Here is a 144179-nt window from a genome sequence, read left to right on the forward strand (position 1 = left end):
GGAGTATGGAATGACAGCGGCGGCTCCCGTCCCTTCGCAGGTCACCTTTTATTTCTGAGTCTTGAGGGGATCCCAGGGAAAAGAGAAATAAAAAGGGGGGGACGGGGGGGAATGGGACGGGACGGGACAGGACGGAGGGAGGAAAGAGGGCAGAAAATGTTTCTAAGTCGTGGTAGCATTATTTCTGCAAAAAAAATACAGCAGGCACCGAGTGGTCCTGCAGTGCAGAGGGGTCATCACAAACCCGTCCACTCAGTGCTGGGAGGAAGATAGCTATCACCAATGCATGCCACATCAGTGTTAAAATATCTTTATTGTCAAGCCTTTTAAAGTCTTTATTCAATTGCTTAAAAATTTTCAATCACGTACAGCTCCTAACCGGAAACCGCACCGTTATTTCTTCCAGATAGCTGCTTTTTGCTTGAAGGTTTAATTAACTTATTGATTTATGTTGTGTATACAACAGCTTACTAAAATGTTACTGCAGGTCTATAGCCTTCCCTTTCCGTTTCCTTTTTCGTTCCTTCTTTTTCCTTCCTCCCTCCTTCCTCTGTTCCTTCCTTCCTAACTCCCTCCCTTCCTCCTCTCTCCCTCCTCCCTTCCTTCCTTCCTTCCTCCCTCTCCCTCCCTCCCTTCCTTCCTTCCTTCCTTCCTTCCTCCCTCCCTCCCTCCCTCCCTCCTTCCCTTCCTCCCTTCCTTTTTTCTCCCTTCCTTTTCCCTCCTTTTTTTCCTTCCTTTCTTTTTCCTTCCTTTTCGTTCTTTCCTTCCTTTCGTTCTTTCCTTTCTTTTCCTTCCTTCCTTGTTGTTCTTTCCTTCCTTCCTTCTTTCTTTCTCTTTCTCTTTCTCTTTCTTTCTTTCTTTCTTTCTTTTCTTTCTTTCTTTCTTTCTTTCTTTCTTTCTTTCTTTCTTTCTTTCTTTCTTTCTTTCTTTCTTTCTTTCTTTCTTTCTTTCTTTCTTTCTTTCTCTCTCTCTTTCTCTCTTTCTCTCTTTCTCTCTTTCTCTCTCTTTCTCTCTTTCTCTCTTTCTCTCTTTCTCTCTCTCTTTCTGTCTTTCTCTCTTTCTCCCTCTCTTCCTTCCTTCCTTTCTTTCTCTCTTTCTCTCTTTCTCCTGCTCTTCCTTCCTTTCTTTCTCTTTTTCTCTCTTTCTCTCTTTCTCTTTCTCTTTCTCTCTTTCTCTCTTTCTCTCTCTTTCTCTCTCTTTCTCTCTTTCTCTCTTTCTCCCTCTCTTCCTTCCTTCCTTTCTTTCTCTCTTTCTCTCTTTCTTTCTCTCTTTCTCTCTTTCTTTCTCTCTTTCTCTCCTTCTCTCTTTCTTTCTCTCTTTCTCTCCTTCGCTCTCTCTCTTTCTCTCTCTCTTTCTTTCCTTATTTATTTCTTTCTTTCCTTATATCTCTCTTTCTTTTTTTTTCCTTTCTCTGACTTTCCTTTTTTCCCTCCTTTCCTCTTTCTCTCTCCTTCTGTTCCTTCCTTCCTTCCTTCCTTCCTTCCTTCCTTCCTTCCTTCCTTCCTTCCTTCCTCCCTCCCTCCCTCCCTCCCTCCCTCCCTCTCTTTCTTTCTTTCTTTCTTTCTTTCTTTCTTTCTTTCTTTCTTTCTTTTCTTTCTTTCTTTCTTTCTTTCTTTCTTTCTTTCTTTCTTTCTTTCTTTCTTTCTTTCTTTCTTTCTTTCTTTCTCTCTCTCTTTCTTTCTTTCTTTCTTTCTTTCTTTCTTTCTTTCTTTCTTTCTTTCTTTCTTTCTTTCTTCTTTCTCTCTCTCTCTTTCTTTCTTTCTTTCTTTCTTTCTTTCTCTCTATCTCTTTTTTCTTTCTTACTCTCTTTATTTAAATTTTCCTTCTCTTTCCCTCCTGTTTCTTTCCCCCTCTTTCCTGCTCTCCTCCTCTGCCCCTTTCTCCCTCCCTTCCTCCCTTCTTTTTCTCCCTCCACTTCCTTCACTGGTGTCGAGCACAGACCCCCGACGCCCCTCACTGGGGCCACCCTCACCACTCCCCTTTCTCATTCGTGGGCGAGCTGGGAACGGGGAAGGGGTTATCCCGGCAAAAAGCAGTTCGGGCCCCCCTCCGCTGCATGATGGGGTTGGCACTTGGACAATAATACTCTTGGGGCTATTTCAACAGTTTGAGATAAACATCCCTGGCGCCAAGGGGAAGCCCCGCACCTGGGGGGTGGGAAGGTGTCCCCGCGTGCAACCCCTGTTCCCGGGTGCTCCTCCCCCCCAGCCCCTCTCCCGACCTCGGCAAGGCCGAGCGGTGGGGAGGGGGGGGGAGGGGGGGGGTGGTAAGGGACCGACCCCCGGGGGTTCTGCTGCACCTCGCCACCAAGGTTTGCTCCAATTTGTACCCTTCTCCGAGACAGAAAGCCCAGCTGTTTAATTTAACGTTGATTTATTGCTTTTAAAAGTAAATTTACACACATGCCAACAGCACTCCGTTTTGTTTCCCCAGACTCAGAGATTTATTTTCTACTTAGCGCTTGTCTGACAAAACAATGTCCTTTAACTTTATTACACATCGATGAGGAAATCTGTCTTATTTTTGTTTGGATTTATCGCTCTGCTGCTTTGGAGACTTTCTGTGGTACAGCAAGAGCTCAGGTCAGGAAATATACATAAAATGAAAGCCAGCGCAGAGGCAAGCACCAGTAAAGGTAGCAGCGGCTGGTTGATGCTGTCATCACCACTGCTAGAGTCCATCTGCAGCCAGGATCACAATTAGGAAAGGGGGAAATAACTTTAACTCCGAGGGTGCAGGTAGTTTGGTTCGTTTGGGGGCTTTTAATTATAGGGTTTTTTTAAGTGGTGATGACTAGCTTTTCGTTCATATGCAGGAGTGAGAGGTCTCTAGTCTCCCATGGCTCTACACAAGGACATGTATCTATAATTATTGACGGGGAGAAATACAGGGTTATCCACACCATGCTGCCTTACCTCTGCACAGTAAACTCCCAATTACCAAACCTATGTGATGGCTGAACTCAGGGGAATTACACTGTACTTTGAAGCAGCTTTTACGGTACATTTCGTCTACGTCTTGGTTTCCTTTAGTTCTCATTAAAAGGACTTTTCACTGATACACCCTCTTTGTGTTCTTCATTCCACACTCCGGGGGAAAAAAAAAAAAATGTTCTCACTTTTTTGGCAAGGAGGGGCCCGAAAATAATAGTAATATTTTTAAAAACCCTGTGAGCTGGGTTTCTTATTCTTCCCCTACCCGTGCTTTTAGAGCAAGGGTAGTTCGTACTAACGAAAGATCCTTCCGTGAGTGTGTGAATGAAGGGGTACTCCAGCAGTACCGAGAAAGTAAAAGCCAGAGATGGACACAGCGTGAACAAATCCCGGCCCTCTCCCTCTTTTTTCTTTCTTCTTCTTCCTTTATTCTTTTTTCTTTTTCTTCCCCCTCCATCCCCGTATTTATTTATTTATTTTTTTCTGTGTGTGTTCCAGGCTCTCTCTCACAAACTGGTTTCTCAGAGAGGCACCTAATAATCACTTTAGAGATGTTCAAATGAGGACACTCGCTCTTTTCTAGCAAGAGGTAAAGATGTGACAGGTTTTGTTATCGGGGTTATAGTGGGAGCTTTGTAAGATATTCCCTTTCTTTCCCCGTAAATACACCATCTATAAATAAAGACCCCCTATCTTAAAGCGTGACTCTCCCTGCTGGCTCTGTCCACTTTCTGTCCAGTGTGTCCTCATAAATCCAAACTTCATGTCATTTAACACATTTTATTTGTTTTTATAAACCCAGGCAGGGTTGGGAGGGGGGGGGAGGGGGGGGAGTGTTGTGTTATTTTTAATATCCAGAAATTGCACATGACTTTTCCCTGCTAAGCCCCAAGACCACATTTCCTTGCACCAGCTTTGGTGGCAGAGAAAACCAACAACCCCACCAAAGTAAATAGCAGGGGGACTCTGAGAAGCACTGAAAATTCCCTGTCCGTGTTAGTTACGGCTTTCTGGGGAAAAGGGAGGGGAGAAAAGAGGGAAAGAAAAGGGAAAAAAATAAAAAGCAAAAAGCACCCTGTCATTCAGGAAGGGGCCGTTTCCTTAACCTCTCTCCCCCACACCCAAGAAGCAGGCCGGCCCACTCTGCCCCACCCCCCCTGCACGGGGGGGGGGGGGGGTGTGTCACAGGGACCCCTCAGGGGGGACAGAAAAACCCCCAATCCCCTGGTACCCCTGGTTTGCATGTTCAGGGTAGTGTAGGCCCTAGGCTTTGGGGGGGGGGGGGGGCAGTGTGGAAGATCCCCCCCGAGAATCTGAAGGGGGATATAAATGTGGCTCTGCGTGTGTGTGTGTGTTTCCCATACCCTGACCCCACGAAGGTGCACCTTCATGACGGGGGTGCGTATGTGTGTGTCCCCGGCCCCCCAGCATGGATCAGCCGTGGTTGGGGGTCTCATTATGGGGCGGGTCAGGGTGTCCCAACTCGACAGGTTTGGCATCTTAGTTCTGCCAGGGCAGTGCGGGGCAGGGAGGAGAGCCCTTTCTGTGGGGAAGCAGCTGAGGGTCACTTCGGGTGCAGGGAGAACATCCTCAAAACGTTCCGGCGGCTCCTCGGGAAAACGTCTGGCCTTTTTATTGCAGAAATTGGTAAAAAAAAAAGACAGGGTCTCCGTAGATCCCGATCCCCCTCCCCAAACAAAAGGCAAATGCTTAATGAAATAGCCCAGGCGTGAGCATCGCCGGGAAGCATCGCCTCGGCCCCCAGGACAAAGGTGTGAGCGAAGGAAGGAGGACGAGGAGGGAGCTGCATCCCACCTCCCGGGCATCTGGTCTGAAGGGAAGAGGGAGGACGTTTTGAGGATGCAGGTAATTAAAATCTGAGCTGTAGCGGTGTTTTACACAGCATCCGGGGCCATGCCTGTGCAAAGTTCCGCCTTGATATGCAATTAAATTACAGCAAATTCCTCTTTAAATAATATCGTTGGGAATCCTTTAAGATTCAAGGATGTTTGAGGTTAAGTAGCTTTTAAAACGTCAGTTCTAAATGGCTTATGCAATTAAATAGCTACCTTCAAATCCTAAAACCATTACAAATATGCTATACATATGGATGCCAGTTTATCTCTACACATTTCTTTTTAGAATGAGGGAAGCATTCATAAAAACTAGTTGCAACACTTTATTTTAGGAAAGCAGATGTTAATTTTTTTTCACATATCATTTTATGACCAAGTAAGTGTGTAACATTGGAAAGCATCCAGAGTACCTCTATTATTTACTAAATGACTGTTAGTTGGGGGGTATTTTTCTCGGCATAACCAAAGTACACATTATATCAATAAAATAAACATCTGTGATTTTAGCAGGGGTGGTGGTGGCAAGTTAGAAATAAATTAAAAGCTCCTATAAAAGTGGGGAAAGGGTTTTGTGTGGGGAGAACACACCTGCAAGAAGTAAACTAGCTGTTTGCACAGCCACGCTGAGACCAGCCTCTCTGTTCTGCAGTGGAAAGGGGGTGGCAAAACTCTACCAGAATAAGAAAACCCCTCGATTCTGGCTGTAGCTGTGCTGAACGACGTGCTCACACATCCCGGGCAGTGGATTAAGGGCTCTGGGTGTTTTCTAAGATTCGAGGGTTGCTCCCTCTCCCACCAAGAGCTGAGCATTTAGCTGGCAGGAATGCATTAGCCCATTTTTCCTACTGTCAATGTCTAAGAATTCACAGAGACTTCAAGGGGATGATTTGGGTTTGTTGGGGGTTTTTAGTTTGCTGGGCTTTTTTTGTTTAGTTGGTTTTGGTTGTTGGATTTTTTTGGGGGGGATGTTTTTGTTGGGTTGTTTTGGTTTTTTTCCATCTTTGCAGTAAAAGATCTGCGAGAGATGCTCGTGTTTGCCTGGAGTTTTACGACGGGCTTGATCCTAAGAGGAGCGAGGCATAACGCATTGGCATAATAATTAACCGTATGCAATATTTATCGCCTGTGATGTTTGTTATCAGGCGAGCGAGCGCACTGAATTGAGGTTTAACAAATAGGAGCGTTATTGATCAAATATAATGAATAAATATGCATATGTATTATTTATCTGCGCACACATGTATACACACACAAGGCAGGAGCGTCTCATTAATGAAGATGAGGAGAGCTGTCTGCGATCCGGAGGCAGCAGCCACTGCTCCTGCCTCTCTCTCAGTCTTTTGCCAAGGGTTTGGTTAGGGTTTTGGGTTTTTTTTAACGTAAAACTGTGAAAATATGAAGAAGAAAAAAAAACCCACAAACCTACATAACCCTCCCCCCCCCCCCCCAAAAAAAAAAACAAAACAAAACAACAACAACAAAAAAAAAAAACACCAAAAAAAAAACCCTACAACAAACCCAGAAGGGGTCACTAATAAAATTGATCTCAGCATGGAGTGTAATTGTAACAAAATGCTGCTGAGCAAAAACTGAGCTGCTGGCTGGCTGGGGCAGTCTCGTCGCGAACCATCTGGTGCGTATTAAAAGCGGTGCTGTAAATATTGCTGGGAACTCGCCCCTTATCATAGGTTCCTATAGGCGAGGCGGCCCGCGGGCCCCCCATATGTTGGTGCATAAGGAGGGTGAGGGTGGAGAGAAGGTGCCTCCTGGGCCAGGAGCTCCCCGGACACGGTTCTGCGTAATCCCAATGGAAGTTTGTCCCGACAGGGAGCGGGAAGGAGGGACGGGAAGGGAGAGGGAAGGCCCCTCTCCTCTCCCCATCCAGCTTGCTCTGACGACGATAGGGTATGCAACTGCTGACGTCACTCCGCATCAGGGCCAGGGAGCAAACGTGACCCAGGCAGGAGCTCATCTGTTTCTCATCACTTGAGAAGTTTCCTTGACTCCCCTCCTTCTCCCTTTCCCCTTATATATATTTATTTTCATTTTATTTAATTGTTTATTTGCCCGTATACTTAAATAAGCCGGGGCAGGCCTCATTCCCCTTCCCCATCCTCATCCGCACCCCTACTTCCCCATCCCAGTCCCTGCCACACACGGGGAAGGGACGGGAGCTCGGGGCACGCTCCCAAGCGGGATTTCCCAGTGTCCGCCCTCCTCCTCGTGTGTGTGTGTGTGTGTGTGTCTTCTTTATCCCATCCTACTCCTCTTCTCATTCCCATGCCATTGTTCGCACTCTCAAGCCAGCTCCGGCTGCTGATTCAAAGCCCGGCTGTCCCTGGCTCCTGCTTTGTGCTGAGGGTCACTTACTCTGCTCTCCGAGCTGGGCTCTTGCGCCTTCATCTCTCCTCTTCTCCGCTCCTCATGAACTGATGCCTCCTCACCACGCACCCAGAGCTGCCACAGATGCTCGTCTTGATAAACCTGCTGCTAATGACGGCCCAGTGCCACCAGCACAAAAATAAAAACTCTCCCCTCGCAGCTCCCCCCTTTTCTTTTTTTCCTTCTTTTTATTTATTTTTTTTCCCCTCCAGGCCGCATTCCCCTCTGACCGCCGCAGTCTTTAATTATGGGAGCTATATTTCTTCCCTGGGAGTCATTCGTGGGGATTTTTTAGGTGGAAAGACGTTTAGGCGGAGTTATTTTTGAGTAGGGACCAGTGCCCTATATCCAGAGAGAAGTGCAGATTGAGACATACCAGGTTCCCTATAAAAGGATCATTTCTTGTGGGAGGTTGGACACGAAGTTTGGACTCGTGACTTGCATTCCTGAGAGACATGCATATTTTAAAACAACAAAGCAAGCTCGGAAGAAGGCTTGGGGGGGGGGGGGAAGTGAGAGAGAGAAGGGGGGGAGACACTTGGAAAGAAGCTACTAAGTGACAAACATCTGTCAACATGGAGCAATTTGTATGGCTCTCTAGGAAAAAAGAAAAATAAAGTACCTGACTAGTTTTATTTATCACTTCAGGGAGCCGCAGCTACTTTGCTGGAACTTTTTGTGGCTCTTGAGCCGCTCAGAAATGAAGTTTGGCTAAAAACTAGGGTTTAAAGAGTTTTCCTGGCCTGCGAGTGAAAATCCAGACTCCTTCTTTACCGGCTTTTTTGCGTGGAGCAGGTTCACCCCTCAGATAGAAAAAAAAGACTAAGCCCGGGTGGGGGTGAAGAGGAAAGGAGAGCAAACGGGGAGACTCAGGGGGGGAGGGAAGGAAGGCACCGGCTCTCCCTACCCCGCGGGGTAATTAGAGTCTTTTAAAAAGTGAAGAAATGTGGTGGAGAAATGGCAAAACCATCTTGCTGTGAACCCTGAGGGGGTGCTGAGGCTACGGGTAAATACACACACACATCCCGCTCCCACAAACAAGAGAAGGGGGGAAATACGTGTGAAATAATCAAAGCGAAGTGGAAGGAAGAGCGGCCAGCGGTGCTGGCAGCGGTGCTGGCAGCAGAGAGGCGGGGGCCGGTGGACAAAAGGGAGAAGGCCCGATGGTGGTGTGCTTCAGCTCTGTTAGTTGCCAAGGCAGGTCCAGGGGCTGCCGGGGAACACTTATCACCCCCTCGCCGAGGAGGATGCAGCCTGTGTTCCCCCTTGGAACACGCAGGCACCTCGCACCCCTCGCAGGCATCCACCGTGACCAGCAACGCTTCTGGCCAGTGCCTTAATTTATCTGACCCAACAAAGGTAGGACCAGCCCTGAATGTTTTATATACAACAAATGCTTTCCTAAATCAACACAATAGGATACAGCCACCAGACTGCTTCTTCTTCAAGGAGCCTGCCTCCCCCTCCCGTCTTCACCCTTTCTTCCCTTCTTCCCTCTTTGTTTTTCCCTTTCCTTTTTTTTTTTTTTTTTTTTTTTTAGCAACTGGGGATATTTTATACCCTGTAGTTTTGGATTTGATCCATTGCTTTAGCTTGATGGAGGGTTCTGCAGACAAGGAGATGTATATACACTATTATACAGCCATCATTGAGATTACTAACAGTGAGTCTCTTGTCAGCCAGACGATCCTGCTTTGAAACACTACTCACATTATCCTGATTTTTCAAAATTGGGGGTAAGGAAAGGGAGGAGGGATACCATTTCCCACTGTCCCTTTTGTTAATTGTTTTCTTTCCTCGCAATTACATTTACAACCCGATCGGGCCCGTTTCACGTCGTGTCTTTGTATTTCTAGAGGAATCCACGTGGGGGTGGGAGAAGGGATCCTGACTTCCCTCCCCAAGCCTTCATCTGAATATCACCACCCTCCTCCTTCTCGCACGAGCTTTTGCCCCCCTGTGACTACCAAAATCGCCCTGTCCCCTTCATCTACGGCCCCAAAAGTGTCAGAGCTGGGGCGTCTCCAGCACTTCCCTAGAGCTGGGTAATGTAGTTCTATTTTTCAGGTGCTGCACCTTGGGCAGAGGCAGGCAGGGGAATATGCCCAGTGGAGATGCCCTCACTTAAATCTAAGGGGGACGGGAGGGGGGAACCCCAAAACATTGTCACACAGGCTTTGGGAGACAGGGAGAGGTGGGCAGGAGCTGTAATGAAGGGGTTGCCTTGCAAGGTCGTCGATTTACCCACCCCTGCAGTTTCAGGCTTATTTCCCAGCTATTTTGTGCTGAAGGTGATCAGAGGGTAGAAGGGGTAGGAGCTGAAATATTTAAGGGAGCATTTAAACTCACAGCCTTCCATGAAAGAAGGAGGAAGGGGGCGGGGGGGGGGGGGGAGAGAGAGAAAAGAAGAAAAAAAAAAAAGTTGGAAAATAGATTCGCTGACAAGTAAGGATAATAAATGAGAGGCGCTTTCAGATAGATATCTCAGACGTGAAATTGCGCCCAGCTGGTTGTGTAAGCAAACAAATAGTTTCATGTTAGGGACTCTCGACTTGTGGCTTGATGAATAGAACACGACAGAGGTAAATGGCTCTTTAACTCATTTAGGAATAAAACTCCTTGGCTTCCTAAGTAAAAGACCTGGTGACGCCATGGTTCCTGATCAAGCACTTTAACAAGAGTTTTATTAGTTTCCACTTGTGCTCTCGCATCTCCCCCCTCACTCACCTCATTCCTCACCCCTCTGGATTTGGTGTTTGTTTTTTTTCTTTTTTGTTTCTTTTAATTTTTTTTTTTACTTTTTTTATTTCTCTTCTCCTTTCCCTCTTTCCCACTCTCTTCCACTATCTTCCTCTTTTTTTTTTTTTTGTTCTTTTCTTTCTTTAATTTTATTCTTGTTTTCTCTCGGAAACGCTCTCTCATAGGAGGGATTCTCCACCTCATCAGTGCCGGGAAACCTGGCAGGTTTGCAAACAGGACCAGGGGTCTGCTCATGGCAGTCGAGAGCTGTGGCTTGGAAATGTATCTATTTGTCACTCTTGCTACGCTCCTGAATCACTGCAGGACATTCATCCTCAGCCAATCTGACCCACTAGGGATTAAAACCCCAAACTCCAACAATATCACGTCAAAGTCAGTGACTGTGAAGCCCATTAGAAAGGGAGCCTTTTAAAACAAATGTATAGACAGTTTTTGAGGAGGTCACGCTGTTTCTGAAATTAGCCCAAGATGTAAAGAAAGAGGAAGAAAAGTGGGGAAAGGCGAGGGAACCGATTCCTGCTTCTCTCAGTGAAAAAGGCAGGGTAAAGATACGGAGGAGGGGAGTAAGGGGAAAACCCCAAAATCCCCAAACTCGCTATTTCAAGACTTCAAAACCAACGCTTTGAATAGTCAAAACGCCCCATGAAACCAGAGGAAGCACTTTGGTTTGCCTGTAGCAACAGTGCACATTGCCTGCGAGCAGCTCCGTGCGTGGACGCTGCTGGTGGGGCGGCTGCAGCAAGCCCTTGGCCCTCCTCCCACTCTCTGTCCCTCTGTCCGTCCCTAGTAGGGTCCTTCCAGGCCACTGTCACTGCCTGCGCTGCCTGAGCTGCCTGCGCGTCCCTCGGCAGCGGGTCATGTCTGCTGCCTGTTGGGAAGGGGATGCCTCGCTAATATACCCCACAGGTACTTTAAATAAAAAAAAAAAACAAAACACGTAAACAAACACAAAAAATAAATAAAATAAAACCAGAGGATCTATTAATCCTATTCCTTCGGATACAAATACGATTTTCTCTTTGTGTGGGGACACAAACAGTTTCCTGGGCTTAAAGCAAGGCAAAATTCACTTTTTCTTGTGTTACTCCTGCTGCCACTGGCCATGACCCCAGAGCTTTCCACAAAAGAGACTCCCCCCGCCCCGTACTCTCAGGGAAAGGGTCTTTTGCGCCTAGGCGTTTCCAGGGGTGTAGATGGGAAAGGCCACTCCTAATGGCATCCCACGGCCCCCAGTTCTGCCTGGTTTAGAGGGGTCTGGGGAAAGTCTGGGCACCCATTTCCCCCCCGTCCTCTCTAGGAGTGGGCTCATCACACTCCTTGTGAGTTTGAGGGGTGAATGGAGGTTAAGCTGCCCAAACGGTGCCGCCCCCCCCCCCCCCCCCTTCCCCCGCCGCGGGGGTGTGGTGTTGTAGAGAAGTCCCAGGAAAAGGGCTCCGCAGCCCCTTCTCCTCTCCGGGAAGCCGGATGGCAGGGTGGAGGGGTGGAGGGGGCGCGACCCCAGCCCCTGCTCTGCCCCTGCCGCCGCCACTGCCTGCAACACCCCCCCCCACCTCCTCAGCACGGGTTCAACCTACCACTTAGCAGCATTTCCAAATATTTATTCAATTGAATATATAGAAAAGGCCTAATTGGGCGGTGGGAGGAGGCAAGCTAGTTAGCGAGGAGCTAAGAGGTGTGGGGGCTTTTGTATCTGCAGTGCCCTGAGCGGGCCCCCTGCGCGGGGCTGAGATAAGAGGGTCGCCCCCTTCCCCAAATCCTCTCCCCAAATCCTCCTTCTCCCCCCCTCCCACCCCCCACCCACCCCCCACCTTGGAGCTGCAAGCAGCGGTTGGTGGGCACGGAGCGGCAGCGAAGCCCTGAAGCAGGAGGGATGCAGGGATTCAGGAATGGAAGGAGATGCCCTACAGAGCCCGCCCTGAGGGACTTGGGAGGGGCCAGGAGCCCCCCGGTGACAACAAGGCAGAAGAGATGTAGCTGGAGCTGCTTTTGAAACAATATATTGTAACGAACAAGTTAGCAGAAACCTGGGGAGGGACCCCGGCCCCTCCCCACATTCACAGATTATTTTTTATTTTCTTTTTTTGTTTGCTTGTTTCGGTTTGTTTTGATCAAATAGCATTCGGTGACCCGATTATACCAATATTTTTAGCCGCTGTATGAAAGCCCGAGAGGCTGGAGCATGGCAAAGCAAAATATCCACCAACACAACTGCAGACTGGGTAGTTAACACTTCAGAACGCGTCTTGTAAGCAGAGTTTAATAAGGGATTGAAACACTTCTTTCTAGGCACATACACGGAAGTGCACCTCGTACACCTCTTCTACACCTGCAAGTTTCTTGGCAATCGATGGGTTATTATTACTCATAAATATGAAAATTAATTGAAAAATACGTTTCTGACCTAAGAAAAAGTTTGTCTGTTTTCATCAGTAGGATAACACTGTAATGAATATATTTACATCTCATTGGAAGAAACCAAGACCTGTCTTTCTCTGCCAATATCCCCATTTACTTTGTTTATTATTTTTGTTGTGGTTTTTTTTTCTGTTTCTTTGATTTTTTTAATTATTTATTTTGTTGCGGGTTTTGTTGTTTGATCTGTCTGTTAGCTTTAACTGCTAACTCAGCTGGGTCCCCAGTCACCTATCCCACCAAAAAAAGCAATATTGAAGAGCTTCTTCCAAGCACCTTCCGGGGCTGAAAATCCCTGCTTGCTCTTCCTGGCAGCATGGAAGGGCTGCTGGAACCCTTCTGCCTGGAGAAGACGAACTGGGTGAGGAACAAAGCTGTCGCCTATGCAGCGTCCATGCGAGGGGGAAAAAGGTGGGTGTCTGTCTGTCTGTGTGCCCGCCTGTCTAATTCTCCTCCTTCTGTGCCCAGGTCTTGGAATCATCTGTGCACCCTTACCCCACCCCAGCACCCATGAATACAAGCTGCTTCTCCGTCCAGAAATGGGCTCTGCCCCCATAGAGGATCTGCCCACAGTGTTGATTATCCAGCTATAAGTGCCTACTGTATAGAACTGTTCTCGCCTCGGATCTGCTGCGCCTAGAATATTAAAAACCCCAAGCGAGTTGGATTGAAGTATCTTGTTAATGCAAAGAAAAGAAAAAAAAAAAACAACCAAAAACGGAGAGAGATGGGGAGAGAGAGAGAAGGAGAGTATGGAGGACAGCAAATTAAAAGGAAAACATTGCCCATGACTCCACAAACTGAAAAGCCTACCTCATCCAGGCTTGTTTGGGGGGCACGGGAAGTGCCTGCATGAGGGGTAGAATGTTATTTTTAAAGATCCAGCTTTATTAATATGTTAAGAAAGAGCTCCCTTGATAGTATGTGTTCTTACAGCTCTGTCTCAGATCCTATAAAACATTAATGCACTGAAAGCTGTTACGGAGATTCGTACCACCAGCTAGAAGCATTGTGAAGCCTTTACCTTCAAAGGGGTCTATTAGAGAAAAGATTTTTAGGTTTTTTTTTCCAAAAAAAAAGATGAGCCAAAAGGAAGCAGGGCTTTGGGTTCTGAGCTGGGACCCCTGTGGTGGGTGCCTGTGACATGGGGGGCTGCAGCCTATGTTTTACGTGTGGCTGTGGCACATGGAATGTGCTAGCTCACCACCCAATGAGCAAGCATCCAGTTGGATTTCTATATTAATGTGCTGGGAATACCCTTCGTGCACAGCAACTAGAGTCAGGAGAAAGAGCGAGAGGGATGTTTCAGCTGGCAGCAAGTGCAAGGCATGCACACCGGAGCACACACCACCAGGGTCTGTGGGTCCCTGTGGTGGAAAAGAAGAGGAAAGAAGCAAAAAAAAAAAAAAAAAAAAAAAGGAAGAAGACCCACCCACCCCGATCCCCCCATAAGCAGAAAGCAATCAACAAGAACAGGAGAGTCCTGGCTAAATATGCCTCCCCCTGCACATGCAGCAGTGGAGGCATACGGCAACTTCAATCCATTGCCCCATGGTGCCCAACAGCAAGCAGCAAGATGTGAATACAGCAGAAGCATACCCAGCTGATGGGACAATGTGTTTCCACAAAGGGCTGGCCAGCAGGATGGGGCCCGTGGGCCATGTGGTCCCAGTAAGGCACCACACCATGGCCTAGGCCTTCAGCGTTCAGCCCTATGCTTGCACAGCCAAGCCAAGCCTTGGAACACCACGTGCTTTCCACAGCTTGGTGACCCCTCACAAGCTGTTTTTAACCTCTCCCTTTTAACATAGGTAAAGGAATTTAAAAAAAAAACAGGGAGTATGGTTTGTGTTTTGTGTCTTTTCTCTCTTTTTCGAGATTTTTTTTTTTTCTTTTTCCTGGTAAACTGTTGGCGTATTTCAAGCAACAAGACTCATGGGTTGTGGGGTGATAAGTTGATTTTTTTTTCCTAAATTCTTTTATTTTTGTTTAAATTCTCACTTCAATTTTAATTCTTGAAGAACAGCTTCGACAACATATATCGCACTCATTATAAGAAGCAAAGGGTTATATCAAAAATTAGTAGTATAGAATCACAGGAAACCTGGTTTGGAACCAGAAAAAAATACAAAACAGATATAGATACATAGACACAGGACAATTTTCTTTTTTTAATAATTATTTGGAAAATGTTATTTCCCCCTAATTCTCGATTCTTTTTTTCTTTTTTTTTCTTCCTTTATGCACATATGATGTTTTAAGTTTTACAAAAAATGAAAATAAAGACTAATATATTACAAAATGAGTAACAATGCTCGTGGTAAGTGTTTGTGTGTGGAATTGTTTTGTTTGTTTTTTGCTCTTTTTTTTTCTTCATTCTACACAAGGTTCAGTTCAGTTTCGACACGTTTTGTTGGTTACTGTACAGCATATATCAACAACAGTCCACAATAAATCCTGGAAAATCCAGTATCCCCTTCAGGTGTGATTAATATCCCCTCAATACTCATTTTTTTGTTGTTTTGACTTTATTTTTTTATTTTTTTTTGCCTTTTTTCATCTCTTTTATTATTATTATTTTTTTTTGTCCTCCTTTCCGAAAAAAAAGAAAAAGACCAAAAATAAAAAAGCGAAACACCACGACCTCTACGGACGCGAGGCCCGTCCTTCCCCGCCACGGCCACACCTCTGCTCCTATTCGGCCCTTTCTTTTGTTCGATGTCCGCCTCCCGGGCCCCCCCCGCACCCCGACTGCCCCTCGGTGCGAGCTCTCCCGCCTCTGCCGCTCCTCCGCTTTTCTCCTGGGGGTGCGGGCCGGGCTCTAGGAGCACTGGATGGACATGTAAGGCCAGTTGAAGCTGCTCCCCGACAGTAGCATATCCCTGATGAGGGTTTCGATGGGGGTTTTACCTACCAAGCGGACGAAGAAGAGTTGCTCGATGACAGAGGAGGAGACGGTGCGCAGCGAGGGCAGCCGCAGCAGCAGCTTCCCGAAGCGGCTGGGCTGGTTGGGGTACTGGCTCCGCACATACTCCTCCAACGCGCACTGGGACTTCTCCTGAAGGCTCTCGATGTGCGCAGCATCCGACAGGCCGCAGGCGTCTGCCCGTCGCACCGAGCCCGCGGAGGCAGCCGTAGAACGGCGGCGGCGGGAGGGAGAGGAGGAGGATGGGAAGGAGGAGGAAGGGGTGGAGGGAAAGATGGTTAGTGGCGGGGAAGCGCGCGGGGAAGCACTGCCCGGATGGGGGGGGGCACCCTCAAAGGCGCACCCCCCCATCCATCCCATTCCCATCCCGTCATCATCGCATTACCATCATCAGACCGCACTGCCGCCGAATAAACAAGACGACCTGTCCGCGCCTCGCAGCCCCCGCGCGTATCTCCACGGGGTTTGCCGTGGGGTGCCCACACAGCCCCCAGCTCCCCTACCACTCACCCCTCAGCCCTTCTGCGCCCCCATCGGGCACACAGACACATGGACAGGGACAGACACACGGACGCTCTGCGCAGACGAGTGCGGTCCCGACCCCAGGGAACCCTTCACTGGGCTGCTGGGAAGCAGGACCAGCCCCCGTTAAATAACACCGGGTGCGGGGGAAAATGGAGGGTTACTGGGGAAAATAGTAACAATTATTAATAATAAATAACAATAATAAAGGTGAAAAACGGAGGCGCACACACGCAGAGGGAGTTTGTTGACATGGCTGCACATTATGAAAAGGCAGCAGCTGGGACCTACAGTGGCAGACAGGGAACCGGCCCGCGGGAGAAGAGGTGGGGCAGGGAGAAAGGGGGTCCCCTCCGTCTCTGCCCCGCCGCCAGCCATGGCAAATTGGGCACGACTTTGCAGGCTGCGTGATAAATCCGGCGAAAAAAGGGTAGTGGGTTAGTTCGGATTTACGCTAAACCGGCTGCTGCAAGCTCTCAAAGACAAAGCTGGGGTGGGCTGCAAGAGTGAGTCTTGCCTAAACGTGGCCTGAGAGACTCTCGATAGCTCCCTATGGCACGTATAGGGCCAGAAACTAGCCTCTTGGCACCCCTCAGAACGATATCACCCTGAGAAACGCATCCTAGTCCGGGAGCAGAAATCTCCTCACATCCATGCGCTTGCCCTGATACGCCTTACCCTGCGCCTTCTTGTGTGCACAGGTACACTCAGAGAGTTGTAGCTGAGTTTGTGCATTGACAGGTTAACTGCGTGCCCCATCTCTGTGAACCCCCAAACCGGGGATAAACTGTGCAAAGGCTGCTTACTGGGGGACTTGTGCAGGAATGTGCTGTCGTGGACAAGTGGTGGATATGCCCGTATGGTTGGAACCATCCACATTGATTCAGAGATTAATAACAAATATTTTAAAATTACACAAAAAGCACCCAAACAAAAAGCCCCCCTAATATATCAGGATCAGAGGGAGGCAGCCTGCTGGCAGTGTGGTTTAACACAAATCAAAGCCAGACTTTGCTAATATATAGATCCATATGTGAATTAATGCATGTTAATGGCCCTCAAAAAGACATTACAAAATCATGAACGTAGATTTATGACCCTGGAAAGGCACAGCAAATTATTCAAAGTTCTCTCTCCCACCCCAAAAAACAAACAAACAAACAAAAAAAAAATCTGTGGCAACTGTATTTTTGAAGTTGAAGTCTTCCCATGCCGAGAACTGGCTTTACAAAGATTTCGGAACACCTTCATCTACAATACTATGGCCTCGAGCAAAGACACAAATAAAACAAGCCATAATTCAGGAACTTCTGAGGAGGAGAAACTTTGACCTGAGCTGTGGACTTGGCATCCCTCAGGTATACAGTTATCTCAGCCAGGCTGCTCTATTAATCCATACCTTTAATGCAATGATATTTTGCAACATCTAAAGCACTAGGTTGCAAAATATAGATCTATCAAGAGCTCGGGCAAAATGTTCCTGTTTGTGATATATATCAAAACCACAGGCCTGTTCATATGTTGGTTGTCACAAATCGCACTCCATATTTACATATATCTTGCTATTTTACACGCATTATCTGCCCATTATGCATTAGGATCCTATTCAATTTCCAAACAATGCAATATGAAAGGGTCATGCTGACACCGTAGCAGGGCTTTTTTCTTTATGCCCCGTAGGTCATACCCTTAAGGTTAGTAAAATATTTATCAGATATTTATGATAAATGCACCTATAATTGCAGGTTACTGGGCAATGCAGATGGGGAAGTTGCTGGCTAGAAGGGCACCAGCCTGGGGAGGTTGGGAGAAGGGAGGTGTGTTTAGAAAAATATACCTTGGATTTAACTTAGACCTCCAAACACTCAGGATTTCCTCATGGCAATAGTATCTATGGACCTTTAATTATTTGAAGTGATCTGGCATATGCCTTTACCCAGTTTTTATTCTGCAGCCTTGAAGATGGTGGTGGGAAGTATTAACTCTCCCCTCAGAATGGGATTAAAAATAATAGTAATTAAGGGATGCACAGGTGGATTAGATTATAGAGTTCAGAGAGGTTCAATCCATGGGTGAAATAATACAATCCCTGTTTACCAGAGGTGAATTATTATTCCATCTCATAAAGTGGGCTAATGTGAAAATCCTGTGTGTGCCTCACTTTTTTATATGGCAGTGTGTCAATAAGGGGAAGTTGTATATTTTCTCCTGCAGTCTATGGAATAGAAATTATGTAAATAAATAACCATTACTGCTCAGCACACTCCAGCCTTCCCCTTTGTAGTGGCGGGAATATATTTCATGTTACGTGTTCAGAAGAGTTTAGTGCTCAGAAAATACAGATGTAATCAGCTGGCATCTAACTGGAAATCAAAGTTCCTATTCTGTTACAAGTAGATTTATTGGATTTATGTTATCTGGCTCTGTCCCTTCCTGGAAATGTGTATTTATGTGGAAGAAAAGGTAGGAGCAGGAATTACTAACTCTGAAGTTTTGGAGGGAGAAAAAAAAAATAAAAAATGAAGAGGAAAAAAAGAAAAAAAAAAAAAGAGTCAAGAAAGGAGCAGGTTTTAGGTCATGACTCAGCCATTGGATGGTGTCCAAAATTGTACGGATTAAATACATGTTATCCAGAGCCCAAATGTTAAAACCACAACAGGAGAAACCCATGCCAGCTCTAAATACTTAGTTGTCAGAGAAGGACTTTGGACAATATGCCTAAAAACGTCTTTTCCATCAGTGAAAGTTTGTTTAAAAGTTGAATGACTTCGAGAAAGGCTTCCCATGAATCCCCCTCTGGCTAAGCAATCAAAACAAGTTTAGTGAAAAGTGGAAATGTGAAGGTGGGGGTAACAGGTAGATTATTCCTGACAGCTGTATTTCCATTTTCTGAGATGCCCCGTGCCATCCTCCTCCAAAATAATATTATTGTTCCTTTCCTTGAACACCATTCACACTCTGCTCGGCCTTCGGAGGGGGCTTCTCCTGTTGCAAACATTTAGTTATGACATTCATTATTAACATGTATAAATGAAGGGATTCGCTAAAGCCAGGGTTTCTAGATAAGGCCGATCATTTGGGGAAGGTAAAGGGGGAACACTGGAGTGGGGGAAAAGGGGAGGAGAGAAGGAGAGAAAACAAAAAAAAACAGTATCTCCACCAAAATGTCCCCATCTGGGGCAATCCCCTTCTCTGGGCCTTTGGTGGGTGTAAGGGCCAAGGCACAGGCCAGGTCCCCTCTGCTTGAGAAGGATGTCTCCAAGTTGCATCTGGGCAAAAGGAAAAATAAATACTAGTAATAATAAAACCAGGAGGGTTCTCCCCTACCTCCTCTGTGTATTGATGGGAACCCTGAAATCAATGGAAAGGGAAAATCTGAGAGTCTGCAGGCAGGCTGAAGAAGTTAAATCAGCCTGATAAGTGCCAGCAGGTCTCTTTGTCACTTTCGAAAAACATGTTTCCATCAGGAAGACTTATAAAGATAAAATACATTAAAATGTCGAGCTGGCCGTTCACTAAACCTTACATTTGTTTTAAGATCTGCACTTTATCCTGCGCAAAGAAATATTCCCTCCAATGCTGTGAGACTGCACTTGCACTGGAAGTAAAAGGGGGCAGTCGCAGTACACGTCTCCGACCACCCTGCATACAAATTAGATACTCCTGTCTAAATAAATTATCTGATGTTCAAATCGATATTAATACTACATTTGCTACATTACAATATTGTGCAAATTTAGAAGTCATTTTAATACAACGTAAATACTATTTCTCATGCATGAAAGGCAACAAATATTGATGAATTATAAACTGCTTACTGTTAAACAAGGCCTTTGAACGATTTGCCATCTTTGTTCAGGAATGCTTTTAATTTAGCCTCGGCCTAGTTTTAAGACAGATTTGTCAGAGATGCGCAGTTATCGCTAACTGAGAGGAGTGGTTTGGAAAGGGGGAAGAAACCAGGACAAGAGAAGAGGAAGTGGAAAGGGTGGTGGGTTTAAAAAAAAAAAAAAGAAGAAGATTTAAAGGGGAAAAAAATAAAGAAAAATAAGCAAGCAGAAAAAGCGGCAATTAACCCCATCGTGGCAATAATTAGAATAATAATTAAAAAATGACAGTCAGGCCTCTTATCTCGCCTTGTTTCCATTCCTTATATTTCCTCCTCATCTCTCGCCTTTGATGTTTATAAATTTCTCCCTCGCAGGTTACAATAATAGAAGACTTATTATATTCTTATGGGCTACGACCAGAACACTTCAAAGGCGACGCTAATGTACTTCCCCGCTAGTTAATTCGAACCATCTATCACAGAGGGAAAATTGTTAACATGCATGTTTCCACCGCTTCCACTTAATTTGATATATATATATATAAATTATATATATATATATACTTGATATATACATATATTTATTATGACTAGTGGGCCTGAGGGGAAGGTCGATCCTTGGGCCGGGGCGTATGCATTTGAAGCTCTTTTCTTTACAAAATTACAAATGTAATAAAAAAAAAAAAAAATCCTTTTTTTTTTTTTTCTTTTCACACACACACGCGTGCCCCCCCCCGCCAGCCCTCTCACCTGAGGTGAAGAGGACGATGGCTTTCAGGCAGCTGTACTCGGCCGAGTCGACGTGGAGTGCCTTCAGCTTCTCCACCTGCTCCTGGAAGATGCGGATGTGGTCCATGAAGGCGACGACGCGGTCCGCCGACATAGGGGATGCGTGGAGGCCGGCAGCCGCCAGGAGCGGGGCCACATGGAGGGGCATGGAGCACTGGGCAGCGTTGAGGACGAAGAGCTCGCTCCAGGTGAGCCGCAGCAGAGCTACCTGGTCGGTGATCTGTAGGTCGGGGAAGAAGGGGATGTTGCGGGCCCACTCGACGGCGCTGAAGAGCAGGCGGGCGGCCAGCTCGCAGATGTTCTCGATGCCCATGATGTTGTTGGGTTGCATGCACTGGCTGCCGTAGCGGGAAGTGGGATAGGGCTCGGCCCGCAGCAGCAGGGAGATGTATCCCGAGAGATAGCAGTGCCCGTTCAGGGGGTCGCCGTTGGTCAGGGCGTACTGGCCGGGGTTGGGCTGGGTGGGTGGCATCCTTCCTCGCTGAACCGCTGACAAAAAGAAGGAGAGAAGGAGAGGAAATGTACATCCAGGAGGATCGCAGGCATTGCCCGGCGGTTCTGTCAGCCAGCCGGAGACAATGCCTGGCTTCTACCCACCCCGTACACACACGTACTTTCCCCCTTTCCTCACCCCCGACACACGCACAGGCACGGACAGACAGAAGCATGCGGAGCCGGGCAGCTGCAGCCGACCTACATCAGCCCCACAACACGACCCGGCATCGGCCCCAGCCCCGACCCCTGCTCAGGCAGCCCCAGCCCAGCGGCAGCCAAGCACCAGCCCCCCCTCCCCAGCGTAGACAAGCTTCACAAAATAAACACAGATTAAAAAGAAAGAAAAGACCCCCCCAAAAATTAAAAGGAAAAAAAAAAGAAAAGCCAAGGCAAACAAGACAAATCTGCACACAACACCCCTCCCTCCAGAGCCCCCCAACCCTCTTGCAACAAAAGGCAGCCGACGCACGTAAAAAGGAAAGAAAAACTTAAAGAAAAAAGAGAATAAATAGATAAATGAAATAAAATGAAAAAATCATTCCTCTGGGTAGTGAGAAAGTGAGATTAAAAATCACAGCCAGCTGTTAAAAATACAGCCAGGCTCTGCTGTGGATCCCAGCCGATTGCCCCGGTAGCACTGAGCACAAGTGATCTGTGTAGCTTTTTAAAATGGAAAAAAAAAACAACACCAACCCAAAAAAAAACCAAAAAAACCATCAACCCAAACCAATTCATATATAAAAATAAAACTAATTAAAAAAAAAACACCAAAAAAAAAACAAACCAAACCAAATGCATCCATATCCATATTCTTTAAAAATACTGCTTCGTTACCATTTAAGCTGGAACAGGTCGCAGCCCCCACCTCCCCATTGCTAACTTTATTAGACAGAAACATCTTTCCATAGAAGACTCCCCCACCCCTCCCTCGCCCAGCAAAGTTCTCCCTGCTAAAAGGAAGAGAGAGATTAAGTATTATCAAGGGAAAGGGGGAAATAAAACAAAAAGGTCCGAACTTACAATAGCCAAACATTCGTGGAAAAAAAAGGGGACGGTGTAATTAATATCTTTGGTGCGCTGTTGCCACTGCAAAAGCCTGCAGTCAGCGTTGCACAGTGAATGCACAAGCTTGCAACTGCAGAAACACTGGATTCATTAACCATCTCCACACAGAGCGCAAGCATGTCTCAGGTCCCGAAAGCTGACCAAAGTTGGTTTGTTTTTGTTTTTGTTTTTGTTTTTTTTTCTCCCAGTGTGTGCGTGTGTTTTTCTCTATCAGTGCCAGCCTATGCAACCGCACGACATGTAAACAAAGGTAACTTCAGGAGGAGACACGACTGCTCGGGCTCGTTCCCCCACACCCGCACACACACGCACACATACACACACGCACGCACATCACTCATCTTTCCGGCGTACCACAGCATTTTCCCAACTTTCTCCTTTCTTCCTCCACCCAGCACCCCTCCTCCTCTCGCCTCCCGGGCCGGACCTCTCTCCAGCCCACCTCTCCCACCTCCTTGTAAACTTGGCAGTTATTTGTCAATTAGCTGCGAGCACAATTCTAACTTGCCTTTTTTCGATTGTTTTTTTTCCTACTCCTTCCTTCCCCCCCCCCCCAGTTTTTTTTTTTTCCCTCCCCCCTCAAGACGCCTACCAACAGCCCCTGAAGCTGCCAATGAAGTCGTCATATTTGCGAGCTCTTTCAGATCTGGAGCTGCTCCATTCCTTTCCTTGTGGCATACAAAATACATATATTTTAAAACCAATTAAGGCAGTAGTAATCTCCGCTCTGTAAAATCGACTGTTTCGCTGGTGTGACTCTAAGACATCTTTAACGACGGTCACAGGGTAAACTTTAAATGCAAACCGAGAAAATACGTTTCGAGGAGAAAAAGGAAGGCAGGAAACCTTCCTACGCGAGAATGAGCCTGAAAGCGAGGAAAATCACAGCGGCTCTTGGAAAGGAGGAGGAGGGAAAAAAAAAAAAAAAAAAAGAATTAATAAAATAAATAAATAGCAGAGCAGTTGGAAGTGGTGAGGAACCCGCTGCCAGATGCAGGCTGCGGATTCTGCTAAAATGAGAAGAACCGGCAAACAGGTTATAAATCGCGATTTGTATGCAGGCTTTAAAGAGAGGGTGGAGTTTGATGAAGAAATAAAATGAGCAGCTTGCTAAAAAGGAAGAAGAGAAAGAAAAAAAAGAAAAAAGAAATGACAGAAGTACAGAAACCCAGTTCAGCCACAAACTTTCCTTTGAACGCATGGAGTGAAAACAAGGCCAAATCTCGCACAGAAACACACTCCAGGGCACTGGGAAGCACAAGGAAGCGGAGATACAGTAGCACATTTCCCCCTTTCCACCCCCCCTTTCCTCTTTTTCACCACCTTTCCTCTTTTCTTCCCTACTTACACGTCTTTCATCTTTCTTTCGGGGGAAAAAAAAAGAAAAAAAAAAAAGAGGCTGGGAAAATGGATCGTACCGAGAAGTGTTGCGGGTTTAAAAAGAAATGATGGGGCGGAAGGGGGTGGTTGTGGGGGAAAGGAAGCTGAATGGAAGCACATCTCGTACGGGAGAGAGATGTATCTCCCCCCACCCCCCGGTCTCTTGCCAACAATAGACAAAACCACATCCAAACACACGCACACGCACACACACACACACATACTCGGGAGCGGAGATAGCAGCTTGAATGATAAATATTTAGCGAGCGGCCTTAATACTAATAGTAATAATTAATAAACAATAATAGCAATAATAGTAAATTCTCGGCACAATGAGAGGGGAAGGGGCGAGCACGGTGGTGCCGGGGAAGGGGGGGGGAGGAGCGGGAGGAGGGCAGGAGGCACAAACCGAAAAGCAAAAGAAAACACCACCAACCACCATCGACAATAACAAAACCTGGCGTAAAGCTGCCAGATGGAGCGCAGGCACAGGGAGAGATTGACATGTGCATGGGAAGAGGGAGCGAGAGGGACAGACCTAGATCGCCAGGGAGAGACGTAAATATATATATATATATGTGCTTATATATATATGTATGTGTGTGCAAGCCGCGCGTGTGCTCGCGCGTGTATACATATATATGTATATACACATATATATATGTATGTGTATAAATACATATATGTGCTGCCTATGCATACCGGTGCACGCTTATGCATAGGCAGACACACAGACGAAGAGAGCCCCTCGCACACGCACGCCTTGCCCAGCCGCGGGTGGAGGGGAGGGCAGTTGAGGGGGGGTGAGGAAGGGAGGAAGGAAGGGAGAAAGAGCGAGATAGAGCATAGTAGGGAAGAAATATTCACCTTCCCGCCTCATGCCCACTTTGAGGCACTTCTTGAGGCGGCAGTACTGGCACTGGTTGCGGTGGTGCTGGTCGATGGGACAGTTCCTGTTGGCGCGGCATGTGTAAGTTAAGTTCCTGCGGACGCTCCTCTTGAAGAAACTTTTGCATCCTTCGCAGGTGAACTGGCCGTAGTGCTTGCCGCTGGACTTGTCCCCGCACACCACGCACTCGATGTGCTGCTGGCTCTGCCCCGAGCCCTGCTGGCCCGCTCCCTTGTCCCCTGCCGTGCCCGGTGTGGAGGGGGGTCCCGGCTGGCTGGGGGTCTGCGGGGTGTGCGGGGCTGCCGAGCCCCCGCCTTGCTGCTGCTGGGGCGGCTGCTCCCGGGCAGGCTGCGCCGCGGCGGGGTTGGGGCCGCTCGGGGTGCCCCCGGCCACGTCTTCCTGCGGATCTCGCCAGCTGCTAACTACCATTGCCATATCTCGGGCCCAAAAAAGTGCTGGGGAGCGGCGCGTCTCGCTGCGGGCTGCCGGGGAGGGAGGCAGGGGGCGGGCGGGGGGCGGCAGACCGGGCGCCGGGGGCGAGCGGGGAGCGAGGGGACCCTGCCTGCCGCCTGCCTCCGCCTCGGCTGCCGCCGTCGCTGCCCTGCTGCCGCTGCCGCCTGGAGCTGCTCCTGCCGTTTTCTTTATTTTATTTATTTTTCGCCGGGAGCCCCCCTCCCCTCGCTCTCGCTAATTTTTTTTCTTCTTTTTTTAGGGAGGGGGAGGGGGCAACAGAGGATTCTCTCCCTCTCTCCCTTCCTTCCTCTCTCTCTCTCCCTCTTTTTTTTTTTTTTTTTAAACCACACTCTTCCTTTCCTCTTCCTCCCTTCCCTTTCCTTCCCTGCCCTTTCCTGCGCTTTTCACCCCCCCTCCCCTCTTCTTTAAAATACCCCCGCCTGGCCGCTTCCCCGCTCAGCTCCCGCTCTCCGCGGCTCTCGCCGCCTCTCCGCGCCCTCTCTCTCTACCCCCTCCCACCCCCCCCCCAGACCCCAACCACACCGGCCGCCACTTCAAGTTGCAAAATCAGAAACGGCAAACAAGGCTGTCGGGAGAGGCATTCAGAGGAGTAGCACGCCGGACACGCACACGCAGGCAGACAGGCGCGCACACGCCCGGCACACGGCGGGCTCCCCCACTCGAGCACACGCACACGGGCACACACGCGGTCCGGGCGCTACGAGCGCGGAGGATGTGCGGGCATAGAGGAAGCCACGGCGCCGCCGAGGAGGAGGAGGAGGAGGAGGAGGAGGAGGAGGAGGGGAAGGAAGAGGGAGGAGGAGGAGGAGGTGGAGGAGGAGGAGGTCGCCGTTCGCCGCTCGCCGCTGCCGGGGCCCGGCCGCCGCCGCCGCTCCCGCGGAGGCTGTTCCCGCTGCCGGTGATCGGGGAGGCGGGGGGTGCTGAGAGGAGCCGTCTGCCGGCAATCAGGGCATAGAGGTGTCCGGGGGCCAGGTCCAGGGCAGGGAGCAGTCAGCCATGCAGGGCGGCGGGGCCGGGGAGCGCGGTGGAGGCGGGCGGGGAGCTGAAGCAGTTTGATCTCCTGTCGCGGCGGCGGCGGCGGTGGCGGAGGAGGAGGAGGTTGCCGGTCGCTGCTCTTTCTCTCCCGAGCTGCTCTCTCTCGCTCTCTGTCTCTCTCTCGCTCGCTCGAGCTCCCTCTCGCCTTTTTTTTTTTTAAAAAAAAAAAGGAAAAAATTCTCAAAAAAAAAAAAAAATAATCGGATGTGACTACATTCGCAGAGGAGACGAATTCCCGGCGAAGTATAAAAATAGAGGACAGGAATAATAATGACACGCGCAGGAAAAAGAGAGATCCAAAGTAGGTCGGGTAAATAAATCCTCTTCTTTTCCTCTTTCTTGCCCCTTCCTTCTTCTCCTGTGAGAGCGCACGATGCCGGTTGCGAGAAAGAAGGAGGAAAAAAAAAAAAAAAAAATCGGTGGAAATCAACCCCCCAAAAGGTTCTTTTTTTTTTTTTTTTTAGTTCGCCTGGAGAAAGTATTTCGGGTAAAAACTCATCAGCCACAAGAGAAGTCCTCCCCCAAAATAAAAAAATAGGCAAGAATGGTCAAAATAATAACGGTGTGCGTTCTGTCTCTCCTTTCCGGACTTTTTTTTTCCCTCCTCTTTTCCCGTCTCTGCTTTATCCCCTTTTTTCCTTCTTTCCGAGATTTTTTTTCTCTCGCCCTTTTTTTTTTTTTTTTTTTTAGTTTCACCTCTCTCTCCTCCTGCAGGAATGAAGCGAAAGACACAAGGAGGAAGGGTGGAAAAAAGAAGAAAAGGAAGGAGAAGAGGGAGATGAAGGGGGAGAAGAGAGAGAGAGGGGGGAAAGCACACAACTAATAGAATATGCAAGGGGGGGGGGAGGGAACAGAGAGAGAGAGGGAGAGAGAGACCCGAAAAATGAATGCGTTTAAACGGAAAGCCTAGCAGAGCAATGTTTCCGAAAGGGGGATCTGCTCGAAATGTCTGTATATAGTGAACTTTGACACTACTATTGAAACTGACACGTTTCTATGGAGATCGCTGCCTTATATGGAGCGCGTGTCAAGGAGCCAAGAGAAGGGCTGCTGGCAACTGATAATCAAAGGCGACTGACTGGTCAGAGCCCTGAATTGGGGAGGGGGGGGGAGTGGGAGGCTAAGGTTAGCCAAGCCTCCCGCGCTCCATTGGTTGCCCCCCCCCCCCAGCGCTCGCCCCCCTTTTTCTCCCCCCCTTTTATATACATTATATATATAATATATATATATATATATTTAAATTCCGGCTACCTACTGACTGGGATGGGGAAGGGAGGGGAAGCGGGGGGGGGGGGAACAGGGAGGGAGGGAGGGAGGGAGGGAGGGAGGGAGGGAGGGAGGGAGGGAGGGAGAGGGGATTCTTCTGACAAGCACAATTTACATTGCGATCGCCCTGCGCTGCTATTTACTTTGAGACCTGATTAGTATGGGTCGTCTACGGTCTCTTCCTCCCTCTCTTTTCAAGACCCACCCCCCCCGCATCAGCACATACATCGACAGAGGAGGATGCGTTGCGATAGGCGGAAAAGGGGAATTAAAAGGGGACGATGTGGGCTTCCAGGGAAAAGTTAGTGGGCTCCCCCCCTCTTGTTTTATTCTTCCCCCCTTTTTCTTTTTTCCTCTGTTTTTATTTCCTTTTTCTATTTCTCTTCCTTTCCCTCCTCCCACCCATCTGAAATCGCGATTCCTCCCTCACCTCTCAATCACCAAAGCCGCGACAGGGGTTTTAATGATGGAATAGAAAACACTCTGGCTGCACGGAGGGTCAGGCGTGCGTTTGCCCGAGCACTTGCACACTCATCCTCACACTCATATCCACATCTCCACATACTCCCATTCCACTTTGGGCTATTTTTTGTCCCCTCTCTCGATATGCCCACCCTCCTCCCGATCTCTCCCCCCCCCCCCCCCCCCGGGGCTCCGCTGTTCCCTCGTGGGATCCCCCACCCCCTTTAATTCAATTATTTCGGGATGTGTGTGAGCTATCAGAACACAAACCGCCCTCTGTGCAATGCCCCCTACCCGGAGGTCTCCCTCCCCACTGCCCTGTCTCCCCAAAAGCGAGTTGCTCCGTATCTCGGAGATGCGAGGGCTCCCCCCTCTCCGCTCTCCTCAGCAGCTCCAGCGGCGGCGGCGCGAGCAGAAAGGAGCGGAGAGGGAATCACTGGCGCCGGCTGCCATCTAGTGGGCACCGAGCCCTCGGCCCAGGGGAGTTCGGGGAGAACGAGGGGGACGCCAAACCTGTCTGCGGACTGTCACACACGCCCTCTTAAAAAATAATGTATATATATATTTTTTAACCTTTCTCCTTCTTTATTTTTAATATAACCCTCACTGGAGCGAAGAAGACCCTTCATTCCCATCCTTGTCCCTCCTTCCTCTCAAGCCTGCCTTCCAGCAGCAGCCCCCTTCGGCCAGAGGTCTGAAATGTTGGGTCTGTGTGACAAAGGAGAAACAAACTATAAGATTATAAAGAAAATAAAATATCCCCCCCCCCCCACTCCACACGAAACCCTCCCCTCAGCTCCCAATGAAAATTTATCATCAGAGTGGAAGCTGAGAGAAAAAAAACCTGCGGGGGGGGAAGGGATAAAATATATGTCAGAAGTTTTATTGTTACTTTTTTTTTTTTTTTTTGTAAAGAGACGTTGCTTCCATCAGAACGAGGAAAAAAAAAAACAAAAAAGAAAAGAGAAGAAAAAGCTCTCAACTTCATGTATGGTGATCACTTTTTTTTTTTTTATTTTTTCCCCTTCTTTAACTGTCAGCTGTGAAATCTGAGGCTGGGAGCCGGCTGGAGAGGAGAATCCTTCATCATTTCTGAGATCAGAAAAAACCGCTTGATTTTGTCCCGAAATAATGAAGAGATTTTCAATGAGTCCGTTGGCCAAGCCGTCCCTATTGTATATTGCATTGATAAAAAGGATGTTATTGACTATGCAACAGTAGGCTCCTTTCCTCTCTCCCCCTCTTTCCAAATAAACTCCCGGTCCTGTCTCTTGGTCAGTGAAAAGGTGAAACGAATAAGATTAAATCGGACAAAAAAGCAAGCTCGGTATGTATATCATCTAGATTTTACTCCCCAGACTGTGAAGAAACAGAGCAAAAGAGGCAGAGCAAGGCACGGAGAGAGAGGGGGAGAGAGAGAGAGAGAGACAGAGACAGAGACACAGGCAGACAGAGACAGAAACCCTGCGAGGAGGTGGACGGACCCAGCCGCCGCACCGGGCTCCCCTCGGACCGGGCTCCCCGCAGCCGGCCCCGGCCCCACGGCCACCCCAGGCAAGTCGCCGCGTCCCTCCTCGGGGTTTGGGAGCAGAGGGAGGGGACCAGGACCGCGGCACTTTGCGGGGAGACCTTCCCCAACACCTCCCTCCCCCCTCCCCCAGCATCCTCCCGGCACCTCATGTTATTTGGACATCCCGTAATTTGGGCGGAGGGAGACGCGCTTCGCCCTCATTTTGTCTAGAACAGAACCTCTCCCCTTTACAGCCTCGCCCTATAGAAACCTATTCCAGTATTTCCACACATTCCACACACTCCCGACCCCCCCCCCCCCCCCCCCCCCCCCCGGCATTCCGCTCAGACAACGCGTGTTCCTCAGCGCTGACCCAGTCGGGACCTCGGGCACCAACCACACGCCCTCGCAGAGCACAGCTTGGAGCGGCAGGACGCCAGGGTGGGGACTTGCGAGCATCCCTCGCCGTGTTCCTCTCCTTCACCTGCCCCGTTCCTGACTTGATCACCTAATGAAAAGATCGATGGCAGCCTGTTTATCCCGGCGATATTGTCAACGCGGCAACCAGATGCTCCCACAGCCGGGCCCAGGGAGCCGCAACCATGCAGAAACCCAAACCCGCACAAGTTGCACTGGTTTCGGCAGCGGGGGGTGTGCGGAGGGGAGGCATTTTCTCCCCTCTCCTGGCTGTTAGGGCTTGGCTGTTTTAATGTACTGCGTACTATTAAATGTGCGTATTTTAAAGAAACACCAAGCCGATGCTTGAAGGGCCGATGAAGTTTGCAGGAATCCCGGGGAAAATTCTGCTTACTGCTCCCAGAGGTGGCGCAGGAGCCTGGGCGGAGGGGGGCATCCATCAATAAAGCAGACTTATCCCTCAACTGCCCAGGTTAAAACACAGTTCAACCGAAGGGAGGCATGTGCCCTTCCCGACAAATTACAGGGACACTTAAAAACCGTTCACAACTCACGTTTAATTGGGGAAATGAGCTTTGATTGCCTTTTAACCTCTACGGATCTGGAGTGGGTAATGGAAACGGAGATGGGGACTTGCTCAGACTTGTTTCCCCCTCTGTTGCCCCAGAACCCACTTTGCCCAGGCCAGGTCTGAAGGTGGCAGAGTTTTGGGAGGATTTAGAGTCTGCGATTTTTTTTTCCAAGTTCCCCCGCCGTCTTTTGAATTCTTTAACCCCTTTCCGTGTCTCTCTTTCCTCTTCCTTCCCGGTGTAACCGAACCCGGGATGGTGCTGGTTCCTCTCTCCTCCGCAGTCCCTGCTAGAAGGGAAACGTTCCTCTACACATTAGTGGTGAAAATTCTACACGTTGTTTCTGGCGGAGATGGAGGAAGGGGTGCTGTTTATAGACTGCAGTGTAAACCCCAATTGATGGCATTAGTAGTATATTATATTGTTGTTATTATTTTTAAGCGGCAGGGCTGCATGTAAGTTGGGAGTTGAGATGGATAGCCTGTTTTCCAAAGCAAACATTAGATGCCTGCTCCACCTGCCAGGCTCCCCAAGGCATTCTATATATATATATACAAATACACGCACATGAGCATGGACATACGTGTATATCTATGTATATCTATGTATATTTATGTATATATATGTATATGTGTATATACATATACACACACACATATATATATATGTATCCACGCAAGAAGCAGCGTGGAGAGGGGACAGTAACTGAGCAGGTTGCTGTTGCAGGGCATAGCGAGCAGCCCTGACATGCAGGAATGTCCCTCTCTCTCCCAGTTTTTGGCATTTTTAGCCATACCCTGCTCTTACCGGCAGACACCTTCAATCCAGGACTCTAAAAACAGAGAGTCGCGGTGGGGCCGCTGTGATGCCGCCCTCTCCTCTCTGGTCGGAAAGGGGCCGCCCCAGTTGCAAAAGGGATGTGACAGGTCACACCGGGACCACTCCCAGGATTAATGATGTGTCCCGGCCCTGCCGTCTCCCCACGCCCCCGGACCCCCGCAGCCTGGCGAGGGACGGCTGTGCCGGGCTAGGCTTCGGAAGCCAGTGCTGGGCCAGGCCTCATTTCCCATCAGCGGTGCTAAGGCCTTTCATCCCAGTCCTTTTTCTTCTTTGGCATTGTTTTTTTCCCCTTTTATTTTCCCTCTTCCTTTCTTCCTCCTCTTTCCCCCCCGGCCAGAACTGGAGGACAACCAAGTTCTTTGAGGAGCGCTTATATAAGATGCGCGGGAGGGAAGTGGTGCTTTAAGAAGGGGAAGCGCTCGTCCCCTGCCCAAGGAAGGGGGTCTCCACTGGATTGCATCATCCTAGGCAGCCGGGGGGGGGCGCGGCCTGGTCCCCCTGGGGGCTCTGGGCTGCTCGGTCCTCACTGCCCGCAGCACCTGGCCGGAGCAGCCCTGTGGGATGCTCACCCGGGTGTGCTTTGTGCCGACAACCTCCACTTTACAAAGAAAGCTCTATGTCGGGGGTTGCCCCCACCCTCCCCGAGCCTCCCGGGTGCAGATGTCCGCCTCCGCCAGGTATCCCTGTCGATATTGCCCAAGCCCATCGCCCAGGCCATTCTCCTGCATCCCACTGAAGGAGGATGGCAATGTGAAAGAAGGGCCTTGTCCTTTCTCCCCCGGCCCCTCAATGAGCTCAACAGTCACATTCTGCTTATTTATTTATATATTTCTTGAAACCACTCGTGGAAGCGGAGTCTCCCCCCGCTCTGAATCACCCTCCTGGGGTCTTGACCGACATCCCCTCATTGTGAGGATCTGCTGCGCATCCTAGTGGGTTTCACTACCCCCGAGGAGGATCCCTGCGTCCTTGTCATCGTATGTTCGCCCGTGTCCTTCTTACCCCCCGTGTTCCTTGCCCTTCGCCTGTGCTTAAGCCAGAGGCGCGACAGCCCTTCCCCTCCGTGTACGCCGCCTGCTTCTCTGGGGTTATTTTAGACGGGATTGGCAAAAGAGCTGCGTGAGAGCGGCTCCCCCAGGCCCCCCCGCCACACCCTAGGGAAGGCAAGCTGCCGTCCCCCGAGCCTTCCCGGCGGAGCGGCCGCAACGAGACGGGGTTTGTAATCTGTTAGCGCTCAAAAGTATCTGGCTCCGGTACCAACCCGAAAGCACTGCGCTGAATCACAACTTGCTCTCACCAGCCATCTAAACAGAAACGCGTGAGCATCCGAAAGGCTCCCTTTCTTAATTAAAGAACAAAAAAAAAAAAAAAAAGAAGAAAAAAAAAGGGGGGGGGGGGGAAATCTGTACCTGGAAATAAAACAAACAAAGAAACAAACAAAAAAATCCAAAACAAACAAACAAAATAAAACAACCGTAAAACCAAGCCTCACAAAAACAACAAACCACACCAGGAAAAAGAAAACCCGAACAAAAACCCGCAAAAAAAAAAACAACCGACAAGCAGGGGATAGAAAGCACCCAAACCGAAGGCCACTTGTCTAACAGCATAAAGGAGCACGTCAGTTCCCAAGTAGAGGTGCAGGAAAAGAAATTGATGACCTCTTGATGCAAATCAAACCTTCCTTTTTAAGGCAAATCTGGGAATCATTTTCAACACACTGGTGAATCCGGGACGAAATATTTACTTTGGGCACAAATAAAGCTACGGTGATCTGAGCACCGAAGCCAAAAGAAACAGAAGTGTACAAAAGCCTTTATTAACAGGAGGCTTTGCACTAAAACACCTCTGACTGTATTTTAAAACCCTGGCTTCTTTCAGGGCTGGATTTGGTGCTATTTATGATTCCGAAAGGAGCTTTTGATGAAGAGCTGATGTTTGGAAACGAGTTTGAAAGTTGTGAGATTGTCCTGACAACGCAATCGACGGCAGTATATAATCGTCTCCTTAATAGTTACCTGTCAGAGACCCTATTTCTTTTACTGCGGGGATTAGCCCGTCAGGTGTAGGCTCGATCTGGACTTTCCGTAGACTAGGGGTAGGCTCCAAGGCGTTTAAGTATTTAATGCACCAGAGATAAAAAGGCGCAAATGTGTTTTTGCTGGGGAAAATGAGCCAGCGCTATAACAGTAGAGATATAATTGCATTTACCTCATCAGAAGTTGATCTGAGCAATAAGCCTTAGCATTTTCGCTTAAACTATCAGGACAAGATATGTTTATTACATCGTATTCTGTCTCCGTGGGGAGGACGGGGATGCACTTTAGATAAAGTTTAAGCGAAACAGAATAAACACAGTAAATCGTTCCAGCCCAACACAAAGCTGTAAATGACTGCTAGGTACTTTACCAGGAAAAAAACTCCTTCCTCCCCCCCCCCCCTTTCTCTTTATGTTCTTATTATTTATTTATTTATTTAATTTACACTTTTCTGAGGGTGAAGCCCGGGCATATCCAACGGTGTCGTTAGTAAGGTATACAAAATTGCCTTATTCTACCAAACTGGACTAGAGTTACACGTTTTATTATTAACCCCTTGCACTGAATCTTCTGAAGCTGAAAGGGAAAAGGAAAGGGCTTTTGTCCGAGTTGATCCTTGGCTATTCTGGGGCTCAGGTTGGTGTGAAAGGGACGAGGAGGTCACTTGAAATCTCCTTTTATCTACTCCTACTTTCTCTCTGGATCAGCAGCTTTGAATAGAGACCATCTAATCGCTCGTAATGGAAAAGAAAAAAAATGAGGGAGAAAGGAGTTAAAAAAAGAGGGTGTGTGCTCTGGGGGCAACGAAAATGCTTTTGAGTGGGGGCTGCCTGGCCAGAGGGGTGCGTGCCCGTGGGTACGAGCGCGCAGGGACACGCATGGGCAGCCACTACAGCCGGCGCCTTTCGTGTGCGCACCCTGCGCACCCGCGGGGCCGCAGGTGTGTTCCAAGCCCCGCGCACACCGGCCGGAGAAGGAGTTTGAGGAGGTGTCCCGGCCTCTCCGAGACAGACCGCATCGCCGGCCGGCGAGGACCCTTCCCGGGGAGGGTGATGCTTGGAGGCCCAGCACGGAGAGGCGGCTGGACACTGTAATCCCCCTCACCCTCAGACCCCGGGATGTTGGTAATTAGCAGTAATTGAGGGTGCCACGGCTGGGAGGCAGCCCGAGCAGCCCAGAGAAGGTGGATTTTGGAGGGGGGCTGCCGCCTTTCGGTGAGCAGCAGAGTCCGCTTTGCTGGTTGTCCGAGCGCGGCGTTCCAGCCGATTTCGCAGGGTCATCTTGCCAAGGAGGGTTATTTGTTTTATTTTATGAGGCTTAACAGAAAAAAAAAAAAAAGAAAAAAAGAGAGGCCGACAAAATTTGAGGCAGCTGACAAATAGAAAAAGCTTTGTTCCAGGGGCTCAAACCAGGGCACTATCTCTTCTCTTCTAGCCGCTCAGAAATTGGTGTTGCTTTCCCAGTCTGAGATGCTTTCTCTGTAAATTCCTTCAAGTGACTACTTTGTTGCTAAGGCTACCAGCTCCCATCCCAACACACAAGGACCAGCTCAAGCCCTAGGCAGAAGTCTTGTTTTAAGAGACCTACTTCAAACTTCTTGGCGTGCCTCCCAGCTAAATACCTGCTAAAGCCTGCGGTTCAAATGAAGAACTAAACAGTCCTCCCCCTTCGCCTTTGTGTCGTGTCTCCCCCCCCCGCCCCCCCCAACTTCTCTCCTGTGGTACGTTTTGCTGGGACTTCTCGTGAATAGATGGAGGGAAGAAACCCAGTCCAATAAAGATTAAATTAAGTAGAAGAAATCCAGCCGGTGTATATTTTGAAGCTCCGGTGGGGCGTCAAACCGATATTTAACACATTTTTTCCACTCACTGTGCACAAGTCCTAACACTAACCCCCCACCTCCCCCCTGCCCCCCGGTTTAATTTTTCCATCTTAGAGGAGGAGGAGGGAGTTTCGGGGGGGTGGATGGTAGGGTCGGTGTGGGGAGGCGGAGAGAAAAGGTGTTCCTCTGACCCACAGACCTTTCCCCGTCGTCCGGAGACGCGGGAAGGGGCAGGGGGCATCATGTCCCCAGGCAGGGCTGGAGGGGCATACAAACAGAAGCTCCTTTAGCACAGAGGCAACTGAGTGTTGGGGTACGGGGTAGTTATCCAAGCAGCTCTCTAAATGCAGAGTTAGAGTGGAAAGGGAAATAGTTTATATTTTTTTTAATTATTATTTTCAAGCAGGATAGCCGTTCTCCTCCCTCCCCACCGCACTCGCCCTCCCGCTTGGCTGCACTGGCCGGGGAAAAAAAAAAAAAAAAAAAAAAAATGTTTTATCACCCCGCCTCAGCAAATGGACACACGTTTGTGAACCTCTGAGCCTTCCAGCACCGCCAAGATGGGAACGTGGCTTCTCCTGGATGCAAAAATAAAAAGAAGACATCAACCCCCCCAACCCAAACCCACCCCACAGACTTCCGTCGCCTAGAAACTTGGTAAACATTTGTAAATGCAAATAGAAATGAATAAATAAACCTCAAACCAGGTAGTTTGGGTGTAATAGTTTAGCAGGACTAATTGCAGACAGTAGAGCTGAAATGACTTTTCCAATTAGCTGCTGGTTGGAGTTTAGTTGAAGGAACTGTCAGCTCCAGCGATGGGTAATTGCTTTATTGCTCACAAAACTATCATCTATTTAGAACATATGTGCTAATTACTCTGGATGGGCGTCGGAAAAGAGACCATAAATCTATTAGCACTTTAGAAAGTCTAGGGTACTTATGAACCACCAGACTCCCTTCCTTGGCGTATTAAGGGAGAGATCCGCGCCTGGATGATAGTGATTCCAAAAAAGAAAATAAAAATAAAATAAAGAAGTTCAGCCACATGTGTGCTAGGGTACATTTGCAACCTCGGAGTGTGTGTGGCTGCGTGGTCATCTCCAAGAGACGAACGCCTCTTTCTGTAGACCAAACTGGTGCAATAAATCACTGTCATAAAACCGACTTTCCTCTAGCTTTTCACTATTCCTCACTCCGCCCTCCCCCCCCCCCCCCGAAAAAGAAATCTTTTAATTGGGTTACTCTGGAAAAATTAGTCTCTTCTAGGCTTGCTAAGTTTGTGTACCAAATATTTGGAATTAATTCAGCGCCACAAAAAAGCATCCGAGATGCCTTTTGTTCGAACTAGCGAGGAAAAAGGGCAGGTACGGAAGGTGGCATTTTACCGTCGCATTCATGATGTCCCCTCGCAGGTCTTTATACATATTCATTGCTGTATCCGCCGCGTTGTACCTAGTGAAATTGCTATTGTAAATAAGTCAAACAGAATTGTTTGCTGGGCTGTGCAAGTGATCAGGGCTCCAGCCCGGGATGCGGAGAATAGGGGGAAAAAAAGAGAAAATAGGAGAAGGGAAGAGTTTGGTAATCTAAGAGGCCCCCCAGGGCGCCGCTGTCCGAGGGAGCATCTCTGGGCCGAAGCTGCTTCACGGCCTCCCGACCCCGGTCTCTCCATGGCTGCTGCTGGCCAACGCGGGTGCGTAGTGATTCGCGGTCCCTCTCCGAGGGAATGACCCGTGACACTTTCGGGGCAGCCCGAGGGGAATTTCACCATCCCGGGCACACGCCAGGAATGGCTGGGATCCCTTAATTTTCATCCTAGTTTAGATGTTAGCATAAATCCCGAGAGGTGTGGTTAATTGGTGGTGGATAAAGGCGTAATGACTTGTCGGGGAGAGGTTTCGACTCTTTAATGCTCTGTGTTGTGTGAATCCTCCCCCTCTCACCCCCCCCCCCCCCCGGTTTTTACAAGCGGACACACAGCACCTCTCTTCTAAAAGAGCAATAAGGCTGGTGTCATTGACGTATTTTTATTTATTTTTCCCCGAAGGAAGCAAACCTGCTGCTTGTTCCCCGCGATTTATGCGCAGGCTGTGACACCGCTAGGAGTCCTGACGGCTGGGTGTGACCAGGACACACACGGAGAGTGGGGACTGGGGCGTCAGGGAACTGGTTCCCCGGCTGTGGGGAGAGAGATGGGGAGCGAGGAAGCTGTACCTGTGAGGAATGCGTGAGCTGAAGCTCAGGCTGGACAGGTGAGTGGCAGCGCGGGGTTGTTGGACCCGGCCTGGGGGTGAGGATACGGGTGAGGATGAGGAAGAGACTGGGACTGAGGCTGAAGGTGAGTGTTAGGATGAGGATGAGGGTGAGAAAGAGGCTGAGGGTGAGGATGAAGTTCACGATAATCATAAGTATGACGATGTGAGGATGACGACGGGAGGATGAGGATGAGTTTTACCTTTCAAACACTGGCTGAGCTCAGCACAGCGGGGAAGTATCGTCCCCCCTCAGACCCAAATCCCAGCCACTCTTCCAGGGGTTCAGGCTCAACGCACCTCCTAATTGGAGTGTGCCACTTCCAAGTCAGAATTAGATTTCTCTTGTCAGCTGCTGCTGAACTGTGAACCTCCAAGCGTGATTGTCTGCGTCTAATAAAACCCACGAGAGGGATGTGCTCAGAGTCACACGGGGGAGAAACTCACAGAGAACGGTGTGTGAACATTTGAGTGCGTGGAGGTGGTTGTATCTGCCCAAACCTCACACTATATCCTGACACTCAGATAACCCACATCAGCCCCAAAACCCGAAACTGCTCGCAGGTGGGAGACCCGCGCTTATGCGCACGATACGCGTGAGGTCCCAGATCGAACGCGCACAAGCAGGTCGCGATTTCCACCCGGGGTTTATGTACTTTCTAAACAACCCTGTGGTCTGCAGTGAATTGGTTTCTCCGGCTCTGATCCTACCCAGATCCCCGCTCTCATCGCCAGCCCCCTGCTGCTGGCAGGTAAAAGTTTCTTAGCCCCGTGCTGTAGTTAAGCAGATGAATATATGTTGTCAGAGTCTTTATCCCTCCTCTCAAGAAGTTAAACGAATCTTGAAAGTCCCTTCTTAGACAAAGGGGGAACTCTCGCTGTCTGTCTCCCTATCTGCCTGCTCTTTGGATGTGCGCTGTGGAAATTGTTTACAGTTGGGAAGACTCTAACCTTGATTTTCCATCTTTGAGCTCCCTCTGGAAGCGGAAAAAGCAATTACTCCACATTATTGTACATATTTCACCTCCGTGATAGATCGCAGGTGAGGCGGAGAGAGGAGGGATGGCGTCCTTACCACCCGTCCCACTCCCTGCCACTCTCCACAGGCCTCTCCTGCGTGTACTCGGAGCGTAGATGCTGGTTTTATCCCATGCGTGGAATAGCTCGAGTGTGGACAAGCACCTCCCTCTGTTTAATGTCGGGAGCTCTGAACGACTAACTCGGGTTGCTGTGCATGTCAAGAAGCAAAGACCACTCCCCCGAAATGAGCGGGGGATGCCTTTCAGCCCGGGGCTGGGGGACCCGGTTCCAAAACGGGGAGGGGAAGATAGGCAAAACCACCAGCGGAACAGGGGAATAAAGAGAAACCCCGGGCAGCGCGCTTTTGGACAGAGAGCGCCAGCGACGGTGGCTTTAAATATGGGCTGCGCAGTGGTTATTCGGAGGGGGGCCAGGGAACGCATTTGCAGCGAGTTAGGAAGGTGCAGGGTGGAGGCAGGCTGCCGGAGCATCCCCGAATAGCATTAAACTGTGTCATGGATCAGTGTCATGATGACGTATGACACACCACAAGAGATCGTGACGAGTGATTGGCATAATAGACATGGATAGTGGACCAAAGTCTCCTTGACAGTTCTTAGTCATATGTCTTGGAGGGATAGCTTTACCTTCGTGATCCGTTTATTTGGAGCCAGTTCTGGAAGGGAGGGAGGAACAAGAAATTCGGAGTGGGAAGGAGGGAAGTGAAGCCCATGACTGAATCCCAACAGGATGAAGACGGGCGTAGATGCAGCGAAGGGCTGCGGGGAAAATTCAAAGTGGTCACCGGTTTAGATGCAAAGCACTTGACAAAACCCGATCTGCTACCCCTATCTAGGTGATTACTACTACTACTACTACTACTATTACTACTACTACTATTATTATTATTTCCCATTAGATTATCCCTAATTAGGTGGGAAGCCCCTGTTTTCTCCTGCCAGCCTCGGGAAGGGGCATCTCACTCCGCACCTCTCGCAACCAGCTGCAGAAGCACTTAAGCACCCGCGCACGCCCAGCACGCATGGGACTTCTTGTCCCACTACAAGCTGTGGGATGCCAGTGGTGCCGTTCTCATCACCCGCAGGCTTTGCTGATGGCTGTGAAGGGCCGAGCCCCAGGGGCTGGGTTCTGGCGGGGCAGCTCCACGGCGATGTCCCATCCCGCAGGTCCTCCGAGCAGTCGCAGAGCCCACCTTTGACGAAAACCCCCAACTTAAAGTGAGCAAAAGGAGCCCAAACATGCCTCTCACTGCGGGAGAGAGCCCGAGGAGCTGAAGCAGCGGGTTTTCTTTTGTTTACAAACATCCTGAGCTACCAGGGGGGTGTCTGGGGCTTTACTTCTATAGATATCATATATAAGTATAAATAAGTGTATATTATGTATTATGTATGATACGTTATGTATTATATTTTATATATTACATATTGCATATAATATATAGTACATGCTATATATTATATAGAAAAGTATATATACTTTTAAATATCTGTAAAATTTTATATATATATATATATATATATATATATATATGTTCTCCCTGCAGCAGACTTGTCCCCAAGCTCTCAGTGGTCTGAAGCAGGGCAAGCGGGCCCCGGTGACACTTTGCAGGCCATCAGCACCCCGAAACCCGCCTGGGCTGGTCGGGAGTGCTAGGCATCCCAGTGGGGATCCCCGATAGGCTTCTCCCCGTGGGAAGAAGTTTGCAGGGCTCCTCCTTTGCTAAGCCCCCGCAGGGACAATCATGGATGACCTCTAAAAATACCCAGAGGCGGCATTGATCCCTCCAGAGCAAGAGTGATTGGTATTCGCCCCGGAAAGGCGAGGTTTCACAAGAGGAAAACCACCTTCCAGCCTGACACAGCAAAAAAAAAAAAAAACCACAACAAAACCCATGGTGAGAGGGGTGGAGTTGGTAGGTGGGAAGAGAAAAAAATTTGCTTATCCAGATGCTGTAAGAAGTTCACTAAATGTATGAGAACAGAGGGAATAGCGACATTGTTAACAGAAAACATTTAATTAATAATGACTTCGCTTGATTGGGAAGATGAAAAAGCCTTTTTAAATCAGTCCAGATTTACTGGACTAAGAGCAGCCAATTTATGAATATGGAGGCTGTATTGAGTCTGCCTTCTTTCGAGATGTCATCTGAGGGGTAATAGTATAGGTGAAGTCATTTAGTTACACTGTAGAAACTTTTATAGTCCCTTTCTCGGGAATTTAATTCAGTGCTTCTTTATTTTATTAGTAACAGACTGATTCCATCAACAGCGCTCTTCATGTTTAGAGGCATGACTGCTTGAAGCAATTAGGCTCCCCAGTCAGCACACATATCCTGACCACAGCAGCACCACTAGGTCCTTATGTGATCCATCTCTTCAAAATAGGGAGAAAGCCAGAATAAAACATGCCTCCCTCCCAAGTGTCCGGGGTGGTGAAACCAACATGAAAGCGGGCTACCAAAATTACCCCTTTCCCCTTAAGAGGCGGTGTGCGTGTAAAGAAATAAAATTATAGCCCTCTCCTGGTAGCACCCCGCTGCCTGTGTTTTCGGCAGTTCTGCCATTTCACGCGTTTCGCACTGATATCCAGCGTTTTGTCAAACCGCTGCGTAACTCCTGCCTCCCTCCCATCCTCCGCTGCCTTCGGTGGGGCTCCGTGCCAGCCGCGGGGGTATCCCGCAGTAGGGTTTGTCCCCCCGGGGAAGGCAGGATGCTCCCGTCTGCTCCGAAGATGTGGGTCACATCCACGGGGGGACGGACAAACCGTCACCACGGGTGTTTTTCATTTGGGGGGGTATGTGTCCGTAGCTGGCAGCGGGTGTCAGTCCTGGCAAGTCCCGTTCCTCTGTTCCCCCTGTAGTCCTTTTGGGTACCAACAAGGGACTTCCAAGCAGGAATCTGCGTCCTCCGCTCGGCTAAGTGGACTTCCTTCCAGGAAGGGAAAACGGTGGAGGGTTGGATGAAGGGGGAGCGGGTCTGATCTGCCCAGCCACTCTCCCCGCACGGCACCTATCTCCCCCCGCATTCGGCGCAGGGCTTGGCACCGGATCAGTGGGGCTGTTCAGTGAGGAGGGGGGAAGCAAGATCCTGCAAAGCCGGAAGGGGGCTTCGGGGACCTTCCCCTTCCTCCTCACCTCCAAAAGTCAGTATCTCAGCCACTCACGGGTACAAGGACTATCTCCCTCCCCCTTTCCTGGAAGGCCACAGAGGGGATCCGGGATGTTCAGCAGAGAGAGCCATCCTACCAGAGCTCTACAGCACCAGAGAAGAAAAATTTCTGTAAAACGAAATAGGCAATCAACTAAAATCTATTCCCTTTAAATAAACTGATTCCTTCCTATTTTCCCAGTGTTGCTGTAAGTTGCTGTCTGTGATGTCCCCCAGGGCTCTTTCCTCTGCTCTCTGATTTGGTGCATAAAAGCAGCTCTGAATGATGGATTACTGTGTCACTGCAGCCTGCGAAGGATTAATTTGTTTCATTGATTTCTCTTTAGGCAGATTGCCAGAATTCTCTGCTTCCCACCTTTCTCTGGCATTTCCAGCAGTAATAGACAGTAATAGCCTAAGACAAATCAGCCCATTCTTGTAAAAATAGAAACACAGTATCCTGAAGTCCCAGAAAAGCCATAAAGAAGTTTTCTCCTTGTGCTTTAAACCCACCAGTTCTTAAAACGAGTCCATCTTCTTCCTACTTCCCTTTTATAACAAAGGTTGCAGAGTCCTGGGGTGGAGAAGGGGGGTCTGCTTAGTCTCAAGAGCAATTCCGTCAAGCAGTTGCATGTGAACAGTGGGCATTTGACGGTTCACAGAGAAATGTTTCGTTCATGCTCAGAAGCAGGGTTAGGAATCACAGGACCAAGTAAACAGTTCATTCTCTCTTAAAATTACTGGTCTGCCTATAGATAATCTATTATCGATCCATCTGCCTGTCTGGGGTATCGAGAAGAAATACAGTTTTATGTCAGGTCCTGGAGTCACTGGTTTGATGTGGGTGGGACCAGCCTCTCCCAGATCAATTTGTCTGCATGCTTTTGGGATAATCTGATCCCAAAAATCAGGCCTTGAAACACTGGGATGTGGTGGGAAAAGAGAGTTGGATACCCCATTCAGAGCAGGCTATGGGACGACGAGGGGAGACCCCACGCTGTATACAGTCTGCTGCTGCTGTTCTGCCCACAGCACTGCTCTTTTCAGATCCACTTTACCAACAGCACACGTGGCCAGCTGCACAGATCTGTTTGTTTCCACAATGCAGCGCCAAAAATTATATTGATTTAGTGTTCTCAAGTTAAACTTTAAATATTATTAGTCCTATAGTAAAAAGTAATGTTGTCATGTGCCATTGTCTTTCCAGATCAGACTTGTGTAAAGCCGTGTCATGCTGAAACAGCAGTTTTAGATAGCACCAAGGGTAGAGAAACATTTATTCACCTCTGTATCTGCCTTGTGATGAAAGCAACTCAGTAGCTACTTTCAAAGGGATGATAGATTTATCATACTGGATAGCAAAGATACACTGTGTTGCAAACCTAGGAAATTGTAAAGTTACAGCTGTATTATTATTTCTGCTTTCTGGGAGGATGTTAGCCTGTTACTTCCTATTTTAATTCACTGTAATTTCAGGTCGAATCCAAATACCAGTACTTGGGTCACAGCATGATTTCCTTGATATCATGCCAGAAAATACGCCTTGCCCTGCCTGAGCAATGTTGCTTATATTTACTTGCATGAGGTCCCTCTGGGGTGCGTAGAGCCCTTCCCCACCTAACATAGTTTTTTAAAGGAACTTTGATATCAGTCATAAAAAAAGTCATGTGTTCACTCCTGGGAATACCTAGAAATCCTTACATTGTCTGGGGAAACCCCGCAGTGAAGGTTAGCCTGCAGTAAAACAAGGGTGGCTGCCTCCAGGCAAGGTAGCCTGGAAAATGCTGGTATCCTGGGGAATGCTGCAAGCTTCCCTTCAAAAGCCTCTCTGGTGTAACATGGACCCTTCCTGCCCCTCCCTTTCCTGGCATAACACAGGCTCACTCTGCCTGGCATTCCCACTCCTGGTGGTTTTTCACTGTCACGCAACTTTGAAAGGAAAGGCACAAACCACAACATTTCACATTTTTCCTGCTCAGATAGCCAAGCCCCAAGGAGGCTTGGCTTTGGATGCAGGGCCTGCCTTGCTTGGGAGCAAACACTCCCATCCCCCCTTCTCTTTCCTCCTTACCAACCTTTTTCAAGCTAACATGGGAATCCTCTTTCTCCTTTGCTAGGCACTAAGGAAAGTTTTGCTCTTGGTATATAATGATGACAATATTCTTGGCTTGAAAAGTTTGAGTTAGGAGCAGAGACAGATTTCCACCCCATCCCTCACATTTGTAACAAAACAGGCAGAATCCATCACAGACCAAACTTAAAAAGCTTAAGTGAAGCTCACATCCTTTCATCCCTGCAGGACTGGAGAGAAACTGTCTGTTAGATTAGCAAACATTAACCTCTCGCATAGTTCTGGATGTAGGATTAATGTCTACTGAAGGGACAGCTGTATGACCCTCACACATACACTAACTATGCATTAAGGCTGTCACTCTATTGATCGGGAAAAGTTTGTGTGAAGAAGCATTCCCCACCAGGGAGCAAACCAGACTAGAGCTGGAAAAAGCTGTTTGTACTCTGTTAAGACACACTTCTAAAAAACCTCTGTTCCCGTTTCTGGCATCCATAGTGCAGATGAGCTTAAGTCTGCATGCTTTCACCCCAAGGTTCTGCTGTGTACAGACCACACACAATTTCCACCTGTGACCTTGGGATTGGCTCATCCGTGGGCAAAACACAGATCTATGCCAACGCTGGGTTCACACATAGTAGAGCATTCCTTGGGCTCTGCCCATATGGGATTTTGAGTACCCAGGGGATTCTCACTGGCTGTACATTAGCGTATCTACTTCCATTTAGGGAATTTGGAAGAGAGTCCTCTCTGAGATTTTCCTTTCTTACCCCCTTATCTAAGGAAAAGAAGAAATAGGCATGGAAACTTGTTTGTCAAACTTTCTTCCCATTAAAAGATGAAAACTTCATGCTATGAAAACACAGGTTGATTGTTTCCTAGGGTTTGCTGGGTTAAGTACAAACACTAGGCTTCACTGTGGTCACACCCTATTTTCATGTTAGTCTAAGTCTTCTTATAACACAGGAATTCCACAGAAGTAACAGTGGGTTCAGTGCACTTCTGAAAACAGACTTATTTTAGTTATATAAGTGAATAATATTTAATATTTAATTGAATATTTAATTGCTTGAAAGAGTCCAGCGCAGAGCTACAAAGATGATTAAGGGAATGGAACATCCCTCTTATGAGGAGAGGCTGAGGGAGCTGGGACTCTTTAGCTTGGAGAAGAGGAGACTGAGGGGTGACCTCATCAATGTTTACAAATGTGTAAAGGGTGAGTGTCAGGATGATGGAGCTAGTTTTTTTTCAGTGATGTCCAGTGATAGGACAAGGGGCAATGAGTGTAAACTGGAGCATAGGAGGTTCCATGTGAACATCAGGAAAAATTTCTTTACCGTGAGAGTGACAGATCACTGGAACAGGTTGCCCAGGGGGGTTGTGGAGTCTCCTACGTTGGAGACATTCAAGGCCCACCTGGACAAGCTCCTGTGTGATGTACTCTAGGTTACCCTGCTCTTGCAGGAGGATTGGACTAGATGATCTTTTGAGGTCCCTTCCAACCCTTAGGATTCTGTGATTCTGTGAAAATAAATGCTTATTGTTTAAGCCTGCATATTAAACATTCAGGGTTTCTTGGATCCATGCAATATTTGTATGTCAAATATTGAACTTTCAAGCCCTTGGTGGCAGCAGAAGTGGCTGTGCTGTGGGCTCCTAAGCATCCTGAAAGAGGAAAGGAGAGAGGTGCATCCCCCAGAACAAACTTGAGTGAAGCCTACATGCCTGGTGGGCTACCCCAACGGGGACAGTGACCAGCAGTGTAGTGCGTGATGTCCCATACAGAGCCTTCAACCAGTGTTAGGTGCCTTCTGAAGGTAGATGAAGAGAAAACATGTGATGAGATGAAGCCAGTGCCTTTTTACTCAAGTCTGCTGTGGCTGGGGCATGTACTGAAAAGATGAGTTTTTTGAAGTAAGTTTGCAGACAGATATGTCCCATACAGATAGTCCTACCTAGTCCTTGTTAACATACAAAGCAGAACAGAACCATGCACTGCATAAAATAATACACTTTGTTTAACTGTCCCTGTGGGCCACACGTGACTGGAGAGAAAGGTCTTGCAGGCAATGTTTTGGGTGCCTGTTGGGCTTGGTGGTCTGCAAGAAGTTGCACATTCATTCTGCTGGAGGGGCACAGACTGGGTCCAGAGCAGCTGCTGAGAGTAGGGGCAATGTGCTAGAGCTGAGTTGTCAGGAGCTTCTTTCTAGGGGGATGAGGAAAGGACAAAGAGAACTTCAATCCCCCTTGGGCAGAGGGGGCACCCAAGCTGCCACTTGCAACAACCAAGCCAAAATCATGGAATCACAGAATCACAGTAAGGTTTGGGTTGGAAGGGATGTTTAAGCTCATCCAGTTCTACCCCCCAAGCCATAGGCAAGGACACCTTCCACTAGACCCGGTTACTCTAAGCCTCATCCAGCCTGGCCTTGAACACATCAATAGTTCTGCTCCTTCTCCCCTAGTCTCTGCATAAGAACGGTGTTGTCCTTGTCCCATGATGGTCAGAAACAAGGTATCTTACTTCCCAGAGCTGTACTGTCCCCACAGATGAAATCCTGTGTTTTGACCCTCTCCTATAAAAGATTCCTGCTTTAAATAGTTTGTGTAAATAAACATTGACAATATTCTTGAACACTGCCAGGAATGGGGCAGCCACAGCTTCTCTGGGCAACCTGTGCCAGGGCCTCACCACCCTCACAGGAAAAAACTTCTTGCTAAGATCTCATCTCAATCTCCCCTCTGTCAAGTTAAAGCTGTTTCCCCTCTTCCTGTCCCTATGGGCCTGGCAGACTAGTGGTCCTTGCGGAGGGACCACCACAGGCACAAGCTCTGCTCAATGCAGTGATGAGCCTTGTCATTTACAGGGAGTTGAAGTTTTTACCCAAAGCATGGTTTTGTCAGTAGTTACCTGGCCAGCAACTTGTGACTTGTGTAGTCTGCTATCCCGCGTTGAATAGTACATCAGAAGGAGCTGCAGCATATGCCGTGGTGCAGAGTCTGTGCTGATAACTGACCAAGCTGCGAACTGGCCAAAAATTATCCCATAGGGCAGTTTCCAAAGGAAATGCTGATTTGCCAGAAGAGTCTTTTACAGGAATATATCTATTTCATCAGCTCTTTAAATAAGGCAGCATCAAAACTCTTTGCTAGAGCAGTCCTGAAATATTTTTCATCACTTCAAGTTCATATAAGAGAAGCAAGGCAAAAGCAAGAGCAGCTGCTTTAAAATAAAATCTTCCAGCTGAGGTGTTTTGACTGCATTTAGCAGTGCTTGCTGACAAATTGTAAGGGTCCTGGACTTTGCTCTGAGCTGCTGCAGTGCTGAAACCCTGCCGTTCTGGAATACATGCAAATATTGGCTTTGGTCAGCCCCAGTTGACATGTATAAGGAAAAGCAAACCCACTGGGAAGAGAAACAAAGCAGTCTCATCTGATGGGCACAATGGGGATTTGTGTCTTCCTAAGGATGGATCTATCTCTTTAGAGTTTTTTTATAAGACAACTATTAGGCCCTGAGCCCAACTTCTGGATAGTATTAAAGGCAAGATTCCTGACTGAAAAGATAAACATTCAGTTAGACATCTGACACAGTTTATTTTTTGTGTGCTGAGCAGTGGGGAGCAGCTTTTGTTTTTTACTATTATTATTGAGGGTCATTTGTAGCTGCGTGTTTGGGTAGGCAGAGAGCTGCTGGATATGTGCAAGCTGGAGGTGAGGAGGTGGAGAGCATCAGTCCTGTCATTCTCAGCTCACCTCTAAGCCATTTAGCTCAAATGGCCAAATGAAAGGTTAAAAAAATACTGGTACACCAAGGTGCCCAAAACCTGGGCAAAATCACTTCTCTGGAAATGTGTTCTCCTATCAAGTGATTTGGTTTTTCCATCTAATTAATTTGTTTTTACTTCACCTAGAAATTTGAGGTGGCTTACTGCATAGAATGGCATTCAAGTGGTTAACACTCAGGCACTTCTGAAACAGTACTTGTAAAGGAAGTATGGTCTCTTGCCCACCCATTAACCTCTGCTATTACTAGGCTTTTATACCAGCAATAGTAAAATTCACCTCCCTGCTGTATGTATTGATGTATTGAAGATCAAAGTTCTATAGTTTGCAAAAAGATGGAAAGTAGAACATTATTTAATCTATTTGTTTAGTTAGAACTCAGTGTTCAATGAGTAACAAATTTCTGGTTGTCCACAAAGGGCATGAATGAAAACACCAAATGAGCGAGCAGAGATTTCTTAATTCAGATTTTATAGCCATTGCTGTATTGACACTATTTTTTTTCTGAGTGTAAAATGTTAAAAGTATGTAGCTCATCACATCAGTGCCTCATTACTACTATCACAGGCAGCGTATTAAAAAGGATGGCATCTGACATAGTCCCAGTGCTTTACATAGCTATTAAAATTAACTGCACTAGCCATTTATTTTAATTTACACTATGTTAAGCAGCGTTTAAGAAACACAGTTGTGCCTCTAAGCAGCTCTTTGACTTTACTGTATTCCAGTATACCAGGAAGACCACCACTAGTAAACCACGCATGTGTGCTGGGGGAGATCATGGCTGTGGAAGGGAAGTATGCCAGCCTCATCTTACAATCTGCTGATTTTTAACATGATAACCATCGCATATGTGTACGAGGTTGTGACTGGAAAATTATCCCTCTTGGACATCCTTTTCTAGAGAGCTCAACATGAACATTGTTGACCAACTGCTGTGGTGCTGTGGTCACCATTCAGCTGGAAAACCTGACAGTGACTTTGGTTGGAAAAAAGTTTGTACATCCCGTCAACACTGTATACTAGAATAACATTTCCTTAGACCTTCTGTATTTCATTTTTTGTGCATTCTAAGCCCTTTTTTTTGCAATGATACTAGTAGGCATCATTGGCATTAAAAGTAACTATGATACTTATCTATCAAAACTGTATTTACCTTCTGTGTAATGTTTTCTGGATTTTCCCTATTTGAATAGTAAAGACAAAAGTATTTCCACATTCTATTATGCTTTTTGTAATTTTCCTCAGCTTAATTAACAGAGACAAATATATCTTATAATTCTTGCCTTTTTAGTTTTCAAGTTTCCTGTCTCATCCACTGACACAATGGCACCCTGTCTGGGCTACAAGCATTTCCACAGATTTAAATTCAGAATGCTGTGTTCTTACTGGAAATAAAAAAAAAGTCCCAAGACATGAGTTTTGCAACTGGTTGCACTTCAATCGTAGTTTACATGTGATTTGATATTGTCCCTTTGAAATGACAACAGCTTTAAAGAAGATGTAAAAAGCAGGCAGTGACCCCTTGGGATCATTATAAAATAGCATGAGAATGCCTGTAACAGTAGGAGCAGTGTCCCGGCTATATTCCAGTTTGGCTAACTACATCTTGTTGCTTTAGATTCAGGTTTATTTGTGAGCTTGATCCAAAGTCTCCTGAAATAACTATTTTCCCATTGCACATTCCATTCTGGTCCTGGACTGCTGGTTCTTCACTGCTCAGTGAAGCTATGTCCATGTCCTGTTTACTTTTTTTTTTAAATAAAGAAGTAACCTTTGATTTTACTGGGAAAGTATCAACCTCACATCTGGATGACAAATAAATGATCAGTAAAATCCTTCAAATCCTTCTGGTTAAAATATCACCAAAATATATAATACATTTAATTTTACCTTTTAAAGTTTCTTTCTTTGTCATATGTACCCCACACCATGTAAAAAAAAAATAAAAATAATGACACTACTTAAATAGAAGTGAAAAGAGGCAGAAATCTTTTGATGGACCTCCTCTGTAGGTAGGGGGAAATGCTAAGAATAAAGTAGCTCACATCATTGTCCTATTCAGACATCAGGATATTAAAAAAAGATTATATATATTTACAATATGAGATAAGAATAAATACTACAATGAGTTAAAATTCCAACATAAGAGAAATCTGCAGTTAACAGTCTGTCTGTGTAACTCTAGCTGTGCGGTTCAGAAGTTTTGTTTTGCAGCAAAAGCCTGAAAAAGGAACTAAACATTAGAAGTCTGCACTTTTGAATATAATTAACACATATTAAGTTACAACTTCTGCACAATTTCATATATAGGGAGGTGGTTTCTTGTTTCCAGCTCTGTCTAGAGCTATCTATCTGATTCTGTCAGATTACTGGTAAAAATACAGAGTTGGAGGTCACATCTTATTGGATAATCATACAGTGTAAGGATGCTTCTCAGCTACAGAAAGAGGGTGAAACAGCTGCTCTTTAACAGATGCCACGCTATATGAATTATGTCATTTCCATAGTTATAAAACAACTTGAGAAAATGTACTATAACAATATGATGTATGCTAGGATTGATTACCCCCAAAATCCTTTCAAGAGGAAAAATGGGGAGGGAGGAAGGGGAAGAGGGGGAAAATCTGTCTCTATCCAAGCTTCACATCCTAAAGGTTTAGCTTCTGTGGAAGAAAACCTCACATTCAGCTGTTACATCGGGTGGTCACTCCATTTGTGTATTCATTATAAACATTAAACAGTCAAATATATTACTTTCAGTAAATATGAATAGTTTAATTTGTTCTGCTGAGAGAGAGACAACTATCAGAAATTGCAATAAAAGTCACGTAATGAAATAAGAATGCTAGAAAATCTGAGGATTTTAGTACGGTCCATTATTCATTCAATTCCTGGCAGCCTTTATGATTACAAATCACTTGATTGACTTACTAGACATTCTCAAAGTGAATTATGAATCAGGTTCATTTTTCCTGGTTGAGAGTTGGTATATGTTGTAACTCTTCCACTTTGTGATATATCAAGTTCTTGTTAACAGTAATAAGAGATATAATCAACTCTTTATTTCAGGACAAATAAATTGCCTTTTCAAAAATGAAATGTGGTTGCTAACATTTTAACAGTGTGCATTGTAATTCCTTTCTGCTATTCTCAAAGTGCAATCTGCTGTGATGACTTACCTTCTGAGTATTTGACTTTGCTGAAATGCTATTAAGAGGCTCACACCCTTAGTCTGTGCATGCTGACCTCAGTGAGAATTTGGTGCTGTGGCTGAGAGCAGTGAGGGGTCCCTTTCCATGCTGAAAAAGAGCCTCAGACACCTAAACCCTGGGCCACAATTTGCCCTTTTGTGCCTGGCTCTGATCTCAGCTTGGGAACGCCAAACAGTTTAAAAGCTGTTTAAGTTTACTTTGAAAAAAAAAAAAAAGAAAAAGAAGAATCTCTTCTAGTGTGCTTGACCCTCGAGTCCTCTTGCATGAAAAACTCCTTTAGGCTTTTGTGGAAATTATGCAAAAAGAATGACTGGTAGGCTGGGGTGGAATTTATTTGTAGAACAAATGCACAATCAGATCCCAAATACCCATAGCATAGGTTTAGTGTGAGGTGCATTTCACCTTCAAATGGTCTATCGGGAAACAAAATATACAATAAAGAAAATAAAAGAGAGCAGGCTGAGGCTGCTTGAAATCTCTGCTAGTGTCCAAGCTGAAAACTACCATGAACAACATTTATGCTTTGCATCTGCATGTCAGATGTGGCCAGGACTGCTGGTTTGGCTTCCTTGAGCGGCTTTGGGTCCCAGTCAGCTGAGCCAGCTTCTGTACAGGGTGACACGGGATGTGAGTACCCAACATACCATTGGGTGTGAAGTACAGGGCACCCCAAGTCCTCTGGCACGTGTGCCAGAGCACTGCATCTTCCCACACGCAGTTCTCTGCAACAGCCTCAATGCAGTTCCCAATTTTGCAGGGAGGAGAGGATTTTTCTTCTAGCTAGGGAGTCAGTCCTGGTGTTTGAGTGCTTATTTTGGCTCTGTTGAAGGGACAGGCTGATACTCAGTAGGTTCACTTTATTTATAGAACAATTTCAAAGACTTTAATCGCCTCCCAAGCACAAAAGCATGTTTCTGAAGCAGGATCTTGTGGGAGAAAAGACGTATTACCATTTTGGTTTTCGGAAAACCTTAATATGGTCATTCACTTTAGAAACAATGGTTATAGACTTCAGATTTATTCCTTATTCTTCTATCTCATTTCTAATCTTCTAATAACCCTAATTAAATGCTGAGTAGCTTAGAATATTATTAAATAGTTTTCATAGGATTTTTTTTAAATTTTATTTCTGATTACATCATGAATACAGATTATTGAATAGTCCATTCTTTTAAAAAATATAATTAAGAGCATAATCCCCCCCAAAAGATGTTTGCAACAATTTCACTAAGCTGTGTTAATTGAGTTAGGGGATAAGAAATGAGATTTAAAGGGTGTGCAAGGGGTAAAATCAGGTTTTTAAATCAAGTGGATTATGAAATTGGACAGAATGGAGGAGGTGGTGGGTCAAAAACTGAATGCATGGTCTGAATAGAAAATTCACTTACCTTTAGGTCACGTGCCTGTCTTTCACAGAAATGGTGTTGCAGTGGCACCCAATGTAATGCGGTTAAACACTAAAGGTAAAAACCACTAGTTAAGATCGCATGTTGCTCATCATCAGGCAAATGTGTGCAACATGAAATGACACGGAAAAGACTGCTCAATAGTTACTGCATTTTGTCCCCTGATGTGCTGAAGTGCACCAGAACAGCTTCCAGCATACATGTGTCCCAGGGGTTGGGATCATTGTCCAAAGCAATGCATTGAGCAGCGCTCAGACAGTAATGTTTTTGATGCATTTGGTTCAAGGTGTTGAGCGCGGACCTTTCCAGCATTGTTCCCCTGTACTTACACTTGTTTATAACTCACTAGTTGCCACCATAGCATGAATTTTGTTAGGTTATGTTCAGTAATTCTCTGAAATGTTGATTGGGAGTTGATTATTGCAGCTTTTCTGGTGACCACTTCTTTTCTTTGTGGCTATCTACCTCTTCCTCACCATGAAATTACAGACCAGTTTGGGTTGGAAGGGACCTTAAAGCTCATCCAGTTCCAACCTCCTGCCACAGGCAGGGACACCTTCCACTAGACCAGGTTGCTCCAAGCCCCGCCCAACCTGGCCTTGAGCACTGCCAGGGATGGGGCAGCCACAGCTTCTATGGGCAACCTGTGCCAGGGCCTCAGCACCCTCACAGGGAAGAACTTCTGCCTAAGAGCTCATCTCAATCTCCCCTCTGTCAGGTTAAAGCCATTCCCCCTTGTTCTTGTGCTACAGGCCCTTGTCCAAAGCCCCTCTTCAGTTTTCTTGTAACCCCTTTAGGTATTGGCAGCTGCTGTAAGGTCTTCTTGGAGCCTTCTCTTCTCCAGGCTGAACAAGCACAAACCATGCTCACCAGCTCTTGTAGCAAAGCTTAGCACTAACATGTCTGGAATCCAACTAAGATATTTTTAATTGTGTTCCTTAATTCTGCATGAGTAACTGGAGACACTGGCATATTAATGGAATTTCTGGAGTCATCATTACATGGAAATTACAGCACCCTTTGCTGTTCCCTACTGGGGCCATGAGAGGAAACCAGTGCCAGTGAAATTGAGACCGGGAAGAAAAAAGACAGGAAAGTAAATGAAGAACTTAAGCTACTGGGAAGGCTGGCTGCCTTTGTTTAAAGGACAGACAAAGGCAGCCTAGTAAAACAGGCTAATCCACACAAGCAACATCAGAGAGGTTATCACATGCATATCACTGGCACATGAGTTTCTTACACTTACACTAGCATCACTTGGGAATTAAAGGAATCTTTGGAAGAGCAGGATAAATCCCTGCATATGAACTACGGACATTGGAAGGATGGTACATGCTGCCTCTTTCTATTGTATGCCTACTAGTTTCACAAGGTTTGCACTGATTCAGGGCAGAAGGGATGATCTAAAACCATCATACCTCCCCATGAAGCTAGGGAGAGGTTGACAGTGAAGAAAAAGCTCTTAAACCCCAGAAATAAAAGTACAAAATTAATCTGAATTTGATCAAGAAGAATAAAATACTGTAATGGCTGATGGAAACATTAGTTTTATAGTCTCAGATATGTAGGTTGGGATTTAATCTGTTTAGATTTTTTTCTTCCAATCTTAAGAGCTTTAATTATTTTTACAAAGAGAAAAAAAATCAATACATTGTTACATACTGTTAATAAAAAAAATCCAGTATCATTGATATTTGAAAACAGAAATCATAAAGAACATATTGCATTCACACCAACTACATACCAAGTAGAATGTTAATAACATTAACCTTTATCAGATATTTTCAAGAAATACCACTATATTTTTTTGCAACGGCTTATATCTGTCATTTAACTGACATGATCTTTGCTAAGTTTGCCAAATCACTGAGGCCTGAATATCATTCAGCAATGTTAATTTTGTTTTCCTATTCCAGCCTTTACACAATTATTCTCATGGCAATCATTCTAGCCTTGAGTATAAATAATACTTCAAGTGGTTTGTTGATATCCAGAAAATGATGTGTATCTACATTAAAAGATTCTGGAATCTAATGGGAGAACCATGCATATTATTAAGCTGAAATGCCTATTTCTTTCCTCCCAGATGGGAAGTAGTACAGGGTAGTGCCATGGCATATGCATTAATTTTATTCCTTCCGCAAATTTTAGAACATATTATTTTTGCAGATTTTGAATCTTTGCCTCCTATCAAATATCCAGGAGATTTAAATAGGATTTTGCTGCAGCGTAGACCTCAATCTTAACACTTAGGACCCTGGATAATTCCCACGTGAGCTGAGGAAGAAGAGCATAGGAGCAGGAGAAGAGTAAAAGGAGAAATGATAATTTGGTAGGAGAAATCCTTGAGGATTAACAGGGGCAAAAAGAGAGACAGAGAGTAATTTGCCTGGCTCCCATATTTCAGTAGTACTGATTGAATATGCTGGCTTTGAAGGTTCTAACAATAAATAAAGAACACATTTAGAATGAGGGGCATTACAACCAAAGAATAACGAAAAACATAAATCACAGTACCTGCCCATCAGTCTTGTTACCCAATTAATACACACAAATAGTCTTCTTTTAAAAAATTAGTCTGTAGCAGATTTCTTCCTAACCCTGTGGAATTTTTTAGGACATTATCCTCCACAATTTTTATTTCATATTACTTGTTTTTTTTTCTAATTCCAGGCCTCTTCTTCCTTTTTCTTTCCTTTCGGTCCAGTGGGGATTTTTTTTTTCCTCAGGACCTGAAAAAGAGGAAGGAGCACACTGCATCACACACTGAATGTTTATGTTGGAGTGAGCTGTGTGGGAGCATTTCCTCTATCATTTTATAGATAATCTAAAGGCCAAGTTTAAAATCAGTATTGTTGATGTTTGCAGATGTACAAGCCCAGCGGAACCTCAGCTGGAAAGGCTGATAGTTCAAGGAGCCACAAGATAGTACGAAATGAGGGTTGGACTTACATGATCACAGTTTGTCTCTGTATTGCTTTACATTCTGGGTTCCTGTTACTTGGTCTTTGTACACATTTGGACTTCACAGGCTGTGTCCATTACTTGTAAGGAGTTTTAAGTCAACATTGTTTAACAGCTGTGTCCTTGAAGACCGGAGTCTGGAGTTGTTGTTGAGTCTTGAAGAGAGCCCTAGGAGAAACTGGCTCTGGGAAGAGCTGCAGGTTCAAAATCTGATTGTCATTTCATCCTGGCTCAGCCAAAGGCTGCAATGAAATATTCCCCATGGTTCTGTAAAAGCAAAGTTGCTCATTGAGCTCCGAAGTGGAAAAGCGATATCCACAGGTGAAGATGTGGATGAAGACAAGGTATATGGTGTTCTCCACAATGCACTGCCCAAGGCAGCTCCCTGGAGAAGTGCTGCCCATCACACATGCATGATGCCTACAGCCATGCCTCTCCCTTCTAGAAAGCAGAAGCTCTGGAGGACTTTGCTGGGGGCTGTGGTCCTTCCCGCTGCCTGAAGGCTTTCTGAACAGAGAAATACATCTGTCTCCAGAGCAAAAAAAACCATTATGGCATACAGACACACACTGCTTGACTTGAGCAGGATGAACCTGAGCCAGGTCAGGTCCAGCTACGTAATGCATTTTAAAAGTACATGTTGGATGGACAAACACAACAGTGCATATTCAGCTGCGGACCTACATATAAACTGATGTTTTTATTATCTACCCAATCTATCTTGGTTTTAATTCAACCCACCTACCCTTAAGAAATACCTCTAGATCTGCTGTCTCCCCACTTAGTAGCTATGGTCAAAACATCCTTAGTTTAGACATCTCAAGCACCCCAAGCTTAGGCATCTCAGCTAAGTACTTCAGCCAGCCTTTATTTCAGCAGCTCTTTTTCTGCTTTTTCTTTTTTTTTTTCTGTCAAGATAAATTCTGTTGTGTCTGAATTCCTCTTTGTGCTCTTCCCAGCATATCAGTGATGCACTGCAGTATCACACCCCTCTCTGGAATGCTATTCCCTCAAAGACTCCCATGGCACAGAGAGATTGGTAATGTTTTCTGAGCTTCTTCCACTATTACCACATTTTCTGTAGAGGATCAAAATGGATTATTTTCATCTTGACATGCAAATGCCTCGGCTGTGCCCTTGGCTGAGATCTTAGCATTGACTACAGAAGTAAAAGATACGGGGGTAGTAGCTTTCTAATATCACATATGGAAGTGGCAATCTTATTTCTTAAGGAAAAAAAGGAAAAAAAAAAAAAAGGAAAAGCAACTGTAATCTGCTGTGCCTAGCAAAAAACCAGCCTAATAAAAATATTGCCTCATGCACATACTGATTACTGTATTCACATGCAGTCACTGGTCTGTGCAGGGGCAGATGAACATTGTGTGCAACTCAGGTTCTTACTGCTGTACTTTGATCTGCCTGTTTGCCTTACCAAAGTATCAATGGGAAGAAAAGGCACATGAATAATTGTATCAGGTCAGATTACAAACCCAAATATGAACACTTAATGAGCACTGGAATTAGAACAGAAGTAGCAAGGATTTCCAAGTCTCCTTATGAAATGCTTAAAGAGCTAAAAAGGTCAAATTCCTCATGAATTTTCACTCTGCACAACAGCAGTCGAGTAAATGAAATAACACGACCTGCAGATTGGTGCAGGACATGACCAGCAGAGTACGTCAATACACCCTGAACATATGACATAAAAGTCATTGTGTTGTGTTAACAGGAAAGAAATGATATCTGACCGTGAGAAGACTCCCACTGACTCACTGTTTCTAATTATTATTATATTCTTTTTCTGAAGAAACAACAGTGACAAAACACCATCAAGCAGTTGCCTCTTGGCTAGCATCCTCAGCAAACCCTCATGACTGTTGACTCAAATGAGCAGCCCAGCAAGTAAGTTGTTAGCTCGAATGAAAATTAAAGCAGAGACAAAAATGTCAGCCTGGGAACTGAACTAATGAGGGAAAGAATGTGCATGAAGCTGCCGGTGCAGTTTTAAATCTCAGAAAGAATAAAGGAAAGCAGAGCTACCAAAATTAACATGTGAGGCTGAGGTAAACAGGAAAAATCCACATCCATCGTTACATTGCACAAAGCCGATGAGTGTACAGCTCCCACCAGCAGTGGTTTAAGTACTCCTTTCCAGGCTAGAACTCCAGATAGGGCTTATGGTAGATGGTGAATTAAGTGTGGGCTGACAGTTCAGCAACTCAGTGCCACTGCCAGCCCGTACGATGTTCCTGCTTTCTGGCTTGCAATCAGGAAAAGTGACAAGACAGGGTTAAGCAATCTCAGTGTGTCCTTTGAAGCAGCTCCTGAGGAATAAAATCTCTATTGTAAGTCAGGGGGAGTGCTTTGGCACAAGATCTCAAGTGGACTGAGTGGGGCAAGGAGTTGGAGGGGAAAGGTGATAAAGTCACACTGGGTTTGCTCTGCAGAGCCCCTGGCTGCTGCTTAGGCTGAGGTCTTGGATACCGTCCACCCACAGGCCTCTTGCCAGGGGATTTGCTACTGTAAGAGCTTGGCTTAGGCAGGATTTTATTATCAAAATTGTCTCAATTCTTCTGTTTTATTAAAATCTATCCCAGCCTTCCCTTCCACCCCAGGAGAAGGAATATTTTATATATATCTGGGTGAAACACACAAACAAATTCATTTCCCATGGATAATATATTCAGAGTGATTTGCTTTTCAGAGTCAGGAACTCAAAATGATGAATTTATTATGCAAAGTAATAATTGCAAATTATATTGGCAAACTCCATTCCAGAAAAAAAATGGAGTACTGATGTAACTAAAAAAATTAAAAAATGCTGGCTGCTAAATTGGGGCCACTGCAGATATTTTAGGGGGTTATATATCTCTGTTCCACCTAAACTACCAGAGGCAGTAGCTTTCATTTTAAAGGTCTAGTGAGATACTGTAATTAATGGGCCCACCTAACATCATATGTCACACTTGTATTGAGTAGTAGGACATGGTGCACATTATGAATGAAAGTGAAGGAAATGGTTAGCATCATAAAAAATTTGCATCTCTTTCTTGTTCATTTGTTTAGTGCAAAGAAATACAGTTGGATTATGAGAGAATTTGACTCCAGCTTTTGGGTCAAGCTAGCTTGTGCCTTTAGTGAATGGCAGATTTTGACTTTATGGGTCCCTACAGCATCTAAAATGCCTCATTAATAATTCCTTGGAGATATATAGCGTGGTACAAGGATAACTGGAGCCCACCTCCTCCAGGTGAAGCCAAGGCTTGTGGCTATTCCTCCTTCCTGTTGACCACTGGTTCCTTGCCTGACTTGGTCCTTTATGGTCATCAGCAGAAAGCTAACAGTTGCCATTGGATTAGGTTGAGGTCTCTAATGCAGGGCTTGTCAACTACCTGAGATTTATTTGCTTTGCTGGATCTCTATATTGTGCTAGAGGTACTCAAAGGATTAATTTGTAACCAAGGTGTTCTTCACAGGAAAGTACAGCTCTCTGATGCTACAGAAGCATTTTCCTCTATGGCACGCATGTCCCATTAGGAAGTACTCCGCAGTAGGTTATGTTCTGCAATATAGTTGAGATTTGTGGGTAATTATAAGAAAAATAAAGATAATGGACTTGTAAACAGAGCAAGTAGTAGTTGCAGTAGTAATGCTGTAAGACAGAAATAGACATGCCACATTAGAAAGCGATGAAGCTTGTTAAATAAAAATGCTAGTGATATCTTTAACATGCTTTTCCTGAACACATTACTATCTGAGTGTAAAGATGGGATGCATATGCTCCACAAGTTACACTTCTGGCTCTGGCACATGTGCTGGTTGCTCTCTTGAGATGGTCCATAGCACTTCAATCCCCATTAGGGAGATGCTTGAGAATCACCTTCTCCAGAGCTTGTGCTGTGACTGCCTTAGCACAGCTGGGCTTCCAGACCATGCCATCAGGCATTTTAAACCATGCCTACTTGTAGATAAAGCCTTAAGTGATGTGTCTTCATGAGGTGGGGCGGTGATAGTTATTTAGCATTTTCACGGGACTTTCAAGACATAGGAGCTGTGGGAGTTTACACATCACTGCAAGCCGAGAAGAAACTGTCTAACACTTATTTCCTCACATCTCTTCTTGTAACGTGCCTTATTGACAGTCACTGCTATGGAAGTAGTTCGACCTTGTGGAAAAAAGTAACTGGAAAAAAAGAGGGGCCACTGAGACGTTTAGGGTATGAACACTGAATTTACGATCAACAACTTCACTGAACACCAAACCTCTATTTTGCTTTTCAAGCAGAGCAACAGAGACTACAATTCACAGATTTTTACACAGATCCCAAGACCAACATGCCTTAGGACTGACAAAAAGGAGAAGTCTGCACCCTCCAGTGGTGCCCACTTGCCCAGCCTGCAGCATCAATATCAGCCATAAAGGTAAACCTACTTCCCAAGTCTCATAATGCAGTTCCTTCAGCTGAACATCAAACTGTGCTTTGCTCTTCCCAGTTAGGTGAGGTCACAGACCAGTTAAATCCTCTAAACACACACTAAATCCAACTAAAAGCATAAATACAATCAGAAAAGGGATATGGAATTAGGTAAACCTCAACAAAGCTGAATACTCAGCTAAAGCAATTTCCTTGGTATACATAGGATTATGCTTGTGAGGAGGATGTTTTGGAAACAGCTTTGGGTCATCCAAAACACTGGTTGATAGCCACTGTCAAAGATGTGTTACCTTGCTTGATGTGGCAGTGTTTTGATATAGTTTGAGAACTTCCTGTTGCTTTTGTTGTATGTTCTCAGTGAAACTGCTATCATGGCTGATGTCATCAGGAGCACAGAATGAGGTAATAGGACCTCTATCACTGAGAAGCTCCAACAAAACATATGTCATAATATTTAGCTTTAAAGTATTTTGAATAATTACACCTGGACTGTGCACGCCAAATAAATGAAACAAGAATGTCTTATTTCTTGCTAAAGTGCAATACGGTCAAGCAAAGCTAATTGAAGAGGGTCTACTGTCAGCAGAAAATGCTCAGATTGAAAGCATGTTGGTAGCACCCAAACTGCATTAAAACAATTGTATAAAAATGGAAAGTCAGGTCTATTTCCTTGCTAAGATCTCAAATGTGATTTTGAGGCTTTGGTTATCTCTACTGTCTTGAAACCTGCAGAACTGTGGGATTTTACTTAATTTCATCCTTTTATAAGTTTGGCAGTTTAAACTGGTGAAGGATGTCCAGGAGTCAGTTCAGTCCATCAGGTGTGTAAAAGAGGCAAGGTCTGGGTCAGAGGCTTCTGAAGATACCAAGGTGATCCTGCACTGAAGTGCCTCCAAGGCTGATATTGCTGGAGGTGGCTCCCAGCATGCAACCCAAAATGCCTGTATTTATTACCTGGCACCTCATAGGTTCAAACCAGCTGACAGAAGCATCTATTCAATTAGTAGCCAAACAACCTCATGAGTGTAGGTCTTAGATTCCTTTTCTCTTTTGTTTCTTAGTGTGCTGAGAAGGGAATCACTCTTTTCTATTAAAATGCTCTGGGAAGAGGAGGTAGAAAGCAATGGTGCCTGCCCCCTTCTCATCATGCAATAACCTCATTGTCAGAGCAGTTGCAAAGGAAGAGGGACATGTGGGTCCCATTTCCCCTTCTACCTTGGGTGGCTCAAACCCATGTTTTCCACCCCTTAGGGAAATGGCTGTGGTCAACAGGAGGATTCAGAGGAATCCTGTGGAGGGCCAGTGAGCAAAGATGAAAGGGAGCATGTTCTGAGCATCCTTTTGGTTCCACTCTCTGCTCCCAGGATCATATCTGCTTTTATTTAAAGACTGTTTCATATAAGCATGCACAGTCCTGGGACTGGGGTGGCACAGTGTCATGGTTTTGCTGTTTTCTGCTGACCCACAAAATGTAGACTGTGCCTTGCAAAAGAGTGTGAAATGCATGCAGTTTTGTATGGTTTGAAACTGGAGAGACTGGGACTAGTCAGTTGACAAAAATGAGTAAAAAGGAATGTAATAGCACTATCTGAGATAATGAAGTGTACCAAAAAGGTAAACCAGGTTCTTCTGTTTATCCATTCAGGAAACAAAGTTTAATGAAGCAGAAAGGGGGATAAAATGTTATCAAAGAAAGCTTTTTTTTTTTTCTTTTTTTCTTTTTTTTTAACAAAAGCTGTAATTAAGCAGTTGAACTCATTGCTACTAGGTATAACTTAGGCCAAGAGATCAGTAGGATTCAAGAAGGATTAGACATCTATATACATAATGAAAATATCCATAAGCTACGGTAGGTAGAATATTATCTCAAACTCTTTTATAGAATAGCTTGCCTCTTAAAAGCCAGTGAATCCTGTGTTCTTCTGTTTAGTCAAGGACCTTGTGAAGCACCTTTCTTTTTATCTGGAATCTTTAGTCAGCATCTCTAGAGACATCATCATCATCATCATCATAATAATAATAATAATAAAAGAGACAGCTAAAATATAATACATTCTTCTACATTACTGCTGTTTCAGGGAAGAAGCTATTATTTTGCATATGTGGAATAGTGATTTTACAAACTTATGATATTTGTATAATTCTTAAATTGGCATTTTTACACTGCAATTAAAATTTTTCCCTGGTAAATAAAGAGAGTGAGAAGCACAATCTGACCACACAGCTAGGAATGAAATGTTGTAGCCGTTTCCATAAGAGGCAATCCACAACAGTCAGGGTCTGATTTCTCACTGTCAGTGTACTTCTACCTGCAATAGAAGTGAGCTGACAGAAATGGTCTTTACAGAATAGATGTACACCAAGAACACACAGAGAGAAAAGGATGGCTACCAAATTCTCTGTGTGTGCATTTTATGCAGGCTGAGGTTAAACCTTTTCCCACCTAGTGAGTACAGGTGCACACTGATGTCTGGAAAATCAGAAGCTGGGCTCTGCTTCTTCTTTTCCTTAGACTCAGTTTTTAAGAAATAGATAAGGACATGCAGGTCTTAAAATGTCAAGCTTGTATAATTAGTTTTAGCCTCTGGGATGGCATAGAAGTTAAGAGGAAACTAACTCTTAGATTATATCAAGTCAAACATTATTTACTCTCTGTAGTAAATGTATAATCAGAACTGCATTTGAATTGACATAGTCTTTTCTCTTCTGATCTTGTATTTGGTACCTCTGGTGACCTACACCTTCCCATTTCTAAGGAAGGCTGTCCTTCTAACCCCTTAATTTGACCCTAGGAGTGAGGAAACCACCTGGTTTTCTGGTTTGTGCTGAATATATTGTTTTACTGCTGTGAAAGTGTAGAAAGGTCTCACCTTGCTGCCAGAACCACTCAAATTCAGAGAAAAAAATCCACCACCTTTATACCCATGAGTTAAACATCGACTAGGCTCCCGAATATCCTTGTGCCCTCAGGTACCACTAAAGTTTTAGCAATCCAAAGATATTCAGTATCTTATGTGACCAGGACTAGATAAAGTATTTCCTAGTTAAAGCTCTTTCTACCAGTACCAAGTTACCAGCTAAATGTAGTTGTGAATGACATTTAATAACTCCAGAGTCCCTTTGCTCTTGATTTGTAATTTGTCAGCATTACTTTATTACTGTTTGCAAAAGTAACAAAAGGTTTTGCAATGGGGATTCATTTGGGCAAATTAAACCTGCCGTGGGATTTCAAATACAAGCATTTATCCTCTGGGATTAGACATCAGCAGCCTGTGGAATTATTTCTGACATATCATCCATCATACACTCAGAATAACTAAACAAACTGGTGCTGCTCTCTCCCTGCTCAAAGAACAATTTTCACAGGTCCTTCCCACAGAAATTTCTTCACCTGTTAGCGTCAGGAAACTGTGCTTGGAAAGTTAAGAGAGAAAAGAAAAATCTTCAGCAGGTGAAAGGCAGAGATGTTATAGTATCTCAATAAAGTGCATTGGGAGGTCTGCCTGTAAACAGTTCTTAGGCTGGTGTTAATGGGAATGACATAACCAGTGTAGGTATATTGATTTTGTTCAGTCCAGGAATTTTCACCATAGGAGTACCTAGATCTATAGTCACGAGAATCTGGGCTTACTCTTCCTATAGTAAGCTGCCAAATTGGTATTAGGTGAAATGGGAGGAGGGCTGGACCCTGTAAAGACTTCTTCTTTCCCTCTTTATTTGAAAAAGTAAATTTTAAGTCACAGAAGTTTTCAACCTAGCCTCTTAAACCCTGCATTTTTCAGCCTTTTCTTGAAATGCTGAGCACATACTTTGGTGGCCAGAGTGTTTATTTCAACCAGTTCAGACCTGGCAAAATATGATCAAAGATTAGTTGTAATATTTAAATACCATAGCATCAGTGAATAAAAGCTGTGGACTAGCTCATTATTGGAGGATAATACCTTTTTAATCTATATATGTAAAAAAATAGAAGTTGTCTAATAGACCACAAATTGGTTTCCCATTCTGGAGAGACCTCCAAGGACATATTGCAATTACAGAAGGTTTTCCTCCCCACCCTCTGTAATAACTGATATAATGTGCTTTGAGGTGATGTAGTCTGACACTGAAATCTACAATCAAACACCTAAACTAACAGAAAAGGTAAAACTACCACAAGGGAGAATTTAGCAACTGAAGTGCATAATCAGATAAATGAGAAGAAAGTTTTGAAAAGGATTGCAGAGGAGTAAGAGGAGATATTGCTCATGTGCTCCTTACTTCATTGTTGTTTTCCTCCAGTAAAAGTTCTACCAGCTGGGGAGGGTTGCTCACTTCTTTGAAGTTGGGTCTTGTTTCTCTGAAATCAGATTCCTTATTCCCAGGGCTCCACTCTGCAATGCCAGCACAAACATACATCAGCAGCTGCACAGCACTTTAAAGAGTTAGCAAGAAGCCATCAAGCAATTACTTATTCCATTTTAGATCTTCATCTATTATTTTCAGTGAGCAAGTTTGAAATTGAGGGAATAAAACTCAGAAAAAGCAAATAAACATTTTGGAATTCTGAGCATCTCACCTAAGGAGTGAAGCTCACCAACTGCTACCTAAAGAGATGAGGCGGGAAGTGCCGACAGGAAAAATAATCCCATTTCCATGAACAAAGTGTTAAAAAGTACTTGGGTCTTCACGCTGATGAATGCAGTGAATTTTGCTACACTGAGCTGGTGTCAGTCTTACTTCTGTCAGGGGCAGGTGCAGTTCTAGCTATTACTATGCTTGGGCAGCATGCTGTGTGGGCTGGTTTCACCTATGGCAGAGTTAAGTAGGGCTGTGCTGCAGATGAGTTGGGTAGAATGAAGCAAATGAAAAAAACTAAGCTTGAAAATCTTGGATTAGTTCCAAAACTAGCTTTCTTTTTTTTTAAAATTGTTTTGGTGGTGCTGGTGTTACTGAGCCTAGATCTGTGCTGTTTTATGTGTGACTATGTGTCTCTCTCTGTGTGAAATACAAACTATTGCAGACAGAGATTGACTTTTCTTACAAACAAGTGCAAATTTATCCTGTGGCCTGAAGTACAGGATGAATAAAAACATTAACAAGCTTCTCATAAAATAAGCAGTAGTGGAATCACTCTGCCTTTGGTTTAGAAACATCTGTTTGACTAGGGGTCATTAATAATACTCCAGGATCCTTCACTGGACATCAACAACACCAAAAGCCATCCCAACAAGAAGGCAGCAAAATCTCAAGAAGTCCCATGCTAGCTTATGGTAAAAGATAGGCTTTGCTGCTTACCCTGCACCTTATCTATTGACTCACATAGCATTTTGTTAGTTTTGTCTAAGAAAGTGCTACACTGAATAATCTGAGCAAAAGGAAAAATGTACAAATATGACTTACCGTGGTGAGGAAGACAGAAAGATTAAAGTCTCCCTGATAAGCTCCTAATGCTTTACAGTTTTCTGTATCTTTGACTACTTAAATCCCACTCTCCCTTTCATTTTCCTCACATTTCCACCCTCCCCTTTCCATTTTCCATGAAGGGAGGGAGGGAAAACTTCTCACATGTACAGTTAGACATGCCTGGTTGCTGTGGATGTAGGACTTGGGTATTTTAACAGGACATTTTTGAAAGTTTCCCAGAGTTGCCTCCCCAGACAAAGCTGTGGGACTATGGGGAAAGGACCTTTCCTTTCTGCTTTCCTCTTTTCATCTCAAAGCAGTGAGATTTACTTCTAGATGAGCACTGAGGGTGAATCTCCCTGCTTGCATCCCACTGGCAAAGGGTGGCCAATTTTCCTGTGAGAAAGGTTACTCAAACTCTGCCATTGGTTTACAGCCTAGCTCTTAATTTATCCTCCTTTACTCACCTATGTACAAGTGCATGCAACTGATTAAATGTTTCCAATACTAGAATTTCAGAAAATTGTGTTGTAGATAGAGCAAATCCTCACTCACTGAGGAAACTGGCTGCAAGAGTAAGGGGTGCGAGCAGGTCCACCTGTAGTCCTGGGAGTCAAGCTTGCAATCATCTTTCTGGGTGGCTTTTCCATCTTTGTCCCACACTGGTTTAATTTCTCTGAGAGTATATTTTTATGAGGCAGGACAGAAAATGAGAGGGAAGGAGGCAGGGTGGGATGGCTTGGGAATACAACCAGGCTTTTCATAAACCTGTTCAGTCATTCACCCAAAACATCAGAGGATCTGTCCTAATCCCCGAGTCAGTTATGAAACAGCATCAGCATGGAAGACAGCACTGCACATTTTTTGAGACACGGGGTTGGATGTCAGCTTCAGGGAGACATGTACAGATCTGAGTTGCAGCAGAGCAGAGACAGGCATCAACTCAGAGCTAAGGATTTCCCCAGACACTGTAAAATTAGGTTACTTTATATATTTTTTATCCCCTAGACTTTTTTGAAAATCTGGTTCTGCTTCTAAAACCTTTGCAAGTAAAGGAAGATATTGTGGATGATATCTGTATCTAAGAAATGTGTAGCAGATAACTTTTTTTAATGAATGATGTATTTTTTCTTTTTCCCATCCAGAAAGAGTAAAATTATTTTTTCAGCCTAGACGTTGAGAATGGAGGATATAATTTAGGTGCAGTCCCTGTCTGGTGGGAACAACTTTTTTGTCTGCACAAACAGATATGAATGGTTTGGGATAAATAGCTCTCAAATGTCAGACTAGATGAAACTTGAACACTTTGGTTTCCAAAGTGGTCCTGAAGATGCTGAGGGGTTAAAGCAAAAGTTGTCCTTATTTCACTCTCCTATATTGATCAGTTAGATGTGAACCTGTATGCCAGACTTAATCGTTCCTTCTCACACAAGAGTGAAAGTCCAAAGAGGATCTGCGCTCCACAATGACCCTCGTTCCCTCCATCCCCTTCTTGAAGCAAAACGCAGTGTAGAAGTTCGATCATCCTTTGTCTTATATTCCCCAAACTGCTCTCTAAGTTTTCTGCACCTGAAACCTTTGAAAAATATTAGCAATTCAGAATGGCAATGAGAGAAGGTGAGACATCTATAATACATTGTGATAGTCCTGCCCAGCTGGAGAAAACTTTTTCAGACAAAGAGGAGTTGGTTGGGTACCCAACCTGAAATCAAGACATCAGCTCTACTGTATTGCTCTTTGTTTCCTCCCTTTTAGATCTGTGTAAGAAAATAAATACTTCTAGATAGGAGGAACTTCATTTTAGACAGTTAAAGGTGAGTGAGTCCCACACATTGTTTTAGCTTGATATTTCTATAAGCAGTATAAAACAAAGTCCCTGTCAAATAAAGATAGATTTTGTAACATTTTATGGTAGTACCTATGCATCTCCCAAAAGACATGAAAAAGTTTCAAAAGGTTTTGGTATCATTTCATTTATGACAGTAGCTGAGAGAGACAGCACAAGGCCCTAGGCTGCAGACAACAGCTTGATCTTGTATTCTCGAAAATCCTTAGAAATTCTGTCAAAGGACTGGACTAGATGTACCAAGAATGCTAAGGTTAGATACTAGGCTGGGCTTGGTGTACTAAAATTAGGTTCAGGAGAGATGCTAGACTAGCTGGGATCCTTTCTAACTTCATTTAGGTTCCAGGCTTGTGCCTGAATGTTAATAAATGCACGTAAGTAACGTTCAAACTGTGTTTTGCCTTGTGCACATGCATTCTGGGGAGAAATCCCGACTTTAACTGCTTCTACACTTCAAGGTTATACAACACTGTATGGGGGTCAATAAAGACAATTCCATGGGAAATGTTGGTGCTAAGTGCAAATTTTGCTTTGGCACAAGCAGGGGGAAGCTTTCCAAGTAAAATATACAGATTTCTCCACTGAACATCATGTCATTTGTCTGCAGCAGCTAAGGTCACAAATGCCTCAAATCAATATGGCCACAAGAGGTATATAAAAGGAAAGCGCTCAACCATTGTTGCTAAAGCTATGGTTTCCTTACAGGAAAGGTTATCCTTGACTAGAAAGTCTGTTGTGTGACAACATCACAAAAATCAACTGATCACTCAAACAAGCAACACCATACAGGAACTTGGAGTAAAATGCTTATTTATGGAGCTTACTTATTGGAGTAAAATGCTTATTTATGACATGCCCTGTGGATCCCCTGGTGGTTTGCAGTTACTTTATACATCTGTTGACATCAACAAGGTTGACAAAAAGGTATGTGTCAGGGTGACCCTAACTTCTGCTTTGATTAATTGACTTTAGAATTTGTCACTTTGGAGGGGGAAAAAAGGGAATATGCTATTAACCTCTTTTGAAAGAACTGTACCTCAATTAAGTTTAATTATTTTTCTAGATTAAACTGTTATGACCTCTTCCTATGGTATCAAATATTATCTTAGCTCAAATCTGTAAAAAGCTACTTAATATATTGACCTAAAATAAATTGTGCTAAGGCTTTTTTGTGTGTGGTACCTCTGGAAAAGTCTGTGCCTCCTCTGTTTGAATAACTTTCAACAAAGGCTGTACACTATGAAGAACTGAATAAGAGTGAATTGGTTTTGTAAGAGTCAATTTACTGTAAATTATGAGTAATAAGTCACTGAAAATTTAGAATGAGTCCTGAGCAATTTACAAATATCATATATATTTTAAAATTTAACTTTTTTAAATGAACAAACAAAAAGAGAACAGGAAAATTTTAAGAAGATGTATAACCTTAAGCTATGTGAAGTGTCAGAATACATTTTATACATGTCAGCTCAGTGGTTTTGCTTTATTCTTATCTGGGGATCTTTTTATCCAGTCAGAACTGTAATGTTTTTTTCTTATTCTGGGTGTAAGACCACGCTATTCACACTGGTTTCCAAGTATGACAAATTCCAGCCCAATCTGATACCGCAGTGACTGTTCCTTTCCCACTGGTTATCACCCCCTCATCTTATGGCTGCAAAGAGAAACACAGAGAAGGATTACAAGACTTTCTATAATAATAATGTACAGTTTACATGCATCCATATTTTAACACTGAAGTTCAAACATTGTGCTCTTCTGCCTCCTTACTTTGCCATTTTGTTTGGTGCAAATCTTAAAAAAATTAATTGGAGATCTCTATTATTTCTTGAGCTTGTTTCCCTTCTTTTATTATTTTTTTTGTATCTTTCTTGCCAAGATAATTTATGCAGATCATTCCATGCCAAATAGCAGGTACATAAAATAAATAGAGATATTTGTAGACAACACATTGGCAAAGGGTTGAAAATGCTATTCAAAACCCTAAGTACTTTCATCATGTACAATTAGGACTGTAGTAATTCAATTCCCCTTGCATGTACATTGTATATAGGCTTTTAGGACATTTTCATTTCTTAGGCTATAGCTCTGTTGCTGTACATTTCTGTCTGCCACTTTTCACTACTCTTTAAAAGATTTTGGCTCTAGTTCTGGTTGCAATGCACGAGTTTAATTAAAATCTGCAGATATTTTCCATACACTACATAGAGTTGGATTTACGTTTCTTCAATGAATGCACATTGGCTCTCGTTCGAATATATTCATGTACCCTTCACATACAAGGCCAATGAATAGATCCTTTATCAAGAAAAAAACCCAAAACATTCAAGTGTGTACTCTCTACAGCAGTGTGAAACAAGACTTTGACACCTGGGCTACCCCAGGTCAGGGAGCGGTCATTTGTGCAATATGTGCAGAGGTAAGAAGAAAGTTCTAATATAAATACAGAGAAAAGACTTGGTTTTCATTCCAGTTTAATTTGCCAGAGTATGATCTTTCGCCCACATGGATGCATCCTCTCTCAACCTACAAACCTGCTAGTTGACAGATTGGCAGCTGCCAGCAGAAAAGGCACACTTGCACTTCATCCCAGGCAGGTGATGTTTTAATAACAGCCTCTGTGATGAAAGGGCTGGGAAGGCTCACCTTTCACGCACCAACCTAAGCAAACACAACAGAGCACCTCTGCTTGCAACCCAAGCCAGATCCTGCTTTGGCATTCCCAACACACACTCGGCTCACTGCGAGCTCACAAACATGACTCGTCTACACGCTCCTGTGTCATTTTACATAGCTGAGCCTGACCTTTTAGAAACCACAGGATAATGCTTCCTCACCATCCCTGCAAACTGAAAATTTATGTTTACTGAAAAACAAGAAAAGGAATGCAATGAATTTCAAAACCGCTCTTAATTATTGATAAGTATAAAAATTGTCCTCGTGTTCTGAAAACTCATGTAAAATGTCACAGCTAGAGAGTTTCTTTCCAGTAAGTTATTCTCAGTAAATTTGGTCTGCTTGTTGCATGCATACACATATAGATATCTCAGATCTGTCTTTATATATGCTTTCTTCTCATGAAAAGTATTCTGACTACTTAACAGGCATGTGGTATCCTGCATAAATTATGCTGATTCTATATGATTCAAACTATAAAATATAAAATTACATTTCATTTTCAATAAGCATATACACAAACCATGTGAAACGTGAAAAGTCAGACTGGGAATTCCTCATTATCATTTGTGAGCACCCTTTTTTTTCCCATCCAGCAGCCCCACTGATTTCAAGTGGGCTGAGTAAGAGATCTCATTGTAAGACCATCATCTGGCCTTGTTTTAAGAGCACTTCAGGGCTCCAGTCTTGCAATCTGATCTCTGCATAGGCAGACATACTTAACTGACACCAGTGGGCTGCTTTTTTGTCTTGGGAAGGCATTTCATGAATCAAGACCATAATAGTTAACTACCCAAAAAAGAACATGCTAAAGCTCAACTGCAATGTTTAATCCTATGTCTTTGTGATTATATTAACTTTTAGCTTCCAAGATGCGTGGTGTTTTTCCACCATAAAAGTATAATGTTAGAATCACAGAATAGTTAGGATAGGAAAGGACCTTAAGATATCTAGTTTCAAGTGCCCTGCCATGGGGAGGGACACCTTGCACTAAACCATGTCACCCAAGGTTCTGTCCAACCTGGCCTTGAACACAGCTGGGGATGGAGCATTCACAGCCTCCGCAGGCAACCCCTTCCAGTGCCTTACCATCTTCACAGTAAAGAACTTCTTTCTTATATTCAGTCTAACCTTCCCCTGTGTAAGTTTTAACCTGTGGTCACTTGTCCTGTCACTAGAGTCCCTAATGAAGAGTCCCTCTCCAGCATCCCTATAGGGCCCCTTCAGATACTGGAAGGCTGCTATGAGGTCTCCACGCAACCTTCTCTTCTCCAGGCTGAACAGCCCCAACTTTCTCACCCTATCTTCATACGGGAGGTGCTCCAGTCCCTGATCATCCTCGTGGCCCTTCTCTGGACTTGTTCCAACAGTTCCATGTCCTTTTCATGTTGAGGACACCAGAATTGCACACAATACGCCAGGTGAGGCCTCACAAGAGCAGAGTAGAGGGGCAGGATCACCTCCTTTGACCTGCTTGTCACGCTCCTTTTGATGCAGCCCATGATACAGTTGGCTTTCTGGGCTGCAAGCGCACACTGCCGGCTCATGTTCATTTTCTCATCAACCAACACCCCCAAGTCCTTCTCCGCAGGGCTGCTCTGAATCTCTTTGCCCAACCTGTAGCTGTGCGTGGGATTGCTCCCACCCAGGTGTAGGATCTTGCACTTGGCATGGTTAAACTTCATTGAATTGCTAAGGTGAGCAGCTCGAGAGAGGACGCCTCCAACACCGGAGCGGGGGGAAGATCAGCGTCCAGGAGCCTCAACTCAGAGCGGCGAGAGCCACCGAGGGAGCCTCGAGTCCTCGACAGGACCTGCCCAGGAGCCGGCAGCTCAGCTGACGACAGCAGCTGACTCACAGAGGGCGGAGCCTGAAGCAGCGGCACCAGCCCTCAGTGGGTAAAAACCTGCCCCAGGGAGCGCGGCGAGCAGAGCGGGTCGAGGACAGTTTGCGCGGGCCGGCGAGCGGGATGGTGAGCACTCGTCGTATGATCAGGGCCGCGTCTGGGAGCTCTGCGCTGGCTGCCCTGGCGGTGGCCAGCGTAGGCACCCAGACAGAGCTGATGAGAGGGGAGGCTGCAGTGCAGAGCTCAGGGTGTAGAGAGTGCCTGCGCTGGTCTGGTGAGGGGAGGGTGCACAATGGGCAGGGCTGCACTCGGTGCTCCCTGGTGGAGGTCCTCCTGCAGCAGGGGCTGAGCTGCGGGATGCTGTTAATAGGCTGCGAGATGTCAGGGAAGCTGAGAGGAAGCAGGAATGCTTGCTCCACGCCCAAACTGTGCAGGGGCCTCAAGCTTCACCTCTACCTCATGAAGGAAAGAAGGAGGCTGTTAATCCGGGAAGCTGGGAATTAGTGACAAAAAAAAAAACAACAAAAAAAAACAAAAAAAAAAAAAAGGAAAAGGACAACCAAAAGCAAGGGGCTTCCCCCTAAATCCCTTGTCTCCACGCAGAGCCGCTTTGCTGTCCTGCAGGGGGCTAATGAGGAAGCCCACTCGAGCCAGAAACAGCTGGCTGATGCACTGCTAAAGATCTCTACTGGTGCTGCCAGGAAAAAGCAGCGGGTTGTAGTAGTAGGGGACTCTACACTGAAAGGGACAGAAGCACTTGTCTGCCGGCCAGACCCTGTCTCAAGGGAGGTGTGTTGCCTCCCGGGGGCATGGATCAGGGATGTGGCAGAAAGGCTGCCTGCTCTAGTAAGTCCCACAGACTATTACCCACTCCTGGTGATACATGTGGGTGCTAGGGATATAGACAGTAGTAGCCTGGGGAACATAAAGGAGGACTACAGAGCCCTGGCGGAGGTGGTTAGGAGCTCTGGAGCTCAGATAGTCTTTTCGTCAGTTCTCCAGAGTACAGGGGAGGACCTAAAAAAATCTAGGAGGATTAGCCAGGTTAATAACTGGTTAAAAGGGTGGTGTCATAGTCAGGGATTTGGGTGTCTTGAACATGGGACCCAAGTTTGTAGGCCAGGTCTAGTGGGGGCTGGTGGAGCTGGTCTGATAAAGAAGGGAAAGAGCAGTTTTGGTAGGAGGCTTGCCAGACTGGTCAAGGAGGCTTTAAACTAGATGTGTTGGGGGAGAGGGGGACATTATTCCATCCCAACACACCCAGTCAGTTCCCAGAACCTATAATAAATGCTTGGAGCAATATAGAGATATTCCAGCTGCTCCAGCCAATGAGCCGGCTTCCTTTGGAGCTCGGCTCAGATGCCTCTATACAAACAGCCGTAGCATGGGGAGCAAACAAGAGGAATTAGAGATGTGTGCACGTCAACGGGAGTATGATATAATAGGCATTGCAGAAACATGGTGGGATGGCTCCTATGACTGGAGTGTTGGAATGGAAGCTTACAGGCTCTTTAGAAAAGACAGGTCTGGCAGGCGGGGAGGGGGAGCTGCCCTTTATGTGAGGGATAGGCTGGAGAGTATGTAACTCTGTCTGGGGACAGGTGAGCAGTCCACAGAGAGTTTGTGGGTCAAGGTTAAAGGGAATATAGCTATGGGAGACATTACTGTGGGGATCTGTTACAGACTGCCTAATTAAGGAGAACCTGTGGATGAAGCATTCCATAGACAGATAGGAAAAGCCTCACCCTCGCAGGCCCTTGTTCTCATGGGTGACTTCAACCACCCTGACATCTGTTGGAAGGACGGTATGGCCCAGCACAAGCAATCCAGGAGGTTCCTCGATTGTGTGGAAGACAACTTCCTTCTGCAAGTAATAGAGGAGCCGACAAGGAGAGGTGCCATGCTTGACCTCGTGCTCACCAACAGGGAAGGGCTGGTTGGAAATGTGACTCTCCAGGGCAGCCTTGGATGCAGCGATAATGAGATGGTCGAATTTGAGATCGTCAGGACAGTGAGAAGAGCATGCAGCAAGCTCACTGCCCTGGACTTCAAAAGAGCAGACTTTGGCCTCTTCAGGAACCTGCTTAGTAAGGTTCCATGGGATACAGCTCTAGAGGGCAGAGGGGCCCAAGACTGTTGGTTGATATTCAAGTATCACCTGCTGCAAGCTCAGGAGTGTTGCATCCCAACCAGAAGGAAGTGCAGCAGGAGGGCCAGGAGACCTCCTTGGATGGATAAGGAGCTCCTGAGGAAAATTCAATTGAAAAAAGAGGTTTATAATAAGTAGAAGCAAGGACAGGTGGCATGGGAAGAGTACAGGGATGTTGTCTGAGAAGCTAGGGACCAGGTTAGGAAAGCTAAGGCTCAATTAGAATTAAACTTAGCTAGAGGTATTAAAGATAACAGGAAGGGATTCTACAAGTACATAGCAAATAAAAAACAGACTAGGGAGAAGGTAGGCCCCCTCAAGAAGCTCTCAGGAGACCTGGCTACGCAGGATTTGGAGAAGGCTGAGGTTCTGAATGACTTCTTTGCCTCGGTCTTCACTGCCAAAGGCTCTGACCACAGTACCCAAGTCTTGGAAGGCAGATGCATCGACTGTGAGAATGAAGACCTTGCGACCACTGTAGGAGAGGAATTGGTTCGAGACCATCTTAAAAATCTGAATGTGCACAAGTCCATGGGTCCTGATGAGATCCATCCACAGGTCCTGAAGGAGCTGGTGAATGAAGTTGCGAAGACGCTGGCCATCTTTTTTGAAAAATCTTGGCAGTCAGGTGAAGTTCCCGAGGACTGGAAAAAGGGAAATATAACCCCCATTTTCAAGAAGGGGAAAATGGATGACCCGGGGAATTACAGACCAGTCAGTCTCACCTCTGTGCCTGGCAAAATCTTGGAGCAGATTCTCCTGGAAGGCATGCTAAGGCACACGAAAAGCAACAAGGTGCTTGGTGACAGCCAGCATGGCTTCATCAAGGGGAAATCCTGCCTGACCAATTTGGTGGCCTTCTATGATGGGACTACAGAACTGATGGACAGGGGTAGAGCAGTTGATGTTATCTACCTGAACTTGTGCAAAGCATTTGACACTGTCCCACATGACATCCTTGTCTCTAAATTGGAGCGACATCAATTTGGTGGATGAACCACTCGGTGGATAAAGAACTGGCTGGATGGCTGCATGCAAAGAGTTGTGGTCAATGGCTCAATGTCCAGCTGGAGACCAGTAATGAGTGGTGTCCCTCAGGGATCGGTGTTGGGACCGGTCTTGTTTAACATCTTCGTCGCTGACATGGACAGTGGGATTGAGTGTGCCCTCAGGAAGGTTGCCGATGACACCAAGCTGTGTGGTTTGGTTGATAGGCTGGAGGGAAGGAATGCCATCCAGAGGGACCTTGACACACTTGTGAGATGCCATCAGCTGCTCTACCCCTGGCCATCAGTTCTGTAGCCCCATCATAGAAGGCTACCAGATTGGTCAGGCAGGATTTCCCCTTAGTGAAGTCATGCTGGCTGTCACCAAGCACCTTGTTGCTTTTCGTGTGCCTTAGCATGCCTTCCAGGAGAATCTGCTCTAAGATTTTGACAGGCACAGAGGTGAGACTGACTAGTCTGTAATTCCCTGGGTCATCCATTTTCCCCTTCTTGAAAATGGGGGTTATATTTCCCTTTTTCCAGTCCTCGGGAACTTCACCTGACTGCCATGATTTTTCAAATATGATGGCCAGTGGCTTAGCAACTTCATTCACCAGCTCCTTCAGGACCTGTGGATGAACTTCATCAGGTCCCATGGACTTGTGCATGTTCAGGTTCCTAAGATGGAACCAATTCCTCTCCTACAGTGATTCTCACAGTCCCTGCGTCTGCTTTCAAGACTTGGGTGGTGTGGTCAGAGCATTTGCCAGTGAAGGCTGGGGCAAAGAAGTCATTCAGAACCTCAGTCTTCTTCAAATCCAGGGTAGCCTCTTCTCCCAATACTGTTCTTATAGTATTCCCATGGCTTTAAGGATACAGACACATGACACAAATGTTAGAGAATGACGAATGTTAGTATATCTGTGGTGGACTACAGCAGCAGAATGGCAATGCCTACAGAAAAGGTGATTCTTTAGGACACCCGTTCCTCCCTTTGAATTCTTTCAGGCTCATTTGTGTTTGCTGCCTTGCAGTAAAATTTCCAAACTTGCTTGTGTATGTGCTATCATAGGAGTTAGGTGAATGTTTTCAGAAATAATGAGTTTCTATGAATGCTGCTCAGTTCACTCAAGGATGTGACCTCAGAAAACAGCTTTTGGTACTGGAGTCGAGATTCCTAGCTTTAGACTTAGAGGCTGGCTGTGGTTGCTCTTGCATTGCAGAGGGATCTGGTCTCACAATGTGGTAGTGAGCCAATGCCCTTTGAAGTCCATGGAAACTCTCCCACCGGCTTCCAAAACAGACTCAGTTGTGCCTGAAACCTACAGCCTCCTTTTGACTTCTCAGTCACCAGCATGGTCTCCCTTCTGGGTATCATAGGTGTAGAAGGTAAAGTAGCCACCCAAAAATTTAACAGAGCATTAGACAGGGGTGCAATTACTATGACAGTGCATGACCTACACATTTTAGAGAACTTTACAGTGCCGGTCTGCTTTCACTGCATCTATTTTAATGTTACCTGTGATCAGAAGCATGAGTAGTCTCTACAGGGTACTTTTCATATGCTTTCACTGGACTCTGCCTGCTGATTCACTGATCTCTGCAGCACTTCAGCATATTCTCTTTTTGTAGATGTATCGGACATCTCACTCCTTTAATATTTGGCATACAGATAGGTGAAGGCACCTACATGAACCCTGTGGCATGAGCGTGCATTGGTATGGGAGTCAGGTATGCATTACAAGTAGGAATGTTCGGTCTTAGCATGAATAAAAGTGTCCTGTCATCATGGGATGATCTTTAGTGACTTCATCTGCCCATTTTTTTTTCTAAAATAAAAACAGAGCAAGCTTTGCTGGTTGCCAGCTGTTAAACACATTATTATGAAGTCCATAAACACCTACAGTTTCAGTTCTTAAATATAACTTCTCTGAGTATAAGCAAAAATGGTGGAGGACCTAGAAGAAGAACTTTGCTTTGGGACTACAGTCTTTTTGCTCATAAAGTAACACTGGTACGCTGCGTGTCTACAGCTGGTTGCCTGGATCCAAGTAGGGGTGGAGGGTCTCAGAATGAATCCATACAGATTTGAATGGTTTCTGCATTTCCTTGGCTCATGAAAAGCTGCCCCCAAAAGCCTGAATAAACCATAGTTTCAGGTAGTATGAATCCAATCCATTTCCCGATTTTGGATTGTCAATTTAAGATGAACCAGAAGCTACAGAACACTTTGAAGGGCATCCCAGTGGGGTTGCTCCTTGCTGGAGTTACAAGAAGCTGCTCTGATCCCTCAACACACTAAAGAGGATACCCAAGACAGATACAGGTTTCCTTACCTATTACCACATCTGTTAATTTCCATTTGGCAAGTCTCACCCATGCACATGTTAAGCACATCTTCCCTGGCTGTGCACTTAGTATGATCTGAATACAGCTGTCAAAGGCTGGACCAACGCACAGATGGAATTGGATTTCTCTGTGGAATTAAAGATTCTTGGAAAGTTGCTTCATGGTATATTTCGGCTACCTATAGTTAGTTGTTTTGGATGAAACTTTTGTTATAGTTAAAAAAAAAAAAGTATATCTTTCTCGTTAACTACATGCTTTTGCTTAAAAAAAGACGTCTTGGAGCAAAGGTGAAGAGCTTTAGCCCAAAATCTTAAGGCTTGAAAGTAAAGGTTAGAAAAATTTGAATACTTAAATATATACAGGAGCTCAAAGTAGAAGCCGGTTCACCTCCTTAGCCATGGTTATTTTCTGTATTAAGCTACCTATCTGTAAGAAACGGGCACATTACCAATTTTAACTAATTTTCACAGTCAATGAAGGGGATGACTTTAACAAAATAATTATTTGCATGATAATGCTAATAATAATAGCAGAAAAAATAATGCCACAAAACAATGTGTGAAACAAATAGGGGTCAGGATCAGGAACACTGAAATGTGAATATTCAGTTAGCAGTAATAGAAAAGATGTGGGGCATGATATGTAAATGAAGGCTGCCTGAGGCCAAATGTTCTCAATAGTGAAACCAACAAGATATTAAAAACACCCCATATGACTTTATTTTTCAGCTTATGAGCAAATCCATGTTGAAAATATGTTTATCTGTTCTAACAGCAAACCCAAACACATTCCATAATGTATGTATTAAGAGGATGTATAACTAGCATGGCATTCAAGGCTAGGAACATGTGACTACATGTAATAAGTGCTGCAGAAGGGGAGGGGGCAAGAAGGAAAAGTGGTAAGAAGGACAGATTCTTCGGAAGAAAAAACTTGCTAACCAGAAGTTTTTACATGGACCACAGCATCCCATATCCCACATGCTGATTTCTTGAGCAGGCCGGTTACCAAGATAAATTTTTTCTTGGACTCTAAAATTTATAGGATATGCTTGGCTTGCATCAAGAACACATCAGTTCTTTCTCCACACAAACAGCTTTATCTAGCTAGGAGGCATATAAACAGAAAGACTACTTCACTAACTATTTATACAAAGAGAAAAATAGCTGCATTCTGGCAGGTTCGTAGGAACTGGTATTTTTATTTCTTTGGAGGGGTATATGTCTTACTATGTTTTTGAGATCCAGGGCTGTCTGACTCTACCAAGACCTGTCTAGACCTTCATCCACAGGAATATAATTCACAAGTTTACTGCTCTGATTCATGCAATGATACTCACACCCTGCACCTTGTCCCATCCCAAGAGTATTGGTACTGTTTATTTAATAGTGTTTATATAAAGAAGGATCTTTACTCTCTTCCTACCTTCCTCTATGGCTTTTGTGATTACTTGTGTGAGCAAGGAGTACTGCAGAGCTACAAGCACCTGCCTCACTATAAGTGTTTTCACTGTGAAAAGATCCTTACATATGCACTTCACTTACCTGTTCCATCAAAAAGTGGCTTTTTCAAACCAGTATGGCTACTTTTATGAGTCAATTGAAACTCACTCATAGTGCTTTCAGATTCAAGCCAACTGTTTTTAAGCTTATACTCCACCTTTTTTCCCCTTCTTCTCCACTTTCAGACCCAGGAGTAGAAATAGGCTTAGCAAGAAAAGTAAAAGAGAAATAATTTCCCAAGTGCTTCACATACCATTATCCTCATCCTCTCACTTGTGCATGAAATGCAGCTAAAATATGGAATATATTAAATATATGAAATAAGTTCCTAGCATTTTACAGCAAAACTGCGTGGAAATGAGGTGAGAGAACAATGCAGCCAGTGGAAAAAGAAACAGCATTTTTGACAGGCAGAATACTGCTGAGCTGCAGTCACCTAGGTTCATAAACTTAACCTTGCAAGTAGTCTTACTCTATTTTAAACACATATTAAGGGCCTGTGGTACTGGGTCTCATTTTAGATTCTAGGATTAGCATTCCTCTTGTTCAAAGTACCATGGTATTTTAATGAATACAAGTAGTCAGAATTTCTGCTCTCTCCAAGAGGTTTGTTTATTTACTAATTTAGAGACCTGTTTAACATCTTACTTCAGTGGTGCATGTGTACCAGCACCATACCGTGGCAATGATTAGAAGTCTGATGCTGAGAAGAGTGGCATCTGTGAGTCATATACAGCCATAGACACACATATAAATGATCACTGAAAATACTGTCCCCCACTTAGATAATGACATATTAAAAGATTACAATGGGCACAAAGATACGACATCAAAAAGTCCAGTCCTGTTTGCTGTGGGAGATTTCTGTGTTAATAAAAAATAATTAAAAAAAGATACAATTTGAATTTCTGTTGTAAATGCACGAGTATTTTTCCTTAAGATATAGTTGTCTCTAGGACCTGATTAGCTTAAGACCTAGTGTGGTCAAATACAGTTTTTATATTGAGATAACACGCCAGTCCCTTTAGCCCAGGACCTTAAGGGGAGCTGGGTGTTTAACTCCATTTGGAGAGCCAAACAGCCGTTTTTCACGTCCTGTATCTTAGCTGCTTCTTTTATTTATTTAAGGTTCTTTGAATTCTTTTTCCCCTTAAAAATCTTCCTTTAGGGTTGCAGGGACTCCCCCACAGCACAAGCAAGGAGAGCTGCGTAAGAAACTGTCTCACCTGGTCTCATAAAGCCCGTGGTCTCATAAAGAGTAGCTAGCAATCTTTTTTTTAGCCTGAGAATCAAGATGCTCAGCCGAAGTATCTTGCTAAGTCCAAAAGTCTGTGTAAGTGGTCTACGTGGTTTTAAGAGGGCTGATCAAGGAAGTTGTTATTTCTTTAAGATGAGGCATTGTGAGATGTGATGTAGATGCTTTGGGACAAAGTTTTAGAACTTTCATTGACATTTGCTTTTGCAAAATTCAAACAGCTGCCTATATGAAAACTGGAGATACAGTCCTGAAAATCTGGCTGTATCCTTTCTGTTAAACAGAACCAGACAAAAATATGCAATGTGGTCATTTTTGTTTCATAGTATGAAATATTTTGGATATTAGCTGCTTCTAAAATGAATATGAATTTCAACATATACCAGGAAATCCAACAACTTCAAACAAAAGTAAAAATTAATAACTTATCACAAATTCCAAATCTTCCCGTATTATGGTTTCTGCTGCTTAGTCGCGCTCTTAACAACCCTCTGGTTCAGTTTCTGGAGTATGAAAGTCTATTCTCTGTCACTTAATTTGTCTCATTATATCACAGGTAAAAGTAAATGATTAGTTGCTGAATTTTCATCTTAAAAAATATAGATGAGTTTGTCATGATTGGAAAGAGTCACTTGAAAAAAAAAGTTATAGTTCACTGGAACAAAGACAAACTTTGTTAAAATCTGGTTAGATAATGTATTCTCTTTATGATGAATTTAGCAGAGTGAATATTCATAGCTGAAGTTACATTGCCTAAAATACAAAATTTATAATAGAAATGAGATTGTGTTCTTAACAGCCTATATGAGGCATTTTTTTTTAAAGCAGCTATCTAATTACCTTTTAAGTCAACTACTTATTCCTTCAGTTTCTCTACTGTCTCCAGAATGTACTGGCTGGAGTTTTTCATTATTATTTCCCAAACAAGAAAATAAATACTTCTAAAAATCAAAGTTCACATGACCAGATGTTAATCTTCTGCGGTTTGCTATACATTGAAGATAGTGATCTTATTGAGATGGGGCCTGATATTTTAATGAAGCTTTTTAAGTTAGTAAAGTCAGTAGCAGTAGAGCCTTGGAATTGGTAGCAAAAAGTCAAGTGCACATTTGAATACTTAATTTTGTGGCTTTAAACAACCACGTCACATTTCCAGAAACAACAATGGGGTGGTTTTCAGCACCGCTCTACCAAGAAGGCATGTTTTCTATTTTCTTCTTGTATATACAATTAAAAACATTACCACCAGAGAACTCTGCCCTGCATTCACTTCTGAAACAGATCATGAATGATGTCTCTCAAAAGTCAAAAAATCCTGCCTTTCCTTGGGCTAAATAATGAAAGTACAGCCCAGCAGTGTACCGTTACCTCTAAGACTTTTGCTAAAGGTTGGAATTGACTAATTGTTAATACCTGCCCCATCATGCGATCAGCAAGATCTCTAGATCTAAGAAAAGTCTCAAGTCCTTTTTTTTTTTAAGTGTGGGAAGGTGAGTTTACCTTTTATCCAGCAAGAGATAAGGAATTGCATGAATGGAGTATAAGCAAGTTCTTGTCTTGCTCTAGGGGGATATCCACCAGTGTTTGAGTTCTTGTTGAGTAATAATGAGATACCATAACCAAACAGTAAAAGATGCATGTCAGATGGTTCTCCAATAACATTAGAAAAAAAGCAGCTGATGTATGGGATATTGAAGGCAGATTAAGTTGTTAATGTATATTAGTATATTCTTAATTTCCTTTTAATTGAAAAAGACATATTGACTTTAATTAGAACCATTTCACAGGAACTGTCAATTAGCACATGTCAAACTAGTTAATTCAGAATTCTTTTAATTAGGGTCTGCTTTCCTTTAACTGTGGGGCCAATGAAATCAGCCTTTCCTTATCAAGGTTTTAAATGTCTCTAAGACATACAATACAAATGTAGTCTCTTATTTATTATTAGAAGCCCATATGGATAACATTAAAATGATGATGGTGCCATTGTTCATGCAGCACAAATAACTTTCCTTTATGACTGAAAAAAAAAATAAATAGAACGATGGCTTTGAAGAAAGTCTATTTTAAATACACAGATTTATCCTACTTTAAAGAGACTACAAAATTTATGACACGCATGTTCACATTTAAAGTATTATTTAATACGTCTGCTTAAATAAATGGGCCTATTCAGACGTTTTGTGTGTTCTATCAGCCAAAGACACATAAAACATTTTCAAAGCATGCAGTAACATTCTTCCCTTAAATGAACTGTAATCAAACAGAGAAAACAGACTCTGATTTTTTTTGGGACAATATAAAACCAGCATTGTTAACTTTCATTGCATATGAAGATTTAACACTGATTGCCAGTCCAGTGGTTTTAAACACTAATGAGCTAATGTCACCTCAATTATCAAACAGCATATAGTCTTGGTCTTGACTTTCAGAGACATTTTCTGAATATGTCTTGAGTTTGCTGATGGATCTCAACTCTTGATAGACATACTGGTATAAAGACCTTCCCTGTGGTTTCTGGGAGCTGTCGTGTGTAACATTTGTAATGCTGGTCATGTCCCTTTTGGATGTAAGAACAGCTGAGAAACATGTAATAACAAATGTAAAAGGAATGATTGTAAAATCTAGACTTAGGTCTATCATATGTGGTTTATCCACTGTTTTACAGACCTATATCAACAGAGTATTACAGAGATTAGTGAAAGGAATACTTAATAACTTAACTGTGGATTCTAAAGAGGATTATCTGGTAAGATATTTCATGTATCCTGATGCTTTGTTGAACATATTAGAAATCTGATTATGGGCCTGAGTAACTCAACAGTAAAAGAAGCATAATTTCCTGAAGTGAAGTGCAACTGGAATGCATTAAAATTTAATGTGTGCTAGAAGAACACTTTGCCTAGGATGCTAACCACACCATTTTTCACCCTCAGGGCAACTCTTTGGTATGTGATGGGTAGGAGAGTTGTAAGAGTGTCATATACTAAAACATGGGTTAAGGTTTCCACAAAACTTGGAAAATTGGACGAGCTTTAACTGAATGATCAGCAAAATTGAAAAATTGTGTCCCAGGAATACTTTAGCTGAAGCAAGACAGTCTGTAGAAACACCACTTCAATTCCTACTATCCAGTATGAAGTGTGCCCTGACTGTAGCTAAGAGCTATAATTCTACATTTAAATGTAATTGTTAACAGGTAACATAAGACCCTGATATTTATTCATTAATCCTATTGTAGCCCATATTAAATCTCTGCTTATCAGTTTAAATACTTACCATAATTTAGAACACTTTAAGCAGATCTAAGTCACTTTGGCTCTGAATTTCATAATCCAACTTCTTTTATAACACAGCAGAAACAATGCCTTGGATTTTGATCATATTGCTTAACTGGCAATATATTGTTTGTTTCAAAAGTCAGCAATAAATCTTTTTTTAAAGTCATCCCCACATTGCCTGTGCATAGGAAGTATGGTTACGTTTCCCACCAGGATTATAAAACCTCAGGTGACTGCCTTTATGCTCACATATCATGCATTATGATCAGCTTTAAACTGTAGGAATATTTGATCAGTTTAAACTATAGGAAATTTTCAGATTATGATGAAATTTTAGTTGTTACACTATAACAGTCAGGTGGGTAATAATTCTTCCAATCCATATCTTACATCTGGGACAACAGAGAAACAGTTGTTTGGAGAGAAAGTATTTTACCCAAGCCCCAAATGGAGTTAGTAGGAAATGGAATTAAAAGCAGAAGCTTCTGATTCCTGAAATTGCATTATCCTCCCTGCAAATACATCTCTCAGCACAGCCCACTGTGTACCCTGCCCTTAAAGCAACGCAAAGCCTTTTTTTTTTCTAATTAATTCTAAGGAGATTTATTGCTTAGCAGCAGCACGAATATTTACACATGGATCTCATGATTAAGTTGCAATCTTTGACTTCAATTAATCCTAACAGATTCTGATAGCAAAAAGTCATTATGGAACTTCAAAAGCACTTGAACTGTAGCAAGATCTTTACAATTATCTACATAATATCTTTCAGCCTCTGTTGGCTCCTTGATCTTCAGAGGCAGGCCCAACTTCAGTCAACTTTGGCTTATGAGAAGTTGAACCTTAATGCATGCTATTAAAAAAAAATAGAGGAAAATGTTGCTACATACAATGGATTTCACACATCTAGTGTGAAACATTTAATATTTGTCTCTAAAAAAAAAATGGATTTCACCTGGTCTGACATTATTTTTGGAATAAGCGCTTAATAAAAATTGCCGGTGTGAATCATGTACTGTTCCTGAATCAAACCTAGAGCCATTTAAAAATGACTAGCATTAGGGAAACAATAGCTTCTTAACAGATTATTTATATGACTGTAGCTCTGATTTCCCGTCATTTTATCTGAACAGCTATGGCAGAACTGTCCGTGAAAAATGAGTAACTTTCTGCTTAAAATTTTTTGTTGTTGGATTTAAGAAATATTTTAGAAGATAATTTCTCAATTATGTATTCATCTTTCAGAACCTTTGGTATGAAGGATGTAGCAATTTGATCAAACCCAGCTGAAAGCAGTTATGGTTTGGAGGATTCATTCAGTTTTTACAATCACGGTGAAGAAAGCCCTTAAATACATTCAGAGCAGGATGGACAGTTAGTTCAGATTGGTGTGTAAACCACTTCCTTGGCAGTTTCTGGGCTGTGCAACTTGGCTTGCCTGGTATTTCCGTAGTGTGATGTGACAGTGCTAGTGCATTTGTGTATTTCTGCGGCCAGAATATCAACCCATCTGATTCCTTGATTTTTATTTTGTTGGCTGGATTCAATCGAATGTAATTAAAACCAGCAGAAACCCCTCATCTGCTCATGTGCTTCTGGCTTCTTCTTGGACCAGTGTTGCCAGTGGCTGAGCTCTCTATGCTTTCCTCCTTTTCCAAGGAGATTTTCAGCCATGGTAGTTGTGTTCATGCTAAACCATTACAGCAGTTTGCAAAATCCAAAGACAGCTCCCTCCCATTAAACTGGGAGAGTTCCTTACTTTCAGTCCTCCAGACCAATGCCTTTCATTTACAGTTGTTTTGAAGCATAGCCCAGATTTTCTCAAAAAACGTGGTCCTTTGGAAAACTCCACATTCCACTGGCCATTTTCAATAAAACCTGTGCATATCCATCTTAATGATGAAAACGGCTTAGTGGAATGATAATGCTAAAGCGTCTAATACATGCCTAATTATTTGTAATGTCAGGGGCTATACTGTTGTGGGTGTCTGTTACAGGCCACCAGATCAGGGTGAGGAAGTTGACGAGGCCTTCTACAGGCAGCTGAGAGCGGCCTCACAGTCACAGGCCGTGGTCGTCGTGGGGGATTTTAACTTCCCTGATGTTTGCTGGAAGGACCACTCAGCAACCCAGCCACAGTCCAGGAGGTTCCTCCAGCGTATGGATGATAACTTCCTCCTGCAAACGGTGGATGAGCCGACCAGGAGAGGAGCGCTGCTGGATCTCATCCTCACTAACAAGGAGGGTCTGGTTGAAGCGGTAAGGGTTGAGGGCTGCCTTGGTTGCAGAGACCACAAGATGGTGGAATTCAGGATCTTGTGTGGTAGGACCAGTAGAATAGCAAGTAGAATTGCAACCCTGGACTTTAGCAGGGCAAACTTTGGCCTTTTCAAGCAATTGCTAGGGGAAATCCCATGGGCAAGGCTGTTTGAAGGTAAAGGGGCCCAAGATAGTTGGTTGGCATTCAAGGATTGCTTTTTCCGAGCTCAAGATCGGAGCATCCCGACACATAGGAAGTCAAGGAAGAGGGCCAGGAGACCTGCGTGGCTAAATAGGGAATTGCTGGGTATGCTCAAGTGGAAGAGGAGAGTTTACAGGTCATGGAAGGAGGGGCTGGCCACTTGGGAGGAATATAAGGCTGCTGCTAGAGGATGTAGGAAGGCAGCTAGGAGGACTAAGGCATCCTTAGAATTAAACCTGGCAAGAAGGGTCAAGGACAGCAAAAAGAGCTTTTTCAAATACATGGCAGACAAAACTAACACCAGAGGTAATGTAGGCCCACTGATGAACGGGATGGGTGCCCTGGTGACAGAAGATACAGAGATGGCAGAGTTACTGAATGCCTTCTTTGTCTCTGTCTACTCTGCTGCAGGCAGTCCTGAAGAGCCCTGTACCCCTGAGACCTTAGATGAAGTCAGGTCAACGGAGCGGTTTGCCTTAGTCGATGAGGAATGGGTTAGAGACCAGTTGAGCAATCTGGACGTCCATAAATCCATGGGTCCAGATGGGATGCACCTGCAGGTGCTGAGGGAACTGGCGGAAGTCATTGCTAGACCATTCTTCATCATCTTTACCAAGTCTTGGGAAATGGGAGAGGTGCCTGAGGACTGGAGGAAAGCAAATGTCACTCCAGTCTTCAAAAAGGGCAAGAAGGAGGACCCGGGTAACTATAGACCAGTCAGCCTCACCTCCATCCCTGGGAAAGTGATGGAACACCTTATCCTTGGTGCCATCTTAAGGCATATCAAGGATAAGAGGGTTATGAGGGGCAGTCAACGTGGCTTCACCAAGGGGAAATCATGTTTGACCAATCTCTTAGCCTTTTATGAGGAAATAACACGGTGGATGGATGATGGCAGAGCGGTGGATGTGGTCTACCTTGACTTCAGCAAAGCATTTGACACAGTCTCCCACAGTATCCTCACAGCTGAATTGAGGAAGTGTGGTCTGGATGATCAGGTAGTGAGGTGGACTGTGAACTGGCTGAAGGAGAGAAGCCAGAGAGTTGTAGTCTATGGGGTGGAGTCTAGTTGGAGGCCTGTAACTAGTGGAGTGCCTCAAGGGTCAGTACTGGGACCAGTATTATTTAATATATTCATCAACGATTTAGATGCGGGAATTGAGTGTACTATCAGCAAGTTTGCTGATGACACTAAGCTGGGAGGAGTGGCTGACGCGCCAGAAGGCTGTGCTGCCATCCAGCGAGACCTGGACAGGCTGGAGAGTTGGGCAGGGAATAACTTGATGAACTATAACAAGGGAAAAGTGTAGAGTCCTGCATCTGGGCAGGAACAACCCCAGGTTCCAGTATAGGTCGGGGAATGACCTGTTAGAGAGCAGTGTAGGGGAGAGGGACCTGGGGGTCCTAGTGGACGACAGGATGACCATGAGCCAACACTGTGCCCTTGTGGCCAAGAAGGCCAATGGCATCCTGGGGTGTATTAGAAGGGGGGTGGTTAGTAGGTCGAGGGTGGTCCTCCTTCCCCTCTACTCTGCCCTGGTGAGACCGTATCTGGAATATTGTGTCCAGTTCTGGGCCCCTCAGTTCAAGAAGGACAGGGAGCTGCTGGAGAGAGTCCAGCGCAGGGCAACTAAGATGATTAAGGGAGTGGAGCATCTCCCTTATGAGGAAAGACTGAGGGAGCTGGGTCTCTATAGTTTGGAGGAGACTGAGGGGTGACCTTATTAGTGTATATAAATATATAAAGGGGGAGTGTCACGAGGATGGAGCCAGGCTCTACTCAGTGGCAAACAATGATAGGACAAGGGGTAATGGGTACAAACTGGAACACAAGAGGTTTCACTTAAACTTGAGAAGAAACTTCTTCTCACTGAGGGTGACAGAACACTGGAACAGGCTGCCCAGGGAGGTTGTGGAGTCTCCTTCCCTGGAGACATTCAAAACCCGCCTGGACACATTCCTGTGTAACATTATCTAGGTGTTCCTGCTCCGGCAGGGGGATTGGACTAGATGATCTTTTGAGGTCCCTTCCAATATCTAGCATACTGTGATACTGTGATACTGTGTAATGTGGTTTAGTAACACCAAACAGCAACAGTTATCCAGCTGCCCTGTCATCTTGAAGAAGGGACATGCCAACCATCAGCAGTTCACTGGTCGCAAATGAGGAGATGCTGCTCCTGTTCCCACAGTGCTGTGGGCATATTTCTCCAGGTCACATCACCTCCCACTACACCAGTGTTAACTACTCTTTTATTAAACAATTCTCCAAGCATAACTAAAGCATTTGGGTTGTTAACATGCCCAGGAAGTTGTATTTAAGAAGTTTTCAAATAAGCACATTGTATTTTGCAGCAAAGTCATAAAAACAAGCTATCATGATAACATCTAATGAGGGAAATGTTGCATGCAGATGTCTGTTTGCCTATTTTCCCATAAAATGACTGTATATTTTTATTTATATGAGTAATGTTAGACACAAACATGTTACCAAAAAAGCATTCATTTATGAAATATATAAACACAATGAGTCTAATAAAAGAAACTGTTTTAAAATATGTTTTTAGTGTTTATAAAATGTAGAGAAATTTAAAAAAAATGTTCCAAAGTAAATCTGTTTTCCTCCCTTATGATGAGAAAGAAATATAGGTTCTCAGTTGGCATATTATTTGTGATGTGGCAACAAACTGAAATTTGTGCCTCATGTCATGTACCCTTTACATGATGCAAAAAAGTGCAATTTTATTTTAGTTTTATTTCAAGTCTCTGTCTGGGCACATTGGTCACCAATTTAATTTTTATTACAGTGCATGGATAGCAGAGTCACATATCTTTACATTAGTGCAAAGGTCACAGGAAAGGAAAAGGAAAGTATAATTTTTGTTGTTGCTGTTGTCGGTTCAAATTTCCATAGTGTCTGTGCACATTGGGTACCATTTCATTTTTATTGCATTGCATTGATAGCAGTGTCACATATCATTAAGTAACAGCAAGTTAGAAAAAAACCAACCCAACAGATTTCTTTCCCAACCCCCTCACTATTACCATTGTTTGAATTTTTTTGTACTTCTGAATGGTGGTAGAAGTACTGAAAAATTTAATATCCAATGTAGAAAAGGTATGCAACTTATGTTTTTGTATTGCTCCATGTGACAGCTGATAGAAATTGCAATGGCACTCACATTTCTGATCAGTGGGATAGATGTTTGTTAAATATCTAGAAATGGTTAACATGGAAATAGCCATTTTCCAGGAAATCTGGAATAATACCAGAGTTTAATTTCCTCAAATCAGTATATTTTGTGAAAGCACCTGTCTCATGCATACTAAAATATATTCCATGTCTACCTCATTGTCTTTTAAACACTGACTAGAAAGCATGGCCCCAGCTTTGGGCTGATCTTTGATTGTGGTGGATGCATTCCTTATTACTAACGTGAATAACTGCTGCCAGGAGCTTTGGAGACCCTGTAAATTGAGGTGGAATAAAACAGCTTCCAGGTTCTTCCAAGCTACAAGGAGGAGGACAAGGAAGTATCTAGTCTACATGTGTGGTTTACATGAACCAAGATGAATCTGGAAGGAGAGGAGAACCTTGGCCAATGCGTGTTTAATGAAAGCTGTATGACATTAAACAAGCACAGATGTATGTAATAGATTTTGCAGTGTCACAATGGGCTACATCCCAATAAGCCACCTGAATGCATGAATATGTGACAGCTAGACATAGTTTACATTTTTAATGCATTTCCTTGTGTGAGGCTTGGAAAAACCTCCTCCTGCCCATTGCTGCAGGCTACTTACATGCAACACCATCAGCACTCCATATTCAAATCATCTTCATGCACCATAAATAAGAAAATCCTGAAAGAAAGGCAGGCCAGAGGAATCTCAAGTCTGCCTGTTTACACCAAATTTGAGGTGTCAGCACCTGCACTGCTGCTGCTGTTCCTTGGATGGTGTCCATGGAACAAATACTCTTCTGCAAGTAACACAATGTGGGTGGGGATGGCTCATTCTGGAAGTGTCAGGTGCACTGCTGGGCACAGCATTTGATGGTGCCAATGTCCTTTCCCCCCTATACCTTGAGCGAGACAGAACAACTGTGAAATATTTTGCAGCAGGTGTTAGAGAAAGCAGGATAACGTGGCAGTTTTGGAAGAAGTGCTGGAATGGGAATAAGCTGCTGAGCTCTCCATCTGGAGAGAAAACCCAGAACCACCCTATGCTCACGAGCTGCAAGAAGAACAAGGGAGTGTGTGTGTGTAAGTTTGTGTAAGACAAATTTTAGCTTGTTTCTAAATGTCTCCATATGTTTTGTTTATGTTGTATACTTGCCCCTTGGCTGTACTGGAACTCCTTTTTTCTAAATTCTAAAAGACTTATATCAGGGCTCCACAAATTAATTATGACTTTTTCCACTCCCTGGGTTTTTATGAAGCTTGGTGGAACTAATTCCCTACTGTTCTGCACCTTGTGTAGGTCTTTAAACTGATGCCAAATGGGTGTAAAATGCTGGCTAAAAGTATGTAACATGTCTCTGACTGATCGAGCTTGAGGCCTGGGATCACACACCAGGAATTTGTGTTCAAACCTTACATTTCTAGTGTGTATTGTGTCTCTCCAGATGGCATGTGATACCTTAGGTGTTAATAAGTCACTTTCTCTCCCACTTCTGTCTCTGCAGCAAAATGCTGATAAGTCTTTCTTATAGTCTTTTTAAATAGGAGAGGTCATACACAGACACACACACAAGTATGTACATATAAAATTTCTTACTTTTTAAGTCAAAGACACTATACATGCATAGGATCTCTTCTATATATGCATATATATATATAAGGTATTTTAAAATTACAAGCTATTTGGAAAAGAAAATAAGAGTCCGAAGTACTGCTTTAGAACATGAACTTCGTTTTTGTGAAAACTCTGCTATCCAAAAGCAGTTTAGTTTGCTGGGGAAGAAGGGGCAGGAGAGATGCACTGTGTCAGCAGTTTAATGGTCTGCCTGTGCCGGGATCTTGGGTACCAGGGGAGGGCTGTTTGCAAACAATTCACCTTTGTCCAGATGGAATGGCAAACACCATAGAATCATAGAATAGAATCATAGAATATTTAGGGTTGGAAAGGACCTTAAGATCATCCAGTTCCAACCCCCCTGCTGTGGGCAGGGACACCTTACGCTAAATCATATCATCCAAGGCCTCGTCCAGGTCTTGAACACTGCCAGGGATGGAGGATTCACAACCTCCCTGGGCAACCTATTCCAGTGCCTCACCACCCTAACAGGAAAGAATTTCCTTCTTATATCCAACCTAAACTTCCCCTGTTTAAGTTTTAACCTGCTACCCCTTGTCCTACCACTATAGTGTTTAATGAAGAGTCCCTCTCCAGCATCCCTATAGGCCCCCTTCAGATACTGGAAGGCTGCTATGTGGTCTCCACGCAGCCTTCTCTTCTCCAGGCTAAACAGCCCCAAACTTCCTCACCCTGTCTTTATACGGGAGGTGCTCCAGTCCCCTGATCATCCTCGTGGCCCTTCTCTGGACTTGTTCCAACAGTCCCATGTCCTTTTTATGTTGAGGACACTAGAACTGCACACAATACTCCAGGTGAGGTCTCACAAGAGCAGAGTAGAGGGGCAGGATCACCTCCTTCGACCTGCTGGTCACGTTCCTTTTGATGCAGCCCATGATACGGTTGGCTTTCTGGGCTGAAAGCGCACACTGAAGCCTGCGCATGTTCATTTTCTCATCAACCAACACCCCAAGTCCTTCTCTGCAGGGCTGCTCTGAATCTCTTCTCTGCCCAACCTGTAGCTGTGCCTGGGATTGCTCCCACCCAGGTGTAGGACCTTGCGCTTGGCATGGTTAAACTTCATGAGCTTGGCATCAGCCCACCTCACAAGTGTGTCAAGGTCCCTCTGGATGGCATTCCTTCCCTCCAGCGTATCAATGGAACCACACAGCTTGGTGTCATTGGCAAACTTGCTGAGGGTGCACTCAATCCCGCTGTCCATGTAACCGACAAAGATGTTGAATAAGACTGGTCCCAACACCGATCCCTGAGGTTCACCACTCATTACTGGTCTCCAGCCAGACATTGAGCCATTGATCACAACTCTTTGCATGCGGCCATCCAGCCAGTTCTTTATCCACTGAGTGGTCCATCCATCAAATTGATATCGCTCCAATTTAGAGACAAGGATGTCGTGTGGGACAGTGTTGAACACTTTACACAAGTCCAGGTAGATGATGTCAGCTCCTCTACCCCTGTCTGTTGGTTGTGTAGCCCCACCATAGAAGGCCACCAAATTGGTCAGGCAGGATTTCCCCTTAGTGAAGCCATGCTGGCTGTCACCAAGCACCTTGTTGCTTTTCGTGTGCCTTAGCATGCCTTCCAGGAGAATCTGCTCCAAGATTTTGCCAGGCACAGAGGTGAGACTGACTGGTCTGTAATTCCCCGGGTCATCCATTTTCCCCTTCTTGAAAATGGGGGTTATATTTCCCTTTTTCCAGTCCTCGGGAACTTCACCTGACTGCCACGATTTCTCAAATATGATGGCCAGTGGCTTAGCAACTTCATTCACCAGCTCCTTCAGGACCTGCAGATGGATCTCATCAGGACCCATGGACTTGTGCACATTCAGATTTTTAAGATGGTCTCGAACCAATTCCTCTCCTACAGTGATCGCAAGGTCTTCATTCTCACAGTCCCTGCATCTGCCTTCCAAGACTTGGGTACTGTGGTCAGAGCCTTTGGCAGTGAAGACCGAGGCAAAGAAGTCATTCAGAACCTCAGCCTTCTCCAAATCCTGCGTAGCCAGGTCTCCTGAGAGCTTCTTGAGGGGGCCTACCTTCTCCCTAGTCTGTTTTTTATTTGCTATGTACTTGTAGAATCCCTTCCTGTTATCTTTAATACCTCTAGCTAAGTTTAATTCTAATTGAGCCTTAGCTTTCCTAACCTGGTCCCTAGCTTCTCAGACAACATCCCTGTACTCTTCCCATGCCACCTGTCCTTGCTTCCACAGCTCCTTATCCATCCAAGGAGGTCTCCTGGCCCTCCTGCTGCACTTCCTTCTGGTTGGGATGCAACACTCCTGAGCTTGCAGCAGGTGATACTTGAATATCAACCAACAGTCTTGGGCCCCTCTGCCCTCTAGGGCTGTATCCCATGGAACCTTACTAAGCAGGTTCCTGAAGAGGCCAAAGTCTGCTCTTTTGAAGTCCAGGGCAGTGAGCTTGCTGCACGCTCTTCTCACTGTCCTGAGGATCTCAAATTCGACCATCTTGTGATTGCTGCATCTAAGGCTGCCCTGGAGAGTCACATTTCCAACCAGCCCTTCCCTGTTGGTGAGCACGAAGTCAAGCATGGCACCTCTCCTTGTCGGCTCCTCTATTACTTGCAGAAGGAAGTTGTCTTCCACACAATCGAGGAACCTCCTGGATTGCTTGTGCTGGGCCCTACCATCCTTCCAACAGATGTCAGGGTGGTTGAAGTCACCCATGAGAACAAGGGCCTGCGAGCGTGAGGCTTTTCCTATCTGTCTATGGAGTGCTTCATCCGCAGGCTCTCCTTAATCAGGCGGTCTGTAACAGATCCCCACAGTAATGTCTCCCATAGCTATATTCCCTTTAACCCTGACCCACAAACTCTCTGTGGACTGCTCACCTGTCCATCAGTTTCACATTTTCAAGTGTACCAAAAGCCACCTGTGTGGGTTACAAGCAGTTTAGGGTTGGAGTGTGGAATAAGCTGCCCATGTTGACATAACCATTACTCATTATAACCATGTTGATGTAGAAATTACCAAGTTCAGCTTCTTTAATTTCAAATCCTCATTGCAGAGGCTATGTAATGGGAGGAAAAAGAGAACTGGACTCAGTGTACAATGTGTTTTAAAGAAATGCGTCATATCGTTTGATTTCTAAAGGGTCTCTCACAGCTTATTCCCTGCATTTTTGTGACAGTCACCACAAACATTGGCATGAGACTGACTTAGGATAAAAATATGAAGAAGAGAAATGAGTTTTCTCAGAAAGGTGAGTGCCCTGTCAAAATCCCTTTGCAATCCACCTGCAGTCGGAAGGCTTGCTTGTTAAAGTAACTGTAGTTAAATAGCTGAGTATGGACTTTATCTCCTCCTCCTTTATAGGCCAAAATATCCCCTATCTAAAAGGATGAGGAAATAATTTTTTAATCACAGTCAAACTCTTATTCATAATATAAATCAGTAACGACTTCCTGTGGCAAAATTTTTCCATGTAAAGCTCTGGGATAACTGTAATGGATGGTGATAGATGTTGGTCCTCAAATAAAGACTTCTGTTAGGACATTTATCCTTGGGACCTTCTGTTTAGCAACTCTTTTGATCTGTTATCAACCCACAGCTCTCATCTCAGAGGCTCTTCAATGGGATATGTCTGCTCTTGAGCACTTCTTGAATAATAATTTATCTCATAAATTTCAGAGTAAAAAAACCCCTACTTTTCCTAATTTGGCCATTTATGCATCTGGCAGCAGAGATAAAAATAGCATGATGTCATAATATTTGGAAAATAAAAGAATAAAAAAGAAGGTGACTTTTAGTAGCCAAGAATTTTTTTTGCCCCATTCTTTACAAACAGGACAAATAGGGTACTGATAAGTTATAAAAATTAGCATCCTCTGGCAAAGCCAACTGAGTATGAAGCACAATGTTGAATAGTAACTGTCTTGATAGTAACAGAAGGAAAACACCTTATTTTTCTGAGTACTATATTTACCACAGTCAAATCTCTATTCGTCCATTACTCAAGAAAGACTACATTGAAAAGGAATTTTCTCTGAATTGCAGAAATAAAGATTTGGCCATATGTAGAAAGATAATTTTCCAACTTCATGAACTCAAGTTCTGATTAAAAAAAAATAATTCTAAATTTTCAGCAAATGGAGTTTATTAAAAGCATTCAGTCTCATAATCTATATTGTCAAGTTAATACATGTTATGAGATTAAATCACTAGAATATCTCTAGTTTGAGGAAATATCTTCCAACTTCAGTCATAAAAGAACTGTATTAATGCAAATATTTGGATTAATTGATGATGGGGTCGTTTAGTATCTAACAGCAAAGAAGAAACCTCAGACTAAATCTGTTAACACTGGGTGAAATCTTGAAGTCATCACCTGCTCTTTGCAGCCACTCCCCCAAATGTTTATACACATAAGTACTGACTAATAACTTCAAGATTTAATCTGATGTTATTAAAGTTTTTGCTGATTGTTTATCGTGTCTAACCAGCTTATGTAAATGCTCTAAGCTTTTACATCGTCTGTAATCGTCATGCACTAGATGAATTTATAGGTTACCTACAGGCATGCGTCTTGATTATAAAATGAAATAATCATCTAACTTCAAAATTTTTTGTAAAAATAAATGTATCAATGTATTTTAAAGCATCCAAATTTTTAGACACAAATGTTAAAATAATGTTAAAATCTTAAATATATAGTTATTAAAAATATTTTTTCAAATACTTTTCTTCTATGTTTTCATACATTTAATAACCAAAATCTGTAGTAAAAACCCAAAAGTTTTCTTGACATGTCCTACAGAATACTTGTTAATGTGTAGTGAGAAAAATACAGAGAAAACATGCTGGTACTTTTAATGTGAAAACCATATTAAGACATTTCACCTGTCACAAGGGGTAGTAGAATATGATTTGTTGTAAATACAAAATTATTGGAATGGGCCAGAAATTAAATAGAAAAGGCTTTGATAAAGGTTGTCTTTACAGACATTTAGTACAAGTACAGTTATTGGTAACGTTTGTATTTCCTTTCATTGGTGAGTATCACAGTTATTAAAATGGTGTTTGGTAGTCTGCTGAGGTTCTGTTATTTTCCTGGCATACCAAAAGATTGGAAAGAAAACTATTTGGGAAAAATATTATTACTTCTCTGCCCTAGATCGATGATTATATTCATCGTAGGCATCGGTGTCGTATTGTGCCATCAAGTGACTTTGTATACCACCCAACAGCTCTTCCACGTGGCTCAAGAATGTGCACCAGGGATTATCCCAGAAGGAGAAAAATGCCTATTGAACCAAATACTTCTCCCTTTCCTGCAACACATGAGCATCAGAGCATTTATTGTAGGACACTACATCCAGTGATAGAGAACTCCTTGCAAAATGAGAGGATAAGGAGAGAGATTTCCAGGTGATTGTCTCCTCTAAGTGGAAATACTGCTCATGCATGGTGGTCTGCAAGTGGAAATTATTTTGCATTAATAATTGACGTTGCAACATCTAGTCTGTTTTACTGCCAGATAACCTTGCTTAGTTTGAAGAACCACTGCCGGCAGCTTAAGAGCCATTGGTTTAGGTGAGCACCAAACAGACTGTCTGATCTCTATTTTTTTTTTATAAACGTGAAAAACAACTACTGACATGATCACAAGGGAATAGGAATTCCTCTCCATAAATTCATTTGTTCATAAGCTTTTGACACAGACCATAAATATCCTTCATATAGTTCACACACATGGACACATGTAATAAATTATGTGAACAATGTGTATAAATGTTTACTTTAAAAACTACAAACTAAATATAAAGTGCCATATGAACAACCCATCTATTAGGAAATGGCTAATTTCCTGTGCCAATCAATAACTGTATTGCATGTCTACGTACTCTCTTTGCTATGTCACTGTGCTGGTTACAGTTACAAAGTGATAACAAAGAAAATATTAATCAATTGGTAGTGGGCTTGTTTCAGCAAAGGTTATGCCAGAAACAAAGGGAAGGGGAGGCTGAGATCTGGCTCCAGGAAAAGGTTTTCCTTGTGTGATACACAAGTCTGAAGTCTGGAAAAGGAGGAAAAAACAAAAAAAAGAAAAAAAGGGAAAAGTAGCCATTTTTTGTGGTTTTTTTTTTTTTTTTAGTGTTTTCATTTAAGATTAGAATGATAATAATAGCAAAAAAAAAACCAACCATAAAAGAATGCAGCAGAATGTTAAAGTCCTAATTCAGAAAATGTTTATGGCAGAGAATAATTGTTCTTCCTCAGTTTTATACCTAAAAACACAGGTATCCTCCAGGAATTAAAACTCAAATACCACCTTGGCTTTTTAAGTTTTTTCCAAATTCCTCTTTGTGCTATAAAACCTGGAAAATATATCCTATCTGATGAATCGGATGCTTGATTTTTTAAAATAATATCATAAAAAATGTTGATGATATTTAGGATAGAAAAATAACTGAAAGTATTATATTTAAGAAAGTACTGGAATTTATTACTTGCTTCAATGTTTGCACAATTTCTTGCTGAAGATTCAGGGAAAGAAAAATGATTAAATTCATAGACTATTCAATTTTGATTTATGTTCAAAATAAAAAAAAAATATTTGTACCTTTCAAATATAATGATGCTGATTTGCATTTACAAAGAAAAGAAAAAGAATTGTTAAACAATGGGTATCAGAGAACCACTTCCACTGCTGGAAATGTCCATAGTACTTTTTTTCATCTTTGTTGAACATACAGCTTCTTTTACAAGAAACTGTCAGTTTGTCCTATTGCCATGAGATAACACAGAGCCAGACAATGGCTAGATATGTCACAAAAAATGCAATATGAGGGTCAAAGAAACTTTCTGCTTTTTCTTTAGGTGACCAGGATGGTGACCTTAGAAAATGCAAGAACAAAATTGGCAGAGAACAAGCAGCCTCCTCCTTTTGACGCATGAGGTAAGAAAACCTGATGGATAAAGGATGTTGCAATCTCAAACATATCCTTCTGAAACAATGTCTGAAGCCATCCATTCATTTCAACTAGAAGAGACCAAACTTTTTGGTGACACATAGAATCATAGAATGATAATTAAGGTTGGAAAGGACCTGAAGATCATCCAGTTCCAACCCCCCTGCCAACTTCGCACTAAACCATGTCACCCAAGGCTCTGTCCAACCTGGCCTTGAACACCAGCAGGGATGGAGCATTCACAGCTTCCATGGGCAACCGACTCCAGTGCCTCAGCACCCTCACAGTAAAGAACTTCTTCCTTATATCCAAGCTAACCTTCCCCTGTTTAAGTTTTAACCTGCTACCCCTTGTCCTATCACTACAGTCCCTAACGAATAGTCCATCCCCAGCATCCCTATAGGCCCCCTTCAGATACTGGAAGGCTGCTATGAGGTCTCCATGCAGCCTTCTCTTCTCCAGGCTGAACAGCCCCAACTTTCTCGCCCTATCTTCATACGGGAGGTGCTCCAGTCCCTGATCATCCTTGTGGCTCTCCTCTGGACTTGTTCCAACAGTTCCATGTCCTTTTTATGTTGAGAACACCAGAACTGGACACAATACTCCAGGTGAGGTCTCACAAGAGCAGAGTAGAGGGGCAGGATCACCTCCTTCGACCTGCTGGTCACGCTCCTTTTGATGCAGCCCATGATACGGTTGGCTTTCTGGGCTGAAAGCGCACACTGAAGCCTGCGCATGTTCATTTTCTCATCCACCAACACCCCAAGTCCTTCTCCGCAGGGCTGCTCTGAATCTCTTCTCTGCCCAACCTGTAGCTGTGCCTGGGATTGCTCCCACCCAGGTGTAGGACCTTGCACTTGGCATGGTTAAACGTCATGAGCTTGGCATCAGCCCACCTCACAAGTGTGTCAAGGTCCCTCTGGATGGCATTCCTTCCCTCCAGCGTATCAATGGAACCACACAGCTTGGTGTCATTGGCAAACTTGCTGAGGGTGCACTCAGTCCCATTGCTCATCTCTCCGACATGCAGCACAAAAGCTGGTTATAACTCTCATGCTTTCATTTTTGCCCCAAAGCAGTTAGAAACAATCAAGATTCAGATTAACTTGTTTTAATTTGAGTTTAGGAAAGCATAAAGTTAAGGCAGGACTTCAAGAACTCAAAGACATTTTGGAGTTGAAACTCTACTGTGTAACATAAATAGATTAGAGCATACACTGACAGGCCAGGAGCAGTACACAATAAAAGATCAGAGAAGGTATGAGAAATAAATCTAGCCAGAGATCTCTAGAAGAGATATCATATTATTAAATTAATTACTAGTGTGAGTGGTATATGTGTAGTCAGTACGATATGCTAAAGAGAGGGGATAACCAGGTTGGATATTAAATTTCCTTGTTCCTTCATTTCTTCTTTTCTCCACTTCATTAGTCTCCATGTCAATGGAGGACTGTTTCTGACCGTACATTTCACTGTAGTTTTATCCAGTTAATGGGCATTCTCAAATTATTCCAGGATGCTGCAGCATAATTCAGTGGATTATGATTTCAAATAAAATTTACAGATTTATCACTCTATTTTCCTTTTCATATTTTCACCTCATTATCTGAATTGACTATCTACAGTGATTGTGATTAAAGATTTAAAATTAACACCAGTTACCATGTCTGAAATACTGAGCTCATACATCAGGATAAATATTTTAATGACAAAACAGTAATTTTTTTTTTTTATTCATGATACTGTTAAAAGCTCAAATATTTATAGATTTATATTAGATCTGCTCATTGTTAGGACATCCAATACTCAAAACTTAACCTTTTTGTAGTGAATCAGCTTCTCTCTTCTTTTACGGTATCTTTGTTTCTAAATTCTATTTCAAGGTCTTTTTTTCACAGGAAATAAAAATGTGACTTTAACAGACTGATGTATGTTATGAAAATGATGGATCAATTTGAGGGATTCAGTAATAGCAAATTAATAGGACTGAATGATCTCCCTCCAGAATTCGCAGGCTAGAAAATTATTAAGTACAGAACGTATAGATGGGAATATACATTGTCTTTTAGAGATAGTAATAATAATATTTAACACCCTATCCCTCTTCTTAGTGATTGAAAGGCACTAATACTGTTAACTTCATGGTTTTGGGTTTCTTTAAAAAAAATGGTGTGAAAATCCCGGTTCATTTTGGTGCTGGGAAAAATGTTGAGCTCTTCCAAAGAATATGATAATGCAGGACTCAGAAGACAATAGCCTGAATTGGCTAAACCAACACCTCTGCTGCAAAAAGGGGCTGAATTAGAGCAAAACAGGTAAAAGTGAGCAAGGAATAAAAACACCTCCAAACCCTGGACTTTCAAAAATCTTATGATAAGGATAATTTAGAAGAACGTTTAAGGAAATAAATTGCTATGTAGGAAGGAGTGACTCCTACGTTGGATTAATCCAGGTGTTATTTTATTATTTGTAGTGCATGAATTGTCTTCTCTCAGCACGATGCTGAATTAAAATTGTCCTAGCAGATGGTTAGGATTGATAATCACCTCTATTGTGTTACTCTGGACGTGTCCATACATCTGACTGGGAAATAGAAGGTAAGAGCTAGCTACTGTCAGTAAGTTGAGGAACTATAAAACTAATTTGGTTAGTGGAAAACTGTTAGGGCAACCAAGATGGCTGTTGAGCTTTGACTGTCTCTGCCAGCACCTTCCAGGGTCCCACACTGCACAGCAACCTGCCTGTCTGGCCATAACCAGGCTGGGGCTGTGTCTGCTCCTGAAACTGATCTTGACTGTCCTGATTTGTCCTGTGGGAGAAGACTACTGAGCCTACAAGGATATCAATAGTGCCAGTGGACACCCATGCAAGACCTGCTTGTGGGGAGGAGTGAGCTAGCTTGTGTTCAAACAATCCCATATTTGAAAGAATAGCAGTAACTCAGTTGCAACTAAATAAGTTTTTTTGGTGGTCTAAACCTGTAAATAAGTCAGACATGGGTGACATATTGTCATGCTAACCACATCTTGTTGGGTATAATAACGCATTCAGGTTTGTTCACCCCACTTTGGGAAGGACACTTTTGTCCTTGGGTGACACACCTTGGACACAGGTTTTACTTAACATGTCAGATTGTAGTGCAAGCAGTTAGACCTCAGTCTGAGACTGACTTACCTTGAATTCACCCAAAGTTTATAAAACAGAATACCAGTTGAGTGGAGGATGACAAAGGACATCTCCTCTGCTGTATGCAGACCCACAGACCAAAAATAAAAGGGCTCATGGATGGATGGAAATCAAGATTAATTCCTCTACCTAGCATGAATTCAAACTGGAATCCAGTGCCATTCAATCAAATATTTTGACTGGATTTTTTAAAAGTGATGGATTAGTTAAAAGTTATTATTCACTGTAACTACACATAAAAACAGATAAATATGTGACTATTTAAGCTGAATGCTCCTTCCTGGCTTCAAAATTGTACAGCTTAGGGCAAAGTTTGTCTATCTAAAAGTAATCAAACCTAATGCTTCATGCTGTACAGTAACCTTCTTGCCTGAAGAGGTCAGGAATGAAATATTTCCCCACACTAATGGGTAAACTCAGTTTTATTTTTCAGCAGTTGACATGTTCTTGAGCTACTTGCTTATTAATGCTGGAAACACAATGTGCCACTGTCTAATTCTTTGTGGCAGGGGTGTTGCTACTCCAGTTAGGAGAATATGATTAACACCCCAGTAAGGAGGGAATAGTTGGTCCCTTTGCATCTCAAGGTGCGGCTCAACCGTTCCTCTGTGGTCCTCCAACTTTCAGTCAGCTTTTCATTTCCTTACACTTTCAGTCAACCCAATGCAATTATTAAGGTACTCTGCAATTCTCTGTGCCCAGGATTTACCCATTAAACCACATCAGGCATGAAAGTGACGCAGGCAGTGGGTAACGGCGGATCTTGTGCACCTGTAGGTACAAAATTCATTGAGTACACCTCTGTCTAATGAGAAAGCACAGGTGCTCTGACAAGAAAGAACAACAAATAAAGAAAAAAGTCTCAATCCTGTCAAATACTATGTGTGTATCAAGGATCTGGAATATAAAGCAGACTTAACAGCAATCACATTTAGAGTAGAATTCACTTGAATGTAACACCTTCTCCTTCTAAGGTTTTGAGCGTGGTATCTTAAAGAAGATCACACAAATTACTCATCGCAGGAACAAAGGCTCTTTTTTGAAAGCTGTCAGGTTGCTGACAGTTATGATTAGCATTTACTTCAGGCTTGTAAAACATATTAATCAAACTTGTTCCTATAGCTTTAGTCCAAGGAGGGTTACTGTTTCTTTTAGATAAATTTTTAACATAAATGAAGAGCTCTGACTATGTATACACCTTGAATGTGAACCATTGTCTATGCCATTCATTTATTTGTAATGAATAAATACTGGTCTATGCCAGGCTTAAGGAAGATTGAAGCAGCATATGGAAATCTGTTTATGACAAGACTATTTGCCAAAGACCTATGCACCATTCACTGAACCTTGAAAAACATTTGAAAATATGGGTTGCATTTGCAAACTTCAATGTATGACATGGAGAGCTGGCAAGCTGCCTGGTTTCTACTTAAAGGATTGTCATTCTGGGAAAAATAAATTTCTCTAACTAGACAAAAGTCAATGTTTTCATGTTTTACTGCAATCAAACTGATATGGCTGACAATTTAATGTCTCAACACTTAAAATAACTGGATAATCAGTTACCTCAATCAATCATAACTACAAGATTTTTCTATTTTCAAAGCTTGTATACACATGACTGAGATATTTAATAATTTAGAGAAACCTCCCCATCTTTAATCCTTCATGATTTCTCTTGAGCTGTGAAGTTCTTTTTTTTTGCCAAATGCATGATTTTATAATTGCTGTGGGGAAAAAAATAATTCCAACCCTGCATTGTAATTATATTTTGAAACCTTTGTGTTAATGTCCTGTTTTATTTAATTTTATGTATATTTTATAGTCTGCTTGCCTGTCAAAAAGATGTGGAAATGTGCTGGCATTACAGCTGAAGACATCCTTATGAGTGAGAAAATGCTCAAGGCTTTTTCAAAGTGGGTGCTGAAACACACATTTCTCATCTTTGGCTCCAGGGGATGCTAACAGCTGGCCCACCAGACAGGTATTTCAGGGTCAAAGGCTAGCAGAGCTGTGCACATTCAGGATTTGGCTGCCAGTAAAGGAAATGGGTATTTTCTCAAAACTAATAAAAATAGCAACAATGATGAGAAGAAGGAGCTGACAACAAAAATGAAAAGGAACCTGCAAGAAGTGAATTCTGGGTAGCACAACACTTGCAGAGCTGATTTTAATATCTGACAGGCTGAGTTCACTAATCTTTGGTATTCATATTGACGTGAAACTTCATACTGTTTTAGAGATTTTATTTATTAAGACATGCAGCAGTGTTCCTACAACATGGGAACAAGTTTGCTAGCATTTGCCATTCTTCTTCCTCTGTGATAAAAATTGGTATGAACTTTTTAAAATGCCTAACAGATAATTACACAACACTCAATAATGAAAGCTACATCTTTAGAGCCTCCTTTATCTTTAAAAAATAACAAAAAAACCCAAGCCCAAAGCTCAGTAACAAGACAAAACCTTTCCCCCCTCATTTTCCTCCCTCTCTTTTGTTTCTTTGATTACTTGGTGCCTTGTAATCAAACTAAGCTTAGTTTTGGGACCCTTGGGGCAGTATCTCTTAGCTCCCTGTCAGACTGAGTTGCAAAACAATCAATCTTGCTCTTGCACTGGCTTGGTGGATGTGTCAGGACACGAGGAGTGCAATGCTTTACTCTTGCTGTGAAGCTTCGATGACAAAAGTTTTTATCAGAAGCTGACTGTATTTAAGATTATGAATATGCAATGACTCTCATTAGTATTGAAGCACAGGAACACGGGCTGACATCCCCCGCCACTTTTAGCTGCTGCAGAGTTGTCTAATGAATTGTCTTGCTCTTTCACTTGAACAGACTTTGCTGTTATGGTTCCCAGCTCTAAGGGGAGTTGCCTGGTTTGAGAATACTATTGATGGCAGAAATCAATTGCCAAGAGCTGCTCTTGATTTTGTTGAAACAGTGTTGAAGCGGTGTGTAAATTTTCAAAACAGAAAACCATTAAACTCTACAGGAGACAAAGTCATCACAGGTGAGAGGACAAGCATACAGTTGTGGTGAAGGTGCACATACGGTCTTGTAATCATACCTATAGGAATAAACATATCCATGTCTAGCAGTGATGGGTCTCAGAAACCTGATGTCCTGCTGATTTATCTATTATTCTTCCAAGTAGAGCAAATGAGGATAACCAGGGCTCTAATACATTCTTATTGGATCAACCCAGTAATACTCTTTCTTTTCCCTTTGGGACCCTGCCAAACATTTTTCAGCTCACCCATCTGTAATGTTTATGAATAAGTTACTGATAAGGATGTTTCCAATGATTAAGATATCTGGCTTGATTTGTCATATTTGAGATGTATAAACTTTCAGAAACAAATGGAAATGACCCTTTTTTTCCCCCCATATGGTTCAATTAAGTATTTTTTCCCTGATTTATTTGAAAATTTTTCTAACATAAAAGGAGCTTTTGTGACTCTCTGCAGAGTGTGAAGGATCGAGTGAATTGAAATGGATAATTTATTCTAAGAAATGTAAGTAGTATTCTGAAAGGTGTATGTGTACTGCAAATAATAAAAGATATGAGGTTCATCCAAGAAGATGTCAGACCTGCATGGCTTTTTATCCATTTAATCAGTAATGGAAATGGTCCCAGTGCAAGGAAGGAAGATCTGTTTAATTTTAATTGTGATTTTTGGCACTGTTGCTCTAACATGAGCTTGGCTTACCTCTTGACCCAACACCAGGATTGTCTGTTCTCATCAACTGGAGAAAAAATAAAGAACATCTACATGTTGGGAGTATCAAATACAAGAGCAGTTTAAAATAGATGCAGTTGTGACAAAAGTGGCTCAAGTATCATACATCAAACACTTGTTACCTCTCTTTGCCTTAGTGATTGCATGTGACTAAGAAAGAGTGAGTGATAAAATCTGAAGAAAGATGAAACCAATCTGGGGCTTTTTAAAGATCATCAATCATTCTGTGCAGCCATGATATTATTAGTTCCAGTAAGCCTTGTTCTCCCATTTTATGAACATCATAAACCCCCCACCCCTAGACCAGTGTTATCATGGGGAATCATTTTTATGGGCAGCATCTTAGTGTAGGCCAATCAGATCTAATCACATAACAAGCTACTGAATTATTCAACGTTCTCCCTAATTTTGCATTCTTCCTGCACTTTGCTGTCACTGCAGGGTTTTAAAAGTATGTGTTTTTACAATATTTATTAAGAATATAACCATAAGCAGGAATTTTGCTTTCTCTATTTCTTCCAATAAACATTTGTTCCTTGGATTGTTGCAGTATATACATTACTATATAAAGAATACAAAAAAAAAAAAAAAAAAAAAAAAAGAAACCCACAGTGTGGCACTCGGCTTTAAATTCTTTCAGCTTTTAAAAGACTGAATGTAAAGACAACAATAGCAAAACAATTGTGTTCAAACATAAAATATTCAGATTTACTGAGCAAACTGTAACCAGCATGTCCCTTAGCTGTTGCTATGAATACAGGGCTTACATTGTATATAAAAATATTTCAGTTTTAATTGCAAATCTGTGCAGAGATGATTTGGGGTGTGTAATTAACACATAAATTCCAGACTTTGTGACTGCTGTGAAAACACACATTATTTATGGAACTATTATCTAAATATAATTCAGCGTTATTTGCTTTCAGCAACTACTGTAAAAGTCTGATTTAATAAAATGTGAAAAATTTCCCATCTCTTGCACTTCTGTTTACATTATGAAGCCTTCATTCCTCTCCACTGCCATTTCCCACTCGACCTGCAATGGACTTTGTTTTCAGTGACTCCATACTTCACTCACACCTCAGGGAGGTTTCTTCACAACCATAAAGTGCCAGGCACTTAATTTTTTTAAAATGAAAATTTGGATTATGCAAATAGCTCTGAACTGCAAAGAACAGTGTGTTTATGTTACCTCCATCCTCATGCTTTTCATCCAGGCTAGAAGTGGGAATAGATAGGGGCCCTGTTTAAGCAGGTTTTAAGCTACCATATGCAGATTTCCAGTTATCTGGACAGGGTTACTGGAAGGACGAAGTGGTCTCTTGCTCCCACACACTTCTTGTAAATTGCAGGCTCAGCCACTTCAAGCTCCCATCAGTGTAAGGTACAACCAGGAAGAAACTTGTCTTCTTCCTCACCAGCAATCCCATGCATTTTCAAAGCTGCTTACTCGCACCACCTGGTTTACAGCAATATTTTGAGACCCTCTTCCATTCCAGAGTTTAAAAGCGTATTTTCAGATTATATAGAACTGAACATTTCCCTTGCCAGCTTCATGTTTGTCTTAAGGTTAAGGGCTGGAGCTGATGGTGATGGGGCTGGGCACCAGCTATGCACTAATACTGCAATGGCAGGTTAAATAATGAAACACAGCTTGCAGTAAAACCAACAAAAATCTGTAATACGGACTTAATTTATATCAGAATGCGACATGCCAGAAACTTTCTGCTTTCTTCCTTTTTTTCCCATCCTCATGGGCCACTCTCTGTATAGTTTTGCTGTCTTTGAAGGAAAATTCTTTCCCTCACTCCTTCTGCATCCCAGCTATGAGACACCTACTACTGCTTTGCTGTCCCTGGCTGCTCAGCAGCTCTGTGCAATGGCAACCTCAACAGCCACCGCAGTAATAATTGCAATAATCACTAGCAGAGTTTCCTTGCATTTCCAAGGGCTGCCTCCCTTTGCATGAAAAGCTTGACTGAAAAAGCATCCCCATGGATGGTAGTGACACCTCCATGCATGTCTGACCAGTTGCCTGTGATAGAGCCAGGCAGGATCTGTGCTCAGTGTACCTCGTAGCCTGGTGTAAATTCCGATTTGAACAGTGATATCAATGTCATGGCGCACATGCTCGGGGAAGGGTGTTACGAAGAGTAATTGAGAGATTCAGCATGAATTCACTGAAAGCTGTAATTTAAAGTTCCAGTACTACTATTACCATTAAAATGTAAAGTGACAGAGGCCCAATTATGAACTGTTATTTTCTTAAATAAAATTGCTTTTTTTTCTTATCCTCTGAGAAGCACTCATTTCTGCCTAGCTGTTGCTGTCACCAGGACCTGTCTTTGTGGCTTCTGCTGTCAGTGAGATGCTGATCCTCCCGCCCCTGACAAGAAACAGATGGACAGGGCAGCAAGGCTGGGAGCTGTGCAGGGGGTGTCAGAGCAGACGGCTTTGCAAGGAGGTCTGCAGCCTGCTTTCCTAGCAAAATTAGGCACAACTTCAGTATTTGAAGGAGACCCCAGCCCTGCCCTCGTAAACTACGAATGGTATCCATGGGCAGAGGAGATACTGAGTATGTTTTTAGCAGGGAAAATGTGTGGGTAATACTGGAGGTCTTTTCTGACAGACAGGTGGGTTAGTAATTGCTATCATTGCTTCCTGCATAATTTTAATGAAAAAATTTGCTGGTTGTTTGCATGACAAACGTTAGCATGCAGTACAGATTATTAGACTGTCTCCTCAAAGAATAATGAAAATTCTCCTGGATATCCATTTGGCTGGTGTTACACTTAGACTTCAGATGAATAGGTTATACTGTCTTTAAAGTGTTAGTGGAACATATGGCATGAAAACTAGGACCCAAGTTCTTTAAGTGGACTCTTGATATTGGTGTGTTTTCTTAATACTTGGAATGGGGAATCACAGAACATAGAGATGCCACAAGGACTTGACCTTTCATATGAGAAAGAAGGTACTTCTTTCTGGGAACACAGAGAATTTTAATGTAGATTGTCTTTGAAAAGTGGTGGAGTTCCATTGTCTTTCACATGCAGACTTCCAAAAGTGAGAGCAGCATTTGGCTCACAGGTAGCAGAATTGTAGTCTAAGAGGTAGAGCTGTCCTAGAAATATCAGCCTGACCATCTGTACATCTGGTGGATGCACACACAAAATTCAGATCAACCAGTTTGACTCTTTTCACTCTCTTGTCAATATAAATCCATTTTAATTCCAGATGCAAAACAAGGAATCCAGTATTTTCAGGTGAGATCAGTCACATACAAATAACCTAGGCAGTCACTAATGAATACCCAGGAAGAAATGGAAGCAGAGGACTTTTTGCAAATCTGACAGAATCAATTACTTCTCCTTACAAGTGGTATCAGAATACTAGGTTATTTTCCCAGCTGCCTGTCAAACAGCTGAACGCAAGAGCATGACATAACATTCTCACCTTCAGTCATGCTGCCAAACAGAATAATATGATGTTTTCCATACATTGGTCATCATCAGCCTGAGCAGTTTTCATTTCTAATCCATTTAACTAAAATGGATGTTTGTCAGAAGAAAATATCTGAGAAATCCCTCAGACCATACTAGAGAGCATTCACAAAGAGAGGTGTAATTTGGAAGCAGAAGGATTTTCTCTTCAAGGCACCTCTGGGGAAGCAGAAAATGACTGCAGGAGCAGAAGACAGGAACACATCCAACAGCTCACAGAATAAACTCTATTTGATAGTCAGGTGTATCTGTGTTACAGAAGAAAGCTACAGAACAGAGCAGGAGACAATCTGGTGACCACAGACTCACAGAACCATAGAATGGTTTGGGTTGGAAGGTATGTTAAAGATCATTTGATTCCAAGCCCTCTGCCATGGACGGGAGCATCTTCCACTAGACTAGGTTGTCCCTGGCTACTCCCTATGACAGAAATTGAGACAATCAGTGCAACAGGTTTTTAATTATGGACTGTAGATCATTGTCGATGGTTGCTTTCTGCAAAACTGGCAAACTTAAGTGTTCATTCTCTAAGTATATGAAATGGAACACTCTGTCGTAGCCAGGGCCAGCATCCCTCTGTGCTAGGTGTTGTAGAAGCACAGGACCAACACCTCTCTTCTCCATGTCTAGGAGCTTAAGTTAATCTGAGACATATCACTGTCCTGTTAAGGCCATGCTGGCAGTGACATTGAACCCTACAGGTAAGAATACACCCCTTATGTCACTCCAGCAGCATCCACCCACTCATATCATCATGTATTTGGTTCTGAGTTTGACCTGACCAGGGCTGGCTCCGCACCTGAAGTAAGGCTTCTCCGTGTAACATCACCAAAGCATCTCCTCCCAGCACCATACTTGCAGCTGGCTGAATACTGGGGCCAAGTGACTTAGATGATTCAGCTAGAGCTTTCCTGCAAAACCCAGTAAAGACCAGTCCCAAAGAAGGCTAATTAGTGTTGGCCGAGTGAATGCTGGTGAAATCATTCAAGGGGGACACATGCTGTATGAGGATGGCCGAAGCTGTGATCTGCTGCTGGATTGAAAAAAATTAATAAATTTTATGCTATGCATTGTAAATACTCCTTACATGTTTTAATTTTTAATAAAAATGCTCCTTTGTAAGTTTCAGGAGCAATACAAGTTTAATGTGAGCTCAGAGAACCATGCAACACAAGGATAATTGACTTGCTGCCATCACTTGCTAGATATATTTTCTTTTCCTTTCTTATGTCTTCATGTTTCCTAAGTTCTTAATGGAAACAGAACATGCTTGAGAGCCAGAATTTGTCACAGAGCTTACTACCTAGTAGTCAATATTGAAATTGGATTTGAATTACTGTGTAAGTAATTACCAATAAGAAAACCAGAGTAAAAGGGCCTTGGAAAGACATAATGCACCTGCAGGTCATAGGCAATGGGAAGAAGAAATAATAGTGCTTACAGAGGTCAAAAGTTTAAATTTTCAATTATCATTGTATCAAGGAATAGAGGCTACTTTTTATGTGTATGGTTTCCTGTGTAAAATTTGAGTTTGTCTTACATGGATGTTTGGTATCTTTCCACTAACCAGTGTCACAACTGAAAAGCCAAACAGATGAACAATATTTACACTGAACCTTTGAACTGTTGGCCTGATATTATCACTCTTTTTAATCACAAAGTAGTTCAGTGTTTAACTAACTTTACTTTCATCTTCTCTGTCTCTGCTTGTACCGCATTACCCATCTGCAATAAACAATGAAGAAAGTTGTAACATCCTGAGTAGTGACTATAACCTGTCCTCCCCTTAATGATGGGTTTAAGCAGTTTGTCAAAACCCATCATCTGAAGAAGATTGAATTCAATGACTGCCAAATTGGACATACTCTGAGCTGAAATAAAAGCAGAGAGGTGTCTGTGCTTAGGGGCTTCCTAACAGAAGTCTTGGTGTTACTGTAAGGCATCTTTATGCATCATCTGTGGTGTTTTGTGGAAGCTGGAACTGTAAAAACAAATTGGAAGCAATATTTGCTCTATTCACAAGGCAAAACCTCATAACCTGGGAAAGAACTTCACTACTTAAAAAAACCCTCTGGAGCCCCCAGTTTTAGGGAGCAGGTTAGGGGAGATGAAGTCATCACATCCTCATCCAGAACTACTAACAGTGCTACGTATTACACACAAAAGCTCCTGACCAGACTGATGTTTCTGTTAAAAAGTTCACCAGTGTCAGCTGGGACGTAACCTGAAGCTCCCAGTTAGGTTTCAGAGTAGATAACATGCTAGGCAGAGCCAGAGCTCCTCCTCTAAGAACTTTTTGATTCTTTTTCTTACCCAATTTCTTACTGCAAAGAAAGCCAGAACAGATTTAATATTTTTTACATACTTTTGCAGAGAAAGATAGCTTCACAGCTGTTTCTTGATCCTACAAACAGGTCTGATTAAATGCAAACAAACAGTATAATTCAGTGACTTTTGGGTATTACTTCCTATCCATAACAGCATGAAACACAGGAGGATCTATCGAGTTGCAGTCTGGACGTGTGGCTCTATTTTCAGCTTTAATAACAACTTTTTGTTATTCTTGATAACCCTAACCATTCTATGATTCTGTGATGGATAATGTCATTTAGGTTTTTTCCTGCAGTATATTCACCTGAAAAAAAGTATACTAAGACTTTTCCATTGGACAGTGAGGCAGAGTATTTTGAGATCCTCACAGGAAAGGAGGTATGGAAAAGGAAAGCTGTAATTGAAGATGAGCTGGCAAGTAACAACAGCTTACAGTACCACCACCTTAGGGTAATGTCATCACCTCACAGTACACCCTTTTCTGTTTTCCATTGACAGACCTTAGCTCGAACTTTATAAAGATTTTACTTGCACAGAGGCAGAGATGAACTGTCTCTGAGACAAAGGAAAATGTTTTTTTTTTTTTGTGGAGAAAGTTCATTAATAGTCTAAACAAAGATGGAATCAGCACTTAGGGTAACTCCAAAACCACCTGCTCAAACTGGCGAGGACGAGGGTTAGAGACAGATTCTGTGGCAGGATTAATATGTCCCCTGGCTTGGTTCTTGTGATTTATGTTCACAGCTATTGAAAGCAGAAGAAAGAGAGGTTTCAAAGCTGTGTTTGTATTCCCCAGAAGAGTTGTTTGTGATTTCCATTTTGTAGGAGATTTTTATTTCTCTTTTATCCATTACCAGACTGACAAAAATGAAAGACTTGTATTAATTCTTATTTTCCTCTCTTGACATCACAACCAGACATAAATTTGAGAAAGCTGCTTGCAGAATTCAGTTCAATTAATATGCCGGTGCTGTCCCTTGACTGAAGAATGTGTGTAAATGTGTGTGTTACTCACTGGCCCTTCATCAAAGGAACTGGAGAGAAGAAGGGAAGAAGGAAAGGAAATTTTTAACCTGATCATCTGCATTCTTCTAATTGTGCAGTCTTTTCTGCCAGAAAATTGAAACCTAGGATGCATGTGGGTTAACACCTTCAGGAGCAGTAAAATTCCTGTATATATGAAATAAACAAGTAGACACTACTCTGAGGTTTTATGTTGTATTTATCACATAATCATAAAATGGTTTGGGTTGAAAGAGACCTTAAAGCTCTCACAGTTCCAATCCCCTGCCATGGGCAGGGACATCTTCCACTAGACCTGGCTGCTCCAAGCCTCACCCAGCCTGGCCTTGAACACTGCCAGGGATGGGGCAGCCACAGCTTCTCTGGGCAACCTGTGCCAGGGCCTCATCACCCTCATCAAGATGAACTTATGCTTCGTCTTGGTCTTATTCCTACCTTCATTCTTTAGTTTGTATAAGCATGTAACACATGGAGGGCATTCATGCAGCCAGCCTCCCAGTGCACTGTGTGTGGAAGAGAACAAAGAAGCTGTCATTAAAATACCTTTCATTTAACCATGTCTGCATTAGGAGTACCTTATTAGGCATGCTGACGACAACATTGTCAGGAGCAAAAGGGGCTTAGAAGAATTGATTTCAATTTGGCCCCAGTTCCAGAAAATTAAGCATATATTTAGGACTGTCTTTGTTCAAGAAAACCCTCACTTAAACTTATTTGAGCAAGGATGTAAGACACCCTTTAACATATAAACATATGCTGCTCCTCATAAACAGACTTTGCAGTTTGTAAAATTTAATTTGAGTCAACAGTGAAAAAGAAGTGCACATTGATGTAGGACTTTAATGTTAGCCTCAATATCATACCCTCCACTTCCCCAGGTATAAAAGGTAATTTAGACTGCTTTTGTAAAGACAGTTGGGCAGTATCTGCACTGATATTTTGCTTCATGATGAAGATGCTCTAATGAGCCTGAAATACATGGATTACAGTTCCTGACTACTGTGACTACTGGGGTACAGCTCCCCATGCCAGCTCTACCTATGTATGGCTCTCACTGGAGGCAACAAGAAGCATCCCAGGGTCTCTGAGCAGAGGGTAGGGAATAAGACTGTTCTCACAAAATGTGGTTAAGGGGTCTGAAGCAGCATGAGCTTAACTTTCAGTGCAGAACTAGACATAATGCTTTGTAGGATCAGACCCAAGATCAGGAGACCTTGAGGTAACTTAAATTGTCAGGTGCAGACAAACAATCAGTCCATGGATATCCAGCTGACATCCGTATGCATGCATATCTTCAGAAACACTGGGGACTGTAATCATACACCGCAAAATGGATGCATAATGGGGGAAAGAAAATTAAAACTTTCCTTCATCCCTCACTTTCTCAACCCAACACCCTGCATAACCTTTTGTAGCTCAAAGCAAGACAAGAAAGTCAGCATTTCGCACCCTCCAACAGCTTTGACATGACAGGTATGGTATTTTCTTCCCCACAGAATTGGCAAGGAAATCCACCCTAGCAAAAGTGCAAAAGTTTTCAGTGTAAGGAGGTGGAGTGCAAAAACTGGCTTATAGGCAAAGGTTGAAATGACTCAATCTGAAATAAAATGTAAAGCAATTATTGCTAGGAAAAAAAGATCATGCTGACATTTAAAAGCTGCAGTGATAGTAAATGTCCCTCCCCAGGCTGACATAAGCATCCCTGATTTGATCCCCAAATGCTTTTTTTTTTATATATGTAAGATATCCTTTATTCGGAGGCAGAATGCAGCGGGATAGATTGCCTTAACCTCAGCTGTTGATGCAGTGAAATAATTGCCACCTCAGAAAGGTAATTACATATGCCATTGTTTATACACATAATAGGCCTGGAAAAGCATGTTCTGCAGATATATAAAAAGGAAAATCCTGCTTTTGCATCAGGGCAGAACACTATGTAAAGTGATTGCCACAAATAGCATTCAAACCGTTGCACATTAGTGGTTGATTTTTCTTCTGGGGAAGAGGGGGAAGGGATGAAGGCTGTGGAATAGGGTGGAGAGAAAAAAAGAGGACAGTTTTTTTCAATGGCCATAATAACATATCCAGTAGTTTTTACTTTCCTGATTACTGCTAAATGAACCTGATCTTTAAGAAGTTGTTTTTAAAGTCACTGCTTGAAAGACACATTTTCTGTTGTTGTCATCTTGTGCAAATACCACTTCTCCTAAAGTGGCCTTAATTTTAATTGCTTTGAAAGCAGACCCAATAATCTGGTAGAATATTTTATAGCATCATGCATCTCCTCTGTGTGCCATTAGTACCATGTAAAAGGTGAATTTATGTAACAAAAGGACGGCTAAAGTCTCTTTTCCCCCCTTCCATTATGATATATCTAACATCAAGGAATAAATCAGAGTGGTGTGATGTCAACCACTTTAAAAAAAACAACAATGCAGAATATATATTTTTTTCAAAATACTGAAAGTATCAGGGCCGAACAAAAGAAAAAAATATACATATGTATTTCATTATTGAAAGGAGCATTGTTAGGTGCTGAAGCAATTCATAGCAGGGCTATTCTCTGCTGTAGTGTCCAGCAAATTGCATGACCTGCTTGTTAGGCTTGACAACAGTGTTTTACCTAACAAAGGCCTCAACAGCTCAGAGCAGCAGAGGAATGTCAAAATGAGCACATTTCACACACAGATGTGTGACCATAATAGTCTATAAGAAGATGCATGGGGTGGAGGGAAGGGGCTGGGGGCTGGGAAGGCTAACAGTTAGCAGTAGGGACATGGCCCTACTGACCACATTTAATCAACCCTTCTGTAAACAATTCAACATTTTCATTGTTCTCTAAAAACTAATAAAGAGAAACAAGCACTTTTCATTCATCTTGAAGTAATTTTCTGTCAGGTTTGAGCCCCTTGTGGCCTACAGCTTGTGCATTGCTAGCTGTGTGATACAACAACTATTTCAATTTATTTTACAAACTCTGGCCATTCACATGTCAGTTAGTGTTCACCAAGCCGGCATCTGAAATTGTGCAGTTAACGAGTTTTACAACATTTCTATCAAGAGAAACTGTTTAGCATAACTGACTCTTAAGGAGTTATTATACCTCTAAAAATCCATTTTAAGGGGCATTATTTAAATAAAATAGAAAAACGGTTCACTGCCTTTTAAAGGGCCTACAAAAAAAGTCCATCAGATCCAGTGCAGTAATCCTCAGCTTAAAGCACTCTTGAGAGCACTTCTGGGAATTATCAGCATAATGAAATGTTTTGTGAAATGTCCAGATAGATTCCTCCACTCAACAATTTTACTGCACCATATTTATTTTCCTCTTAGTTTTTAAAGAAGTGAATTACTTTTTTTTGAGGGGATGACTCTATATTGTGAGGATTAACTGAACACATTATTACCAAGTCTGTAGAATAAGTGAGGGGTTCAGTCTGTGTGCAGTCTATATACATTTGCAGGGGAAGAAAAGAAAAAAAAGTCAAGCTCTTTATGCTATACTCAGCTCTAAAAGGGTTAAATCACAATGAGGCTTATGCAGATTTGCATTTCTCTTGTACTGCATTTTTCCCATACTCTTGAACAACTTTGTTATATAATAGCACCTGTAAAATGCTATATTGAAACCAATTATTAAGTTAATTAAACAAACAAAAAAGCTTATAAAACTGGAATTTGGTTTAAAGTGCCCTGAAAAGCAGACATTTCTGAATTTTAACTGGAAGAGTAGATATTAACTGCAATGACAAATGATCTGGAACTGCTCATGCTAAGAGTCCATAATGGTAGAAAAATGGCATCATATGAGTAAGTCAATCTCAACATATTAAACCACCTAATGGAGTAAAACCCACATCTGCCATGTAAATTAGTGAGTGTTTCCACCTAAAATGAACACTGGTAGGAGAAAAATTATATTACAGTGCACTTACAGATACAGTAGGTACAATATCCAGCGACACATATGCAGCATGAACAAAAATAGTGGCAACATGTATGCACTGACCAATCTGATCTTATTTGTTCACTACCATTTCTACTTAATTCCAATGAAAACCTCAGGAGAAAGTGCCAGCAAAAAAAGATTTGTCCCAGGTCATGAGAGACTTTTTGCACTAATTCTAACACAGAGTGCTGTCAGTCCTGGAGATTGATGGACAGTCAGTAACTTTGATCCACAAGACACTTGGACAGTAATTCATGGACTGAATATCTTCCCAGAGCAAAGGTATAACCTTTCCTAAAGATGCAACCTTTCCACAATCACTGTAGGCAATACTACAGCAGCAATGTCAGAGGAGCTGTCTCCCAGGGTCTATCAAGACAAAAGTGCGAGTAGGATGGCTTCCAAATTGGCAAATCTATGACCCATCAACAGTATTAATTGAGATAGTGGACACCTGTTTAACAACTGGACTCTAACTCAGTTTTGCAAGATGGTAAGAATTTTGACACTACCTCTGTGCATATTAAGTTTTAAGCACACAATCACTGGCAGAGCTGGTTACTCCATGGTTAAAACAGTGGGCTTGTTTATGGCTGAAAGTTTTCCTGGAGTGGTGTCATGCTCCTCAACACTTTCCTTCAAACCTTGGCATATCAAAATACAAAACAGGAGGAAAAGGAAAAGGTTTTTCAAAAATATATTGTTTAAATATATGTTAGAATCAGTGGAGAGCTTACCTACACTTAAAATAATGCATGGGTGGATTGCTGAAAGGCAGGAAGGATGACTTTCTAGATACCAAAGATTTAGGACAGTGAAATTTAAAAGCACCCACTCTACAGAAAAATGTGCCCAACTCCAGAAAGCAAAGGAAGAAGAGGCAAGACCAGAAGTGAGTGAATGCTTATTTTGTACAAAACTGTTAATGCAAGCAAAATGACTGAAGAAACAAAGGAGTGAGATGAACTTAAAGACTTTCCAACCTTATGCATTCAGGATTACTTGATCTTAGCTTGCTCCATAGTCAACTAGTAGATGCTGTAACAGGAGCAGTAGAGGTCTGCTGGAAAGAGGTAAAAAAGGGTCATTAAAATACCCTACATGGTCTTCCCGTGTTTATAGCATAAGTCTCCTCCTCTTTACAAACCCCACTTCTTTCTGCTTCTTGGCCCGAAGAGAGTTTTGATGGGAAACTCAGAGCTGTAGATAAACCAAAGGCAGTGGCAGGAGCTGTGAAGTGAAAATGGGTAGATAATAACAGATTTTAAGACCTCAAAGTGGCCTGCTTTGCCATGTGCTGGTGAGATACAAAAGATGCAAACACCTGAGTGGAAGGCAAACATAAGAAGGAGCTTGACACGTATTTCAACACAGCTAATTACAGTCATTATTTTCCATGAGTTTAAGTACCATGGCAGTGGATTTTCTTTGTCCCCTCATTATTTATATGTATTTGGCCAAAATGGAGGTATGTATTTTTTAAGCATGCACAGAGGTGTCACTGATTTTCTGTTCTGCAGTAGGTCTTTTCCTTTTGTGGAAACATCTATGTAAAACAGAAAAAGTAAAAAGATGGTGGGTTTTATGCATGACGTTAATCTGTGACAAATGAAAACTCAACAATTATTTTTTTTTGGTGTGAATAAAGTTGAAACTTTTTGATTTTATGCAAGCCTGATTTATAGGAGACTGCAGGGCTTGAAAGGGTCTAAGCTGGGGTGCAGATGTGGTCTGTGTCCTCCTGCATCCCTGTGGAGGGTAAAGTCTCTGCCAATGAGCCATGAGTGGGAAGCACCTTGTCTGAGTGTGTTTGTCCTTAGCTTGGTGTTGCCCGGAATAGGTTGTTGCTTGTCCATGAATTATTCCACTGAAAACTAGCTTGGCTATCCTTCATTCCACACTGAAATCTACAGTTTGGACATCTCAACACTCTAAAATATGAGAGAATGTTATTGTTTTAACCCTGTACTTACAGTTACAGACAGTATTTTGGTTCATATTCTTCTACACTTCTGGGATAGGTGTTTTCCATTCTTATTCCCCGAAAAATAATTGCCTTTTAAGTATACAAGGAGCATGGTCTCAGTGGAAAGCTGTGTAAGTGCACTCTACCCTTTTGGGGGATTTATGCTCTTGCTAAAACTTCCTCCCTACAGAAGGCTTGTGAATGCTTTGCAACAATTTACTATAATTTAAGTTTAGGTGGACAAGTCTGTCTTCAAATTATCATTAAAAAACATTCAAAATCATATAGAATAAACCAAAAACCAAACAGCCACATCATCAAAGCTGATCCTGCATGGTGAAGAAGACATTTGTATTCATAACTTCTGTCCCTAAGTTGGTGGCAACCTAAATGGCATATTCTCTCATGTCAAGCAGAGCTGTGTATCATGATGATGAGATTCAGGTCCATGTCAGTTTGGTATTACTAGCAATAATGTCAAAAATCTTTGTTATGAGATACTTGTGACCTTTGATAGTCAGGAATAAGCAAAACATGAAGAAAAAGAAAAGAAAAAAATATTAAAAGAAAAATATAAAACTTTTGTTTTAGCTTGTCTTTTATATATTGTCAGATGACTCAAGCAGGCTTTCTTTGGCCTTTTGGGATGTGATGACGCTGCTATTTGCCAGAAGTCCAAAACTCCAGTCACACTTTTAAAACAAAGTTTCTTTTGCCTGTAAAATTGAGGCTGGTTGGTATAATCACCTCTGTGAGAGCTGGAAATGGAGTCTGCCTCTATCACTGCTACAGCTGCCTGTAAAGACAAAGGCATAACAGTAAGAATTATTGTCTTTTTTTCTACCCTGGCTTCCATGAAATGTAGCTTTTTTAGTCATGGAAAACCTGTGCACATGTCCTAATAATTTTTGAACCTGTACTTGCATTTGAATTGCCAGGGGTATGTAAGAGATTGTGAACCTAGAAGAAAAGTGAGAAATTGTTTGTACTTGTATCTCATCATGGTCCGATACGTCCAAATGGTGCATGTGGTGAGTTTTTTCCCATCTCATAATGTGCCCATTGACTTATCAATATCCAAATCAACTGCCATATGTTTTTCCTTTTATTTCTGGATCACTGCTTCTACTCACGGCCCCTTCATCTCCTCTTCCTCTTTGAACCAAGTCAAGCATCCCTCACAGTTTCAGCCTCATGTTACCAGTTATCAGTTGCCATTAAAAAAATATTAGGTTAGGCTTGAATTTACTCAAAACCACTTCATTTGCTACTTCATAGACATGGACATGTGTTTATTTTTAAGGGATGGTATAAAAGTATAAGTAGAAAAACATAATTCTATAACCAATTGCACCAAGTACCACTGACTAAAATAAGTCCATGAACAAAACCAAACACAACAGGCTGTAGAAAACACTATAAAAGTAGCAACAAAAAAGCACAGTGCATCTTATCTTACAGAAGGAAGAGGTGAGTGAGCAGGAGAAAGAAGAGGAAGCACTGGCATCTCGTGAACATGGAAGATGACTGGTTATGCTGGAATAGGGGAAAAGACCAACACTTCAGCTGACAAAATGTGGCAAGATACTTGTTACAAGAAACCTTAGGGAAATTTTTCCGAGAGGCAATGGCACCTAGGACTAACACTCCTCCACCACTGGCTGCTTATGTGTAATTTGACTGTGGTTTGGACGTTCCTGGGGCAGCCCTGGAGTGGGTCCAGACCCATAAGAAGAGTCAGAAACTGAGTTGGTGTAAGAGCAAACTGGAGGCTTACAACTCATGTGATATAATAGATTTTTGCCATCAAAGTGGTTTGGGACCTGTCCTTATGTATGAGAAGCTTTTGGTAGAAAACTGACAAAGAGACTGGGCCACAAATCCCTGGGGTAGATTGAAGTCCTGTCCTTCTTTGTCATCTTGTCCAGCATCAGGACTGCTGACATTTCTTTCAGGGAGGAGAACATCCTGTTTTTTTGGGCACTGCCATTTTCTGTGACTAAACAACTACTCCTGCTTTCACTGAGTGCAGGACTCACATGCTTTCATCTATCAGTGGGGAATTTTCTTCATATGAATAACAATGGCATCATTGATACAGTGATTTTCTGGGGAAGGTCTTGCAAGTCAGACAGAAACTCCATCTAGCAACCACTTAGGGAACAAATAATATCTTTAATGTCCTGAAATTCTGGTATTTAATGTTTCAGGGGTAGCTTTTATTTATCAATCTGTACTTCACCTACCTGCCTCAGGTGCTAGTGGCAGCTGTTAGTTCTGGATGAAAGGCAAAAATAAAAGTCTTGCTGTATTTTAGAGGTACTCAAACAGATATTTTTGCACTGTGAAATCCCCACCGCCTTTAAAGTAAAAACCTTCTGAAACAGAAGAGAACACAGACACTTAATTAACATCTGGCAATATCCTGTAGTCAGTCAAAGCCTATAATCATAGCTCATTGTGCCACAGCTCATGTGGAAAGCTACATTTTGTGGAACCCAAAGCTTGCAAGGCAGCCATCCCTGTGCTCCTGCAGACTGTACAGTATGGAGCAGTGTAAAAGAAAGACACAAGGGGGTTTATCAGGCACTGCCTGTTTTCAGTTACAAAGCTCACACTGTAATATGCGGATGAAGTGAGACAGGTATTTTGAGTGGTCTTATCACTGAGGCCAGCATACATTGACTTTAGTGGGTCCAGTGCAGATTCCTCCTTTGTTAGTGGAAACGTGACACAGAATAATTTACTAATCTCCTAATGATCTATGATCTTTAGTGCTCCAAGGAATGGGAGAGAAAAGGAGAGTAGAAAGATTTTCCTTAAAATGTTTATATGAATATTGCTTTCACTCTAAGAGCGTCTTGCAGTATTTCATGTGCTTTTGCACTAATTCAGCTAGGGGTGAAACTCATATTTCAAGATTCACCTGCAGCCCAGGAACACAGGAACTGAATCTGTGTGTTAGATTAATTCAGTGTGTTAGGTTAAATTCAGATTTCAGAATTTCTAGATGTGAGCTGGCCACAATACAAAAGAGTCAGGAAGAACCTAACCACCAAGTAAAATCAAATAGTGATTTGTTCTGTCAAAATAAAAGTAAGAACAGTGAAACTCATAGTACTTTTTTGTGTAATCGCATTTGAAAGGCCATAGGAAAAAACCTGCCCATTCTAATATTAGTACATAGGGCTTTGACATGGGACTCTCTAAAACTATTTTCCCTACTCCCTTGAGTCTATTTTCCAACTGTACATCAAACTACTTACAGTGACAAGCTATTCTACAAATTTATCACATCACGTGGTTCTGTGGTGCTGTAAGTAAAGTACTTGCTAATATAAGTTGTTCTAAATGAGCTCTCAAGTAGATAGAAGTGACTTTCTAAAATATACTGATGCTTTCCTCAAATGTTATTGTGCTGTCCATGTGTAAAATTTGCATCTATTTACCTAACTTTACATTTATTTCATTAAAATGATGTTAATGCTTCATGTGGACTTTTAAATGAATTTATACTGGTTTTATACTAATTTATGAACTTGGTTAATTACTGAGTTTTGTTAGATTTTTAGCTGAATAATTGTGTTCTTAATAAGCTTATTAAAATGATAAATTAGTTTTAAAATGGCAATTGCACCAGTGCACTTGCTATTTAATGTAAGACAAGGTCTAAGTTAGGATGCATCTAGAAAGTCAAGTGGTAGCAACTAAATGTATATCCATTACCAAATGATCCCTTTATATTTTTTTATCACAACTGGCTGTCTAATTATCTCTCTGTTAGACACTGTTATATTGCTTACCACAGAAAAGGTCCATTCTGGTGTAAAAGATGGTGGTGCAGTTTTCTCAAATTCCTGTGCAATAATTCCTATATAAACTCTGAAAATGTAACTGATAATATGTAAATGATTACTATGAAAGAAGTTAAATATTACAGCTAATTTTCTCAATGAAATCCGATCCAGGGATTAGCAACAATGGGGAATCTGTTTTATTTGCATTTAATTTGTACCTTCACACTATTATCTCCCATGTTTTAGCTTCAGGAAATGTGGTCTCAGGCTATTATAACCACATTTCATGCTGCAGTTGCACTGTTATTTGAGCTCTACTCTTGGAAACGACCTACTGAAAGAATAAAGCCATCATACTTTATTTTAATTATACTAGAGCTGTGTCTAAATGCAAAAAAATACTACAGTATATATTTAATATGGAGCACAGATTAACAGTTTTATGAGACATAAAATCTATATATATCATTTTCTATTTACAAATCAGTTCTATATCTTTCAACAAAACAAATGCCTATAGTGTAAAAATGAGTAAGGAGAGCCTCAAACTAGCAATCACATAAGCAGTAAATAATGTCTTAATTGGACTGGAATGCCAGAGTTTGATTTTTTTGGACTAGGTTTTATTTATTGATCTATATGGCATATTTATCTTTCCAGTGATTTGTACAAGTCTATTCTGTTTCCTCAATATTGAATCCATGTATGGCTTTATATTGCAAATCCCATCTGGGGAAATAGCCGAGTAAAAGAAGCACTGTTTCTTCTGGAAAAGCTGTCCATATAAAAGCGTTGACTGAAGCAGGGATAACTTCATAGTTTTTACACTTTGTCTTCTGATAAAAAAGAAGGAGACGGAGAGGAAAGAAATGTTGTTATTATGCAGTTGCCACCCAATGCACGCTCCAACAGTCCTTTAGTCTTCACCGGTTTGGCAGCAGTGAGAAAACAAGAAAGGATTCCGTGTGCACTGGGAAATGTCTTTTAAATACTCCTGTCTATGATCCATTTACCAGTGAGGCTAGCAGACAGCAATTGATAAGATGATCTTTGTACATCATCTGCAAGCTCTGGATTTGGTTCTTCTCAGGAGTATTTGTGCAGATTTGTTCTTAATACTACCATCGTATTTCAAGCCAAGCAGCACCTCACTCCGTGCATTGCACTCTGACATGCAGCTGGGAACTGGTAAATTCAGTCATCCTCAGCTGGAGTCCCTGGCAGAGGACTATCCTCTCTGATGTGATATTGGTGTCTGCTGCTGAAGTCAGCACTGGAGAAAGAAGGAAATCCATCAACGGCTCTCTTGTTCCTTATAAAAACTTCACCCTGGAGATATGGCTTGGTTGTTTTCTTAGGCTTGTTAAAGGCCAGCCCTTAAAAGCCCTTCTGCTGCTGACAGTGGAGGAAAAAGTTTACAAACAGCAGTGTTGCACATGTCTGTATTTTGTTTTTGTGAAAGTGATGTTACAAACATGGGAAAAGATTGTGCTCTGATAGCTGTCATCACATTGGTATAACCTTAGCTGTCTGCAAAAGAGCTAATGAAATTTTTTTGCGTGTTTTTTAGAGAATACATTTGCATTTGACATAATTAGTGGTAGGCAGATCCAGCTACATCCAGGGGGAATCTCAAGACAACTGCTTTGCTGACTATTAGCGCCTAATTTCTGAATGTCAAATCCTGCACATCTTAATTTCTAGAGAATAAGCTCAATTGAACTTGCTTCCCAGTTATGCAAAAACTGCTCAGATAAAACCAAGTGGACACCAATGTAATGAATGTGGTTATTAAATTGTTTCAATTGAAAGAACCCTATTCTTACACTATCATAATGAGAACAATTTATCCCCACTGATCGGCCTGTCTCTTTTTTCTGAGTTCTCTTTGATCTTGAAGCATATTGCAGTAGTGTGTCCTATTGAAAAGCAAAACTGGGGCAATTTTAATGCTTTTGTACCTTACCAGTGCTCTATTTTTTCTCTGTTTAAAAATAGCTGTTAATTATAAGTGCAGTTTAAATGTCTCAAGTGACCCAGAAATGCAGGTTGGAATGAGACAGATCATGTGTCTCACATAAAACAGATGTACTTTCACAGAGCAGTCTGAATTCAGCCCTCAATATGTATCTTCCTTTAAGGTTATTTCAGTCAGTTATCAAGCTTGTCTAGCACTAAGCTATAAAATTCCACACATTTTGAACAATGAAGAGAAAAACTGGATCTATATTTACCTCAAGAATAAAAAGCCTCTTTTTCTGTGTAGGTGTATTTTGCTGGTAGTGGTTGGTAGGATGAGGGTATTTCCCTTCAACTTTGGAGACCCAGGAGACCATACGCCTCATTTAATCTCCACCTCTTCTGCCTTTCAGGAGCTCCTCTTATTTTGACTGGATTAAGCACTGCGTGAGTACAAGCCATACCTTGCAGATATAAAATTTCAAGCTTTTTTCTGTTTTGAGTGGCTTGAAGAAGTTTTTTTTTAGTTCTCCCTCCCCCCCCCCCTTCCCAGCAATCCCTTTTAACTCCTGTCTGTGAAAAGGTTCATCAAGAGAAGTCTGAAAAGTAGCATGTAAATTAAATTAAGGCATGTTAATGATTTACTGAAGGGCCCGAACAAATCAGTTATTTATATGTCTCTTTATTTGTATGTTATTAGACAGCAATTTACAGACATTTCAATTCAGCAGCAAGACTCTGTTTCAACTTTCCAATTAGAATAAGCTGTCAAGTGCAATGAGTTTGATGAGCTCTCCTCTGTCCCCGAAGATCAGCAGTACACATTTCAAAGCCACCACTCCTTCATGAAACTGAATGGTTTAATGGTGGAGGAAGCCAAGGGTCAATCGAGCTTGGTTTGTACATTCAGATCTCAATTATTAAGAGAGACTGACACCCAGTTAAGGGCTGGACAGTGCAGCAAGGACCAGTTTGTGAGTGTGGAAGAACCTGCCTGCCCTGCAGCTGAGCAGGAAACCTGATCCAAAAGAACATTTTAAACTTTTCCCTGTCTGGCTAGTAAGCATCAAAAGAATAGAATATTAATAAATGTGAAAAAAAATAATAATTTCTCAGCATATTCGACTCATTGGCTCACAAAACCTTTTCCTTTAAAAAAAACCAGAATTTTGAGGTTCATACTCAGACACACCCTCCTGCACTCATATATTTATGTGATGAATAGAGAAATATGCTCAATTGATAGTGGGAGTACATGCGCTACTTTGTTTTCCACACTCCTGGAAATCATTTTCAATTCAATGCTTAGGAAACTTCTCCTTGAATCTCAGAGGATGTTAAAAGAACAAATTGGCTATGATATATTGCAATACTGTGAGTCCAACTTCAAGAGAAGCCACAGACCTCATATCAGCCCCCAGAAGACCACAGTGATTATATCTGCCTTTGGGAGCTTTCTAATTGTGGAAACAAAAGTGCTTCCTTTAACTATTCCCGCATTAACGCTTAATGCTATCACAATGGAAAACACAGATTTGATAGTAGCTGAAACAATAGCACATCCACATTGAAAACAAGAAAACTAGCATTTGGAAAAAAATGTTCATCAGCTATTGCTATCTTTCCACCTCTTTGGGACTATATTTTGATACATAAATAATTTCTCAAGACAGTGATACTCCATTGGCTTTGCTTTAGCCTGTAAATATTCACATTGTTATTCTGTGAAGCACCAGAACTGAACCTCAGTTTAAACACATGCATGAGTTAACCATCTCTCTTCTTTGCACAAAGAAGTGCAAACCCAAATACAAGCATATACTTAGTGCTATGCTGATGTGGGATGGACACACACTTAAAAGTTCTGCAGCACTGAGACCCTTAATTTGAATTTAGGTGAAAATATTTTACTTACACTCAAATTAATAATTCCTAAACCGAGTTAAGCAGGGACAACTGTACTGCTGGAAGAATTGTGCTTAGTGCAAGAAATCTTCATTGCAGTGATGGTTTGGGCCCATATTACTTTTTGTGCTTTTATTTTAAATTTCCCTTCTCGACTGGGTGGCAGAGTCTATGTTACTATATTAATATCAAAGCCTTTTGATATATAAATAAATTACTGTGTTGGGTTTTTTTCTTTTTTTTTTTTTACACAAAGAAAGGCTGATCAGCTTGGAAAAGGTTTTCAGGTTTGCTTTTCATAGAAATAGGCAAAATCTCTGAAAAGAGAAAACAAACCTTTGAAAGAAGAGTGAGTCATAGCATATAGGGAGAAAATACAGAGAAATAACTCTCTTAGGAAGAAGTCATAATGACTTTTCTGAAAACTTCAGGAAGGGCTGTACAGGACATTTAAATAATAAATACGCAGCAAAGAGAGCAGACTTCAAGGTTAAAAGGCAGTAAAGGAGGACTCTGTTGCTTTATGTTTACCTTCATGGCAACGCTCTGTGTAAAATCCTAAACTTGTCTCTGTTGAACAGCTGAACAGGTTTTATGGCCTAGTAGGTCTATTCAGACTTAGCAAAGTGCATGCAAACATGCTGATTTTCTGTGTTGGTAACATTAATTAAACTGATTTTTTTTTTTCCCCATCTGATAAACAATCTTTTAGTAAATTCCTATTCATCAGAGAAAAAAATCCACTGTGTCAAGGAATTCATTATGCTTCCTGGGAGTAGCTCTGTTATGGTTTCTTCGCTTATTTCAGACATAGAAAAGCTGTATGTTGCATATCTGACAAAACATACACATGCATATAAATGCTTTCTATCTTCAGCCTTTGAATTTGCTGTAATGACTGAACCTCAACTATTTGGAGACTTATTTTTAGAGAAGGATCCAACGATTAAATATCCAGGATCCCTCCCATGAAGCCGTCTTTCCACTCAGCATTAATGAAGATTTTGCAATTGTCCTTTATCTCATTTCAGACTCTGCATGACTGAAGGCCTTTGGAGAAAGTCCAGAGGAGAGGAGCAAGAAAGAGTCAGGGAAACATGATACACAAAGAAACCTTGAACTGAGGGTGTTCAGTCTGCAGGGATGAAGAATGCCAAAGGACATGGTCACAGTCTTCCCCTACTGAAAAGTCTGGTGCAAAAGAGCACAGAGATTTGTCCTCCATGAAGACAATAAAATTAGCTTTAGGCTTGACCTGCAGAAGGGTGGAAGCAAGCTGGATACTGGGAAAATGTCATTTTTGGGGGGAGTGATTATGGTAAGTTACTATAACAGTAACATGGTGAGGTATTAAGGGCAGGCTATATAGAAACAGAAATACTTTGTCCTTAGTGTTTACAAATCCTACGACTTTATTGTCTCTTAACTATTCTTTCCACTTCTCTTCCTAGTAACCTACTGCATTGTTTCTTACTGTAAGTATTCCAAATAAATGTTTCTTGTCTTCCATAAAAATGCATTTATCTGTATACTGCTTCTTCCCTCTCCTTCCGCTTCCCTTTTGCAGTTTTCATCTCTCCATTGCAGCTGTCCTTGAAGATTTAATTAACAAACCAAAATAAATTGAAAAAATACAATGTAAAGAGGTGAATGGGATTTTTGGTTGGCCTCCAGCATCTCTCTGTATTTGTGTTTACAATTCTCTCATAATCAGCAAATTTACAATTTACATTTTGTGCTTACATCCAAACTGATTGATAGTCCTAAAATTGATGCTAATATTTCAGTTGAAGCTAAATGCATCTGAATTTTTTATAATTGTAACTGCTTTATGTTGTAGTTTCCTAACAAGACTAATATTTTGCTTTCATTTTTGCCCACAAGTTACTCATTTTTCATAGTGATGAGGACCTTGGATCCAATTTCATGCTTATGTTATGGTAATCCCAAAACTGTTTCATGTAAACCAAATAAACTTGCCTTGTAGGGGGGACAGACCTAGGATTCTTTAGACAGCATCCTAATGGGCAAGGTTCTTTTGGCTGTCTTTAATTCTTCATTTTCTTTGTCACACTTTGCCTCTTACTCTTGATCTGACAAATTTTATTCTGGGTGATGGACCCACTTCAATCAGAAACTAGGAATATATTTTGAATAAGGATTTGTATGGCAGATAAGGCAGTTTTTCACAGAGGCAGAAGACAGATTTCAGATGGGGTGGGCTCTCCCATCACCAAACTATTGCAGAGACAGGAGGGAAAACCACTGCTCCTCTGGCTGTGTTTAAAAGGAAGGAATGAACACACATTACAATTTAGTGTTTTTAAATTTAGTCTCAGATCTGAGACACTGTTGCTTGTAGCTCACATTCACAGAATTTTAGTAACTGTCATTGGAGCAAACCCCTTGTAGGAGAAACCGAGTCTATGATTACATGTACTGGTGCTCAGGCATCTCTGTTTCAGCCACTGGATGTGGGCCAGGCCAATGAATTTGTAACATGCTGTAATCCTGGACCATACTGAAGAACATCTGGGGTTTGATTAAAAATATATTTAGTTACATGCTTACTTTCAAATTCTTCTACGCAATGGATTTATCATAAACAGCTTAGTCCCATTTCCCAGGGCTTGTGCTTTGTGCTCCCACTCGTTGCACCCCATGGCTGCTATCAGCACTAGTACTCAATTACAGTGCCATCAGCCACAAGTTTATCAGGTGTTTTCTGTCACTGTGGAGAGACCTGTGGGTAGAACTGCCAAGCAGATGCTGCTTATTACCTCTTTTGCTGTATTTTCTCGATTTGTGAGCAAAATTAAAGAAAAAGGAACTTCTTTAAGCTGCATAACACTTCTGTAAATTATATCCCATTCAAAACAGCCAAACAATTTTTGCTACCCATGTTTTGTGCCACACCGCCCTTCAAGACAACCTGGTGTAAAGCTAAGGATGTTTTCCCAGGTGCTGAATCCACACTAATCCCTGAGAGGGTGGGAAAGGAAAAATCTGAATTTTTGTGATTCCTGACCCTTTGCTCCAAATTCATTAATACACGTAGATTTAGCATGATTGGACCTGCTGGCAGCCAACTGATGCACTGACTGTGTATTTGGTGATAAGGAAAATGATTCCACTACAATTCAAGCATTTCATTACCTCCTGCCCCAAGCCCACATTGTACGTTTTCTAAATTTTAAGATTGAAAAGATACATATAGTCTAGAGACAAAAGCTTTATGTACATCTTTGTGCACAGAAAATGGCAATGCATACCTTGATTTTTGTTTTAAATGTACACTGAAATTAAAGGACAGTTTTCTTCTGTCACAATTCCTTGCTGCTGCAGTGCCACAGGGGAAAACTCATGGTATAGTTGGGGGAAGGAGAAGCAGCCCAGTCTCAGAGGTCAGTCTAGTTTATATATCATTGTAAATTAACTTAGTTGATTTAGCTAAGTATTATTTGTGCCTCTTATCCATCAAGTAAGGGAAAAAATAATATTCAAAGAAACTTAGTCTTCTTTCTAAAGAGTAGAAAAGATGTAAGCCTGATGCAATAAATTTGTTTCTATTTGATTTGTTGACTTGCAGAGAAACTTTGGATCAATTACATAACTTCTATGACTGAGTTTCTGTTCTCTGAAATTATGATAATAAAACCCCAGAATATCTTGGAAAGGGGTTCAGACACAGATCAAAATAAAAGCAAAGTGATACTATTTCCATAAAGGGAGCTGGGCTGGGATTCACAGTATCACAGTATCACAGTATGTTAGAGATTGGAAGGGACCTCGAAAGATCACCTAGTCCAATCCCCCTGCCGGAGCAGGAACACCTAGATAATGTTACACAGGAATGTGTCCAGGCGAGTTTTGAATGTCTCCAGGGAAGGAGACTCCACAACCTCCCTGGGCATCCTGTTCCAGTGTTCCGTCACCCTCACTGAGAAGTTTCTTCTCAAGTTTAAGTGGAACCTCTTGTGTTCCAGTTTGTACCCATTACCCCTTGTCCTATCATTGTTTGCCACTGAGTAGAGCCTGGCTCCGTCCTCGTGACACTCCCCCTTTATATATTTATATACACTTATAAGGTCACCCTCAGTCTCCTCTTCTCCAAACTATAGAGACCCAGCTCCCTCAGTCTTTCCTCATAAGGGAGATGTTCCACTCCCCTAATCATCTTCGTTGCCCTGCGCTGGACTCTCTCCAGCAGCTCCCTGTCCTTCTTGAACTGAGGGGCCCAGAACTGGACACAATACTCCAGATGCGGTCTCACCAGGGCAGAGTAGAGGGGAAGGAGGACCTCTCTCGACCTACTAACCACCGCCCTTCTAATACACCCCAGGATGCCATTGGCCTTCTTAGCCACAAGGGCACAGTGTTGGCTCATGGTCATCCTGTCGTCCACTAGGACCCCCAGGTCCCTCTCCCCTACACTGCTCTCTAACAGGTCGTTCCCCAACCTATACTGGAACCTGGGGTTGTTCCTGCCCAGATGCAGGACTCTACACTTTCCCTTGTTATATTTCATCAAGTTACTCCCTGCCCAACTCTCCAGCCTGTCCAGGTCTCGCTGGATGGCAGCACAGCCTTCTGGCGTGTCAGCCACTCCTCCCAGCTTAGTGTCATCAGCAAACTTGCTGATAGTACACTCAATTCCCTCATCTAAATCGTTGATGAATATATTAAATAATACCGGTCCCAGTACTGACCCTTGAGGCACTCCACTAGTTACAGGCCTCCAACTAGACTCAGCCCCATAGACTACAGACTCAGCCCCATAGACTACATTAGATTACTAGATTACTGAACCCCCACAAGTTACAAATGGGGATTTTTTTCTACTAATCACAGAAGGAGCTAATTGCAATGAAGCTGGGTGAAAATAATGAAAAGTTTGGGAAGATCTGGTGTTGCAGTGTGAGAGGAGACTGAAAAGATCAATTACATTAGACAGAAAATGAATTAAAATTTGATCTTGTTCTCTCTGGAGTCAGTGACAAAATTCACACTGACTTTATGAAGCATAAAGATCCAGATGCAGAGGATGACTAGGAAGTAGAAAGATATATACATGAATAAATGATGTAGAGGCAGTCAGTCCCTTAAAGTTAAGTGGCCAGTCAGTGAAACTGCAGTGCAGAAAACTTAGCAACCAGAGAAATACGTGTGCATATACAAAATCTCTTTCAGTTCAGTGCTGCTCAAACAGCAGATCAAAAAAGAATGAAAACTTTTAAAGGTAAGGATATTCACAATAACATTTAAAAAAAAAAACACCTAAAAGCTGAGAAAGTAGGCACATTATAGGACATGCTTTAAACCTTGGATTCTATAGAAATATCCTAGATTTTTGTAGAAACAATTCTCAAGGAATTGTCTGTTTTGAGACTTTATGCAGCTTTGGCTCTCTAGCCATTATCAAGGCCTGAGTACACGATTTCATCTATCTCCTGTTCTTAAGCACCTTTGAAGTCAATGGGTAGTGTTCTTCTCTTCTGTCCTTTTCAGATAGCTCCTGTACAATGGATTAATTAAGAGCAGGAGACATGGCAGATGTCAGAGTTAGAAATGTAATAATGAGAATTACTTACTGTTTTGTGGTTTTCCATGCATTACTGTTTAGCTCCTACACAAACCTTTAACTTTTAGTGTAACCCTTGAAAGCTGTTGGTTTGTATTTATGTCGTGGGAACTTGAATCTTACATGTGGAGTTGCTCAAAGTGTGTGGGACTGCCACACAGCCAGGTATTTCCATACATCCACTGTTATGTCTTCTCTCTGTCATGGGGTTAATAACATCTGAATCAGACACTGGAATTAGAATGCGGGAAAACAGATGTGTCCTCCAAAACATTATGCTATTGTCTTTGGATTTTTCTCTTTTTAAATTGCTAAATAAAGTTTTAAAATATTTTTTCCCTATAACATTTAGCACAAAGAAATATTTTTCACATGTAAGTTGTACATTGAAAGGGATCAAAAAAATATTTGTTTTGATGATACATAAAAGGGTGGTGATAATGCTTGGAATTATATTTGTAAAAACCTTACTGTGAAAGTTTTTGAGTTTTTTGTGTGGGAGGAAAAAGGAAGAGTAGTTAAACTATTAGTTAAGTGAAACTACTCAAGCATCTGAATTATATGTTATTTATCCTTAGGTTCTTGTGGAACTTATTGCCACGGAGTGTTGAGAAGTCTGAAGGTATAATGGAAACCAGAGAGGAATTTGATAAATTGGCTGTGGATAAGTCCACTGAAACCTGAATCTGCACAGGGAGGTAGGTGCAAGGATGTCTTTGGGAATGAGCAAGTGATGGCAAATAATGACATGGTGATAATTTGGAGAAAACAGAAAGCAGCAGTAGGCTTGAGTAGTACATGGTACTTTATGTGGAGGAATAGAGTTGAAATGATAGAAGGAGCTTTAAATAATCTGTTATTCACAGATTTTGAATAAGGTATCTCTTTTCTCTTTCCTCTCTTCACCAACAATCCATAGAATCTGGCAATATTTAAAGGAGAGGAGATCAAACACAGGGGAAAAAGGGGGAAGAGTCCCTGAGAAAAGGATGATATGAAGAATTTTACAGATGAAGTATATGTTTAAGCAGCTGATGAGACACACTCTTCTTCATCTGCAGATAAAGGCCAGTATATTTAAAGTGAGTGCATTCAGTCCTAGAAAGTATATAACAAAAGCCAGGGCAAAGTTTTTCAGAGAGCTGTGTATCACAGCCAGAACACTAGATCTGTATGCAATCACAAAGTAGAGATTGAAAATAACTTCACAGATGTTGTCTCATTTAAGCTAGTCCTATGGGAAATTATGCTGACAGTCAGGAGTTTTTGACAAGTATAAACAAATCAGTGCCTCTCAATATGTAGTTTAGGTAGAGTGTTAGCTTAGATCCTCCTAAATATCTTGAGGTAACCAACTAATCATCCAAAAAAACATGGTTTGAAAGTGAAAGTACCACTTAAAAGAGGTGCTAGCATTGTTTTACAGAACTCTGCTTATGAACAAAAACAAGAGGGAGCAAAACCGACCTAGAACTAATAGAACACCGTAGGCACTGGGGACTGATTTTGCAGTCTTTGTGAAAACAACTTCACTAAAGCCATATGAATATGTTGAAGATTGTGAATCTTGGTCTTCAGGAAGAATTTGAAAAGTAGTAGTGGGAGATCTGGACATAAAGGGTCCTCACTGGAATTCTGAAGCCAGAAAACTGATGAAAAAAAAAAAAAATCTATTTTTTTACAAATGGTCCCAGAGATATTTCCTAGTTTAAGATTTAAACCCAGAGCCAGCATGAATATATCAGCTGGCCTGTACAAACTGCTGAAGTTCTGCTTAGTCTCGTTGTTAATCATTACACCTGGCAAATTGTAGGATGTGTCATTCAGGAAAACATATGGGCCCAAATCTAACCCACTTAAAACCTGAGTTTCAGGGTTCTCAAGCTGTTACAAAGGTATTATCAAAACTGCAGGGAGAAAAAAGGACTTATGCAAAGTGATACATGTTATTTGTGAGGAAACGTAGTGTAACATGAACTCATCAGAACTCATTCTGATATGTCATTTCTTTCAATAAAAAAAATATTTGACTGAAATATGGGTTCTGGCTGTGATGCACCTTGCTCCTGTACTGGTTTTATAAGGATGTAAGTTGCCTTGGATCGAAGATGGCCTTCTGACCAGTCTTTGCTTCTCCTTTATCTATCAAAATGAGCTGTTTGCAACTAAGCCTTAAATGGTACAAGATGTGATAAATGAGCTTTAACCTCAGGTCTCTTGTTAATTGGGATGTCTGAAACTTGTTTCAGTTAAAGCAGACATCTTCTGAAGGTATCTGGGGACTAAGTCTCATTCCAGGAAATATTAACTAATTCAGTGCTTAACTGCTTGGAGGGTAGAGCCCACCAGACATTAAGATGGAAGTACAACTCTTCCTTCAACAGCACCCCCCCCCCCCCCCCCCCCCTTTCTTTAGCATAATAGATGCTGACTCAAGCTCCTAACGAACTTACTTTTTAATCAGTACATTTCTTTATAAATGTTTGGTACCATTCAAACTCCATTATTGCTCAGAAATCCTTTAGTTTAGGGGCATGGTGTTCCACAAAAGCTGTTGGGAGATGGCTGGTTCCACAGCAAGAAGAGGGAGATCCTTGTGTGTTCTGGGGTGTGTGATGGCAGATTTCTCAGGGGACATCTGGGGCCAGGAAAAACAAGTGGTGTTGTTGGCATGGTCCTAGACACAGGTCAAAGCCTAAGGGTTAGGCAATTGGACACAACTTCTTGCCCTTGATGCTAAATTTTCCCATCAGATCTCCACCCTTATACAACCGTAAATGGGAAGGTGAAAAGTTGCCTTTTTTTAATGGCGAAGAACTTCAGAGGCTCAAATCACCCTGCATTTTATTCTGAGCAATAGAGTGGTTGCTGCACTGGAAGTTAACAGTAGTCTAGCTGGTGATAATTTATTGACACACTGAAGTCTTTAGTTGTTGGCATCCTGAAGCTGAAGATCAAAACAGGTTAATGCTCTAAGTGAAATGTTTCAGCCAAGTCAAAGCTGCATTTTGGGCTGTGTAAGATTCTTGCTTTATTTATTTCCTTATTTACCTAGTCAATGTTGATTAGTGTCACTAAGTAAACTAATGAATTTAAATCAAAAGAGAAAAAAGCTAAAGGCTTTCTGTGAGATGGCCTTTTAAACAAAAATTCAAACTGGAAATCTGAAAAACAGTACTTTGTATAATTCCTTTTTAGCAAAGTTTAATTCCTTTTGGCCATTTAAATGAAAGCAAAAATGGAACTGCTTAAAACAATACGAATCAGAGTAAATACAATTTCTCTCACAGCTATACATTTTCAAAGACAACCTCCTTTAGCTCTATCCATGAGGAATCCTCCACTTCAGAGATCTTTCTTGGTTTTGTCCATAATTGTTGAACTTATTTCCAGGTGAGTTGTAACTTTGTTAAGGATATGAATGCAATTGGATAATACATTTACCATTCAATAAATTGAGAAATGTATTTTAGCTGTATAAATGCAGCTGACTCAGCACTTTCATTCCTAGTTTAATAGCCTTTTCACTTGTAATAAAAAAAAAGGAAATCTTGGTTTCATACCACAACAGACTTCTTGCAATTGATTTGAAAACATGAACCGGACACCTAGTTGCTGGGCAGGATGAGCACCACCAGCAGTGTCCCTGCTGCCCAGGGATGCCAGGAATGCCAGCTGAGCAATGAATATGATTTACTGAGCCAAACCTGCCCCAAATTGCCGGCCAGATAAAACGCATATGGAAGCCTTCCCACTGGAAAGACAGGAATGGGCATTATTTAATGCCAGAGATTTTTTGGGAACAGAACCAAAACCATCTTCTATGGGAGGAAATGAGAGAGGAAATGGCTTGTTATTCAGAAAATTGTTCAGAAAAATAGAGAGAAAGAGAGAGAGAGAAGTGAGCTATGAAGGTGAGGATATGGCTAGAGAGGAAGGGAAAGTTCGTGCACTATATGCAGGGAAGAAATAGCTGCTGGAGTAGGAAGTATCAATGAGTCAGCACAGATAAGGAGGAAGCAAAACCTGTTTGGAAGATAAACAGGTCATGATAGAAAAGTGCAGCCTTGCCAAGAATAATAATTTACAGATAATAAAGGGAAAAGGCTAACATTAATGTGAGAAAAACTACAAAAGATTCAAAGACAGGCTTAAACTTTCCACCCCCATCTGTCCTCCCCCATTAACCTTATGATTCAGCATATGACAATGGACAGCAAACAGGAAGAGGAAAGACAGTATATAATTCTCAGACAACCTAGTTTTTCATAAGTATTATCTGTCAAATTTTTATGTTGTCTCAAGCTGCAGAGGTTGCTTTCAGCCCAGAATTATATCACAAATTGTTCAGTGCTTGAAATTGCCACTTACCAGTAACAGCCAATGGAACTACTGGTTCTAGGGACCTGCATTTACGGAAACAGTAAAGTACTTTAGAACCTTTATGCTTTTACATAAAGGTTCAAAAAAAAAAAGTGAAACCATATAGGTATTAAGGGATGAGAAATCTTGCCAAGAAATGTGTTTGAGGTCAACATTAAAATATTGTGAAGAAGCTTATAATATTACCTGGTCTGTAGATGAAACTATTGGTACTTCATTCTCTAGTGCCCCTTCTCAAGTACTGAAAATTGCAAAAATTACAAGGAAAAAACAGGTTTTCATAAAAACAGTTTCAAAAAGTCTGAAATTGAAAGGAAAAGTATCAGGAAGTAAGTTAGAGAGCTTTGTATGCTTCTTTACTCTGTACCCTGAGTAACAGCTACTCTACAGGGAAAAAAAGAAAGAGGTTTTAATGTAGCAAGTGGTATAAAACATGGTGCTTGGACTCAGTGCTGCCCCTCTATCACTGCCCACTGGCCAAGCCCCATCCTTTTGCATCTGGAAAGTCTCCCAGAAGAAAGAAATATTGTCATGCATGATTCCCTTAGGTTGTTAACAAAACTAAACAGAACCGTTTTCCTTTCCAGGAGGAGAATATTCAGTTGTTCAATAAAATACGAGGAAAATGAACATCCTTACAGCATTTTAATGGAAAATAGTGACAGAGGCAATTTCTGTTAATATTTCAATGTACTGCCGTGTCACAAAAAACTGTAAAGGTTTGTGAGGCTTAATATATGCAGACATACATGCATACATTTTTTTAAACACAACTTTTGACACAGAAAATATACTATTAGCAAATGGATCTTTCTTCCTACACTTTCAGATTTCATTGACGCTTAAAGGAAGGTTTAATTCTTTTATATCTGGGGGATAAGGATAAAAAACATTTTCTGACACACATAATTTTTTGTGACATCTTAGAGAAAGGTGTGGAAGAAAATGTAAGAGTGTGAGCATATCAATGTCTTACCTAGCATGCCCCAACCCCAAATGTAATTGATAATTTCCTATATGATACAATAACGATAATTTCGTATATGATAAAACCTGCTTATTTTTGGTGTGTAGCAGAAGGAAGGTTTGATTTCATTAATACTTATCTACTACTGGTGTATACGTACTTGAGTTGCTTCACAGCTCTCTTGCTTGTTTGCTAGGATGATGGCTAGAGGCAATCAAATGGGGGCCAGTAGTACAATGCTCCTTTGAAAAATGTTTCACAGAAAAGACATCTGTTGTGCATATGATCCGTCTTTCAAGAACTAAAAAAGGTGCTACCAACATTTCACTTCCTCATACAAATCTCTAGGTTCCTTAAATTCCACATATATTCCACCATAAATAGTATGGCTTCCTTGTGAAGACACACAGTTTGATTTAGGTATTAAAGGCACGTTGAAATTCATACATCCATACTGGATAAGACATTTCTTCATCTGCAGGGCCTATATAAATATTGTTCTAGGGGAAATTCAGCTGAACCAGCAATTAGGAAAACTGAGTTTGCTGAAGGCAAATCTATTTCTTGTTTCTTGGCTACAGTATTAATAAGTGAGGTGTGAAATTCCCCTTTCATGACATGGTATTTGCAAGTAACTCAAAGCAAAATATTTGTGCTACATTCTATTCAACTTACTCACTCCATTAGTCTTACCACCTTCAAGGAGGCTAGTGCTGTGCATACAGCAAGTGAGATTTGTCTCTTTATTCTACTTTAGCCAACTGCAGTTTGGTTTTGCACAACAGGCCAGGAAGACAGATACATGCATTAAATTTAAATTGTGTTAACTTCTCCTAACCCTAACTGCTGCTAACATTCAGGTTGGGGTTTCATTGGTGCTGCTGCCTTGCACAACAGTTCTGGTACTGCAGCTGCAACTGGTTTATATATATAAAATATGTATTCATTAATATATATATTTTGAAATATATTTCCAAAATACAGAGGCATCAGAGGCATTGGAAGAGTCCCATTTTTCAATCAGTTTTGGGTTTACATGATTACATACCTGAAGACAAAACTTGAATGCCTCATTTCTGCAGGGCCAGTGGCAAAATGGTGTTACAGAAATATTTAGGGGTCTGCAAGATGAGATAGGAGGTAGTGCTACAAGACAAATCAGAGAAGCACTTAAATTTAAATGAGCAGGAGAGAAAATGGACCATCCAATACATAGCATAGTACCAACGGAGAAATGTCATCTACAAGAAAAAGGCTTGCAAGAAATCTGGAGAGGGGCTTTGGGCAAGGGTCTGTAGGGGCAGAACAAGGAGGAATGGCTTTAACCTGAAGAGGGGATACTGAGATGCGATCTTAGGATGTTCTTCCCTGTGAGGGTGCTGAGGCCCTAGCACAGGTTGCCCAGAGAAGCTGTGGCTGCCCCATCCCTGGCAGTGTTCAAGGCCAGGTTGGATGGGGCTTGGAGCAACCTGGTCTAGTAGAAGGTGCTCCTTCCCGTGGCAGGGGGTTGGAACTGTATGAGCTTTAAGGTCCCTTCCAACCTAAACCATTCTATGAGTCTATGTGTGTTTGCAAACACAATGGAGACCAGTGGCCATTCAGTTAATCCTGCCACTGAAAAGCACCTGATACCAGCCATTGCTAACGCAACCTTGTATAGGGAAAGGCCAGTGTTATATTGAAGATTGAATGTCCTAAGCTCTGTGTCTTGTAAGGAGGGAGTACTTGCTTTGGATATGCTACAGTCTTCTTATTTAATAATAATTTTAAAAAGTTTTTAGCCCCTGTGCGTTTCTGCAGCATTTTGACATAAGTTGCCAAAAATTTCTTTTATTAAGGCGCTTTCCAATACTAATCTACTTAGTTGATATCTTACAGTTCTGCATATGTATGTGAGCGTTTGTAATTTCAGCTTTAAATGCATATAAAATTTATTCTGACTTCCCTATCGCAGCTCTCTTCTCTTCTGTTTTCAGCAGAGTGACGGTGGTGGGTGACTACTGTTGGGGCACGCTGTGATAAGAGCCACTGCTGCTGAGCCTTTTAGTGGCAAGTGCCTCTAAGCCAGAGCTGCATGGAGCAGCAACTCAGATGGGCCGATGCAGCTGACTCAGGCAACACAAATTGAAACATATTAATGAATTCAGATCTTGAGCAGGCTGACGGCACTGGGTTCACAAATCCCTCCTAAAACACACAGGATTGATGTTGTACTTTAATTAGCAGCCTGGTTGATCCCAGACTTCCAAAAGAGTGATGCTGCACTGAAGTCAATAAAGTAAACAACACCATCGCAAGAGCCGCTCTTCAGCCTGGCAAACCTCTGTCAGGTTTCCATGTTGGCTATTTAGCCATCCCACAGCATTTGGTGACTGCTGGTAATGGATTTTTTGTTTGTTTTATAAAGTTTCATTCAAAGCTTTGAAGAACCTTAGCAGCACTTAAGTGAGTGCAGCTCATGGTGGAAAATGAAAGTCAAACAGCAAATGGTCAGGGTGTGGCAACAGCCTGTGAGTTTGAAGGATTCAGTATTCCAAGATGATACTTTAGTTAGTTCACTGTAATAAGAAATAATTCTGCAGATCTAATCTGATTGTAACATACTGAAATGCTAATGTGCCTTTGGGTCTGAAGAACTCACAAAAGAGTGATACAGGCATTGTGTCGACAGTGACATTGCCTACATTAAGATTTTCACAAACACATCCAAGGGAAAAAAAATTAAAAAAAAAGCAGAAATAATTCTTCTTCTCAAAAAGGAACAGACTGTACTTACTTATTACAAGTCTATGGGCATATGAATAATCTTTCTCCTCTGATTCCTTATGCACTTTAGTAATCCTCATCTCCTCTGCTCCTTGAGCTGGCTGAGCTTGTGCACTGTGTGCAAAATACATACCCTAGCTCCTGCCCCCACTTCACAAATTTGCATGTTGAAACCCACCTAAATTCATATTTAAGCATCCAGTTTCCAAAGCCTTACAGCCTCTGAAAAATACTTCTGCAAGTTTGACACCAGATTGTGTGTTTGACACTCCTCAACATAGAAATAATAATTAAAAGTAAAGCATAATTGAAGTAAAAAATACAAACTTGCCTGGCATTAGTTGTCATTGTCTACATCTCTATCAACTCTTTCATGGTGAGGAAAAATGAAAGAAAAATGATAAAAAAATATTGCTAGAAGTATCTACAGTGTGGATATTATTTAACAAATCACACTGAAGGTTGACCATCTCTCTTAGACGCTTTCTGCTGTGATCATTGAAAGGAACATGTGCAATAACAGGGCACAAAGGGAGATGTTTTTGGAAACCCTCATGTCCTAAGTGGCGCTCTTATCACTTGGCGAATGATGAACTCGAAAGGCAGCACCTATGTCAGTCCTTACACTGCTGTGTGTGGTGTTTGCTCCTCTGCCAGGGTTGTCCCCTTAAAATTTAGCAGAAGGACCAGTGAAGAACGCAGTCTTTTTTTTGCCAGAAAGCTGCTATCTTTCTTAATATATACACACAGCCCTTGACAGGGCGATGTGCTCCTTGCAACGGAGTTCCCGTTGTGTAAGCTCTTTCAGTAGTTTTTAAACAGGATGGAAATATAGTCTGCTTGTCAAATATGAACTGGACACATATAAAATGTACTCAGAATTCTTTATAGATTCACTGTATTTTATAAAGTATTTAGTTTCACATGCTCCAAGAGGTCAAAAAGCAACATCAAAAGAGAAAACTCCTTCTGAGATCAGGTCTTCTGCACCGGGCATTACCACACACAGGCAAATAGTGGGTGAGTCATATCTGCTGTTTCTTGACTCTGGGTTAAAATTGGAACATAAAATATGTCAATCTACTAATGTAAATTTTCCACAAATCATGGCTGGCTTGAGTTATATGGCACACTTTATTTCCCCCACTGCAGGTATATTTGAATTCAAGTAGGCTGTCAAGTAAATATTTAAAAGTGAAATGTATAAATGAAGACAAAGGGCAGCCACTAAATGCTCATGTTATGGTTCTTTTTCGCAGCATAAGAGCCAAAAGATTATCATGCAAATATAAAAGGATATCTTGATTAAAAATAACATGTACTACTGTAAAGTGTCTCGAGCAGTGAATAAACATTTGGAGTACTTAGAGTTTTAAAATTTAAAAGAAAATATTTCGTGATTAGAGATTGTCTGCTTTGCTTGGTTATATCATTGTTCAGGGTATGACGAATGCCAGAAGATGCAAAAGAATTAATAATAAATTAATTATTAATAAAATGTAATCACAGTGGAAGACTGTGGAATACTAAATGTATAGAATAAGAATTGCCTAGGAATAATGGTGAAGAAGAAATTGTTAAAAAATACTATTTTTTTTTAAATTTTTGAGACTTTCTCTTTTGCTTTTTGATCATAGGCTAAGTTACAGCCATCTGTCTGTTTCTGCATCTAAATATGTGCCTGAATACATTTTGGGGAGTTATGTCTAATTTACCAGGCCAGCAGAAAGCCACATCTACTCTCAATGCATTCACTTTTTAGCGCTTCAGATAAAGGGGTCAAGGTCATAGCTGAGCCAGCTTGTAGAATTGAATCACAGTAACTTTCCTAGGTTGAGAAATGTAGGTAGGAGTTTTGCTCTGTGATTCATTTCTCTTTAAGTTCCATCTCTCATGCGTGAGAATATTTTTAAGCTCTCCCTTTGTTTAGATCTTCCTGAGCAAAACTTTTTGTTAGCACTGAGAAAACAAGAATTGGCCAGGTTTAAAAGTGCTGCGGTAGGTTTTGAGTGCCTTGTTCTGTATTTCAGGTGATCCAAGGAAAAATTTGCTCAGCAGATTCTTGGAGATGTGATGGTCAGTCCAACTACAAATAAAAATCTCATGTTTCCAAAGGAAACCATGGAATTTAATACAAAGAGCTTTCATCACCATACATGAAGTACTGAAGTTATCATGTTGCAAGATCTGTCTGAAATTTAGTCAAATGTATCACCTTAAATTAGAACAATAATCGTGGAGATTAAAATTTCACCTGTTTTGAAGCCTACTGGTTGGAAGCTATGGCAGGTGCATGGGTTAGCTACCCAAACCTGCTTTTGTTAGGGAAAATGCTAACACCAACAGGCAGAAAATATAGATGAGCTAGCATCCCAAGCTGTTAGTGATGGAGATACTGCACAAGTGACAATTTAATTAGTAAGGCATTCTTTCTCTATTGATCCATGCAGACCATTAACAATCATTAAAGTTTTTGACTTTACAGGAGGATAGCATAAGGGACTGGGCACTGTAAGGTTATAGGACACGCAGATAAAACTTACAATTAGATGAATTTACAGGGCAGGTACCATACGTTGTGCTGTGCTATCCTATGGGAAGTGTGTACAGCACAGTTGTTTGCAGAATCCACAGTTTAGTGGCAGCTAGCCCCCCAGATCTACCCTATCAACAGCAGCAAATTTTCCAGGAAAAGAATGTTCCAGTGCCAAACCCCCCAAAACACAAAAAGTTCCAAGAAGAGGTATCATACAGTGTGTGTTATTGCTTTGCTGTACAATTTCAGGTCTCTTGCCACTGAAATTAGGGCATAAGCATACCATTGTTTTTTAAAACTTCAGTCCAGGACTTGTAGAACTACACCTTAAAAATGAGGTAAGGGAGTAACCAGACCATTTGCAAAGCTCTTTTTTTTTTTCACCGACTACTACATAGCAGCTTCTTCTCTTGAAAGAAATGATAGTAACTGAATTTAAGATGCTATTTTTATTTTGTAAAATGAAGCATAATTATTTTGAACATTTTCTAGAAGAGCACTTTGTAACCCAAGAAAATTATAGTGCAGTAACAACATAATACCTTAAGATATTAGTATATTCAGAATGTATTTTTATAAATTAAGCAGAAATATAAATGACTCACAATTGTGTTTTGGGGAAGTAAAAAGATTCGGGGACCTATGAAAGACCAGGAAGTACTCAAAAAATCATCTTGTAACTCCTGAGAGGCTTTCAGATATGGGATACTATTTTGAGACTCCATTAGCTTGCTTTATAACTGTTTTCTAACCCACATGACAAAACAGCAGTAGTTTAGTTTTGATATACATGTTCATGTATTTCTTTGGAAATTATTACTACTTTTATTTTCTAAATTGGGGGAAATTCCAAATCATGTGGCACTTGTTTCATACATTCAACCTCTGCCTGAGTTCACTGCTTATATTTACAGCCTGTGTTTCACAGTGTATGCTGTTGCTTCAACATTTTATTTAGCAAAATAGAAATAGAGGAAGAAATAAAGGCACCAAATGTGAAGTATAGCCAGAAGGCTTTGACAGAAATAACAGCAGGGCTACTTCATCTTTACAACATTTGATTCAGTGACATTGCAACTGACAAGGTTTCTGCTTTGAACATTTAATTCTGTAATTTAAAGTACAATTCAATACAACATAAAAAGGAGGAATGTCTAATTTGGTCACACATATGAATCCAAAAGTTTAAAGTTATATAAACACTAGTGTACCTTATCATATTTTTGAGTATTTTCTATGCAAACCTGTTATCTCCATTTAAAAAAATAGTAATAGTCAGGCCTTAACATGCTTTGTAGATGCCTGAAACTTAACTAATACTTTATAGTACAATTGTTTATAGTTGGAACATGATAACTAGAATTTTAAATTCATGACATCTACATAAATTTTACAGAATTTCAGGAAGAGGTCAAAGCATAACAGTAACATTCCAAAGTCATTCAGAAATAACAGAAAAATTTATTTGGTCAGAGAATCTTTGTCCACTATATTACTATATTCAGTTTCATAAGTTAGATTATAGAAGGAAATATTCAATTAGGTAAAAGAGACTAGCAGGAATGTAAAAGTTCAAAATTTCTAAGTGACTCTTTGAATAAAGAGAGAACTATGATCTTCTTATTGTTATCTGTGTTTCTCTTCATGGATACAACATTTTGTCACATTAGCTTTGTATTAGTTACACATATGGTGAAAAAATATTATTCTCAAACAACATCATAGTTCCCACCTCCTTGCAAAAGGCAATATTATTATTATTATTATAATTACATGTGGTTTCACGAATCCTGATAATATAAAACCTGATGCTATGAAAACAAAGTGCCTGGACAGTCTTGAAAGGTTTGCCTGCAGCATGTTATGAAAAAAGGGACAGAGATTATTGACTGGAAATAACAAGACAACAACTTGACTCCACAGTAATAACAATGGCAATCATGAAGGAAGAGAGTGGGGAAATATTTCTAGCCCTGTTACACCTTGTGGTGTCTCCGGTGAGACCTAATTGCCCTGTAATGTAGTTTTTAAAATCAGAATAATTGGATTTACTCTTAGCTGAAGCTGGTACAGTAAAATCCAGATTGCATAGGAAGATCCAACTGACCTGCAAGAGGCATCAATTTCACTACTGTTGGAGGTGTCCTGGCTGTCTAGTGCTGCAGTGCCTAGGTAGCAGAATATCTGGACATTGCAGGTCCCTGAGCTATGGCAAATAAATGCATTTTTCAGAGGTGAACTAGTTGTATTCACTGGGTATACCTACTCTGTGTCAGCTGCTCTGTGGGAGTTTAATATTAAATTCCTTCACCTTTCTGATATGGGAAGTAGACATGATCATGTTCAGTTGACCCTAAAAATGATATTCAGAATTACATGGCACCTTAGAAGATGCATGAGAAGAGATGCTGTGCAAACATACAATGCAATAAATGCTCTAGAACTTGCAGATCCATTCATTTCCACTCTTTCCAGGTCATCAGGAGAGTGGAGAGGGCATTTAATAAAACAAAAAGGTGGAAAATTATAGAATGATATATTAAAAAAATGAAAATCTTTCACACAAGATCTATAAAAACAAAGAGGTTCTTGGAAGACAAGAATGTAATAAGATTTAAGAAGGATTAGACCTTCATATGTATATCTGGAAGAGTCAGGCATATAATTAAAGGTATCAAGCATTTAAGAAGGGCTATTAAGACTTGCATTCCAGCATTACACCAACCTCTATTAATGAAAGTATATCTACATGTGCTTGTACACGCAGATGTGGGGTGGCTCTGCTGGTACTCTGATGCTAGTGGACATGAAACAGCTTCACCTGCAGCAGCCCAGTGGAAACAGCATGAAGCTGAGTGAGGAATATTGAGCAGAACTGTCATGTTGCAAAAAAAACAGTAAAACCTAGAGATCTGGCAATTATGACCATCCAAGAGTGGTACAGAGACCCTGGTAGTAACAGCAATATTCTGAACCATGGTAAGTGTCCTGGGTTCAGCAGTAGCAGTCATTTTTCTCCTTCTTGGTAGCTGGTGCAGTGCTGTGTTTTGACTTTCAGCCTGGGAACAGAGCTGATAGCGATGTTTTGGTTTGGCCAAGGACTTTGTGAGCCTCATGCTCTGCCAGGGAGGAGGGGAAGGCAGGAGGAAGCAGAGACAGGACACCTGACCCAAACTGACCAAAGAGCTATTCCATACCACAGCACGTCATGCCCGGGATGTAACAGAGAGTTAGCCGGAAGGGCTGGGAGTCTGCAGGGTTGGAGGAGGTATGGGTCAGTGCTTGGTCGGGCTGGGGGGGGGCGAGTTATTGGTCGGTTGGTGGTGAGGTGTTGTATTCTCTTCCCTTGTTATTTTCTTTATCATTATTATTACTGGTGGTAGCAGTAGTGATTTGTGTTATACCTTAGTTACTAAACTGTTCTTATCTCAACCCGTGGGAGTTGCATTCTTTTTTGACTCTCCTCTCCGTCCCTCCGGGAGCAGGAGGAGGGCAAGAAGGGGGGGGAAGTGAGTGAACAAATTGCCTGACTGGGTTTAAACCACGACAGTAAGTAATAGCAATGTTCCAGAGTGATAATGTTCCCTTTCCCAATCTGCATCTTTCACAGATACCATTCCTGTATCTCACAGATGTCCCTGGTTTCAGCAGTTGTGTAAGGTGAGTGCAAAAGCAGAGCTACCCTGTGCTTTGAGAAAACATGTCACAACATGCAGGATCCAGAGATCCTGCTTTATTTATCTCTGGGCTTTAACAAATTTATTAATGGCCCTCTTGGATGTTGCTGCAGAGGTAAGATGGCTGCTACAGTAAATGCTGCATTGTCAAATGTTAGTTTAAATTTCTCAAAATCAAATTAATATTAGGTTACTTCTATAATTTATTAGTTATTCCAGGGATACTGTATATTCAAGAAAAGCTTTTTCCTCTTCCAAACTGTTATGGCTACTTGCCCAATAAGAAAGTATCCATACATTCACACAGACATGAAAAAAAGTAATTCACAGCTTATTTTCTTGATTTGATTACATGACTTTTGATAATCATTCCAGATGACTTTTGAAACAGCTCAGAGAGGATGAGCAGTGTTTTGTTTCTTTGTAGGT

The 144179-nt window shown here is 42.5% G+C and overlaps 1 protein-coding gene and 3 long non-coding RNA genes across 14 annotated transcripts; 3 read left to right on the forward strand and 1 right to left on the reverse strand.

The window, feature by feature from the left end:
• Positions 1–14283: 14283 nt before the first annotated feature.
• NR2F1 (nuclear receptor subfamily 2 group F member 1) lies at positions 14284–25555 on the reverse strand. Of its 9 annotated transcripts, XM_061479075.1 has the most exons (6): positions 24217–25555; positions 22562–22637; positions 20618–20898; positions 20371–20452; positions 15258–15445; positions 14284–15173 (listed from the first exon to the last, which is right to left on the reverse strand). In XM_061479075.1, exons 1-6 carry the CDS (start codon positions 24671–24673, stop codon positions 14872–14874), a joined length of 1386 nt encoding a protein of 461 aa, XP_061335059.1. In that variant the 5' UTR covers positions 24674–25555; the 3' UTR covers positions 14284–14871. The 9 variants fall into 9 exon arrangements, with proteins under 9 accessions (XP_061335059.1, XP_061335058.1, XP_061335062.1 ...); XM_061479074.1 differs by having other exon boundaries at positions 20371–20898; XM_061479078.1 differs by lacking the exon at positions 22562–22637 and having other exon boundaries at positions 15031–15445.
• A 366-nt stretch (positions 25556–25921) lies between these two features.
• On the forward strand, positions 25922–55570 carry LOC133282805 (uncharacterized). Of its 2 annotated transcripts, none has more exons than XR_009747714.1 (3): positions 25922–26048; positions 28516–29033; positions 55516–55570. It is a non-coding gene; the product is annotated as an uncharacterized LOC133282805 (long non-coding RNA). The 2 variants fall into 2 exon arrangements; XR_009747715.1 differs by lacking the exon at positions 25922–26048 and adding an exon at positions 27087–27318.
• A 795-nt stretch (positions 55571–56365) lies between these two features.
• On the forward strand, positions 56366–104374 carry LOC133282804 (uncharacterized). Of its 2 annotated transcripts, none has more exons than XR_009747712.1 (5): positions 56366–56458; positions 96388–96466; positions 98953–99076; positions 99186–102677; positions 103396–104374. It is a non-coding gene; the product is annotated as an uncharacterized LOC133282804 (long non-coding RNA). The 2 variants fall into 2 exon arrangements; XR_009747713.1 differs by having other exon boundaries at positions 102503–102677.
• Positions 104375–118160: 13786 nt separating this feature from the next.
• Positions 118161–126838, forward strand: LOC133282806 (uncharacterized). Its single transcript, XR_009747716.1, has 2 exons — positions 118161–119495; positions 124872–126838. It is a non-coding gene; the product is annotated as an uncharacterized LOC133282806 (long non-coding RNA).
• Positions 126839–144179: the final 17341 nt, after the last annotated feature.

The sequence above is a fragment of the Pezoporus flaviventris genome, unplaced genomic scaffold, assembly GCF_033815535.1.
Source record: "Pezoporus flaviventris isolate CSIRO_AGI_PZ_B2104156 unplaced genomic scaffold, CSIRO_AGI_Pfla_v1 ptg000141l, whole genome shotgun sequence".
NCBI lineage: Eukaryota > Metazoa > Chordata > Aves > Psittaciformes > Psittacidae > Pezoporus > Pezoporus flaviventris.

Excerpts from the sequence above, each read along its gene's own strand:
- NR2F1 (XM_061479074.1), bottom strand. The coding sequence starts at position 24,673 with ATGGCAATGGTAGTTAGCAGCTGGCGAGATCCGCAGGAAGACGTGGCC. Across the intron at positions 15,446-20,370 it reads CATCGTCCTCTTCACCTCAG|ACGCCTGCGGCCTGTCGGAT; the intron begins GTGAGAGGGCTG and ends TGCGACGGGCAG. Across the intron at positions 15,174-15,257 it reads AACTCTTCTTCGTCCGCTTG|TGCTCCTAGAGCCCGGCCCG; the intron begins GTAGGTAAAACC and ends ATGTCCATCCAG.